This window comes from Cheilinus undulatus, linkage group 11 (assembly GCF_018320785.1).
Source record: "Cheilinus undulatus linkage group 11, ASM1832078v1, whole genome shotgun sequence".
NCBI classification, from domain to species: domain Eukaryota; kingdom Metazoa; phylum Chordata; class Actinopteri; order Labriformes; family Labridae; genus Cheilinus; species Cheilinus undulatus.
The window spans coordinates 3,054,543-3,197,999 of NC_054875.1; the positions used below are offsets into that span (position 1 = coordinate 3,054,543).

Here is a 143,457-nt window from a genome sequence, read left to right on the forward strand (position 1 = left end):
ATATGCATTCCTTGATTCATTGGATATCCCAAAAATAAGCCCTGAAGCCCAGGCCTCCCTGGAAACCTCCATAACGTCTGAGGAAATATTGTCTGCTATTAAAGCAACTCAGAGTGGGAAAGCACCTGGACCGGACGGGTTCCCCATTGAATTTTATAAGGAGTTTGCACCAAAACTTGCACCTGTTCTCAAGTCTGTATATGAGGAATCTCTTTCGTGCGGGAAATTGCCACAGACCTTATCTCAGGCGATAATATCTGTACTGCTGAAGAAAGGTAAAGATCCCCTAGAATGTAGTTCATATAGACCAATAAGTTTACTTGGGTGCGACTACAAAATATGAACCAAAGTTCTTGCACGTCGTTTAGAGACAGTAGTGCCCTCAATTATTGATGAGGACCAAACAGGCTTTATCCCTGGACGTCACTCCTTCTTCAATATGCGGAGGTTACTTAATGTGCTATTATCTTCCCACTCAACCCTACAGCCAGAAGTCATCCTATCTCTAGATGCTGAGAAGGCGTTTGATAGGGTTGAGTGGGATTATCTTGTCGCAGTGTTGGAAAAGTTTGGTATGGGGCCAGTTTTCTGCAAATGGATCAAAATTTTATATTCTGCACCTATGGCAGCAGTCCAGACTAATGGGGTGATATCTGAATATTTTATGCTCCATAGAGGTACCAGACAGGGCTGTGGTTTATCTCCATTTTTATTTGATATTGCAATCCAACCCTTAGCAATTGCCATTAGGTCAGAGGATAAAATCAGGGGTATAACCAGAGGTACAACTTAGCACAAAACATCTTTATATGCAGATGATCTGCTTCTTTATTTGTCAAAGCCATCAGAAGGTGTGCCACACCTGTTAGATCTACTAAAGAGATTCAGAAAGATCTCAGGGTAGAAGATAAATCTAGCTAAGACTCTCCTCTTTCTGGTAAATGATTTGGCCAGACAGTTGACTTCTAACCACCGACCCTTTAAATTAGAAAATGATACCTTCAGTTACTTAGGAATCTCAGTGGCAAACACAATAAAGGCCCTTTTTAAACAGAATCATCAAAAATGATTAGAACGTACTAAAACCCACTTGGATAGATGGTGGAAGCTCCCCATTTCACTGGCTGGCCGGATTAATTCAGTGAAGATGACAATAATGTCTAAGTTTCTTTATTTATTTCAGATGATACCCATTTTCCTCCCTAAGTCCTTTTTCCTTCAACTAGATCATCTTGTCTCTTCATTTATATGGAATAAATCCACAGCAAGAGTGAAAAAATCTAATTTAGAGCGAGCTAAATCAGAAGGAGGTCTGGGCTTACCTAATTTTTTACACTACTATTGGGCTGCCAACATTGCCAAACTCAATTATTGGATCACAGGGTTCGCTGGCAAAGAAGGACCCCTTTGGGTGGACATGGAGTTAAAACCAACTTTACCAGTCTCTCCAGTTTCACTTCTGACAGCACCACTATGTGCTAAAATCAATAACCAGAATTTGAATGTCAATTTGGTTGTCAAAAACTCAGTTAAAATATGGGACCAGTTCAGGAGACATTTTGGCCTTAAAGGTATAAATAGACTTTGCCCTATCATGTTTAACCACCTCTTCAGACCATCTCAACTAGACTCAGGATTTTTATTGTGGCGTACAAACGGTCTTGTTTTCTTTAAGGATTTGTTTAATGAGGAAGGCTTCTTATCGTTTATTTCACTTTGCCAGGTTTACAATCTGCCAAACTCTCACTACTTTAGATATCTTCAGGTGCGCAGCTTTGCCTCCAAGTATTTTTTGGGTTATCCTAACTACCCCCCAGAAGATATATCATATTTAGTACTCAACATTGATCCATCCAAGAGAGGTTTAATCTCTAAACGATACAACTTGATCCAAAAAGAGCTTTTCCATAAATGGGAAAAATCTAAAATTGCCTGGGAGGCTGATATTGGGGAATCCATTCTGGATGAAACTTGGGAAAACATTATTTCTAAAATACACACTTCATCCTTCTGTGTTCGTCATGGAGTCATCCAATTTAAAGTGGTGCACCGTCTTCACTACTCCAATGATAAATTGGCTAAGATATATCCCAGTGTTGCCCCAGCGTGCCCCCGGTGTCAGTACTCTCCAGTTTCCCTTTGTCACATGTTTTGGTCTTGTCAATCTCTATCCAATTTCTGGATCCTGGTTTTTCGTTCTCTTTCAGCAATAGGGAATGAGACTATTAATCCCAACCCTCTGACGCCGATCTTTGGAATAATGGAAGAAGGTGTAAAGCTCCCCACTTCCTATAAAAATGCTATAGCTTTTGCGTCTCTGATTGCCCGTCGTCTCATTTTGCTTAAATGGAAGAGTAAAACCCCTCCTACTTTTACTCAGTGGATTCGTGAGGTCATGATGTTCTTGAACTTGGAGAAAATCAGGTATTCTGTACGTGGATCTGCAGAGAAATATAACAAGACTTGGTCTCTATTTGTAACACATGTCAAAACCTTAACACTGCTTTGAGATATTAGACTTTCCTGTTACCTAGTCACTGTATATATGAGATTTCGGCTGTGAGAAATTGTGAGACATGGTGTGTCATTTATTATCTGGTAATACTGAACAGATAGCACAATTCTGAGCATCAGTTTTTTTTGTTTTTTTTTTTTATCTTATTTCATTTTTCTCTTATTTAAATTTATTAGTTGTTTTTCCTTTTACTTGTTCTATTAATTATTATTTGCAATATATATTATTATTGTCTTCCTTTTATCTGTATGTTTAATTTTGGATTTTTAGTTTACATACTCCTGTTATTTGCACCCTGAAGGGTGAGGGCGGGGGTGGGGGCAGGGAACTTATGTCATGATCTTCATTTTACCATATGCTTTGTATATGTTAAAATAACAATAAATAAAGTTATTAAAAAAAAATAATAATAATAATAAATTTTTCCAATGATTTTGAGACCACATGAACGCCTGTATCTCTGATGGTCTGGGGTTGCATTAGTGCCTGTGGCGTGGGCAGCTCTAACATCTGGAAAGGAACTACCAATGCTGGAAAGTAGAGAGAGCTTTCAGAGCAACATATGCTCCCATCCAGACAACGTCTCTGTCAGGGAAGGCCTAAACCACATACCACATCCATCACAACAGCATGGCTTCACGGGAGAACAGACTGTTAGCTGAACTGGCCTGTCTGCAGTCCCGACCTTCCACCAGTATAAACATTTGGAGCTTCAGAAAATGAAGAAGACCCAGGACTGTTGAGCAGCCAGAATCCTACGTCAGACAAGAATGGGACAACATTCCTCTCTCAAAACTCCAGCAACAGGTTCCCTAACTTCCCAGACATTTACAGACTGTTGGTAAAAGAAGAGGGGATGCTACACAAAGATCAACATGGCCCTGTCCCTACTTTTTTAAGATATGTTACTGCCATCAAATTCAATATGAGCAAATATTTTACATGAATGGTAAAATGTCAGTTTCACATCTGTTATGTTGTTTATGTCAGATCAGTGATATTTAATGTGTGGCTCTTTTGTGATGATGTGTGGCGCTTTTATGTCTTAATTTGAAACATTAATCCCCCAGAAAACCTTAAAAAGGAAAATTTTACCTCAGAAAGTATCCATTGCAAGTCACATTAATCAGTTTGTGTCTCACACTTACACAGCAGGCTTTAATTGTCAACCTCTATTTTTGTCTGCATATTTCCATTGCCCTTATTTGCATTTTTCTTGCAACTTTAATTCAATTTTTACTGCTTTTAGCCCATTTCTGACTTTTTTATCCAGATGTTTGCATTTTTTTGCACTTTTTTTTTTTGCCTTTTTTGCCACTTTTTGCCCATTTAAGCTGCCTTTTGCAATTAAATGCAACTTTTCCCTCATTTTGCCACTCTTTGATGCTTTTTGCCCATTTTCCCCACCTTTTTCTGATTTTTGCCCATTTTAGTCACTTTTCACTCATTTTCTCCATGTTTCTGCCACTTTTGGACCATTTTTGCCACCTGTAATTCTTTTTTTTTTGCCACTTTTCACCCATTTTTTCCACTTTCTACCTGTTTTGCCTCATTTTTCTCAATATTTGATGCTTTAAGCTCATTTATGCCACTTCTTTTTGTCACTTTTCTTCCCTTTTTGACACTTTTTTCCTGCTTTTTACAATTTGTTGCCCCTTTTTGCCACTTTTCACCCATTTAAGCTGCCTTTTGCAATGAAATGCCACCTTTCGCCCATTTTTTCCACCTTTTTCTGATTTTTGCCCATTTTGGTTACTTTTCTCTCATTTCTTTCTCCATGTTTTTGCCACTTTTGGACCATTCTTGTCATCTGTAACTCGTTTTTTTTGCCACTTTCACTCATTTTTGCCACTTTCTGCCTGTTTTGCCACTTTTTTCCCAGTGTTTGCTGCTTTAAGTCCATTTTCGACACTGCTTATTGTCACTTTTCTCCCCTTTTTGAGACTTTTATCCTGCTTTTGCCATTTTTAACCCGTTTTTGTCACTTGTCACCCTTTCAAGCTGTCTTTTCCAATTAAATACCACTTTTTGCCCATTTCCCCCACCCTTTCTCTGATTTTTGCCCACTTTGGTCACTTTTCACTTATTTTTTCTCCATGTTTTTGCCACTTTGAACTCATTATTTGGTCACTTCCCCCCATTTTGCCACTTTTCTCTCAATGTTTGCTGCTTTTTGACCACTTTTGCCATATTTAACTTATTCTAATGGCCTTCACCTTTTTGTGGCTCTTGCAAATGTATTTTTCAACACTTTGTCTCTTTGGTTTGCAGACTTGAGTAACACTGTGTTAGACTGTAAATAAAATATGTGTTTACATGATTTGACAATCATTGCACGGTCTTCATTTAAATTTACACAGTGTCCCAACTTTTTTGGAACTGGGGCTATAGAGATGCACGGTTTAAGTCCAGCTCATTCAGATGCGTTCAGTGTAAAGCAGGCTGTTAGTAAACGAGTATAATTACCTCTGCAGTAGTGTTAACTCATAATTAGGCCTACAGGACGGTAATGAGTGGTAACTGCAGTGATTGGATTTTTACGGTGCGTGATGAAATAAAAACAAGGGTACGCTTGTTTGGGGAATTTGGGCTACGTGCAGGTTTCCATGTCCACAGAACAGCTGGGTCATCATTAAGCTCCTTTTTCTCTGTCTGGCTGTGGGAGGAGCTGATCGACTGAGTCTGCGTTTTTCTGCTTGACTAAAATCAGAATTATAACACGATTCTTCACACGAATGAGGATTTGAGACCGTCATTCATTGGCTGCAGCGCTGCTGTAAAGACAAAGAGATTTTGTGCAGAAAGGAGAGAGAGGAAGGTAGAGAGAGGGAGAGAAAGGTAGAGAGAGAGAGGGGGAGGGAGGGAGAGAGAGAGAGGAGGGGGTTCAGCAGAGTCAACACTCCTCTGTGAAGTTTTCTCTTTCGGCTTTCTCTCAAACTTTCCTCGCGTCGCTCTCCTCTGGGACTCTGGAGGATTTTAACCCTGCAAACATGACACCGTGGAGCTTCCTGCTGCTTTTGGGGCTTTTATTTTGTGAACCGTTCTCTCTGATAAACGGAGCAGAGCAGCGGACCTCTGAAGGTGAGTTTACCCGGGAATCACTCACTAAAGCCAGGCTAACTTTCACCACAGGATCCGTGCTTCATTCACATGCTGTAGGAAATCACAACGGCGATAAATGACGGCAGGCACAGTGGGTTTAGCTGGGGGAGACCCTCTCTCTTATAGACATGGCTGAGCCTGTGGAACATTCCAGTAAATAAACCTCCATACAGTAACGGGAGAGAGGAAAGCTGAGATTGGTTCAGACATGCTGCTCTCAAGCACGCCGAGTAGACTTAAACTACCCGAAAAGTGACTTAACTACGTTAATATGTGTGTATTTGCTCACTTTAATAGATTTAAAGACTATGTTTGGACAAAAAGAGCGAAATTTCACAGACACTCTGGTCCCAGCATGAGAGAGGAAGCTGCAGCTGCTCCATGAGGAGGAGGACCTCCATGCCGCTGACGTGGACGGCTGTCAGCGCTGATATACGTTTATTTAGATATTAGTTCAGGAAAATCTATCAGAAAATAGTATGTTAAAGAATCAGACAGGCCTTATTTATACCAGAGTGATCACTGAGAGGGGAACCCTCATTTACAATAGTATGGATTACAGAAGAGGCTGGTGTAAGAATTAGATTATTTATTTTATTAATACACGTTTTTTTAAACGTGCTTATATTTTTGCACTGCAACTGATGTGGTTTTTACTTGACTTTACTCAAACTTTATTTCACACCCTTGTAAGCCCTAAAGGCATGAAGATTATCAATGCAATCAACCAATCTTTATTTGTAGCTCTGGTTCATAACCAAAGTTATCCTTAACAAAGAGGGCAGGTCTATGCCGTCCTCTAATATAAATAAGGAGCCAGCATTAATCCACCATGATCTCAGTGGAGAGGAAACCCTTCCTTTGACTCTGAAGCAGACCCAGACTCAGGTTAGAAAGCCATCTGTAAAAGCTGTGCTGGGCTGAGAGGGAAAAAGCAGAGAGAGAAGACGGGGGTGTGGAAAAGCACTAGGACACAAGAATAAAATCACAACATCTCACAGTCGACAGTAATTTAGATGAGCTCTGGTGTTTACATAAACTAGAGCAGTGGTTCTAAACTAGTCCGGCCTCAGGACCCACCAGTCTTCCAAAAAATGTTCAGCATGCATGTTTAGTTAATTGAATATGTTGTTAACAGGTTGGAGCATGATTGGACCAAAACATCTGATATATAAAAAAGGAAAGGGACAAAACTGACATATTTCATACCCTCTTTCCCCATCATTATGTGTCAATTTTGGCCAATTTTCCAGAGAATTTGTGAAATTACTTCATTATCATGGGAACATTAACCATTTATTTCCAGAGGAGGAGATAAATTAGTTGAAATAATGATCAAATATTCAAATTAACCCAATTTTACAGTAAAACAGGGTAAAATTAAAGGTATCGATGCATGTCTAAAAAGGACTTCAGGACCCAGTGAGGACTGCTCCACGACCCACTTTTGGGTCCCGACCCACCAGTTGAGAACCACTGAACTAGAGGAATACTGAGGATGCATCAGGTTAACTTTGCTGTCTGCAGAAACATCAGCCACTGGCTCGATTAATCAGCACTGACATTTATCCGTTCAGTTTCATGCTGCCGTCTGCTAAAACCAGCTCAGTCACAGAATTAGAATTAGAAAACCTTTACTGTCATCACTGCACATCAGATACAATAAAACTGCAGTCATTCTCTAAATCAGAGACGTCAAACTTAACCACAGCAGGGGCAGAATTCTGAATGTGGGTCCAACCTGAGGGCCAAACAAGGTCAACATTAACCATAAACTGTCAACCTCATCTTCACCAGCAATGAATTATGGGAGGAAAAACCTTAGCACTGATGATAAAGGATTTTGAGATTTAAAACAAAAGTGGTAAGTTTAAAGGCTCAAAATCTGAGATAAAATTCAAACTTATTAGCTCAAAATGTATTTAAAGTCAAAATCATGTTTTTGAAAGGCAAATATACAAGAAAGAAATTTTAAATCATGGTTTTTAATGGTCAAAATATGAGATAAAAATTTGAAATCATTGGTTAAAAATGTCAAAAGCTGAGAAAAATTTAAAATTTTGAGTTTTACAGGTAAAAATATTACTTAAAATTTCAAATTGAGGACACAAAAAGGCCAAATTATGAGATAAAAGTCAAAGTAAGGGGCTAAAACAGTCAAAACATGAGAAAAATAAATCAAAATCATGAGGGTAGGGGTCAACAAATAATTCAAAATTCAAAATTGAGGATCTTAAGAGGTAAAAAATTAAATTAAAAGTCAAAAATGTGAATTGAAAAGGTCAAAAAATGAAATAAAAAGTCAAAACCATAACTTTGCATGGTAACTGTGAGATGCAAAATCAAGAGTATGAAATGAAAACAGAAATATCTTTTCCCACGTTACTGACGTTTTATCTAATTATTTTATTTTTTTACTTTTTATTTTATTTTTATGACAGAACAATAATGTTAGGGTTAAGTTTACGTGTTTAAACTGGAGGAAATCTGCAGACCTCAAACCAGTGGAACAGTTATATACATGTATACAGTTATATACATTAGGATGCATTCAGGGTCCTCATAACCCTGGGAAATAAGCCATTCTCAGTCTGTTGGTCCTGCTTTGAGGCTCCTGTATCTCCAGAGAGTTTATCCTTAGTAGAAGTGGCGTGTTGGACAAACTCTAAACTGATTTAATGATCAAATATGAGAATAAATATTGACCTACAAGGACTGTTACACTGAAAGAAGAATTAAGAGAACATTAGTATCAGAGAAGTTATTTCAAAGATCCATATTGGCTCTAATTTTTACAATTAAGAGTAACTTCTGTTATTTATTCTGTGTGTCTAAGCGACATTATCATCTTAATGAATCCAGTAAATGCCGCATTAGTTTGAGCATCAGTGCAGCATCATCTCTAACTTATGGTGACATTACTGGGGAAAAACATACCTACCTGCTCTTAGCTATCTGTGTCGTTTTGAAAAAAAGCCTCGTTATACGTCTAATTTTCCATTTGTAATTACAGCAGTCATTCTCAGCTGGTTGAGCAAACATCAACTCCCCATGAGAAACTACAACCAGTCAGATTTATCAAAGACAAACTGCACAGTTCAGGCGTAAGACGGTACAAAAGATGTGAGAAATCAAAGAAACAGGAGTGAAAAAGCACATTTTAGGAGTTTCATAGACTAATAGAGCATTTTTATCCAGGCATACATTTGTGACCCACTGAAAAAGGCTCACTGACCCACTTTTGGGTCCTGACCTACCAGTTGAGAAGCACTGTTTTGCAGTGACGACCAAAAAGCTGGCGGTTAGTACAGTAAACTCCAAAATGACCTGTTTTATCTTGATCTGTGCACGCTGGGAGTTGGAGTTCCAGCGGATTGGCTTCTGTTTTAGTCACAAGTGGTTTAAACATTTATGGAAAGGTAAGCAGTGACCTCCATTAAAGAGGCCATGACTTAAAGTCTTTATAGGTGTGCATCAAATATGAGATATACGGCTAAACGTACTAATAAAAGGCCAGGAGGGAATAAACACATCATCAAAAGAGGTTTTAATAATCCTGAATATGTCCCTGCTGAGTAGGAATGAACAGTTTTGAAAAAATATTGAATTGCAAAAATTATTCTGTGAGTTTGGTTTGATTTCTAGTATTAAAGAGTGATATTTACACCATTATTCTCTTTATAATTTAAAAAACACATTAAATGACTATTGTGGGGATATAAACATGATTAATGGGTACGATTTTTTTTTTTGTTGCAATTTCTGCAGAAGCAAAGATAATTTATTCTTACGCAGTATGAAATGTGCAGCAGGACATTTCTGCTGCAAATAAATAAAATGTAAATGGTGTTTGACATGGATCTTTGACACATATTTTACAGTGCACACTGCACGGCGGCGCAGGGGTTAGTGCTGTTGCCTCACAGCAAAAAGGTCCCTGAAAGACCAAGAAGGACCCCCTAAACTTCCTCATATCAAGCTGATAATAGTTAAATCAATCCGTATAACTTGACCAAAGGTGGACTGATGTGTGTTAAAACGGCATCAATCAATAAGAATGTCAGATTTCTGTCAGAAGAACGGACGCCCCCCTGTGTAGCTACCGCTCTGCTGCACATCTCAATCATCACAATCTCATCTCAGCTGTGGATATTTGACTTTGTTTACTACACACAGACTTTATCAGAGCTGAAATCTGACTCACTCAGAGCACAGATTTATGGTTCTCCGCAGATCACTCTGCTAAAAACGCCCTCTTTGCCACATAAATCAGCTGGGAGTTAATTTTCTCAGGAAAATCTGAACCACTTCTAAAGAACATGAAAAGTTTCCACTGCAGACTCCCACTGGAATGTTCTAGAAATGAATGCAGGTAGCTGAATGAAGAGGAAACAAGACTACACTGAGGAAGGAGCCTTTAAAAGGATTCGTGACCAGATCTTTCCATCAGAAACTGGTCAAACATGTCTGGAATATTTATGGAGATTAGACTGAAGGACAAGATGAGCATTTATTCAGGAATTCACTACAGAAGCTGCTCTTTTATTGAAGAGAAACAAAACCATCTTACTATAGTCAGATCAGGATCAAAACATCATAAACTACAATGATGCTTGAAAAGAAAAATGCATTTATTGAACCCTCTGTAGCTCCTTTAGTGATGATCAGAAGTTAGAAAATAACCAAGAAAGACCCACAAACTTCATCTGAAACTTTTCAGAAGCCGTTTCCTCTAAGACACTGATCATCAACTGGCGGCCCGTGGGCCATATCAGGCCCCCCAAAGCTTCCTGTCCAGCCCCCGAAAGATCATTGAATTCAGAAAAGGAGAAAAAAAAGATGTTGTGGTTTTAAGAATATCTTTTGGCTCCTTTAGGGTTAAGGTTGGCAGAAGTTCTACAAAAATGATCTGATAAAGTGGTGAAAAGAGGTTAAAATGTGGCAAAAATTGGTTAAAGAGGGAAAAAGGGGCAAAATGTGTCATAAATTGATTACAAATGACAGAAATAGTTCGAAATGGGTTGAAAAAAGGCAAAAATAGAAGAAAAGTGGTAAAAATTGATAAAAGAGAGGCTCATAGGGATAAAACATGTGGGAAAAGTGGTTTAAATTGGTTAAAGAATGGCAAAAATTGGGTTAAGGAAGCAAACAGGGGCAAAAAGTATCAAAATGGGTTAAAAGTGGCAAAAATAGCCCAGCAAATTAGAGAAAAGGTGTTCAAGAGTGGCACACAAGGGAAACAATTGGCAGGAAAGTTGCAAAGGGGGTTAAAGAGTGGAAAAAAATGGGTGAAGAGTGGCAAAAATGGTTAAAAGTTGCAATAATTGTTGAAAAAAATGTAATTAGAGGAGCTTAAAAGGTGGCAAAAATAGAAGAAAAGTGGCAAAAATGGATAAAAGTGGCACAAACGGGATAAAACATGCAGGAACAGTGGTTTAAAGGGGTTAAAGAATCGCAAAAATTGGCTTAAAGAGACCAAAAGGAGTTAAAATTAGTTAATACTAGTACTAAATCATAAGTGAGGAGAGCCCATTCTCTGGGATTTTCAGGGGTCCAGCCAGTTCTGCTCTCAGGCCTGTCTCCATAGTGGCCTGTTTTATCATAGATAATAGGGATAGATCTCACTGGTAATGACTAAAAATGTCCTGTGTTTTGAAAGAAGATACAAATACTAATACAATAATATGTTAACCGGACCAGACTATTGGTTTAATTTTTGTGTATTTGAAAATCTGGCCCCCAGAGTTTCTGTGGAGACTAAATCTGGCCCTTGTGCAGATGGACTTGATGACCCCTGCTCCAAGAGGATGTCAGGTTTGCTTGATTAAAGCAGAAATCAGAATTCTGGGTGTTTCCAGGGGTGTTCAGGTTACTCTATTTCACTTTGTGTGTGAACTTCAAATGATTAGATGAATCTGCCACGCTGCCTTGATGCAGCGGGTTCTTCTGTATGTTTTCAGGCCCAACTCCTTAAAACCAGAGTGGTTTTACATGACTAGCATCTGACCAGTTTTTTTTATTAAATGTTAGGGTGCACGATGTTATTGGCATTCAAATCATTAATCACAACAGAAGCAGCCATGTGCATACATTTAGATTTTGGCTTGATCTCAGGTGTGCCTTGGGTGAATAAAGTTTCAAACCCACTGCCCCAGGCCGTGCTTACTCACCACATCCACTCCTGACTCGGCCCTAAAGGTGTGGACTTTGTTATTTTTCAGCAGATAATTTTCCCATGCCACTGGTAAGGACATCCAGAGCACAACAGGGGTTTTTATCAATCCTCCTTTCTACCTGATGGTGCCTTCAGGTTTCTCCACATCTACACCTTACAGCCTAAATTTGTGGCCCTAAAACCTCTGCACAGTACACCTGTAAATATCGGTATATAGGAATAGGTTCTTTGAGTTTTAGTTACAACGTTAGCTGAAGTATTTTCCCAAACTTTAACGCGTGTTTAAAGGAGGCTGAAGTTTGACATCTATGCTGGTTCAGCACTTTGCTGCAGCGACCTCGGTCCTCTTCTGCTCCTGATGGCCATCCTCCAGGCCCATCTCTCCAGGTATCCTCCCAACCGACCCCTCCATGATGCATGCAGCCTACCTCGAGGTCTAGCTGGGCCTACTGACTCGATCCTGGTCACCCAGATGTGGTGAGCTGGGTCAGGCCTGGGAAAGCGTGCCAGGTGCCTGGATATGTCCTGTCTCCAGCAGCTGATCCTTCCCATCTCCACTCTCCTGAGAATATCAGCATTAGATTCACACAAAGGAGACCAGCTGGCGTCTCTGGCCATCAGTCAGCGTTCGGGCCTGGGAAGCCAAAAGACTCAGATTTTCCTCTACAGCAGTGATACTCAACGTTTGGCTCTTTTGTGATGATTTGTGGCTCTTTAATGTCTTAATTTGAAATATTATTCCCCCAGAAAACCTTAACAAAGGAACTTTGACCTCAGAAATTAATCACAATAATCAGTTTGTCTCCCAGACTTAAACAGAAGGATTTAAATGTCAAACTTAACTGTCCCATTTATCCTGTTTTTGCCACATTTACCCCATTTTTGCCCTTATTTTTACCATTTTTGCCACTTTCACCCAGTTGAGCTGCCTTTTGCCAATAAATACCACTTTTTTCCTACTTTGTTGCCCATTTTTTAACTTCTTTTAGCCACTTTTATCCCATTATTGCCCTTTCCATCATTTTTTGCCCATTTAAGCATCTCTTTGCCTTTAAATACCACTTGTTTCCCATTTTTTGCCCTATTTTGCCACTCTTGACTGCTTTTTGCTCATTTTAATCACTTTTCTCTCATTTTTTCGCCACATTTGGACCATTTTTGCCACTTTTAACTTATTTTTATTGCTACTTAAAGCCATTTTTGCCAGTCTTCACCTCTTAGTTTGTGGCTCTTGCAGAGGTATTTCTCAACAATTTGGCTCTTTGGTTGAGCAGGGTTGAGTAATGCTGATCTGCAGGCTGTTAGTGCAGTTATATATCAGCATCAGCTGAAATTAATTGCAAATGTTGACATATCAGATATGAGCAAAAATCAAATACTGTGCATTCATGGTAATTGAATAAGCAAACAATTTTCAAAATTTAACCACACTCATAAAAAAATAAATCAGTCAGGACATCTACAGCCTCTAAGTTCGACATCCTGTTTAAACATATAAGCCGATCATTCAGTGTCAGGTCTTGTTGTAATTTGCTCCAAGCAGAAAGAGCTGCAAACTTAAAAGTGTTTTTCTGCAGTTTAGCTTTGAACTTTGGAGGAGACGGTAAGAAAAGATTCTGAGATAGAAGATTATAAGTCTCTGTGCACCTCTGACTGATGTAGGTCAGAAGGAATGAAGGAGGAAGAGCAAGAATAGCCTTTTAGACGAGTTAACACCAGTGTTTAAGTCTGCATGTGAAAAAGAAGACCATCAGACACATTCAGACAGCAGACAGTGGTGGGTGAGGGCTTTGGGATCAGTGAGAAACTTCAGAGCTCTACAGAACCTGGAGCATGTAAACTCTGAGATAAGATATGCATACAAAACATCAACATAGCCCTGCACAGACATAACAGGGGCAACAGCCAGACTCCTCTTAGACTCAGAAGATGCAGGGCTTGATTCTGATATTATAGTGTAGTTTCAGTTTAATTCAGCTGCTGAATGTGTGGAGTAAAAGAGAGATTCATCAGTAAAATACTGAGATATCTGAGAACAGATTCAGTCTGTGAATGAAGAGAAGTGGAGTTTGAGGGCAGATTTGGGCTCTTAAATCTTGATTTTTGGCTTTTTTGCCTTTCATTTTTAAAGTCCAAAACAGGGATTAGAAAGTTGGGATTAACCTGCAGGAAAGGAGCCACAGGCTAGATTTAAACCTGAGTCATCTGCATACATTGGGTGCGACCTAACCACAAATAGGCGTTCCCATGACCTGGAGAAGCTTGGCTCTATTTGGTTTGACTCAGCACGGCAGCACAACAGAGCAGGGGATTTACTTTTCCACCGCACTTTTCCAGGCAGCTTAGCTACCTGTTTGAGGGCATGTCTATAACCGATGACGTAGCATTTTGGGTCGATGGCATTAGATGGCGGCGCTTCAGTAAGCATCGCTTTGATGCACCTGAAGAAGAAAAAGCACCCGTTGTTTCTACTTCAAAGTTTCTTCTTCTTCTTAGGGTAATCCCGCAGGTATTTCAGAGTTTGGTGCAGCAGTTGCTACTTAAAAATGTCCATGAGGCATCCCCAAATAATGACGATCTACTCCAATGTCACTTCTGTGCATCTATACCTGAAAACGGCTTGGTGTAGTCTGCCGGGACCATTAAGGGCGCAGCGGGATAGTCTGGCAGGACTGTTCTTGGCGCAGTGCAGCGTAGTCTGCTGGGACCACTCTGGGCGTGGCTTGGTGTAGTCTGGTGGGATCATTCTAGGTGCGGCTTGGCGCAGTCTGCCGGGATCATTCTGGGTGTGGCTTGGCGCAGTCTGCCGGGATCATTCTGGGTGTGGCTTGGCGTAATCTGCCCGGACCATTCTGGGTGGGCTTGGCGGAGTCTGCCGGGATCATTCTGGGCACAGTTTGGAGTAGTCTGACCGGATTTTTCTTGGCACAACTCAGTGTGGTCTTGTGGGGCCATTTTGGGCACAGCTTGGCATGGTCTGGTGAGACCATTTCTGGGCATGGTGTAGTCTGCATAGTCTTTTTTTGTCTGCGTTGAGCCACTTAAGCTGTTAACCGGCAGCTGCATTTCTGTCATTGTCTTTAGCTCTCCCTCTTTTAAAAGTCCTCTGCTCCTCACTTAAACTAAAGTGAGAGCTGTTTAGGTAGGAGAGGCAGACCACATGCTGTGCTGTAAAAGAAGGAAGGATTCTCCATTTACAACCCAAGATTAAATGAGCACAACATGACATACAGAGCAGTAATGGTTTGATCTCGATCATCATGTCTTTATGAGCGTGGGAAGCCAAAATCTTGATTGAAATTAAAACAGCTCGTCAGTTTAATCCAATAGTTATTTTAACACTTGTGGAGCAATTTGCACTCTTAATGTACAACACTTATGTCTGCAAAGAGTAACCCTGCTTTCTAATCAGCTCTCACAGCTGTCATTTCATTTATGTCTGTGTTTCTACGTTTATGATCTTGGTGCTCACATGCTTCTGTGTGGTTTCTCTGACGTTCACATTCACATCATCCATCACAGACGTGTCAGTTATGGCAGCACAGTCGGGGGTTTTTCATGCTTAAGGCTAGAAAAGAAAGAAGATTCCACATACAGTATCATTTTCCTGAATTCCTCTCTGATTTTGTGTCCTGCAGACAAACTTCTTGTTCTGACAGTTGCGACCAAAGAGACGGACGGCTTCGGGCGGTTCATGAGGTCGGCTAAACATTTTAACTACACTGTCAAGGTAAGAAACCCGAGGCTCTTTCCTCTCTGCTGTCTGTCCATCAAAGAGGGAAAAATCAACCTTATAGTCAGAAAATGCCTCTTTGCATTACTCTGTGTGCATGTAAGGCTTTATATGCATTTATTTAGCTGGATAACTACGACCACATTTCCGAAAAAGTTGGAGCGCTGTGTAAAATGTAGATAAATCAGCAATGATTTTACTCACAATGGAACACAAACAGAATATCAGATTATGAAAGGGAGACATTTTGCCATTTCAAGAAAAATACAAGCTCTTTTGAGTTTGATGGGAGCAAAACATCTCAAAAAAGTAGGGATGGGGCAATAGAAGGCTAGGAACGCTAAGGATCTTGGGGCCCTCAGGGCCACTGCATTATAAACAGGCATGATTCTGCACTGCAAATCCCTGCATGGGCTCAGGAACACTGCCAGAAATCATTGTCTGTCAACACAGTTGGCCATGCCATCCACAAATGACAGTTAAAGCTGGATCATGGAGAGAAGACGCCATATGTGAACAGGATCCAGAAACACCGCCATTTTCTCTGAACCAAAGCTCATTAAACATGGACTGAGGAAACATGGAAAACTGTTCTGTGGTCACATGAATCAAACTTTAAACTGCAGACACTGTCCTATGGACTAAAGAGGAGAGGGAGCATCCAGCTTGTTCTCCTGGCTCAGTTCTAAAGCCTGCATCTCTGATGGTATGGGGTTGCATTAGTGCCTATGGTGTGAGCAGCTCTAACATCTGGAAAGGAACTATCAATGCTGAAAAGTAGAGAGAGCTTTTAGAGCGACATATGCTCCCATCCAGACAACATCTCTGTCAGGGAAGGCCTTGAGTATTTCAGCAAGACGATGCCAAACCACATACCAGCCTCATAAAAAGAAAACTCCAGCAAAGAAGAGTGAGCTAGAATGCTACATCAGATACACAGTGTCCCAACTTTTTTGGAAATGGGGTTATAAATCTGTAACCCTCAGGCATCACTTTAATTTACTATCCTTTAAAGCCAGTAAGGACAAAAATGTCCACTTCCAAAAAACTGCTATAAAATCTTAACAGATTAATATTTATCTGCTTTTTTTGCATGAATCTGTTAAACAGCTTCAGCTGTGCTCAGAACTACCAAACATTCAATCATTTTGAGGATTTTAACTCTTTCAATGCCAGTTTGATTACTTAAAGATCACAAAAATGTGGTTTGAATGGGAGTCAATGGGACGTTTTTGTCCACAAGTGACTCGAAAGGGTAGTAAATTTTAAATTGGATGCTACACAAAAACTAACAATGCGTGAAAGTCAATATTTTGGCTAATCATGGACATGTCCAAGCTGGATTTAGAAATAATACCCCAGCCATCCAACATTTGGTTTAAGGAAGATATCACATTTTTTCCATTTTTTCATAAAAAATAACATTGACTTTAAGAAATCAAACTGGCATTTAAAGGGTTAAAATCCTCAAAATGATTGAATGTTTGGTAGTTTTGAGCACAGCTGAAGCTGTTTAACAGATTCATGCAAAAAAAGCAGGAAAAATATCAATCTGTTAAGTTTTTATAGCAGTTTTTTGAAAGTGGACATTTTTGTCCTTAATGGCTTTAAAGGGTAGTAAATTTGTTTCACATTGTTCCTCTGACCTATTAGAGCAATTGAAATTTCAATTCAAAAAATTGCCTTGAAAGAAACTTTGTTGCAAAAAATGAGACCATATGCACTAACACAGCCAAAATGTTGAGCAGAGAAAGAGGAAAAATGAGCCCAAATGGACAAAAACGTCCCTAGTGATGCCTGAGGGTTAAGTAGATACACAACAGGGCATTGTTTCTTAACTGATCTGATTGTAAGACCCACCACCTCCTTTATGAGAAATCATGACCCCCTACAATTTCAGTACTTCTAATGCATTTATAAAACGCTGCAGTTTGATCCTTGGATGAAGCAGAACATGGTACTGAACAAAGACAGGATAATAAAGCATTCAAAGGGGCTTCTGTTCATGTTAGACTTCACAACCCACTAAAACAGCTCTGTGAGCCTCTGCTGGGTCTCCACCCTCTGTTTGTTCCCATAAAGGTCCTTGGCCGAGGTCAGACGTGGACAGGAGGTGACTACATGTCAGCTCCAGGAGGAGGTCAGAAGGTCCGACTCCTGAAAGAAGCTCTGGAGGAGATGAAGACGGAGGATAAGATCATCCTTTTTATCGACAGGTAGGTTCTGCTCCACACCTGTCAGACGAGATTCTCTTTGAGTGCACTCCAACCGTAACAGATGTCTTCTCCTCCTCCAGGCGGTTCATTGTCTCCTTTCATTCATGGGGCTGGAACTTGATCTGTTATTGTTAGCATTGTTTCTGCGGCACGGTTCTGCTCATGTCTGTGCAGGTTAGCCCGACTGTTTGCAGCTTTATCACACAACAGAACAATAACTGCTCCAGTTCTGTTCTCCTTATCTAGTCCTGATAGTCAGCCTAGAATATGAAACAGTAATTACAGAATGGGTAACTGCATAGTGTTATTTTTAAAGATAAGGCTTTTATGCCTTTATGAAAGGGACGGGGAGTGGATAGAGTTGGAAAGTGAGGCTGGCAAAGACTACAAGGGGAGGAAAAACTTGGAACAGGGTATGCAGCAGAGTGTTTTATGGGAGTTTTAAGTATATGCATTTTTATTTTTGATAAAAACATGCTCATAAAAATTCTGAAACATGAAAAACAGCCAGATTGCACTGCTTGTAATATTAACTTTGTGATAAACGATGCATGTTGCTGTTTGCAGATCTCTGGTGGGAGGAATGACTAATCGTGGAGGAAAGTTAGTGAGCATTAGTTTTTCAGCAATTCAGAAAAATATCTGGGAAGTTTATCTTTGATAATTTTGCGTTGCAAAAGAGCATTTCATACTGGAGCTGGAGCATCATTACTGTGCTCTATAAGTGCTTTTAACATGCATTCTTATGCTACTTTAAGTCATGGGAATTTGTAAACATATGATGAAATAAATGTGCAAAATGCAATAATAATGTGCAGGGATCTTGCACAAAGACTCATAGCCATGCATTTTATTTTACTCCATTTCCCAGTGATAAAAAGTATTTTTGCTCAAGATCTTGACATATTTTTCTTGTTGTCTTAAGAAGCCTGAGAAAGCCTGCATTGTTTTTCCAAGAAGATTACATAAATATGTTAAGATATTGAGGAAGAACCCACAGTTTCAAACTAAAATGCACCTATGGGCTTCCCTGTCCTACATAGGACATGCACAGTGTGTTTGTTTCACGGTACATGATGAGGTATTCAGGCTTAGTTTGAACCTAAACTCAGCTGCTTTTCAGTCTGTGAAAATATAAGTCTCTGAAGAGGAATGCCGCTGTCACCTATGTGGAAAAGGTGCATCTAAGTCAGGGGTGTCAAACTCAAGGCCCGGGGGCCAAATCCGGCCTGTGGTACAGTCATACCCGGCCTGCAAGATCATATCTTATTTTTATTATAACTGGCCCGCCTGTATGAGGTCTGCAGATTTCCTCCTGTATAAAAATGTAAAATTTACAGTGTTGGTTTGAAATATCCTTGTTAAGTCATCCAAATTTGAAAAAGGAAAGACAAAAATGATTAGTTAAAAAGCCAAGAAGGTGAGAAAATAAAATAGATTTTTGTTTTCATGTCAAATTTTCAATTTTGCATCTAAAAATTAGAATTAAATTTATGATTTTGCCTTTTAATATCATATTTTGACCTTTTAGAATGACATTTTAAAATTTCAAGTGACCTTTTCAACTCATGATTTTGAATTTTATCCTACATTTTGGCCTTTTCAACTTCTAACCTAGACTTTTAATCCCGTATTTTGCCCTTTAAAAACTTAGTTAGAAATTTAAAACCCATGATTTGGATTTTATCTTATATTTTTACCTTTTAAACTCATGATTTAAAATTGTATCCCATATTTGGAACTTTCAAATGTATTGTTTAGGCTTGTATCTCTTCCTTTTTCTCTTAAACTCATGATTTCAACTTTTTATCTTATATTTTTACTTTTAAACTCAGAATTTTGTTTTTTATATCATATTTCGACCTTTTAAACTGATAATTGTGACTTCTATATCTTATTTTTACCTTTTAAACTCATGAGTTCACTTTTTTTTGTATTTTGATGTTTAAAACCTGTGATTTTTTAATTTTATCTCATATTTTGTCCTATAAAACTGATTTCAAATGTCAATCTTATATTTTTTCTTTTTAAAAACTTAATTCTGAATTTTAATTTCTTGCTTTAACCTTTTTAACTAATACATTTCTCTTTTGATCGCAGATTTTGAGACTTTAAAGGTATAATTTTGACTTTTTTATGCCAAAATCAATCTATCATCAGTTCTTTTTATCCATATTTCATTAGTGGTGAAGATTATGTTGACAGTTTCTGGTTAAATCTTGACCCTGTTAGGCCCTCAGGTCAGACCTAAATTCAGAATCCGGCCTCTGCTATGATTGAGTTTGACACCCCTGCTCTAAGTGGTAGAAGCAGAATACAAAAGCTGCATCTTAAACACACTGAAATCAACAGAAGTGTGTATTTACTTATGCGCCAGTAAACACAACCACCAGCAACTTAACTCTCCAAATAAAGAACGCTGCCTTCATATAAACCGAAGCCTTTCATTTGATTTAATCCCGTCGCTGGCTTCACACGCTGCAGAGCCACCCGCTTCATAAAGTTTTTCTATTTTCACTCCCTGTGTGACTCAGCTACGATGTGGTTTTCGCCTCGGGTCCCAAAGAGCTGCTGAAGAAGTTCAAGCAGGCCAAACACAAAGTGGTTTTCTCCTCCGAGTCCCTGATCTGGCCCGACAGACACCTGGAGGACAAACACCCCCACGTCAGGGAGGGGAACCGCTTCCTCGGATCAGGAGGTACAATGCTCATCTCAGTGCTATCAGATGGTTGTTTTGGTGATGTAGAGACAGAAATATGAGCTAGTAGCTGCAGGGTGGGATGTCTGGGTCAGCCCAGACCGGCCCAGAATGAGAGGAAGAACGTGGATGATTAAATCTGGCTATGAAACATGACTGATGGATCTTAAGTGCAATGCCAACAACCAGGCAGCCTGCAAGGCTGCAGCAGATGACCAGAGCAAAGCAACCTGGGAGTCAAGTCCAGAAATTAATCAATGCATTGCATCTTAAATAAATACTTGCATGTCCCTCTTGGGCTTCCATATAATCAGATTTACTGTCACTTCCTCACAGTTATCTAAGCATCAAAATTATTCAGGAAATATATCATAGGCCATGTATTTTGGTGACTTTGCATATGAAGAAGGGCTTTTTAGGTAACAAGATGCTTTTATGCTGCCATTTGTTCATGACATTTTTAGTTTTGCAGTTTTAATTCCAAGTGTGGGGGTCATAGAAATCATTAGCAATTAACAAAAACATTTTAAGTGAAATAAAAATGCCCATAGTGAAGGACTAAATGTTTGGCATCTGTAATTTTTACATCCAGCAATTGTCAAGTGTGATGATAATCATTAAAATCCTAAAACCCTGCATGCATGTATGAGGACATCACATTTGTTTTTCCAAAGTAAAAAATGTAATAATAGTTATTAATTCTGCTGTCAGAATTTTTAAGAAAATGGTCCAGAATGTCTGTAATTTGAAATGAGAATTTTCAGTTTTTATATTATGGTTAATTTTCTAGGACTTTATCAGATACATTTATTGACATGTGTGTTTATTTTGGAGAGTTTCATCCGTAGATTTTCTTTGAGATATGGGGCATTTTTGTGCGAGTTTGGTGGTTTTTTGTACACGTTTGGAATTGGATTGGGAATTTGGGGGTAGGAGTCGTCTGTTGAAATTTATAGGAATTTTTATTGCAGTTTTAAGGGAATTTGTTTGGATGTTGCCTTCATTTTCATGTAATCTGGGGGAATGAATTTATACATTTTTTTTTAAATTGCTCAGAAATTTACTCAGAGATTTCAGGAATTTACATGCAATTTTGGGGGAGAAATTTTATTGAAATGTTAAGGCTTTTATGATAAAGTTTCACTGAAGTATTTGAGAAATTTCAGGGTACAGTTTATGTGATACTTTAAAAATATGTTGCAGCATTCTCACAGAAACTTTTTCACAGAAAGCTAACTTCTTCATATTTTAGGGGATTTTTGGGGGTTTGGGACGAATATTTCTAGAGAAAGCGAAAAAAGGAACACCCTCCAAATAGTAAACTCCTCGAGGTGCATGACAAAAAAAACTTACTAGAAAAGGAGGCGTCAGCACTCAAAAAATATCCATTTAGTTAGTTTTATTTAGGCGGACGCGTTTCAACTCGTGGTCTTCTATAGCGTTGTTAACACTAAGTGGAAGAGCACCTTAAATACAGGAAGCATCACAGGTACAACCTTCAAAATAAGACTTTTACAGCTTCCTGGTAGAGGCTCCAACACTCAGTAATACCTTGTACAAAGACCTATAGAAGTTTTGATATAAATATGTGTCTTTGCAATAAATCACAACAATACACAATAAATAACAAACATTACTCCACGTACTTAAAGGACCCTGGGCACGACTCTCCAGCCAAAGATATCCTTTTAAAATGCAAATGTGGCTATTTAAAATAACAAATAAAGCATTTAAAACAATGAAACAGATAAATAATCCAAGAAGAGAGCCACAGTTATCCAAGAGAAGATGCTAAAGTTAATTGTAAGTCTTGAATATGGATATATAAAGGAATATTTCGAACAAATTCCTGTTAAAAGTCCAAGCTGATGTTTTAACGTCTCAGGAGGTTAAACCTCAGCATCTTCATCACCTTTCTGTTTATGCCGTCCTCACAACAAACCCGCTGTAACCCTGCCGTGCTCGTTTCTCCTCCAAACACATTAGCGTTGGTGAGCTGCTGATGTGGCTGCAGACTTTCAGTCTTACTTTAAAGACGTGCCAGATGTTTGCAGGACGGAGCGTGTCCATTTACTTTTTATAGCAGACAAACAGCAGGTCTGCTGCAGCACCGCTCGTTAGTCAGGTCATTAAAGCAACCGCTTTCCTCTGACGGGTTTAAATTTAGAAACCATATTTAAGAGCTTATCAGCGTTTGTTGTAGTTTCTCATTTCTCCTCTGGTTCTTAATGTCCCCAGGTTTCATGGGCTACCTCCCAAACATCAGAGAGATGGTTTCTGATTGGTCAGGAGAAGATGACGACAGTGACCAGCTATTCTTTACTAAGATTTACATCGATGCTGCAAAAAGAGTAAGACCTATAACTCTGACCTGACCTCTACTTTGTTTTGATTCATGCAAATGTCACATTTGACAGAAGAACATAAGAGGAAGTGGTGATTCATTTATATTAGACCCTAGATCAGTGTTACTCAACCCTGCCCAACCAAAGAGCCAATTTTTGGAAATTATCTTTGCAAGATCCACAGGCTAAGTGGTGAAAAAAACGGTTAAAGTGGCAATAAAAATAAGTTAAAAGGTGGCAAAAATGGGTGAAAAGTGGCAAAAAGGACAGAGAATGGGTAAGGAGTGACAAAAAATGAGCTACAGGTGGCAAAAATGGTCAAAAAGCAGCAAAAATGTAGCCAAAAAAATTATTGAAAAGTGACTAAAATGGGCAAAAAGAAAGGACAATCAGCAAAAGTGGCATTTATTGGCAAAAGGCTGACTGTGGCTTGCAATGGATAATATCTGAGGTCAAAATTTTTCTTTTTAAAGGTTTTCTGGGGGCATAATATTTCAAATTAAGACACAAAAGAGCCACAAATCATCACAAAAGAGCCACGCATTGAGTAACACTGCCCTAATTTATTATGTAGGCTGCCATAAATTCATTCACTCATTTTAAATTCCATGGTTTTGATCATGCTTTTACATCTTATTTTCATATAGTTATATCATCAGTTGAGTTGAGTTTTCAAACATTTTTATTTGGCCTTCTCTTGACAACTTTGTGGAAGTGAACATCTCTTAAGTGTATAAACAACAATGTCGTTCAATATCTGTTTTTTCCCCCATTGCTTGTTTTTTTGCATTATCGCTTAGACTTTTTGGCTACTGTAAATTAGACTCAGCTCTTTCTGCACACGTGTTTCACGTTAAAACTCTTCCAGTAGCACCGCAGGTATAATCCTCCTCTTCCTGTCAGCCTTTTAATTTTCTGCATGTGTCGGCAGTTTAACAGTAAACATAAAAGCCATGTAAAGGTGGCTGAGACTGACCCTTTAAAGGAGGGAAAATCTCACTTACGCCTGGCATGATCAGCACTTTGTGTAAGTGTTACAGCTAGTTACAGACCAAATTTATCCAGTAAAAGATCTTTGCATCTATGTGCAGGTTGGTATTGAAATGAGCCGATAATCAATCAGTCAGTCTTTGTTTGTACACCTCCAATACATAACCGAACGTTATCTCCAGATGCTTTTCATGAGCAGAAGTGTCTTGATTTTTAGGAAATAGATGCCTCCAGGGTACCTGGATAGATGAGGCGATGGCCATTAGGAGGCCGGAGCAGTACAGGCCAAGGCTGGCATGACCAAGTACCAAAGCAACGTATGCTCCCACACACAACCTGACCTTTGCTCTTAGAATTATCTGCTCTAGATGGGTTAAGTTATACTACTGTGGAGAAGGATATGATTCTGACTTTTACAATGTGCATTAACCCTTTAGATCTGTTTTTAACCATGGGCAGAATTGTAACCAAATGAACTAGAGAACAATAACTCTTTTGCATATTAAACCAGAGGAGCAACACTGACATATCACAGCCAATGGCTGTTTCTCAAAGCCAAGGAAGGATCCTCAAACGGCCATTTTTAAAGGATCCCACGTCATCGACTGCTGGAGGACTGGTCCAATCTCAAGGATCCTCGAAAATTTTCCAAGGACTGAGTCCTTCAAACAGAGAATTTACAAAGATGCAAATGTGTACATTCCACATGCAGGAATTACCCACAATCCAATGCGCATTGTTTTCCTTCTCTTAAAAAATAAAGAAATTGCGGAATATCAGGAGGAAGCCAGGTCCTAGTGTGCTCATTACCCTTTTAAATGTCCTGTTTCCAGCGTAACTATGGTGTCATTATTATTACATCATCAAAGTAAAGCTGTACGGGTAAAGGTATAATATGATTATATTGTATTATATGATTATATTAAATGAGCAATATGATTAACCAATCATGTTATTATATATGTTATGATTATATGCTGATATGAAAGCTTATTAGACGGTGCCGGGTAAAACTTGCAAAAAAGTCATCATTAGTACCCCTCCCATTTTGATTTCTGTCACCGCCGTGAATATGGGCGTGACCCTTCCTATGACATAATCACGTCACACTCACTAGCCTGTTCCAAACGTGTGTCCAAGAGTTCCAGGGAGGACTCTGGCCTCACCTACAGAACTTTGAGAAACAGCTACTGTGTCCCAGAGTACTGCTTCCTTCTAGAAATATCCTTCCTTCTTTTGCAGAAATGTAGTAAAAAGCGCACACATCAAAACAATATAATATAATAGAATCTGTGCTATAAATGTGTTGTTTTCTTGCAGGTCATGAGCCACAGTTATTATTACTTAACACGGTCTTCTGCAAACACATCCATGCTTAAAAGTATCTGGGACACTTGGAGATTTGATTGCGCTACTGTAAATAATTTATTTTTTAAAAAGATGCTGTCTTTCTGCAAGTTGAGCACAGTTTCATTTTATTTTCATTTTTGCCACAGTTCATAAAGATGAGTGCATTTCAAAAATGAACTTATGGCCATGCTAGAAATAATTTTTTTGTGGGTTGAAATAATCTTGTGCAACTTTTATACAATCACAGTTTTGAGGGATAAAGCTATGACACCTCTGCATTTAGGAAAATATGTAAAAACAAAAACGCTCTTTATTTTTCTTGTGTTTTTTTGCATTTTTGGGCAATTTAGTGGTTACTATGGACCTATCACATACACATCATTAAAATTTGGGTTCTAAAGGTTGTATTAATGTATAGCCAATCCAGATCAACCCTTTAATTGTCTCTCCATTAAAGTGGATACCTTTCATGGTTTGTGTGCAGCTCTTATCAACCTTGTGCTTCCGTGTTTCAGAAATCCATAAACATCACACTGGACACCAAATGCAGACTGTTCCAGAACCTTCATGGAGCCCTCGGTGAGTGGAGTCTTTAATTCAGATCTTTAACTTCAGCCTGGAGATTTAATGAAGCTCTAACATTCACATGTAGGCTGTTTTACTCACTGACATCTGCTGCTATGTTAGAAATGTTAAGTGCACCCTTTTATAAATAACACCTTTAAGAAATGGTACGTCTCCCTCCTTCTACAGCAGGAAACAGACTACATTTACCTCCTTAGGATTTCTAAACAGAATGTTGAGGCAGCTGCATCCTTCATGCCTCTATAATATGAGTTTTAAAGCTCTAAAGTCACCATTAAACCTAACAAACACAGCTGTAGGCTGCACTGTGATTGGAGTGTTTGGGAAATTTTGCAGCTGTTTATAGCGGCATGTCTTCCTCTGCTCAGAAGGATTACACATGCAGCAAACTCCTCAGAAAACACGCTGGGTTAAATTTGCTATCTTTTGTCTCCAACAATGATATACGACTGAAGCATGGTCGCAGTGAGCTTTCAGTGAAGTCAGACCTCACAGAATTCACAGCTGAGGGCTTTATATTTCCAGGCAAGGCGGCACGTTTAGACATGAGCTGAACTCTCTGCACTGTGCAGCATTTTTTCCCTTGGAGGCCGAGGGAGGAATTTATGAGTCGTCCATGAAGAGGAAGTGTCAGAGCTCACAGAGGCGGCATGGAGAGTCCAGACGGGCCTGAGTAGACTCTCTGAAGACTCCTTCACTTCCTCTCTCTGCTGTAGTGTTGTCTCGTTCTAAGAATATAAATGAGCAGTTAGATTTCCCCCTGCTGCCCTCCTCCCATCCCACTCAGATTATTCTCCTTCACCTGGGTACAGCAGGATTAACCTCTCACAGGGCCCCAGGCAAAACATTCGAGTGTATATGTGTGTGTTTGTCTGCAGATGAAGTGGTGCTGAAGTTTGAGGATGGACGAGTGCGAGCCAGAAATGTTCTCTACGACACGCTGCCTGTCATCATTCACGGCAATGGACCAACAAAGGTACAGATTTAACCAACACCAACCGATTAGAGTGGAAATAAATCTGCAGGAACCTCAGCATGATGTGCAGAGAGTGGGTGTAACCAAACACCCTTACTGTTTGAGCTGAATGCAGAAATATTGCACAAATGTCAGATTACAAAATCAGTGAATTCTGCAGCCATTAGTTGATTTTCAGTCAGCAATTCTCCAGAGCATTATATAAACAAAGCCATAGACCCGCACATCTATATCAAAGACTTATTTTCATTCATTTACTTTAGATTTCCATGAATGAGCTTATCACCATGGGAAAACAGTGTGTTTATTCAGACATAATAAGATAGATAAGACAAGCCCTTTGAAGACCTACAGAAAAGGAGCTTCTATCTATCATGGGGAAAAGGTAGAGTGTATTATAGGGATATTTGTATATCAGACAAGGCCGCCCATAAGGGGGGATAAAGGGGGGAGCTTTCTGGGGCCCGGCCAAACAGGGGGCACATGGAGATCTGTAAAATCCCGGTCCACTTTAGAGTTAAGCTATACAAACCTATTTTATTTTTAACCTGAATAATAGCCACTCTTATTAAAGCAACAAAAAATGCATTTTATTTATTTATTTATGCTGCAGTACGAGTATAGCCTATTTTATTCAAAATCTTTACCCCTTTTCTTTAAGGAGACATATTTTACCCTTTTAATACAAGTTTATATCGGTCTCAGAGGTCCCCAAAACATGCCTGTGATGCTTAAAAAAATACTCCAATACTGGATTTTTGCATGTCTATAAATCCCTCTGTTTCAGCCCTGCTCAGAATGAGCCGTTTCTGTGTCTGTGGCTTTAAATGATAATTAGCTGTCTGGCCCTGCCCCCTGACCACACCCCTCTCAGGAAATGGATGCAGCACTCCTGATGCTACAGACACTTTTATCCAAAGTTTAGGATCTGACTGGGACCCCTTTTGAGGTCACTAAGTGTAAAATCTGAGAACGGCTTGTTTCAGCACACATTTTCTGAAAGGTGCAGAAAGAGATGATAAGAGAGAATGGATTTTTCTGGTACTTGAGGGGATTGTGGACCAGCCAGGGACACATATTTGTGTTAGAAAAGACTGAAAAAGTGATTTTTGCATAATATGTCCCCTTTAAAGCAGAACCACCCTTTGATCGGCGATGATGATCATTCTGACGGGCATACTGAACTCAAGTATTTGGAATGTAATGTCAGACTTTATAGCCAAGCTGTGATAAGCACAAACAGCAGGATGTCAGAAATAAAGCAGAAATAACTGAGACTTCTTTCATGGAGAATAATAACATAGTTGTGAAAAGAGGCAAAAAAAAGTTGGGGCCACAATTGGAAAAAAAAGAGTTAATAAGGGCAAAAAATTGAAAAAAAAATTTGCAAAAAAATTGCAAAATGGTTTAAACTTGCAAAAAGATGTGGCAAAAATTGAGGGATAAGAGACAAATATTGGCATTATATGGCAAAAAAATCACAAAAAAGGGTAAAAATGGGTTAAAACTGGCCAAAAGTTGCAATAATGGACACTTGAAAAAAAGGGTTATAAAAGGCGATGTTATGGCAAAAATTGGTTATATTGAAAAAGATGGCAAATATGGACAATTTGGTTAAAACTTACAAAAAAAGCATTAGAAATGGGGGAGAAGCCCAAAAAAAGTCAAAAAGCAACAAAAGTGGGTTTAGAGTGGCAAAAATTGGCATTAAATGGCAAGAATAGCCAAAAAGGATCAAAAATGGGTTAAAACTGGCCAAAGGTGCAAAAATTGACAACAAAAAAAAGGGTTATTAAAGGGCAAAGAGGCAAAAATGGGTTAAATGGCAAAACAGTAGCAAAAATGGGGTAAGAGTGGGAAAAAATGGCATATGTTGCAAAAGTTAAAAAGTTAGTTTAAGATTTATTATTATTAGTTTAAATTGGCAATAAAGAGGTGTGACTTATTTGCTGTTTTGGTGCATATTCTTTCTTTAACACATGGACCGGGTACTGTAGCTTATTTTTTGTTTTCCAGCTTCAGATAAACTACCTAGGGAACTACATCCCAAACATCTGGACGTTTGAGACTGGGTGTACGGTGTGTCATGAGGATCTCCGCCCACTAACAGCTCTGAAGGTTTGTTTCAGTAATGATCACATCTATTCCTTTTCACCTGTTTCACCACATTTCAGTTCAGTTTTCTGTTAATATTGGACTTCTATGATGATGTTTGTTTCTGTCAGGAGAGTGAATACCCGATGGTTGTGATCGGCATCTTCATTCAGCAGCCCACTCCCTTCGTCACCGTGTTTTTTGAACGCCTCCTGAAGCTCCAGTATCCCAAAGACAAACTCAAACTCTTCATCCACAGCCAGGTAACTTTAACCACGTCAAACCTGAAACAAAAATACTTGAAGGAAGAGTCAGACTGAGGGTGAAATGGGCACGTTTTGTTTCTTTAAGCATGATGGGAAAAAGTTTCATGAACAACTTAGTTTTTGACTACTGATAAAAGCTCTAGTGGTGCAGAAGTGCATGGCTGCTAAGACTGTTTTTACTGATGCTCATCCTTCTCTCTTCAGGAGGCTCATCACGCCTCTCAGGTCAGCTCTTTCCTGAAGGATCATGGGAGTCTCTATCAGGATGTGAGAGTCATCGGACCTGAAGAGGCGATCGACGGGGCCGAGTCCAGAAACCTGGGCTTGTGAGTCAAATCTAAAGACTGAAATGTGCACAATGCTTAGTGATGTGTTTATAGCAAATGGTTTAATTTTTAACTTTAAAGAGACTCATAAAGAGCCCTGGTTTTCAAAATAAGTTAGCATAGCATTTCTTATTGTGCAGTATTTGTTGTTTAAGAGCAGATGTGAATGGAAGAAAGCAGCTGCTGGGACATCAGCTAATATCTGCAATGCTACAGTGGAATGTATGATTATTTGATTGAAGGTTTTAAATGATCATCTTCAGCATGACTCAGCACCTGAACCATCTTTGAAACCATTGAAACATCTTTGAAACCACTGAAACATCTTTGAAACCACTGAAACATCAAGCTTTCTGCAAGAAGTGACGTCAAAACCATACATCTAAACATTAATAAAAATTAAACATCATAAAGAATGTGAAAAATAAACATTTTTAACAGTAAAACTCCAAATCTTTAAATTTTTTGGAACTGGAGGTGAACCCATTGTCTGTCAAAAAGACGGCCAAAAAAGCAGCAGAGCAAAATGGATCTAATAATTTATCATCTCTTCTGTTTACCAGTGATATGTGCAGAAAGGACAAAGACTGTGACTATTTCTTCAGCCTGGACATCGAAGTCGTCTTAAAGAATGAAGAAACGCTGAAAATTCTCATTGAACAAAACCTGTAAGTATTTTTATTTTTGCAGAAATATTCATAAGAAGCTTGTTTTTGTGTGTTTTACTGCTCTGGTCACAGACACATGTTTAAAAACTGAATAATGGTCCGGTGTTGAACCATGAGAAGACATTAATAGTGCGTCTTAAACCGTCCCTCAGTCCCATCGTGGCCCCGATGATCACTCGAGTCGGCCGTCTGTGGAGTAACTTCTGGGGAGCTCTGAGTGCTGAGGGTTACTACGCCCGCTCTGAGGACTACGTCGACATCGTTCAAGGACGCAGAGTGTGAGTTTACAGGGTTTCTGGAGACTTAAGAGCAGTGATCATCAACTGGCAGCCTGGGGGCCACATCAGGCCCCCCAAAGCTTCCCATCTGGCCCGCTAGAACAGTGATACTCAATGCGTGGCTCTTGAGCCACATGTAGCTCTTTTGTGTCTTAATTTGAATAATACTCCCCCAGAAAACCTTTATAAAGGGAAACTATGACCTCAGAAATTATCCATTGCAAGTCACATTAATCAGTTTTAATCCCTACATTAATACATTTGGCTTTATTGTTCAACCTTTATTTTTTGTCTGTACATTGCCCTTATTTGCAATTTTTGCTTTTTTTTTATTTTTTTGCTACTTTTAATCCACTTTTACTGCTTTAGCCCCACTTTGGCATCTCTTTTTGCCCATTTTAACTACTTCTATCCCATTTTGGTACCCTCTTTTATCCTGCTTGTTGTAATTTTTTCCCATTTTTGCCATTAAATACCCCTATTTACAGCATTCTTGCCACTCTTTGCTGCTTTTTCACCATTTTTCCCACATTTTTGTCCATTGTAGTCATTTTTACACTAATTTATTGCTATGCTTTTCTGTTTTTTGACTGTTTTTTCCCACATTTTTGCCCATTGTAGTCACTTCTACACTCATTTATTGCTGTTTTTCTGTTTTTTGACCATTTTTCCCCACATTTTGCCCATTGTAGTCACTCTTACACTCATTTTTTGCCATGTTCTTGGGCATTTTTTGCCAACTGTAACCCCTTTTTTGGTAACTTCTCGCCCATTTTTGCCACATTTTCTCCATGTTTTCCACTTTTCACCCCACATTTTTGCCATTTTAGGCCGACTTTGCCTCTTTGCTGCTGTTTGACCATTATTTGCCACCTTGTACTTATTTTTATAGCCACTTTAATCAGTTTTTGCCACTTTTCACCACTTACATTGTGGCTCTTATAAAAGCATTTTTCAACAGTTTGGCTCTTTGGTGGAGCAGAGTTGAGTAACGCATATGTTTAAATTCAGAATAAGTGAAGGAGGATCTGTCATCTCTTATTACCTACAGCTATTAAATCAACCCTAAAAACAGTTAATTATGAAACAGTTTAATTAGGGTTTTTGACAGGAATCCACCTCTCTGCCATGATTAGATAAAATGATGCATGATAAACACAAACTTTTCAGTCCAGTCCTGATTAAATTAGCCGTTTTTTGTGTCAACTCTCCACAAAATATCTCGATTGAGCCCTTGAGGCCGCCTGCAGCATAGACTCAGAAAACGCAAATACTTAAAAAATAACAAATAGACATAGATAGATAGTCAAACATAGTTAATAGACTAAAGTCTTATTTGAGCTTATTTGATGGTCTGGCCCTCTTAGCACCTGTCAAGACAAAATCTGGCCCTTGTACAGTTCTAGTTGATGACCCCTGCTTTAGAGTTTTAGATGGACATTAGACAACTGTAACTCAAATGTTTACTGATTGCATCCCTGAGACAGCAGCTATTGTGGCAGATTTATGGATTCCTTGAATCTTTTCTGTTTTTTTGTCTATGTTCAGCAAACATGTTGCCTGAAGCTGCAGACAGATTTGCAGCCTGTAACATGTCTGCATGCACATCCTCTAACTCTGACTTTTCTCTTCCAGAGGCGTGTGGAACGTCCCGTACGTGTCCAGTGTGTACCTGGTGAAGGCTGACATCCTGAGATCAGAACTCACGGACTACGAGCTTTTCACCTCACAAATCTTAGACCCTGACATGGCGTATTGCTTCAACGTCCGTGAAAAGGTCGGTCTGAGGAAACGGGACACATCAGAGTCTGACTTTATGGGTTTTAATAATCAGTTTATCTGAATGTGTCCTCCAAAAATGCATGCATGGAACTGAGGGGTGTTCAGGTAAGTTTAACATCAGCAGCAGATGATTTTGGCCTCATTTACCAACATCAACTCATCTACATGAACAGATATCAGTGACCAGGGAGTCCATTTCATCCTGGACAAGTCACATTGAGAGGGAGGATGATGAAGAAGATTGTGATGATGTTTGAAATATTTATGATGTTCTGCATCCTTCAGTGGAATGCTAGAAGTCTAATCCCCAATGGACAGGAACTTAAAAAGCCAGTTTGGGACTGTGAGATAAAATCTGACGTTATTTGTGTTCAGGAGACGTGGTTAAAGCCGTGTCTAGAGTTTGTTATCCAGGGATATGTGTGCCTGTGTAAAGACAGGAATGACAGACCAGGTAGGGGTGTGCTACATTCATCAAGTCAAATATGCTGTGTGGAATTAGTGAATGTGAAAGTTTAATTATTGAGCCTATCCCAGCTGTCATTGGGCGAGAGGCGGGTACATCCTGGGCTGGTTGCTAGTCAATCACAGGACATTCTAACGGTCTCTAATATAAGCCTACATTTTAGATTGTCATCATGATTGATTTTTTTTTTGTGCATCTTTGTTTCAGGCAGTCTTCATGTACGTGACAAACATGCACACCTTTGGTCGTATCCTGTCGACAGAAAACTATCAGACGGGTCATCTACACAACGACCTGTGGCAGATCTTTGAGAACCCACTGGTGAGGACAAAAAACAAAACGCTCATTTCAACTTAAACATCATATAAAGTTCACCAGTTATAAAAATACTAATACCCAGCTAACTTGTAGCTAGGTCAATTTTTGTTGCCATTGCTAAATAAATCTCATGTTTTCAAGTTTATGATCAGTTTAGATCAGTGTTACTCAACCCCGCTCCAGCACAGAGCCAAATCATTAGAAATACCTTGGTAAGAGCCACAATCTAAGTGGTGAAAAGTGGCAAAAACGGGTGAAAGTGGGTGAAAAGGGGCAAAATAGGCATAAAATGGCTTAAACTGGGTGAAAAGTGATATAAACAGGGAGAAAAAGTGGCAAAAATGGGCTAGAAGTAACAAGACAAAAGATACGAGTGGCAAAAATGGTCAAAAGCAACAAAAACATGGCAAAAAATAAGTGAAAAGTGACTAAGGCAGGCAAAAAAGCAGCAAAAAGGTAGGAAAAATGGGCAACAATGGGGGAAAAAGTGGCATTTAACGGCAAAAGGCAGCTTAAATTTGTAAAAAGTGGGAAACAACTGGTTTAAAGGGGATAAAGTGAGCAAAAACTGGCAAAAAAAGTGGCTAAAGTGGGCTTAAAGCTGAAAACATTTATTCTAAGTGACAAAAAATGGGACAAGGGTAAAAACAATGGATAAAAAGGGGCAAAAAAGGCTTAAAATTGTAATAATTGGGTGAAAAAAAATGGGAAGAAAAAGGGGCAGAAAGTGTCAAAAAAAGGGGAACAAGTGACAAAAAATAAGTTACACGGCAATAAGTGGCAATAAAAGTTCAGTGGCAATAAAAGGGAAAATAGCAAAAAGCAGGATGAAAGAGGCAAAAATTGGTGTGCAAGGGTATAAACTGGATACAAATAGGCAAAAAGGGGGCAAAATATGTGGCAAAAGTGGGCTTAGAGCAGCAAAAATGAATTTAAAGTGGCAAAAAAGGAAAATAGGGGCAAAAATGCAAAAAAGCCAATAGAAATATACAGATAAAAAAATGAAGGTTGACAATTAAAGCCAGCTGTAAAAGCTTGGGAAACAAACTGATTAATGGATAACTTCTGAGGTCAAAGTTTCACTTTTTTAAAGTTTTTTTGGGGGAATAATATTTCAAATTCAGACATAAAAGAGCCACAAATAATCACAAAAGAGCCACACATTGAGTAATACTGGTTTAGATATTGTGAACTGATGATTTTGTGGTTAGGACAGGTCGTATTGTATATGGATGTGTGGCGTCTGCAGGTGCCTCTGGTTTTACTTGGCGAAGGGATTTTTATTGGGAATATAAAAGATTTTATTGATACCCACAAACCCCAAACTGCAGCTTCAGATGTGAAACAGAGCAGTAAAAGTGTTTGTTTGTTTCAGGACTGGCAGGAGCGCTACATCCACGAGAACTACACGCTCATCATGAAAGACAAACTGATAGAAACTGTGAGTACAAACACGAGTCCATTAATGGATCCAGACTCTGAGATTTAGTCCGGCTCTCAGTAAGGAGTCCCTTCATTAATGAACTAACGGTTTATAACGGATTTATTTACCTAAACATTTCTCCTCTGTTCCTCAGCCGTGTCCTGATGTCTACTGGTTCCCCATTTTCACTGACGTGGCCTGTAACCACCTTGTTGAAGAAATGGAGCATTTTGGGAAATGGTCCGGAGGAGGGAATGTGGTACGTTTGAGGTTTTTTTTAATCCTCTGAAAGTTACAGAAATTCAGTCATTAATGATGAATACAGAAACCTAAAAATGTTGATTATTCTGTACTTTTTGATACCATGTTTTTTTTTTTTTAATCTTTGGTATTTCTTAAGAAGAAGCTTGTGGCATCTCTTTAGCTTTTCACTCTCATTTTGCCACAAACATGCTGTTAAAGGATAAGCTGATTTTTTTTAACCTTTATTTAACCAGATAAAACCCACTGAGAATGAGATCTCTTTGACAAGGATGACCTGGCAAAGAGATCAGCAGCACACATCACAAAATCTTATATTTCAGAGAGATATTAGATCAATAAATTAAAACAAACATTAATTTTGAAAGTGCATAGGCAATTGCAGATAAAGTGCTGAAACACTGATCATAACGCCTGTGGGGTGCTGCTAGGTTGAAATGGTGGAGTTGTGATGACGATGAGCCGTTCAGAGAACTGGCTCCTGTTTGAGAGTCCATTTTTTATTCTTGTCAGAATATAAAAGGCAAACTGGTACCAAATGAAAGCTGTATTGGAGCCAATAAAACAGCCTTTATTGCTAAGCTGAGATAAATGACCACGATCTCTCAAAGAAGCAGGGACCCCCATCACTCTGAGTGAGGCTGGATGGACACAAGCAAAGCCATGCTTCAGTTTACCAGAGGAAAACCACAGCTAAAGTCAACTGGCGGGCTGGTCTTTTATGTGTGCTAGTACATGTTCCTTCCACATAAACCAAATCCAGTCTGGATGAAGACGTCCTAGACCAGATCTGTATGCAGGCTGGGCTATCAGATGTCAAACTTTTTCCAGTTTAAACCCTTGTTAATGCAGTGTGTAAATAAAAGTGCAGCTTGGTCCATTTAAGTTCCCAGTTTAATGAGTGTTGAGATTTTTTTATTTTTTGCAATTTGTGCATCAAAAAAATGCATGCATGTCTCTTACAAACAGAGAGTGAAGGAGGGAACGGCCAAGGAGACGCGGTTTACATTGCACAAAAATGTGTTGGTATTAAAGCGATTCAGACGGAGTCCAAAGGTTTTCCTGCTTTTAAAGAAACATCAGACACCTGTGCCCTGCTGAAAGGATAAACTCTCAGTGATAAAACCCTGAACCCAGTTATGCCTTAATATTGGCCTGTAAAAGTTAACCATGTGGACCGATGGGCATCAGAAAGGCAGCTCTTTATCTGCTGGCTCTGCCTCCTGCAGATGCAGCAAATGCTGCTGATAAAAATCAATAAATCAGCCAATGTTGTGTGCATAGGGTCTAATATATGTTGCTGTGGTATCATAACAGGTAGACTTCTAGGATTCACTTGATTTTTGGAAAAATGAAGCAGCATTTAAATTCTGTTATTGCCCCTCTCCCATGCATCCATTCAGCGATTTCCTGTGATAAACTCTCAATGTTTCCTCATTCCTGTCAGGATACCAGAATCCAGGGTGGCTATGAGAACGTCCCGACGATCGACATCCACATGAATCAGATCAACTTTGAGAAGGAATGGCACAAGTTCTTACTGGAGTTCATCGCTCCGGTGACGGAGAAAATGTACCCCGGTTATTACACGAAGGTAGGATCCCTGAAAACAAGGACGGACTCTGAGGATAAAGAAAATCTGTTTGTGTTGATGCCTGACTGAAGTAAATTCTAACAATCTTGACTCTGAATTTGATGAGCAGAAGGCTCCTTAGAGGACGATGCAGGCCGCAATCTGACTGCTCTTCTTTCTCCTTCTTTCTCCGTTTCAGTGTTTCTAAAAAGAGAGCTGTTACCAGCCTGAGGAATACACAGGGACAAATATGTGCAAATGTTGTGATTCTTGACTTTAAAATGTTGACTTTGAAAGATAATTTGTCATGGACTGAATATAAGAAGTAGATGTAGCTGGCTTAAAAGAGCTTCGAAGTCCAACGACTAAAGGAAAGTTCAGTGCTGCCATTGAGAACGGAGGGTGCGCTCCATTTACGACACATAGCAAACTTCTGGACAAAATAAGCCACATGCACTGACGGAATCATTTAATCCCGATTATTGTTTTTTCTTGATCACAGGAACACAAAATTCAACACATCACAATTCCAGAAAACTTGGGATGCTGTGGAAAATGTCACTTAAACTAGAGTGACTGAGAAATCCTATCCAACCAGATTCAACTGAATAAAACACAAAGGCAAAATATTTAATGTTCAAACTTAAAAACTTTGTTTTTTTTCAAAATCCACACATTCTAAATTTGATACCAACAATATATTTTACTTCAGGCCAGTCCGTCGTAGATGAGCTAGGCTCAGAGGAGTGGGCGGGGCTTCTGGATATAGTTGATAGATGCCTTGTTTGCATGCTAGAGTCTTAACTAACGTTTAGATGCAGCGGTGTTATGTGTCAACTGGGTGTAGTTTTCTGGAGTGTTCCAGAGCCCATGCTGTATTATCCATTACAGAATGATGACATTTTTGATGCAGAGCTGCCTAAGAGGTCAAAGGTCACAGGTATTCAGCGCTGGTTTCTAGCTTTGCTCCAGAAATGCAGAGATTTCTCCAGATTCTCTGAATCTTTTAATGATCTTATGGGCTGTAGATGGTCTAGTCCAGTGTTACTCAACCCTGCTCAATCAAAGAGCCAAATTGTTGAAAAATACCTTTGCAAGAGCCACAAAAGTGCTGAAAAGTGGCAAAAACAGCTTGATGTAGCAATAACAATAAGTTAAAGGTGGCAAAAATAGTCAAAAAGCAATAAAAATGGGTGGAAATGGGGTGGAAATGGGGAGGAAAAGGGTCAGAAAGTAGCAAAAATGGGTGAGTGACAAAAAAATGAGTTACAGTTAGAAAGAAATGGTCCAAAAGTGGCAAAAACATGTCAAAAAATAAGTGAAAAGTGACTAAAATGGGCAAATAGCAGTCAAGAGTGGCAAAAATAGGCAAAAAATAGGAGACAAGTGGTATTTAGAGGAATAAGATAGATGAAATGGGTGAAAAGTGGTGAAAATGGGCAAAAATGGGATAAAAGTGGCCAAAAGAAGTAGCAAAATGGGCAAAAAAGAGGACGCGAGTGGTACTTAGAGGCGAAAAAGAGCTTAAATGGGTGAAAAGTGGTGTAAAAATGGTGAAAAGGGGCAAAAAATGAGATAAGAGTGGAAAAAAGAAGTGGCTAAAATGGGCAAAAAGTAGGAAAAAAGTGGTATGAAATGACAAGAAGTAGCTTAAATGGTGAAAAGAGGCAAAAATGGTGAAAACGGCAAAAAGATTTCTCCTTTTTAAGGTTTTCTGGGGGAATCATATTTAAGATTAAGACATAAAAGCGCCACAAATAATCACAAAAGAGCCACATGTGGCTCCAGAGCCATAGGTTGAGTATCACTGGTCTAGTCTGTAAGTTTCCTTCATGTTAAGGAATGCTGTTCATAAACTGTGGGACTATACTCACCCAATCATGGTAATATCACCTGTTAACCTTCTTAGCTGTGGAATGGTCCAGGTGTTTTTTGGAGCATTTCACAACTCTCCCAGTATTTTCTTGTCCTGTCTCAACTTTTTTTGAACACTTTGCAGACATCAAACTCAGAATGAGTGTTTGAATGAAGCTCATCAGTTTGGATATTAAATATCTCGTCTTTGTAATGAATTCAGAAATATAGGGGAGATTTTGCAAATCACTGTCTCCTGTTTTCATTCACATTTTACACAGCGTCCCATCTTTTTTGTAATAGGGTTTTTAATTGAAAATGAAATTAGAATAACTGCCCTGCTCTACCTCAGGCTGCATCCACTTCTTTCTTTCTCCAGGCTTCATGCTTTAATGCTGAGTATTGATCATTATTTATGGCTGAAACAGAGGCGTGTTCATCATCTGTGATATTTTAGGATTTAACTGAATAATGTTCAGATTTCTCCTCAGCAGCTGCAGCCGTCTCCGTGGATCCCATGTCTGTGTTCTTCCTTTTTGCTCCTCTGACCGCTATGTCTTCTCTCATCAGTGCTCGTCTCCTCTGACCTTCGTGGTGAGGTACAAACCCGACGAGCAGCCGCTGCTCACGCCTCACCACGACGCCTCCACATTCACTGTTAACATTGCTCTCAACAGCAAAGACGTTGACTACCAGGTAAATGAGGAGGAGGTAAAGGTGCTACAGGACATGATGATGATGATGCAGGTGATCTTCAGCTCTCTCTCTGCTTCTCTGCTCCGTCTCTGACGGGCTGAATGCTGGAGCGGGATTGTTTCTGTACGAGCCGGAGCTGCGAGGGGCGTTCGTGTGATGAACAGACGAGCCGTTTCTGTGCGAATGCTTGCATGATTCCTTTCTGTCTGTGTTTGCAGGCTCAGTTTGACTTGGCCTTTGTAGTTAGATATAAGCCAGATGAGCAGCCCTTTTTGAGACCGCACCATGACGCCTCTACATTCACTATAAACATTGCACTGAATCAAGTGGGCCATGATTACCAGGTGAGTTTCAAACAGGTAGCTGTGCTTCCTACAAGTTTGTTAAGCCCGCCTAAACTATCTGAGCTGTAACTCTTTATTTTTATTTATTTAAGCAGGAAATTCTCTTTAAGAGTGTCCTGTCTAAGACGTGCAGCAGCAGTTTTAACATTCCTGACAAAAAACAATCAGCTGAACACAAAAAGCATGATGAAAAATACATAACTAGATTCAGAAACATAGAATAACAACAGAGCATCAGCGGCCTTCAAGTCATTGAGCTTCCTCTGACAATCATCCGATGAGAGCAGCACATGACGTTTCAGCTCTGTTTGTAAGATTTTGCAAGTAAAGGGAGCAGCAAACTGAAACGCCTTTGCCAGGCGCCACTGGAGGAGTCAGATCAGCTGTTTGGCTGTCTAAAGCTTTTAGGGGTGCAGCCACACCGGGATCCTTGAGAAGGCAAGCAAAACATGATGAATACTAAATTTCAGCAATGCCAGCAAATACCAACCTTTACTTATCAAAAATACAGAAACATTTCAGTTTTTCTGCTCTGGAAGGCTTGTAGATTTCATCATTAGGCCCCAGCTATGACATACTGATCAAAAATCTAACATTTATCAGGGTTAAACCACTTCCAGATGCTGCTTTTGATGCGGTTTTATTAAAAATATTGAATTTCATGTTTTGTTTTTGCCGTCCAGACTTTGTTAAATGAGTCTGGATCCAGTCTGACTCTAAACAGATGTGGTCTGGAGTCTGACGAAGGCCTTAGTTTGGTCAACATCTGGTTTACCCAACACATTATACAATTACTCCTGTAAGAGGTCCAGTGCTCATAAATCCCTCCTCTTTAAAGCTGAATAAAACACGTAGAAGCTCAAAGATCAGTCCAAGTTTGAGGAAGCATGACTCTGATTTGATCATATCATTGATTACTGAATGCCATCATATCTCTGGCATGTTTACATCCACCCCTGGTGTTTGAATCTCTTCATCCGTGTCGTCTCTTTGTCCGTCTGTGAGTCCGTCTCTTTTCTCTGCATGACACATGAAGCTGCAGCTAGGATCCTTTTTATGAGCGTTGCATTTATGTTGTTTCCCTGCATCCTCAGTAAGTGGGCTACTCAGATGTTAGTCCATGGAATAACTGGTTTATATATGCTTAGATCTGACTCAAGAAGAAACAACCCCAAAATACGTTTCCTATAATTCATAACGCATATTAAAGTTTATTTCAAGGGTTGGAGCCACTTAAAGTAATGTGGTTACACCATGGAGCTGGAGGAGTTTACTTTGAACCTTCAAATTAAGACATATTTCTGCTATAAAATCCTACATGTGCTTGAATTGTTTACCCATATCCCATGCTATAAAAGCAGCTTGAAATAAAGCTGCATAAATACCGATTTATACTGTAAGCTGTTTTCTACTGCAGGACTTTAACCTTTGGGTCAACAGGAAGTTGAAAGAATAGCTCTGCATGAAAATTAAAAAATGATTAAAAAGAATAAAACATAAAATAATATAGAAAAAGGACAAATAGTTGGAATAGTGAGGCCTGAATGTTGTTTAGTTATTAGAGAACTAGTGAGGTGCTGAGTGCTACTAAACCAGTAGTTTAAAGCAGGGGTGTCAAACTCAAGGCCCGGGGGCCAGATCCGGCCTGTGCAATGGTTTTACCCGGCCCGCAAGATCATATCATATTTCTGTTATAACTGGCCCACCAGTATGAGGTCTGCAGATTTCCTCTAGTATGAAAATGTAAACTTAACCATGATTATTTAAAATATCCTTGGTAAGCCATAAAAATCTGTAAAAGTAAAGAGTAAGAAAAATTAGACAAGTCAGAATTTTGCATCCCAAGATTATGACTCAAACTTATGATTTTGGCTTTATATTTCAAACTTTGGCTTTTTCAACTCATAATTTGGATTTTATATGTCATGTTTTTATCTTTAAGACTCAAAATTTTTAATTTTAAGTCATATTTTTACCTTTAGAACTCATTAATTTGGCTTTTTACTCATGATTTCAATTTTCTCTCATATTTTGACATTTTAAATCCATAATTTTGACTTTGTATATCATATTTTTACCTTTTTAGATTCATAATTCTAAATTTTAAGTCATATTTTTAAGTCATTATTCGAATTTTAGCTCATATTTTGACATTTTCAACCACTAACTTTGGCTTTTTAATCCCATATTATGACCTATCAGACTCACAAATTAAAATTTTAAGTCATATTTTGACTTTTAAGTTTATGATTTCAAATTTTATCTCATATTTTGACCTTCCAAACTTATGAGTTCAACTCTTTACTCATATATTTGCTCTTTAAAAACATTATTTTCTATTTTTGATATCGTGTTCTGGCCTTTAGAAGTAATAAGTTGGACTTTTTATCTCAGGATTTGATCTTTTAAAGTTATCATTTTTACTTTTTTGAATTTCTAAATGATTTTTCATCAGAACTGTTTTTTTTTCATATTTTATTACCTGTGAAAATGAGGTTGACAGTTTATGGTTAGTGTCGACCCTAGTAGGCTCTCAGGTAAGACTTAAATCCAGAATCCGGCCCCTGCTGTGATTGAGTTTGACACCCCTGGTTTACAGTGAGATGGTGAGTAACTACGACTGTTAAACCTTACTAGAATGTTCCTACAGTGTACAGAATAACCACCAGGTGTTTAAAACCATATTATACAGGTAGAATCAGGTGGATCAAGTATTTGCCAGCGTTCACGTGCAATCTCAGCAGGGTGTTTCATTCAATCCTTTCACAAGATGCTTTAAGTCTTAAAGAAAAACAAAGAATAAAGAGAAAAAAACAATGGGGAGGTTTATTACAGAGGTACTGCAGTGATGGGCCGTTCGTGAACGAGCCGGTTCAAAGAGCCGACTCTTTTACGTGAACGATAAGAGCCGGATCCCGCTAGAGAGCTGTTTTTATATTTTTATAACTATCAATATCATTATTTGTAAATAGATTGTGTGTCTCTCTGTGTTATTTGATTTATTAGTAGTAACGATCTTTTATCCTCCACCACAGACACACCATGCATTAAGGACTCGTGTTTGATGGTGTAACATTAATGTTTTATGTCAGGTGTGTCATACATCCCAGCCAATGAGCAGATTTCATCTGACCCACAAGGTGTTTTGGGAGACAGTAGATTTTGAAAAACAGTTACACGATATTTTAATCAATTGTAGAAACTGAGCATAGTTAGGTTAAAATACCTGCCCAAATATCAATCATATGTTATAATGTTGCAAAAACTGGCAGGTCAAATGAAGCCGGATACCGGAATGAAGAGCCGTTTGGGAGCCGAAAGAACTGACTCTTTGTTAAGCTGAGAAATAATAATCGAGAACTTTTATCAGACAGGATCTAGGAGTCTAATCCACTCGACTCTATTAATGAAGCACGTTTAACAACACCATGGTTTACCAAAGTGCTGCACAGTGACTGCAACACAGAAATAAAAACACAAAACAGCATAAAAAAGCAATGAAGAGCACCATAAAATCAAAAAAAGGAATTAAAAAGTCTTTAAAAAGACAGTAAAACACAGGGATTAAGAAAATTAAAGACAATAGCATTGAGATAACAGCTGTCTGTCATGTGAAGTTATGTCTTCTATGCTTTTAAAAATAAAGATCTGCCATAAATATTATTTTTGCTTGTGCATTAATGGTGGGGTGTGATTTATAGTTCAGTCCCAGGATGTTTCCTCCTGGAATGATGACGTTTAACTTTATTTTGTTAGTTTCCTGCAGTGGAAAAGGGAGTCTCTAAAGGGTAAATCTGTCTGTGAGACCCATCTGTGTTTTAGTGTTGGTTTACTTTATTAAAACATTGCATGGTTTAAATATGTAACGTGTTGTGATGCAGGGAGGTGGATGCAGGTTCCTCCGTTACGACTGCTCCGTCCAGGCTCCTCGTAAAGGCTGGGCCCTCATGCACCCGGGCCGACTCACCCACTACCATGAAGGCCTGCCGACCACTGCTGGCGTCCGCTACATCGCAGTGTCCTTCGTGGATCCATGAACACCCAGAGATGACACACAGACCACCGACAAAACCAGACTGAACAGGATCTACAGACTCACAGTGCCTCTGATCTGCAGTGATCATGCGGCGGCCATTTCTCTTTTTATTTCATTATTTTGATGTAGCGTTTAAGGAGCTGAGGTTTATAGAAAAGGGACAAGTTATGAAGCCAAGAGTTAGCATTTTCACTGTCGTTTACTTTATCTGGAGCCAGTTTGATAATCTGATGCTTGATCCAGACCAGTATTACTCAACCCTGCTCAACCAAAGAGCCAAATTGTTGAAAAATACATTTGCAAGAGGCACAATCTAGGTGATGAAAAGTGGCAATTAAAATAAGTTAAAGGGTGCAAAATGGTCAAAAAGCAGCAATCACTGGAAGAAAAGTGACAAAAATGGGTGGGAAGTGACCGAAACATGAGTTAAAGGTGACAAAAATCGGTGGGAAGTGACCGAAACATGAGTTAAAGGTGGCAAAAATGGGTGGGAAGTGACCAAAACATGAGTTAAAGGTGGCAAAAATGGTCCAAAAGCAGCAAAAGCGTGGCAAAAATGAGTGAAAACTGACTAAAATGGGCAAAAAACAGAAAAAAAGGTGGTAAAAATGGGCAAAAAGTGGTATTTAATTGCAAAAGGCAGCTTAAATGGGTGAGGCAAAAATGGCAAAAATAGGCAAAAACGGGCAAAAAATCTCAGAAAGCAGGATAAAAGTATCAAAACTTGGTGAAAAATGATAAAAAGAAGTGGCAGAAAAGGGCTTAAAGTGGCTAACACTGTGAGAATAGTGGAAAAAATAGGGAGAAAAGTGGCACAACAGGGCAGAAAGTGAAAAGAAATGGTGACAAGTGGCAAAAAATGATCAAAAAATGAGTGGAAAGTGACTAAAATGGGCACAAATCAGCAGAATGGTGGGAAATTGGCAAAAAAGAGGCATTTAATTGCAAAAAGCAGGATAAAAGTGGCGAAAAGAAGTGGCAAAAACGGGCTAAAAGTAGCAAAAAATTGCGACGAAGGGCATTGGAAATATACAGACAAAAATAGAGGCTGACAATTAAAGCCTACTGTGTAAGTGTCGGAAACAAACTGATTAATGTTACTTGCAATGTAAAATTTCTGTGATCAAATGTTCCTTTAAAGGTTTTCTAGGGAATAATATTTCAAATTAAGATATAAAAGAGCCACAAATCATCACAAAAGGAGCCACACGTTGAGTATCCCTGATCTAGACTGTGTCTACATGCTTGAACACATTTGGTGCTGCCATCTGATTGGCCGATTTATGTTAAAGAGCAGTTGAACAAGTGTACCTAATGAAGTGGTCACTGATTGCTGTGTCTGTTGGACTCTCCACATTAATTTCTATTTTACATCACAGTAACATCGCTCCTCTGCAGCTGTTGGATCGACCTTGACTCTCCTGTTTGGTCTGGAGTTTGTCCATCTGTGTTTTTTATCCTGTCGTGCCTTGAGCTGGACTTCTCTCAGGAACTCTTCAGGAGTTCAGCGTAGATTTTTAAAATGTTTGAGAAAAACCTTTTCACTCCGAAGTCACCTTAACTTTACTTTTTTTCTGTTCCAGAAACATTTCTTCACTGATTCTCTCCTGGCCTAAAACACTCCAAAGTTTCTGTTATTTATTTTTGTATATTTTATGGATAAACACCAAGACTTCCATGAGATAGTGTTGTTGCATTTGTAAAGTTACTGCTTTATGTGAGATTTCATATTGGAATCATGTTGTCCTCGTCACTCTCTGATAGATCTCAACTGAGTTTGTTAGAGTTCTTCATATTCACAGATTTTCTATTAGTCATAAGCCATCACTGTGCTTTTAACACAACTCAAATAAAACAGTGAAAACTAATGAGTCTGTCATCTCCGTCTTGTTTGGCTGAGGAATTCTGAACTATTTCCACATTTATTTACCAAAACATAGACCAGCATCATCACCTTTGGCTCCAGTTTGGAGGACGGCAGCTCTAATGAACCTTATTACAACATGTCAAGAGAGTTAAGACATATTTTTTACATTTCACTTTTTGCCACTAGAGGGGACAAGTTTTAGATGCCACTGGGAAATGCAAGAGGGCACTTTAGCGATGTCTTTTTCAAACATCTGGGATCTAGGGGAGGGGAGGTGATTAACCCATCAGCTCCCTACTGAGTCCACCAGAAGATGCGGAAGCACTGGAGCTGACCTCCCAGCTTTCCTTTCCAGATGGACAAAACATCAGCAAATGGAGGTTTCCACTGATGACCCTGGTGATGTCCTGGCTTTGCTGCCAAGCTGTCTACACATTCAACATGTGGGGGCAGATAAAAAGAGCCTTATTTGCTCTAGGAGACTCTTCACTGAGCACAGGTATCTTGTGTTTAATTTCAAAAGTACTAGATTGTTTACATAGAAGATTGGTAATTTTCCTTCAGAAATGTGCATACATGCATGCATGTTCACAATGACTCATGGGTGTCCAATAATCCCATTAATGTGACAGCATTTACACTTTTTGGGAGTTTTAGTTGCTTTCTTCTGTCAGTAACACAATTAACACAAAGTTACAATCAGAATTTCTTTATCTAAGGGTACTTTCTTCCTGCTTTCATCATCAAAGAAAATAAGGAACTTCTGGTAGGTTCAGATGATTTCTGACTTGTCCATGGAGCTGAGTTTTTTCAAGAAGCTGTGGTGGGCTTGTTTTACATCACTGAGAGCTTGAAGACAACACATAGTAACCAAAAAACATCAGATTGATGCTGATTTAAAACATTTGTGTTACAACCTCTGAAGCGGTTGCCTGTAGATTCATAATTGTACAAACGCTTCCTAGAATTCAGTGAAGGAAATGCTTTGAATCCAGATAGAACCCACACCTAGCCATAGAGGAGAGGTTAATTTTTGTTAGCACCATTAAGTAACACAAATTACCGGACGTGATTTTTTTTTGTTAATGAATTTGGTTGCAAATAAAATTTTCACTTGGAGAAAATGAAGCAGACATTTGATGAGCACCTGATGAAAACTAAAGATGCTCCAAAGATAAATGAAACATTAACACGGCCAAAGTACAAGATATATTAAGCATTTCAGTTTAAAAGGTTATCCATTAAATAAAAGTAAACAGTAACAATCTGAAAATAGCTCAACATCATGAAATATGAGTCCAGGATTTACTTTACAACAGTTTATTAAGACGAGTTTAAAAGCAAGAAGAGAGAATATACAGCATGAGGTTAAAATCTAAGCCTAGAACAGAACATGGAGATAAAAACAGAGCTTCAGTCCGTACAAATTCACGAATATTTACAAGTTTACAGCCAGGAGTCTGACCGACAGCGACAGAAGTGGAACAATTCAGGGTTCTGTCTAAAAAGCAAAAATAAAAATAGTTAAAGTGGTAAATATAAAGGGGTTTTAGGAGGAGGATCACAAACGGAAGCGGTCTGAGAAGTTTGGAGATTGTGGGACTGTGAGGGGAACTTCACTTTTCTTCAGAGCGACGGGTTTGTAGTGTCTGATGGGCTGAGCTTTATGAACCTGCAGGAGGGGAGAGAAAGGGTCAGAATGTTGCAGCACATGGACATTAACATCTAACTTCACGTAACCCTGCAAACAAAAATCACCGATAATTAGAGACGAACGCCAAAAGTTAGAATTTTCACCTGCTCTTGCCGCAGCCTGGCGATCTCGTCCTTCTCCCTCTGCTCCTCCTCTCGTCTCTGCTCCTCCTCCATCAGCGCCCGCAGAGCCTCCTTCTCGCTGGCCAGGCGCTCGTACTCCTGCCTCTCCCGTGCCCTCCGCTCCGTCGACAGCTCGAAGGCCTCTGTCACTGTGGAAGAGCAAATGCCTTCTCAAGAGAACCGCAACCGAGAGACGTGAAGGCAACAGGGACAAGGTGAGAGACACGATACTGCAGAGTGCTGCAGCCTCAGAGCTGAAGCACTGTGCAGGAGGGTTTACACAGGAGCAGACAGTATTCAATACTTTACACCTTTAATAGAGCAATCATGATGAGCTAAACTAGAGCTGGACTACACTAATCTGTTCAGTATTGACTTAACATTTCCACTATGTGGGTAAACTGCTACATCAACAGTTTAAACCTCCCAAACATACAAAACTGAATGATGATGAAATCAATGTTTTTTTAATGCCACGGTAAAATATTGAAATACTGTCCAACATTAAAAACCAGGGATGTGATTCACACAGGACAGAGAAAAGCAGGACCTCACCCTCTCCTCAACAACCTGAGGTATTGCTATTTAAATGACACTCTTCCTGTGACTTTAGGCTTAGTTTTCAGGCACGGGGTCACGGATTTTTTCACATTTATTTCAATCATTTGTTTTCTAACCGTTACAAGGACCAACATATCCATGGATGCTTCTCTACGATCATCTGGAGAACATACAGACACTTCAACAAGAATTCTGGTGGAGGACAGAGAATGGATATTCCGCTAGATTATTTATCTCACTGTTATTTTTAAAAAATGCTCCAAAGTTGAGGATTCTGCTCTCTGGGAGTGTCTCGAGCCGTACGGTGAAAATATCAACCATTTTTCTTGGTTGGTGCATGATCCAACTGAAAGTTGGCGACTTCCAAGTAAATTGTGTGACCCAATTCGTTGAAATTCACGCAGTGAACGCCCGCTTTGAGCAGCCATGAACACACCTGGGTGGCTGACTGAGATATAGTGAAATTGTAAGAAATACTTGGATAATTTAAGTCCAACAGATCAAATTCATGGGTCGGAAAATCCTTATTTCTAGAAATCCTGAAGAATCACATTCCTGATTAAGGTGGTGCTAGAGACAAGACACTGAAGGATAAGGGACAAAAATGGCTGTCAGTGCGTTTACATGTGGTTAGGAAAAAAAGTCTATTATGTTGGTTTTATATGAGCATTTTCCATTTTGACACTGCTAGATTCAACACCCCTGACATTGCCAGCGCCCACCCAACACTGCTTTTGATTGGCCAATAATGTTGGTTAGGTTGAGAACCACATGGTACTCACACTCATGGTTGGTGAATCTAATTTAAACATGTGAAACCACTGGCACAATAAATTCAAACGTATGTTTATCATGATTTCCCCCTCACAGCCTCATGCCAGCGATCCAGCATGGTACCAGATAACTTAAAGTCCTGTTAGTAACCATCTGAAAGAGGGCATGCTGCCCTATAACAGATAAACTAATCTTTTTCCAATACTTTTTGGCTGGGACAAGAAGGCCACCCAGCTAACTAGACTTATCAGGATATAACCAAAGCTTGATTTAACTGCATGTAAACACACTGACTGACCAAAGCTGGTTGGTTTATGGGTGAATGACAAAACTCTTACCTGGTAAATTGCGGCTCTCCTTTTTAGGCTGGAAAGGCTCTTTGTGAGTGACTGTGTTGGGCCTTGCTTTGAATACTGATGCTTCCTGCTGCTGTTTCTGCTCCTCCTTCACCTATAAAATCAAAGTTATGAGTCTAAATTTTGAGATGAAAATTGTTAAGTATAAAAATGCTCCTTTTGTTTGGTAACTTACCATCTGTTCCCAGCGGCTGCTCTTCACAGCTCCTCGCTCGTCCAGGCGAAGTCTGAACGGCTCAGGTTTTGTGGGCTCCAGCTTCTTCTTCTCTGGGAGGATCACACTGTCAAAGTCTGGTAGAGGCTGAGCCTTAAACTGTGGAACCTGGAGTTGATCAAGAAAGAAAAATCAGCTTTTGAACAAAGCATTCATATTCTGAGGTCTCTGGATGGTTCTGGATATTTTACTCTACCTCTTCATTTCTCATCTCCTCCAGTTTCTTCTCCTTCAGGGCTCTTCTCTCTCGCTCCCTCTCCTCAAAGGAGAAAGGACACACCTCCACGTGGTGATACTCTTGGAGCCGAGGCTGGAAGGGGAGGCCAAAGTGGGGCACCGGGGGAGCCTTAATTGGTGATGGCCGTTTCACCTAAAAAACAAGAGGTAAAGATAGGCAAGTGTGAATATATAAATGCCACCCCGCCACCCCCCACTGTCTCGCTTACAGGGCATTTCAGAAGGTTTTTCTTGGCTGTTAACAAATGGTCTCATTTGTCTGTCATCTGCCTTCTTCCAGAAATTTTATGAGGAATCTGGCAGAAAAAGCCAAGCTTGGACCTAGGAATGCTGCTCACCTCAGAGTGTTTTCCTAAAAACTTAACGAAAGCCAGAAAGTGTCCTTACTTCTTCGACCTTTGGCTCCACAGGAATCCTCTTCTTTAGGGCAAAAGCTGGAGACTCTGGCACTGTGGGAGGCAGAACTTTCTTCTCTGGTAATCCCTAAAAGATGGAAGAATAACCTATCAGATACATTTATGAAGGTTTTTCATTTTCTTAAAACAAAAACAAACAAGCCTGCGTTAGAGTTGATTTAGTTATCTTGATGCTGATCTCCAGGAATCAGAATTCAAACTCACCACCACTCCCTCCAGGATCTTCTTAGGCAAGGGCTGGGATTTAAAGGAGTGTGGCTTCTCTTCTTCCTCCTGAGGTTTGGTGGCTTGTCTCTCCTGGAGTCTTTTCTCAATCTGCAGCTCAAAGCCTTCAGGTACGGTTGGTTCCTTCACTGTCGGTTTCTTCAGACCTTCAACGCCATCCAGAATCTTCCTGTTCAGTTCCAGCGCCTTGAACTTAAACCTATGATGAAAGCATTTCATAAATGATGATATTTGATGCACCGAAGGAGACAAACCTTCCAGTTTGGTGGCTTGGTTTATAGAATATCCTGAGCCTCAGAAAAATTTGAAATGAAAGCACACTGTTTTTTTCTGCGTTACCAGGAAACACCTTAATCATGCTTATGTTATGTAACGTATGGTTATTTTTACCATTTTGCACCTTCCCATTTTCACATTAGTGTACATTCATAGGACGTCTCTCCAAGAGGGAAACATTTTTAAAACATCCTCCTCTGCAATGATTCTTTGATTCCATTCTGCACATTGTACAGTTTCCGCAGCTGAGCAGCCCTTTTGAAACCAGCGATTTACACAATGTTGAGTTTGCAATCCTGCTAGCTAACTGCACATTAACCAACACTGGCATTGAGAGTTGCGAAGCACAGCCCCAAAGCCTGTAATAGGTTGCTTCCACTAAGCGGTCCAGGTCAGTTCGGTGCAGAACAGCATGCATTTATTTGCGTTTCCATACAGGCAAAGTTGTAAAGGGTTCCAAAAACCCGACCCGTACCGTCCCAGTTTCAGCACCCTTCCGTAGGGGTGCCAATCTTACCTATCCCTCCCAAAAAGGTGGAGCTACACACAACAATAGGGGGTTGCACTGATGTCACGTCAGCGTGCGACACAGCGAGACAAAAAGGGATTAATGTCTGCATTGATGAAGGATATTTGAACTCGACAGAGATCCAAACTGTTTGCTAGTCTGTGGATTTTTATACCTGGCCACAGACCAAGTTTCCTGACGTTTATCTGGACCTGATTTTAAGAACACAAAGCAGAGCCTGAAGGCTCACATCAGCCTAGTCTATTTGGATGGATGTGAAACTAAATTCATGCTGAAGTTTTGTGAATACAAAGCCTTGGATCAGTTGATTCTCTGTACTGTAACTAGTTATTAAGGTTTAGGTAACCTGTGAAAACATGCTCTGTGGTTGAACATGTTTGTAAAACTTCAGGCTGAAGCCTATTTTAAAACAAGGTCAGCAAACCCAGGATTTCTGACTTAATCTAATTTGTTTGTTTTTAACACCAGCTGAACTTTTAATTTATTTTTAATGTTGCGAATTCTCACAATACAGCTGTAAACTTTCATATTTTGTCATTTGAGCTGTTCTAGACTAGACATTCACATATTTAAGTACCATTATGTCTCTGTACACATATTTCATCAGCTGAGGAGCTGTACTGACAGCGGTTAACATCATTAAGATGTAGTTATTTTTTTTAAAAAGCACTTTCAGCTGAAATAAAACTGTTTAATGCTTATTCCCTGGTGATTTCTGTCACTCATCCTTTCTATAACTCTGCAGCTGGACCAGCAGACTCGTGCTGACTGTGACTTCACATTCATCACCTTTACAGCCCGCCCACCGAGTGAGGGCAGGTAGCAGGCAATGTGAGATTGTGTTTGCCGCATTAGTGGCAGTCACATGCTGCTTGGTATTTTATACTGGTATAAAGCTTTTAAATTACATCTAATCACCAGGTTTTACAGTAACTGTTCTTTAAGAAGAGTCCTCACTTGTTAAGTTTCTCGACCTCTTCTGCCTCCAGCTCAGCGCTGCTCTTCACCGTGGGTGGTCTGCTCCTCTGATTGGTCATCAGGTGTGGGGTGTGAGGCTGGGTGAGCTTCAGGTGGTCGCCCCTCACTGGAGATGGACCTGAAAACAAAAGTCAACCATGTATTTTAGTTTCACTTGAATCCCACCCTGCACGTGCAACAAGGAACAGCTGACGAGACGACTTTGCGCTGAACATTCGACATCTCGGCTCACCTCTCGCGTGACTCTTGCGGCTGCGTAGGTGGTAGCGTTCAGGAGTTCGTTTCTGGAACTGAATTATCTGCTCGGCCATAGGTATGTAAGCGGCCGGCTCATCCACCTTCCTCTTTGAGCCGGTCGACAGGTTGAAGGGTTTGGGCACTGTAGCACCTCTTGGAGCCCTTGCCTAAGAAACAAACATTTCCACTTTTGTTAAATACGTCTGCACCTTAATTAGCATGAATGCATATTTTTATTTTCTGCATGCTTAACAATAACCAAAAAAAAAAAAAAAAAGCTGGTAGCTTGTAGAATGGTTTAAGATATTTCAAAGCAACTACAAAATTGGGTTAGGCTGTCTTTAAAGAGTAGCTAAAGCCCTCAGACCACATTTTTTTTAACCTTTGCATTTGAACAACATACAAGTAGCCGATTGGACCAGCAATCAGAGCACATGCCTCTACACACAGGGTTATAAAAAATAGCCTGATCTCTTTCACCCCACAGACAGCTGCAGCTTTAAGTCATCTCATATTTAAAGAAGTAAACTTACTGGAGATGAAGGTTTGCGGAGCTGGGCCACAAAGTCCACTTCCTTGTGAGCGGTGCTGGATGAAGTGGTCGTCTTTGACCGTGTGTTTGTGTTGAAGTGGAATTCTTTGGGCACAGTCGCTGAAAGGACCATTTTCTTTGGTGGTGGATCTGAAATAACAAAGGAAGGTCAACAAAAGTCCAGACTAGCTCTTTAACCAGCACATCAGTGAAGGGTATAAAGATACAGTCATGAAAGTTTCAAGATAAACATAGTGAACTTTTACTCACTTCCAGCCAGAGCAGCTTTGTAGCTCGCCTCATTCTTTTTGCGATGCAGAGCAACTTCCCTCTGCAGGTTCCTGATGCGCTCCAGCTCCTGTTCTTCAGAACTGCATGGCCTGATTTAACAAATCAGAATAGAAAATATGAGTTTAAACCTAGATCAGGAACATTTATATCCTGAAGTCCAAATGGGTAATGCAGGACTGCTGTTTCTCTCGTTTCTGGAGGCTCACTCAGTGTTTGCAGGTGTTGGAGCTGCTGCCCGGGTGATGGATCTTCTGGTGTTTGTCTGCAGGGTCCTGCGCTGGGCATTAGCACTTCTTCGGACAGGTCGAGCTACAGGGCTCCTAAAATAAATGGCTACAGTTAAAGACTTGGAGAGCTACAAAGAGAATGCAGCATGGGGGCTGTAATGTGGTCAGAGAACTGAGAACCAGTCTGTGATGGTATTGGACCCACAAATCCAACAGCATCTATGAAGGTCCAAAGGACCCGCCGTTGTAATGAGCATATGAAAACACATTAATTATACTTACTTCTTCTGTTTCTTTTCTGGCGGTGCAGCCGGAGCGTTAGATTTACGTTTTAAAACCCTGAAAAAAATAAATAAAACAGGATACATGAAAAAAAAATAAATAAAAACTTAGAAACTCTAAGGTTATTGATGAAACAAACACTGATTCATCTTAGAATAAACTCCTCCCAAAAAGGACTAATACTCAATTCTGCCAGTTTTTTTTTAATCACTAGACCAACTAAAAACACAGCCATTAACAAAAATTATGTTACAGCCTAGAAATAATCCTGTTCAGTTAAGTAGAGGGAATTGAAAGCAGCTAATAATTTAATATGGAAATGTAAACACTATAATTTCACCCTTGTCGATTCATTTAAAAAGCTAGCCAGTTCATTGAGATGTTTAAGAGTATAATTTACTTTTGGTCATTTAATGCAACACGTGATGTCATCAGCCTGCGTGCTGAGAGAACGTAGTCCGTTACGATCGTGGTGAAAGAGAGGAATGTACACGTTTGCTGCTGTTCTGAGTACTGGATGCTTTTACGACCAAACAATCCTAAAAAACAATACAGCACCGGGTAAAAAAAATTTTGCAAAATGGAAGACGAAGTCCTAGTCTGTTCATGGGTGCAACAATTACAAAGCTGTCTAAAAAGGCCGCATAATTCTCTCTGCGACATTTTGTCACATTAAAACTTTAAATTTTAACTCTTAAAGCAAACTTTCATTACATTTAGGCTCACACCTGTAAGTGTTTTAATCTAAAATTACTTTTTGGATGAACTGACCACAAAATTAATTTCCTTGAAGAGAAATACATTTTTAGTGTCTTTTTATTTCTGAATTTCAACAATTTTGGTAGAAAACTGCCGTCTGTCCCACGACCGAAAGATTAATTGATGATCTGGTGCGATTTTAGTCGACCAAGTTTTTCTTTGATTGACTACAGCCCTAGAAATCTGATGTACCCGACAGGAGTTAAAAAAAACAAAGCTGGCAGACAAGAAAGCGTTTCTGGGCTAACCGCTATAATGTTCAATAAGGAAAGTGCCAATCTCCTATTTATATTTCCAACAACATTAACTTATCTATGTAATGTAACTTGAAAAAAAAAACATGTTTATACAGATTATCATTAACACTGAACATACACAGGATAAAACAATTCAAACAAACTTTTGCGTGCTGCACAGCTCTGTTAGATCTAGATTTGTCAATGCAGTAAAGAAGCACAAACACAGGGACCGTACCTGACTGGCTGGGCAGGGGGTCGATTCGAGGTCCTTGTTTTTGGTCGGGCTCCATTTCGAGGAGGAGATGAACCACCCCAGGATGTGACCAGGTTTGAAGGTTGAGCTGAGGACTCACTGGGACCTGAAAAATATTCATCAATCCATGATGAGGATAAAAAGCACAACACAAGACTCTGGACTGGACGCATGCAGGATCCAGTCATTTAAAACATCAGATTAAGACCAAAAACTTCTTGAGGATATGTGGGAAGTGAAAGTTAAGTCCAGTTTGGACCAAAGATTCATGACTAGACAAGCTGAAACCTGCAACTGACTGTTCTGGGGCATTCTCAAGGCCTGTCAGTTCATACTGCTGCAACTGGAGTCAACAATGCACCGTTAACATAAAAACAACTCCTTGCTTCAGTTTCCACTTCTGCCTTTCATGACTCTCTTAAAGCATACGATATGACAGTGAGATATCTGCTCACATTTCAATCCTGCTTTTGTTAAAGATTAAAAAGCAATTGCTCCCTAGGCCTAAACACAGTGCTCAATAAATCTTCTCTTGCTTCTCTCCAAACCTCCAGCTGACCGTCTCTCTCTCAGCTGTGATTGGTGAACTCAAACACCACAACATCAGCCAGCAGCAATGGCAGTCCCCGGCAGTATCTTGTCTTGTTACGTCCCGAATCTTTGGTTTAAACCAAGATTTGATCTTACAAGTTTCCTGTTTTCATCAAATATTACCAATGTCATTGTACATGCTGTAAATTTGTTACATGCAGTTTTGTGTGCAGGAAAAGCAAGCTCCTTCAAGAACCATTAATCAGGACTGCACTGATTCTCTACACTGAAAAAAGACTATGGGTACTTTATTAACAATAGCAGTCAAAGCTGAGATAACTAACCAGAGTCCACATCCGTCTTTAGTGGAGTGACGATGGCTCTAGGCAGGTTGTGACTATCGGCTCTCATGAAGAGCCGGTCGACTCCCGGTGTCTGAAGGTGACCGTCTCCTACTCCGGCCTGTTGATCTGCAGGTTAAAAGAGACCGTCAGAGATCAGGAGGATTTTCATGGTTTCATGCCTGAAGTGCCTTTTCCTATGCATTTCAGGCAGCCAAAAAAAACCCAACCAATATCCAGTGGAGCTTATGATGAAGTATTTATAGGAGTTGGTGCTGTGTAAATGAAACTACTAGCAATCTTAAAATGGTAAATACCATGCTAGGTGCTTAATGAAGACAAAATGCATCTTCAAAATAATAAATATGTGCATCCTTTCCTGCTGATGAGACAGTTTCATGACAATTTCACTATGCAATGTGGGAGAAAAAACAACAAACTAGCTAAAGTTTCAAACAAACCAAGCACACTGACAGTGTGGAGAAACTTACCAAACCATGAATCATCATTTTCAGCATTCTCCAGCTCTTTCAAGTCAATAACGTTTGACGGTGCATCAAATTCATACCGGTCAGAGGTATCAACGCAGTCACTTTCAGCCATAATCCCAATCCGTTATCGACAACTCACCTAAACAAGAACAAAATTTTTAAAAGCTTTTATTTAGATAACTCATGGATTTTTTGCTCTAAACGTAATGCTGGCGAAAAGTCAAAAGGAATGTCTGAACAAGTGTGAGAATTTCATTCAAAATCATTCATAGACTATCTTTAAACATTCTCACCAAGTTAAAGGATATTGATGTTGTTCTTTTTGTAACTGCAGCCTGAAACTGTCCAAATTTTCATATAAGCTGTGAAAATGTTACCTTTGTATTGGTTAAACATCTTCTATGACTTTGTCCTTTCCCACAAAGTATTTGGTGGCCTTGGTTAAAGTGGTAAAACTCTAGATCCTCATTAACCTCATCTGATTAAGGCTTGCTGTACACATTTGAATATCAAAATTACAACTTTCCAAACCCTACTGACTAGGGTGCAGGATATTATTGTCATGATATTGGTATCAGTAGATAAAGCGTATAAAGTGAAATATCTTTATTAGCAGTTTAAATCATGTCAGTCTTGAAAGTGGTTAATTATGATGAACCAGCAGGTATTGGTGGTTGCCTCAGGCACCACACACTAAAAGAGGCCCACTTTGAGCCCTCAACATTTTCAAAAAAGCCTCAAACAAAACAACCACCAGACTGTCTACTTCCCCATTCCTCTCTCAGCTGACAGCTTTTCTAGCATAGAAGATACTTGGGGTTCTTTACAGTTAAAAAAGGGTGGTTATATATAGCATCAGCCAAAATATATTTGGAAATATAGGCGTATCTAATAGCAAAGAACCCCCCACATATTGTTAAACTTACTTTTAGCAATCCAATCATAAAGATTCTAAGTTCTTTTGCATACTTCCAAGTCACCACATTATCATTTTTGTTGCCTGCTAACATTCCCTGCTGCACTTCTCTTCTTTTTATCTTTTCTACTTCAACACCATTGTTGATTCCTTGTAGTTGTAGAGGCTAGGCAAGTTAATGGAATTAACTACAATAGCAATATCATGTCTTTCTGCAATATATATACTAGGGCTGGGCAATTAATCACAAATTACATTAAATCACAATTTGGCATGCTGCAATTTTCAAATCGCAGACGGTGCAATATTCCTGAAAAGTGTCAAAATACCAGTTTGATATGATCATTTTCTTTTTATGCTTGACACATTCAAGTGTCTTCTTTATTTATTTATTTATTTATTATTTACAAAAATCCTACATTTCTTGCTCTTGTATTTATTTTTCCTCATCAAAATGAGAATAATATGAGAAATGATCATCCCTGTCAATGTAGCAATCAATATCAAATTGGCTATATGAGCCAAAATTGCAATAAGATATTTCTTTTTAGTTTAATTTATCCAATATTGTGCTTGTTACTACACATAATGATTTCTTGCTAATGTTTGTCAAACAACATAAAATGAGTAACCTAAATAATCGCAATATTGCAGGGGAAAAAATGCAATTAGATTATTTCCATAAATTGTTCAGGCCTAATATAAACTTCATTTATATAAAAAATTACAGTAGATCAAATCAGATAATACAAAATTAAATAAACCTGCAGAAAACACATGTTTCAGTGTCCACATTTGTTAGAGTTTACACTTTGTGTAACCATCTCAAGTTTTATGCAGTACCAGTGTCTGAAAAATGCTGCACTTAAATCCAAAATAGCATAAGTTTAAATCTAGCTGGAGTTTCATTTGAGTGGCCCAAACAGGGGTACAGGTATTCTCATTTGTCTCTAATGAGAAATATGTACAAACCATGAGGGAAAAAATTTCTCCTTAAAACACAATTCTACACTTTGACTGTCATTATTTCACACTTGATCTATATGTTGATGTAATTGCTCATATTGCCATAACATCGCAATTTATTGTAAAGCTTTAGTTTGCGAGCAGGTAAATCATACAAAGGGGTAGGCTAAAGAAAGCCTAAAGCCAACTAAACAGTGTATACTGCAACTTGTCAAAAAAACATCAAATATGGGACTACTAGCAAATTAAGGTCGAGTTTTCATTGATTTTTGATTTTACAACTCTAAATTAAGACTTGTTTGACTAATGTTCGTATTTGTATGCTGTGCAGATAACTGCAAAATAATAATGAAAAAAAAAAACAGCCAGAATAACTATCAACCGGTGTACTGGGTCGGTTGGTGACCGTTTAAGTTGATGACTTTAAGGCGAATGGGTGGTACAACTGAGGCTGAAGGCAGATGGTTCTAGAGAGGCCTCTTGTTAAGATTTTTATCAATTCAAAAAGTATTTTCAGTTCATGTTCTAACTGTGTGATTACAACAGTTGTACTAAAAAATACAAAATAAAATAGATTTGTTCGGACTTTTTCAACTCCCTTGTAACGACGACGACCACAGAAGAATTGAGCCCAACATCACAAGTTAACACGGTCACTCACTAAACCCTAACACCGTCGGAAAATAATGTCGAAATGACAAAACAGTGGCTCCTGTTACACTCTAATGTTAATGAATTGGTCTTAGCCGATAAATAAGATTTTGTTTTTTTAACTGTACATTAAGTAGAAGTTGCAGAGGGAAAACAAGCTAAGCAGCTAGCTACTGTTAGCTTACAAGAAGCTAAACATCATAAGTAAACGTTAGCAAGTCAAAACTAACATTTACTGCTGACAAACAGATACGTCGTGTTCATACGTTGATACAATTATCTGTTAAACGGTTAATGATAAAAAGACAGGAGAAAATGATAGCTGAAAGGCCGTAAATATGAAATCTGTTGAAAAGCTTACCGATTATGTCCGTTCACGGAGCGACCGTGATGAAACTGAAGCCAGACCGTTAACGTTTAAATTTCCTGCCCTTTGAAACAGCCAATAGCGTTTCAAGATTCATCAGCTCGATGCTCATTGGCTCATAAGGCTTAACTTCCTGTCAACGTCTGAGCACGCTATCAGCACGTCAGAAAAAAAAAATAAAATATGATGAAAACTACGTGTGGGTTGATTAATACACAGGAGCGTTTATGTTTTCAAACCTGAATAAAGATGCCCGATTACTTTTTCAAAAACAAACATGATATCTATTTGGCATATGACAGGAAACATTTGACTTTGAACACAATTTTGCAAGTGAGAGCAGTACTGAAGGAGTAAATTACAGTAAAACAGGAAATAGTTGACTGGGAAAATACACAGTTTACTGGATTCTTTCTCCTAAATTAAAATGATTCTTCAGTGAGTAATAAATCCTTTTTCCCGGTTATGAAAATAAGAAATACCACACCATACAACTGAACTCTATCACCAAAGCATATCTCAAGCTCTGCAAGAAGCTTTTCTGTGTCTTTATCGTATTAATATTAACATTATGATATAGCAAAATTAAAATGTAATTATTCAGAAGTTCAGCAGGTATGGTCTTTGCCATTTTTCAAGCTCAATTCCTAAAAAAGTTGAGGCACTGTATAAAATGTAAATAAAAACAGAAGGCAAAGATTGTCAAACCTCATAAACCCATGTTTTCCTCACAGAAAAATGAAACATACCAGATGTTGAAGCCCAGACATTTGACCATTTTGTGAAAAATATAAGCTCATTTTGAATTTGAGGACAAATTCAAGCATGGCTCCGTCCAGACAAACTGTAGGAGTGGGCCATGGTTTCCTTTGTGAAGCATCCTCTCTTCTTTTAACAACAGTCTGTAAACATCTGGGATGTGAGAATACCAGTTTCTGGAATTTTAGGAGAAGAATGTTGTCCCATTCTTGTCTTCTGGCTGCTTGGCAGTCATGGGTCTTTGATTTTATGGTGCTCCAAATGTTTTCTATTGGTGAAATAGAAAGCAGCAGACCCAAACTCTTCCACTGTGAAGCCATGCTGTCCATGTGGTATGTGGTTTAGCACTGTCTTGCTGAAATAGTCACGGCCTTCCCCGTCTGGATGGATAATGTCGCTTTAAAGCTTCTATTTACTTTTCAGCATTGATAGTGCCTTTCCAATTGTGTAAGCTGCCCATAGACCTAAATGCGACCACATACCATCAGAGATGCAGGCTTTATAACTGTGCCAGGATAACAACCTGGATGGCCCCTCTCCTCTTCGGTCCCCAGGATGTGGTGCCTGTGGTTTCTAGAGAGAATTTCAAATTTTGATTCATCTGACCACAGAAAGTTTTCTATTCTGTCTCATTCTATTTGAATTGAGCCTTAATGCCATTCACATATGGCTTCTTCTCTCCATGATCCAGCTTTAACTGTCATTTGTGGATGGCACCGCTAACTGTGATGACAGACGATGATTTCTGGAAGTGTTCCTGAGCCCATGTAATGATACCAATACTAAATTATATCCGTATTTAATGCAGTGGCCGCTGAGGGCCCAAATATCATAAGCATCCAATACTGACCTTCAACCTTGTCCCTTGATTACAGATTTCTACAGATTCTGTTGAGTATTTTGAGGATATTATAGACTGTAGATGGTGGGATATTAAAAGTCTTTGCAATTTTACACTGAGGAACATTTTTCTGAAATTGTTCCAAGATTTGTACACACAGATTGATGAAACTCTGCCCATTTTCTCTGCCCTTATAAAATGCCCCTTTTATACCCAGTCATGTGACTGAACTGAGCACCACTTAACTTTTCCAGCCTACCTTGCCCCACGTCCCTACATTTTTTAGACTTTTTGCTGCCATCAAATTCAAAATGAACGAAGATTTTGGTGACATGTCTCTGTTTCGACATCTGATGTTTATGTTGTATTTTGAATTAAATATAGGTTTATGAGAGAGAGAGTCTCTTGCGCTTCAGCCCCTCCACTAGTGGAGGTCGGTGCTCACAGAAGGACCAGCAACAAACAGAGGTGTTTCAGTGGGTAAACCAGGTAAACCCATGAAGAAACTGGAGCACAGGAATCACTTGATGACGTTTAATCAGTTGCAGAGGAAGCACCTGATTAAACGTCATCAAGTGATTCCTGTGCTCCAGTTTCTTCATTGGGTTTACCTGGTTTACCCACTGAAACACCTCTATAGGTTTATGAGATTTGAAAATAATTGAATTCTGTCTTTATTTACATTTTACACAGTGCCCAACTGTTTTTGTAATTGCAGGAATTTCTTGAAATCTTATTTTTGCTCTGTTTTGTTTAATTGATGGGAGAATGTAGTCATATCTATTTTATTTAAAATCTTTAGACATCAGAAACTAAAAGCTCCACAGCTTCCATAATGATTGGCCCATCATGATTTTTACACTGGCATAGATGACAAAATGAACAAGGATCGTGGTAAATTTATTGGTGTGACAGAAAGTATTACTTATTGATGCTCAGAGTTAACTCACTGGAGGCAGGAACTATTAAAGGTTTTTCCTGTATGTATAGATGATGTTAGTGACACTTTTCAAAGTAGAGCGTCTCAGTAGGAAGAAGAAAGTGTAATATAACCTCAACATCTTAAATCAAGTCGAAGAGGGTGTTTTTATTTATAGTGGGAGTTTATTTCCCTCTGAAGGGGGTCGACGCAGAAGTAAACAGCGTTTGTTCTTCCACCCATGGTGAAACAAAACTGTCTAACATATAGAAATACATGTGTGAACAGTGATTAGCTACATTACTAGTCAATCATGTATTTTAAGCCCTCCATTGGTCGAAAGTATGTGATGTGGGCGGGCTCAATCTTCGTGGCACTATCGGGGGGCGGGACTGTGAGGTCCAACAGGAAAAACTAAAGAAAGGCGAGTACCTTTGATAAAACGGTTAAATATCGATTATAAATCCACTTAGAACGTATGTGTGACTATTTTTCTGTATGTCAGAGTAGTTGTTACAACCAGGAAGTGTATAACGGGCTGATAGTGGGATGTATCCGGCTTGACAGGAGGCCAACTGTCCCGAGAAAGTTAGCAGAGTTAGCAGGCTAACGGTTAGCTTCCGTAGAGGGAATGGAAACTACTGTTAGGTACAAGTTTAACTGTCTTATTTTACAATAAATGTTGGCCAGTTTGGGTGTTAATGAAAATTACCAAATTAGTGAGTAAGTCCGTTAGTTACGGCAGGAATAAATCCTCTATATAGGGAGTTATCAGATGAAATAGTCCCTAACGTTAAAGGCAAACCAGCAGTGAGGAAGTGAAGTTATAATGCAACGTCAACTTGCCAAATTCACTTCTTTCTGCACACAAGTTTATAAACTGTTGGCTGTTATGTAGTCCGATCAAAATGTAATTTCCAACTGTTCTTCAATTGTAAACTGACTTTAAATTGTGTTTATTATTTCAGATGGCTGCGATCAGAAAGAAACTTGTGATAGTTGGTGATGGAGCCTGTGGAAAAACCTGCCTCCTCATAGTGTTCAGCAAAGACCAGTTCCCTGAAGTTTATGTACCCACAGTGTTTGAAAACTATGTGGCAGATATTGAGGTGGATGGTAAACAGGTAAGATATTTACTTCAGTGGTAGAATGAGAAATATATTCAGTTATAGAGCTAAGTAGAGGATGCATCATTCAGGACAATTCTAAGGTCCTATAACGCTTTGAGTAAGAGAAACTTGGATTTTGTGTTTTTGTGTTATTCAGCAAATAATCTGCATAAATTGCTATCTTTCAAACATTTAAAGCACGAGTGTGTCTCCCGTTGTTTAACATCATCTACCGTCCCACTTAAACAGGGGTCATGAACTAAATCTGTACATTGACCAGCTTTGCACTTGACAGATGCTTTGAAGGCCAGATTTTCAATTAAACTAAAATTTTGGTTAATTAAAACATCATTGTTTAAATATTTACATTTACTTTTAAATGTATGTAATTCAAATCCTTTACCAGTGAGATCAGTCCCAGTTGCCAGTACTAAAAACAGCTAGAAGGTGTCGATTAGGATAGTTCAACCATATATTTCATGCCCTATCATGCTCTCCATCGCCGGGTTTGATGCCGTTATGCCATGTCAAGAATGGGGAAGAAAACATGCAGGAAACATGTTTGTTGTTTTGATTCTCAGGTAGGGAATCAATGCAACAACAACTCTGAAAGATCATGAATCAGAAAGTTAATGCAGAAAACGTCAACTTTAATTAAGAATGTACTAATGAGTATGTGTTCAACATGCATTATGTGGTTATTACTGGCTGAGAGGTAGATGTCTGCAAAATAAATCAAATTTAATCATTGCTGATATAAAAAAAACCCTTTAAATCTTAGTTCTTTTAGTGACTGTTTTGATGACTGTTGGGATTGACAGAAAAAGGAGTTCCTTAATACTATAACATCTTTTTCCTCTCCATATTTTATGAATTTAATACTTTTTTGGGGTCCAGATAGGAAGCTGTGGGGTGCCTGATGTGGCCTGGGCTGCCAGTTGATTATCACTGCTCTAATGAAAGGCAAAAATTATTTGTTTTTGGAATTAATGAAATGTAAAGACTTGTATCATTCCAGCAGGGCATGAGCATCGTACGCTTGTCACACTCCTTTTGACTTGTGCTGCACGATTTTGTAATATGTGATTGGGATTACTCTGAACAATACTGATAGCTAGATAGATGAATACTTAATTTATAATTTGCAGGAAATTGCTTTAGTTAAAAAGTATCCTTAAAATCAGATACTGTGCATCATTTTCCTGCATGATTAAAATACAGTCCTAATATAGAAATAGTGGTGTGTTTTCTGCATGTGGTTGATGGTAAACTGTTGTCCTGTTGTAGGTGGAGCTGGCTCTTTGGGACACAGCAGGTCAGGAAGACTATGACAGATTGAGGCCTCTCTCCTATCCTGACACAGACGTCATCCTCATGTGTTTCTCCATCGACAGCCCCGACAGTTTGGGTGAGATTTCCTCCATGGCATTATTTAATGACTAATATTAGGTTTATCTTTCCTTCATGTTAAACACATACCCTCTGTTTCTGCTGCAGAGAACATTCCAGAGAAGTGGACTCCTGAAGTGAAACACTTTTGCCCCAGTGTGCCCATAATCCTTGTGGGAAACAAGAAAGACCTGCGCAATGATGAGCACACACGTCGAGAGTTGGCTAAGATGAAGCAGGTCAGTAAAGCTTTAAGTCAGGGGTCTAGCAGCATCAGATGACTTATCAAACTTCATAATCCTATTAATATTAGAGATAAATAATATGATTTCCTATTTTAACATCACATCAGTCAGCTTGCATGGTAAAAAAATGACAGGGATGTGCAATGTCATTGGTATGATTTTGGTATCAGCAGATATAAGCTGAAAAAAGTTAAATATCAGTATTGGCAGATGGGAAATTTCTGCCAATACTTACATCTGATATTTTGTTGTACACATTGACCGTATAAATTACACATTGACCTTATATATCTGCAGAATTTACAACAGCACCATCAGGTATAGGTGGTTGTCCAGGGTGCTACAAACTCAACGAGGCCCACTGTGAATCCTGAACATTTTAAATGAAGCCTCAAGCTTAAAACAACTACCAGAATTCCTTGCTCCTCACTGATGTAGCTTCTCTTTGCACTGGAGACACTTGGTGTTCTTTATAGTCAAAAGGTGTGAATATAACGGCCTCAGCTAAAATGTGTTTGGGAATATTGGCATATTGGATAACAGCACATATCAAAATCCAAAACAGTGCATCCCTGAAAAAAATATAATTCTTAGAATTAAAGCAATTTATGTTAGAACCTTTCCCTACGTCATTGCCTCCTTCTCAGGATGTCTGCAGGGTCTTAAAAAGGGTTAAAATTTGATAAATCAATAAAGCATAAAAGGCATCTAAAAAGTATTAAATGCAAGACCATTAAATCTTAGATTTTGTAGCTCTTTTTAGTTTTTATAGTTGTCAAAAGAGGCTTCAGGCTAGTTTTTCTGCTTTTGTTTTTACATTTAGTTCTCCACCACATCAGAGTTGAGGCTGGAGCTGATACTTGTTAACATTTCACAGGATCTGACAGATAAAAGGCAGCTTTGCAGGGAAGCTTTTGCCAATGTTAGCATTACTAGCATCTCAATTAAAGCGTTATGTGCATACTACATTTACAAATACTATCTGCAGTTTCAAACAATGTTATCACAGTTTTATCGTGCAATCTGCCCAGAACTATCAACAGTGTAACTGTTAAGAAAATGAAGATACGATTACGAGGGTCTTGAAAAAGATCTGAAAAAGTAACTGCATTCTTAAGTCCAGCACAAATGATTTAGTATGAACATTATAAAATGCTTTGTTTGTTTTGTTTTTGTTTTTTTACTTAGAGATTTTTTCATTTATTTTCTATTTTTTTTAATGACAGGAACCTGTGAAGTGTGAGGAGGCGAGGGACATGGCAAACCGGATCAATGCGTTCGGTTACCTGGAGTGTTCAGCCAAGACGAAGGATGGCGTGAGAGAGGTGTTTGAAATGGCCACCAGGGCGGCGCTAGAGATCAAGAGACGGGGCAAGAAGGGCGGCTGCATTGTGCTTTAGAGTATCAGCTCACTCAGGGTTACATGGGAAGGGCATTCAGGGGATGTGGGAGAAAAATCAAACCAGGCCAAAGGGACAAAACGAGGGTCAACTGATAAAAAAAATTAAGGGACGCTGAAGTCCAAGGTTACAGTTTTTAGCTTTCAATTAAAAATACTGTAATCGTGCGTTTTGGGACCCCAAATTTGGAGAATGTGAGAAGAGGGACATATGTTTTTTTAAAAAGTGCACGAATAGAAGAGTACTGTAAGGTTTTCCAGTTCTGCTAGGGGACTGTTGGGGTCTCTGATGGTTTGTTTAAAGCTGTTTTTACACATGCACTCCTGAAAGTTTCCAGAAAGTTCAGATAGACACCCCCTGTGCACCTTATGGCAGGGGTCTACCTCTGTCAGGAGGGGAGGGTGTGTTTAGATGCATCTTAAGAAAAAAAAAATGAAAAAGGCAGACAAAGCCACAAAGTGTGATGCCAAGAAGACAGTTTTTGGTTTTATAACAAGTGTAGGGAGGGTCCTAACAGCCTGCAAGCAATGCAGCTAACCATTTTTACCTGTTTCCACTTTCCTCTCTATCACTTGTGTTTACTTACATGAGGAACAAGGTAAAGGGAAATATCTGAGAGGAAAATTTCCTTTATTTTCTTTCACTTTTGTTGCTCAGCAGAGCTTATGGCTTTGTTTCACTGAGCAGATATAGTAGTGCGTTAAAGATATTGACATCTATGACTGGAATACTCTGTCTTGTGTTAAAGCAGAGGCAAGGAACTCCACTGTCTGGTCCAACCTTCAAAATAAAAGCATGCAATCATGCTGTTAGAGGGGAAAACAAAACTTAGTCTCAGAGAGCAGAGAATTAAAGCTGAGGGATTTAAAAAGAATACTGAATTACAATTTTTTGACTTTTACTGCAGTGTCATGATTTGTGGTATTAAAGAGGGAAATGTTTACATTATTACTCTCTTTTTATTGATAAATGATTACTGAAGAAACAGGATTGATGAATATGATTTTTAGCAGTTTTTGCACAAAGATATTTAATTTTTTACATCTGTGTGAAAATGTGCATCTCTGCTGCAGTATATTGAAATCAAAAAGGTATTTTAAAAGGATCTTTAACCCACATTTCACCTCAAAGAGTCATTGCACCTGCTGTGATTTGATAATTGCAGAGGGTGATATTGCAAATTCAATACAATTTCGATTTACTGGTCATTCCTTCAGAGAATTGAATATTTACTTGATGCAGTTTGGACATAGATCATCTGACATGCTGTCAGAAGGATGAGGATATGATGTAAAAGAGCAATGCAGAAATGACAAAGCTACAGTCTTTTGCTACATTGATAATCTGTGCCTTTATATCAAGCTACATGTAGTTTGACGTATTCATCAAAAGAGTGGAGAAGGACATTTGGGTGAATATAAAACATAATTAAGCAGTTTCATTCTGTGCACGCTGATCGCAGGATCTAGACATCATCAACCCTTTCTGCTTGTTTGTGAGGAGTTTTCCTGAATATTCCCTGTTGTGATCGAGCATCAGTTTAACTTCACGCAGAAAATATACTAGAGGGTTGATGGGAAAAAGTCAGGGTGGAGATTCCACCATTCGTCTGTCTATCTTGAAAGTTTCAGGAGTTTTGTGCATGTGTAAAGCTCTAATGGAGACCACGTCCAGCAGAAGGCTTCAGTGCCTGACCGCCTGTTGGAGGACTTCCATAGCTTGCAGTGACTGTTTCTTTTTTTCTTTTACGCTATCATTCTGCAAGTATTCCTTTCTCCTTTACTCCTAAAACACAAACCATAAAAATGTACATTGGCTTGATGCAACAATTTTGGAAAGTTTGGCATTATTGAGCTTAAATACACAATGGTGATGAGACCAACTTATTTGAGTGTTTAGATGAGATTGTTACTGAATGAAACCGTCTGAAAACATTGGCGTTATGTGGACTGTGATGTACTCTCTTTGGAAAGTTACTGTACATTCTCAAATAGAAGTGAGGCCTGATTTACATTAAATGCAAAAGGACCAGCTCCCTCTGAGGCACCAGCTATGTGGAAGTTCAGTCTGGTTTGTTCTAACTAATGTTTTAAAGGTGCAGCAGCAGAGACGTTAATGTTAGCTGAAGTTTCACCTTAACTCATACAGCTACCTTCTGCTAGTCCTGGGTAAAATCTGGTCATGTCATGGTGCTGTAAAGATGGGATAATTTGCAGGATGAAGAGGAGCAGAAGGTTTTTAGAGGCTGTTTGGTGTCAGCAGAGTTGATGACGTCCCTCAAACATGAAGGATGATTTTTTTTTTTTTTTTACTCCTACTGTATGTTTAGTAACTGAGTACTGTTGTATTATCTCATGCTTTAGTTGAAGATTTTACCTCTGCATGTCACTCATGTTAATTTACCCCAGCTGTAAATATTTTTTGGCTGCTTTTTACCACCTCATCAATATTTTTGTTCCTTCTGGTGAGTTAACAAAATTCTGCAGAGATTATTTTAAGCATTAGGCTGTTCTTGAGTTCGGTTTAGAAACATGCAGAAGTGGCAGTAACGCCACACTAGGGATCATTTTTACCACGGGCCTGGCATTGGGCAATGACAAGCAATCCGCCTGGGCCTCGTCCTCTAAGGGGGTTTCAGAATTAGTCATTAAGATCTGTTCAGACTGAAGACTCGCGACATGATTTTTTTAGAATGTCTGATGACTGAAACCACCCCGATCCCTGCAGCAATATTTAGATTTAGTTTGGATGTCAGGCTCTACTAGTTAAGATAGTGCTTTTGTGTCTGTGGTGCATTCAAACCATGACATAAGGAAGCTAAAACTAAGTAGTTTACTCACAGGTTTCCACATAGCTGGTGCAACAGGCCACAGCTTAATGTCTACAGGGTCCTATCAGAGGGAAGTCTTTATCTCAGTGTGTTTTGTTAAAAGAATACTCCATGATTACTGATCTACTCGTGTTTTAATCTCATCCTCATGCAACACTTCCTCCATTTTTACCTGTTGCCTTGAAATCTTCAGTGTGGTGTTCATTTTCTCAGCACTGTTTCCATCACAGCTGTGTCAGAGTTTCTTATTTATAACATAAATACTGTTTTCAGTTATTTATCGTTCTACCCAGTTGAATTTAGCAGGTTTTAGTCGATATGAATACAGTATTTTCCAGGCGTTTATTTTGAGATTTTTGCCTTTTAGTCATTCTCTGTTACATTTTTATAATTGACCTTTCTGCTTTGTTTTTCATGAGCTTAAGTTTGGGCTCCAAAAATCAGTCAGACATCACAAAGGGAGAGAGCAGAGCAGACGATGCTGTCTGTATTACATAAAAATGTGTTTCAGTACCTAATTTTACCAATGTTTTTGTGCACACGTGTGCAGAGGTTATGTGAAAACATGAACTACCAGTACTGGGTGCTGAGGACTTTATTTCTGCTCCTGTAGCGTCTAAATGCAGCGATAAACTCCACTTATTTCTAATTCTGGTAAAGTTGTGGAATAAGTTCTGTTTAAATGAACATTATACTGAATTTGATCTTTTCAAACGTTATATTCTGTTAGTTCTGCTTGCTCTCAGTCACTCCATTATTATTATATTTGTTTGGCTTTTGTCTTTGTTGTATTTTATTTTAACTTTATGTGATATTCTACTGGCTTACTTTGTATTATTTGCACATAACTTCAAACATAAAGGTCAGTGTGGTTATTTAGCCTCTGAGGAATAATGTCGAAATATGAAATTTCAACTCTTCATTAAGGATTGGTTTGTAAGAGGATTATAATTTTATATACAGATGTATCCTCCAGATGTCTTTTTATGTATTCTAAAGGAAATAAATTGTAACTGCTAATGACCAAATAATGCTCACGTGCTTTTTTATTTAACTCATTTTCAAATATTTAAACAATCACATTTTTCTGGAACAAAGAAGTCACTGCAGACAGCACGTTTTCAGTCTTGCTCAACTTTATTTTACCCTCAATAGAGCTTCAAGTTCCTGATGTGTCATCAGTAGAACAATAAAATAAAAATGCCTGTAATTCAGACATTTTGGCAAAAGTTTCTTTTCCAGGCACTTTTCGGTGACTGACCAACCCACCAGTTGAGAATCACTGCTCTCCACTACAAGTGTTTCTGCAGCTTTCTGTTTCCGTCAAGACTTTTTGTCCACTGTGCACCTTGAAGGTTGATGAGGTGCAAGAAAAAACCTACTTGGCTAAGCAATGACTATTGAAAAATGCAACTGAAAAAAAAACAGATCCAGGGTGCAAAGATTTTTTTTTAGACTTTTTCTAATATAAGACCTAGGATGAGTAGTGATATGGCTCCAGGAGTCTAGGCTGCTGGTATCAGGAGAATTTGTGGTAAAGAGGAAGGAGGAGAGAAATCTCCATGTCTGTACTGCAGCAGATGAAGGAATATTTTAAGCTTCATGCTTTTGAGCCCAATCTAAGATCTAGCTGTGCACCTGCAGCTAAAGACAAGATCACCTTTAGATCCTGCTGTTACTGGACTGTTTCAGCCCACAGACACCAGGACTTTAAAGTCAGACACTTCTCAGGAAGGCTCCTGAGGGGGGCATTTGTCATTAATGTAAACAGCAGTGTATGACACAAGTCGTTTCAGTCCTCTGCTTGTCTTCATACAGTCTGATGGAGTCCCGCCACAAACTCCTGATAGTACGGCTCTGAAAGGAAACAACATTTAAAATTAAGACCTGAGAGCAGGGCTGAGGCCAACGTACAGAAACATATAAGGGGACAGAGCTACTTTGATATTCCTCACCAACAGTGTATGAAAGTTAATAAAACAATTCAGCATAATAATAATAATAATAATAATAAAAATAATAATAAATTTAAAGTATTAGTAAGATTATATGTCTCATTTAGTCCCCCATTGTAACCCTCACAATGCTGAAATTTACTCATATTTCTACAAATCCTCATTCTTTCCTAACGTGCTGCTCTCTATTCTGGCACATCATCACCTGGCCATGTACATGTATGCTACAAAATGCCTCTTTTTACTTAAAAAAAACATCAGAAAATAGATGCAGGGAACAGGCAGTGAATGCTCAGCCTGTGTTTTTACAGGCTTGTGCAAGACCGGTGAACTCACTCTGCAATAAGTGCAAATTGTGCAAGGAACACAACTTCAGAAAGCGTTTCAAAACAACTCATGCTAACTTTGACACCTCTTTTTCACTTGGTTCCAGAAGACTACAGAGCAGTGATACTCATCATGCAGCTCTGGAGCCATGTGTGGCTCTTATGTGATGATTTGTGGCTCTTTTATGTTTTAATTTGAAATGTTGTTCCCCAGAAAAACTTAAAGGGAAACTCTGACCTCAGAAACAAATCACATTTATCAGGTCATTTCCCAGACTTATACAGAAGGCTTTAAGTGTCAAACTTAACTGTCCCATTTATCCTGTTTTTGCCACATTTATCCAATTTTTGCCCTTTTTGACATTTTTTTGCACATTTCACCCAATTAAGCTACCTTTGTCATTAAATACCACTTTTTGATTCCTACTTTTTTGCCCATGTTTGACTCTTCTTTTTGACACTTTTCCTTTTTTTTTTGCCTCTTTTTGCCCATTTAAGCTGCCTTTTGCTATTGAGTACCTCTTTTTTCCTATTTTTTGCCCATGTTTGACACTTCCTTTTGACACTTTTCCTTTTTTTGCCCCCTTTTCTCCCATTTTGCCCCTTTTCACCATTTTTTCACAATTTTTCACACATTGAAGCCACCTTTTGCCATTAAATACCATTTTTTCCCTCTTTTTTGCCCATTTTTGCAACTTCTTTTAGCCACTTTTATCACATTTTTGTCCCTTTCACCATTTTTGCCATTAAATATCCCTTGTTTCCCATTTCTTGCTCTATTTTGCCACTCTTTATTGCTTTTTTGCCCATTTTAGTCGCTTTTCTCTCATTTTTTTTGCCACATTTGGACCATTTTTGCCACCTTCAACTTATTCTGAATGCTTCTTCAAGCTGTTTTTGCCACTCTTCACCACTTAGATTGTGGCTCTTGCAAAGGTATTTTTCAACAATTTGGCTCTTTGGTTGAGCAGGGTTGAGTAACACTGCTATAGAGCAACCTTGTTTCAAGAGCAGAGACGTCGCACTATTTTTTGGGCTTGTACAGAGCAAGAAGGTGCTAAATCAGCATCTCAAGCAGCGGGATGAATTTTAGGCAGAAAGAAAATGCTGTTTACAGATGCAGAGACTGAACATGTGCTGGGATTATTAATGAGGAGGGGAAAATCCAAAACAGTTTAATTAAAGCTATAAAAATTATTACATATATGCTATGTGTGGCCCTTCATTTAAGATCCATTTTTCAGGAAATATCACTCTCTTCAAACTAAGTGAATACTGTACTAAAGGAATTAAACAGTCGACATTACAGCTTTCTAGGATTTTGGGTGGCCAATCTGATTTCAGCTACCACTGGCTCTGCTGCTGGTCAGGATGAAAACAACACTCATTACTACGCTATAGCTACTTCCCTTTCTACTCAAATGATGCCGATTGGTCTGGTCATTTTCTGCCTTGGAACGAGCGTATCAGCTTGTAGCTGTGAGATGAATCTCTGATGCAAGGGTGCACAGCTATGCATGTAGTTTCTGTGTAGGTTTAGGCCTAGATGGATTTACAGCATATATAACAGTGTCATTCCGGCACAGAATGAATAAGGCTTTGTATCCGTGTCTTAACTAATTCATGAAAGAGCATGTCAACAAATTTTTGTAATAATGATAGTTGATTGCATGAACACATCAGCAGTGTTGAAACTGTTCCACATTCAAATGCTTGATAGATGTCATTTAATGTTTCTTTAGACTTTGTTGCAGGCTGATTGAAAATGAACAAAGGCGTCCAAAGTTTGGACACCCCTGGGTTAGAAAATAAAGATTTGATTTCAACTTAAGACATGCACTGACCTGAATCCGGCTCGATAAAGGAGTGTCTGATGAGGAAGTCCAGGACCACCATGGCACAGTTCGGTTTGAAGTCTTCAGAAGCCAGAAGCTCCTTCACCTGAAACCAGAGACCAACGGATCACAGATTACTCCCCTGGTAGTTTTAGGTTTTTAAATCTTGGTACTTTAAAGTCTCTGTTATTTTAAAGCGATACTATCTAGAACAGTGTTACTCAACCCTGCTCAACCAAAGAGCCAAACTGCTGAAGAATACCTTCTCAAGAGCCATATCTAGGTGGTGAAAAGTGGCAAAAATGTGTTAAAATGGCAATAAAAGTAAGTTATCTGTAGCAAAAATAAGTAAAAAGCGGCAAAACAGTGGCAAAAATATGTGAGATATGACCAAAAATTAGCTACAGGAGCCAAAAATGGTCAACAACAAGGCAAAAAACTGAACAAAAAGTTCCTAAAACAGGCAAAGAGTGGCAAAAAGGTGGGAAAAATGGATAAAAAGCAGTAAAGGGTGCCAAAAATGGACCAAAAAATGGCAAAAACTGAGAAAAAAGTTACTAAAACAGGCATATAGTGGCAAAAAGGTGGGGGGAATGGGCAAAAAGCAGTAAAGGGTGGCAAAAACGGGAAGGGAAGTGGCAAAAAAAGGAGGAAAATTTGCCAAATTGGGCAAAAGTGTCAAAAAGAAATGGCAAAAGTGGGTTTAAAGCATTAAAAGTTGATTTGAGGTGGCAAAAAAAATGGGAAAATGGGACAAAAAAAATGCAAATTAGGGCAATGGAAATAAATAGACAAAAAATAAAAGGTTGAACAATTAAAGCCAGCTGTATAAGTGTGGGAAACAAACAGATTAATGGATAATTTCTGAGGTCAAAGTTTCCTTATTTTAAGGTTTTCTGGGGGAATATTATTTCAAATTAGGATATAAAAGACCCACAAATCATCACAAAAGAGCCACAAGTGGCTTAAGAGCCATGTGTTGAGCATCACTGATCTAGAATAATCAAGAATATGTTACAGTTACGTTACCCAGAATGCTTTAGTGATACAAACCTTGTCTATGGGCAGCAGGTAGAATTCTTGCACCTCTCCGTCCCCGATTCTGGGCTTAAACTCCAGAGGAAGCTCCAGATCGAAGACAAACTGACTTTCTGGAAACACCTCCCCCTGCTCCACATATGTGTAGCTAAAAGACGAATCACAGCAATTACTCATGGAATAAAAAGACAGTGTTGTTGTAGTATTGTTATGTTGAGGTGTCTCACCTTACTGTAGTCACAGGTTTTGCCTTCTCAGCGATGTCTGCAGGGATACACGCTTCCTCCTCACATTCTTTAACCAGAGTGTGTTTGATGCTGACACCAGCAGCCAAACCGCCTGCTGCCTTCAAAAATACAACACATCACCATTCATACGGTCAGCTATTCCCACACTTTACACATTCGTTTCAGTGGAAGACTTTCATTACGGTGCAGTCATGTAACGCTCTGAATATGTTCAGGAAAATATGACTTAGCAGACCAAACATGAGATTAATTTTTGTACAATCCAGGTGAGATTATGCTTTTTAAAATTTGTGGTATCAAAAAGTAAATTTAGCTTTGTTGATCTTACTGTAGAATTGTAAAGCTTTTTTCTGCTCACCACATGGTCCAGCATTCCCGGGTATGTCTGCTTCGTAGGAGAGCGTCGTGCTAGCCACATGCTGACCTCCCCACTGTCACTCACTGTGTATCCGTTCACATGGACTCCGTACCGCTTCACCCCAAACAGACCTGCAGAGCAGAATCACAGTCAGCACTGAGGCTTAACAATACTGGAGAATACTGTCACTGCAATACTGGAGACTGATCCAGATAAACTACTTTATACAGAGCTTACTAACTCACTTGTAGCTGCTCTCTCCATCGACATCAGAGGGGGGTCGCAGAACCTTGGCATCACGCTGTACCTCTGAAAGATGGGAATACGTCAGTTTTAGTGTGAGATTGCAGCTTTGGGAAAAAGCTTTGTGTTTAAATAAAACAAACTCATTGTCTTTGTCTGTTTCTAGGCTTATCTAAAGGTAGTTTGAGAAAGCCATTTCAATATGCCATTGGTAGAGAAGAGCAGAATATCAAAATCATCTTGTGAAAATGAAGCATACTTTCAAAATAATTGTACAAAGTGGAATTGTGTTATTGCAGAATTATTTTGGTTCCTACTGTCTGTAAAAGCGCCAAAGAAAGTACTTGTACTTGGGCCTAAAAAGTAACATTAATCCTTTTCAATGCTTTTCTGCAATCTATTCTAAAAATCAAAATAAGCCCATGATATAAATACTTGGTTCTCAACTGGTATCATAAAGCCATTTTTAGTGTGTTGCAGATGTATGCCAGGAAAATAAGCACCTCTCCAAGAGTACCTTGATGCAGACAAGATGGCCGACATACATTCAATCCATACCGGAAGTGTGAAGTGGAAGTCCGTATGTCTAAGGTTAGGCTTAGGCATTAATGCCCGAGTGGTTAGGTTCAGGGTAAGGCAGTGGGGAAGGTGATGTATTTGAGATCCAGCACTAAGGGTTAGGCTTAGGTGCGAAAAGACTGACGAACACTGGCAGCTGAGTCCAACACGAAGAAGAAACTTCCGCTTGGGACTTCCTGCATTGATTGGATGCATAGCAACGCCCATGTCGGCCATCTTGACCAGAGGTTCTCAACGTTGGGGTCGGGACCCCATTTGGGGTCACGAGACACTGAGAGGGGGTCTCCAGATGCTTTAAAAAAAAAAAACTAAGAACATTTTTGAATTACACTGTTGCCTCTTAACACCATTGTTTCCTAATTGTAACCCATTTTTATCACCTTTTTTTCCCACCAGTTTAACATGTTTTTGCAACTTAAAACCCATTTTTTTTGTCAATTTTAAACCCTTTCCACCACTTTGTTTCTGCCTGTTTTTGCCACTTCTAAACCAAACTTTGCAAGTCTCTGCCTATTGTTGGCTCTGTTGACACATTATTGCCACTATTAACCCCTTTTACCATTTTTAAGCTACATTTATCAATTTGAAAAGCCCATTTTTACCAGTTTCTGACTATTTCTGCCTCAGCAAACCTATTTTTGCCGGTTCATATCAATTTCCATCCCATTTCACCAATTGTCCACCTATTTTTGCCACTTTAATGCCATTTGAGCCACTTTTGAATTCCCTTTTACCACTTAATATGCCCATTTTAGCCACTTTAACCCATTTTTGCAACTTTTTACAATACAATACAATACAACACAATACAATACAAGATGGTTTGTTTTGTTTATTAATGCCACTTCTATCTAATTTCTGGCATTTCTAACCCATTTCTGCTACTTTTAAAATCCAATTTCACCACCTTTCCTACCATTTTTTGCCTTTCTTAATGTATTATTCTGTTTTTAACAAAAGGATTTACATTTTGTATTTACATGTCTCCACATGACTATTCTTGAATGTGCATGGCTGTGTTCAGCCACCTTCAGGTACAGTGGGGGGGGTCCCCGGTCTCTGGTGCCTTTATTTTGGGGGTCGCGGGCTGAAAAGGTTGAGAACCCCTGATCTTGACTGCAGTTGGGTCCCTCTCAAAATATGTGACAAAAAGTGTATGATGTGCTTTTATTTTGAAGGAAATGTCTTCATCATTACATCTTTTGTCCCCATTTCAAGCACTGGTCCTGGTCCTCACATTTAACCTGTTGAGAACCACTGATGTCAATCCCGATCTGAGCATTTAGCTGAGGTGCAGCAGGACTGTTAGTGCGCATGCTCCTCATCATCTCACCTCGTTTCTCCATCCTTTCAGAAAGGGAAAGTTTCCCTCTTTCCTCAGAGTCTGCAGGACGGCATCCACAGCCGCAGATCTCTTCTCATAGGAGTCCAGATTGCTGCAGAGCGCCACAGCGCCACCCTGTGGTGGATTGAACACCTGTGGGTACCGAGCTAACTGTGAAACTACCTGAGGCGGAATCCAGCCCACCTGAGCTCCTTCTATTTCAAACCTGAGGCAGTTAGCACGGCACGAGCCTGAGGAGAAAAAAAATTAAATAAAGTCAGTTTTCAGGAAACTCCTCAAACTGTCAGGACCGGCAATGTAGACCAATAAAAGGCCGATATAAGAGAGACAGGCCTGGACAGAGATGTAAACAGGGATGATAAAACGGTGTAAACTCCATACATTAAAGGCAGGTTTACCTGATAAATAGAAGTTATTCATGCGGCGGAGGAGCTGGAGGATTTTTTCCGACCAGAGAGAGTGAGACATGTTTGGGTCCGATATGTACACACACAAAAATAAACAAACAAACAAAAAACTTCTCAAACGGCGCTAGTGTAGAGGCCTCCAGTCGAGTGACGAATCTAAAGCTATTAACACCGCAGGAAACTGTTAAAAAGGCGGATTAAGCCGAGGATATTAATCTGGTTTTGGCTCATACAGAAGTAAAGCTTTAGAGCTTTACGAGGTTCCCAACGTCCGTCAGAAACAGAACCCGACATCGTTACTGAACATGAAGTACAGGCCGGCTGGTACGAGTGCGCATGTGCATAACTACTTCTTCTTCTTGCATGGCGGGCCGGCAACCAACGTTTATGGTGCATAAACGCATCCAGTATCCCTGGAGTGTCGGCCAGACGAATCATTTCTACAAGAAAGAATTGTATTACCTTATTTTTGATCATTCAGTTTCTTTTAAAACTTCATAAGGGCTACTCTTTTGAAGATTTCGAATGTACTCTGATTGAACAGTAGGGGGCGACGTGCTCATTTACTCTCAGTTCACAACCCACAAACAAACACGAAGAAGACAGCCCACAGCAATTATTGTACATTCATGTATTTTTGACGATGTGATTAAACGTACTAAAAGAGTATTTTCTATCATGTTTCAGAGCTCAGCGGAGTTTTCTTCTTTGAAATGAAAAATAAATACCGGGTAGCTCCATGTTATTGATAACTAGTCTCTTGTTTTAGTGGGAAAAGGTGCACCGAAGCTAGCTTTGCTAACTAGCTAGCTGTCTGGTTGACGGTTATAAACATTCGTGATTTTACTGCTACACGAGAGAGTATTTGTCAGCCAACGACTGCTGTCATATTAACGAACAAAAGGTAAGTTTTATACCTTAATTTCGAAGCCCTATCCCAGCTTTGTATGTATTAGTTAGCCCATTTGATCCCAAATTCAACCAAAACAGGAGGGAACTCCGTTCAGATATGCGGCTGGTCTATCGCTGATCTACAGGGAGTAAACACGATCTGGGACGCTGACAGGTTGCCTTTACTTTTAGTTGATTTACGGCATTAGAGGGAAGATTATCTAAATGTGTTACAGTGTCATCATAATGACAGTGTTATCTATGAATCAATGCACAACCCAAATTCCACAAAAGTTTAGTCGTTGTATAAAATGTAAATAAGAAACAGGTCAATGACTTTCGAATCTCATAAACCCATATTTTATTCACAAGAGAACATAAAGAACATACCAGATGTTGAAACTGAGACGTTTTACCATTTCAGGAAAGATATTAGCTCATGAATGAATTTGATGGCAGCAACACATCTCAAAAAAGTATGAACAGGGCTACGTTGTCTGGCGTCCCCTCTTCTTTTGATAACAGCCTGTAAACATCTTGGAAGTGAGGGGTCCAGTTGCTGGAGTTTTGGGAGAGGAATGTTGTCCCATTCTTGTCTGATGAAGGATTCAAACTGCTCAACTGTCCGGGGTCTTCTTTGCTGAATTTTGCATTTTATGATGCTCACATTTTTTTCTGTTAGGGAAAGGTTTGGACTGCAGGTAGACCAGTTCAGCACTCTTCTAACGTGAAGCCATGCTGTTGTGATGGATGGTTTGGCATTGTCCTGCTGGCCTGCCTTGACAATGATGTCTGGATGGGAGCATGTGTTGCTCTAAAACCTCTCTCTACTTTTTAGCATTGATAGTGCCTTTCCAGATGTGTAAGCTGCTCATACTATAAGCACTAATGCAACCCCATACCATCAAAGGCACAGGCTTTAGAACTGAGCCAGGATAACAAGCTGGATGGTCCCTCTCCACTTTAGTCCCCGGGACATGGCATATGTGGTTCAAATGTCAATTCAACTGACCACAGAACAGTTTTCCATTTTCCTCAGCCCATTTTAAATGAGCTTTTGGCATAGACAAGACTGCAGAGTTTTTGGATCCTGTTCACATATAGCTTCTTCTTTGCATGATGAAGCTTTAAGTGTCATTTGTGGATGGTCAACTGTACAGAAAATGATTTCTGTAAGTGTTCCTGAGCCTGTGCAGTTATTTCCAGTACAGAATTATGCCTGTTTTTAATGCAGTGCCCCTGAGGGCCCCAACATCATCAGCAGGTGATGGGGTGAGCCTCTGCCCATCTTTTCTTCTGAGAGACTATGCCTCTCTAAAATGCTCTGTTTATGTCATGTTACTGACCTGCTGCCAGTTACCAAGTAGTTGCAAAATGCTCCTCTATAATTCAGATCTTGTTAAGGGGATTCTATAGATTCGGTCTACATTTTATTAGGTGGGGGGTTTCAGTCATTATTTAAAATATAGATATTGACAATAATATTTTCTTTAAATTGCTCTACTGTTTATTTTAAAGCTCTGCCAGCCCTACATGACTTCTTCTGAGGTCAGCAGCCTGCCAGAAATGAGTGAGGTTGTGATCGTCACCATCCCGGAGGCGGTGGAGGAGGACCTGCCCTCTGTGGTTGAGGAGGATAAAGCGGTGCTGGTCACTGCAGAACTGAACACTCAGCCAGGGTAATTAAATACACCTTTTTAATGGATTCATCTGCCAATTAGGTATTTTACCAAGCTGAAACTTAAGAAACAACTCAATATTTAACTTGAATCTGCAGGGAGGATGAGCTCACAGCTGCTTCTGTGGAAACAGAAGCAGAAGCTGAGGCGAGCAGAACAGAATCACTGAAGGAAGAGGCAGTAATCGGTAATGTGACCTCCAGGAATTAGGTGCTTGTTGTGACGTGTGGCAGATTAGTAAATACTTAACTATCTCTGTTCTGTTGTGTTCTCATGAAAGAATTTTCCCAGTGGCTAAGAGAAGGTGTCTCTGTCTCTGACTGCGTAGTAAAATTAACTGAGGAGGTGGATGTAGAAGCTGATGTTTTCTACCCGATCACCTGTGGAGACGCCAAAGCCACGCTGGTCTGGAAGAAGTTTGTGTGTCCAGGGATCAACGTGAAATGTGTTCAGGTACAAACTCATTTTAAAATAACCCAGTACACCTCTGTGAATAAATTTGTACAGCAGGTGGAGTTTGGACTGTTTTACTCTTCCTTCTGATCAGTTCAACGAGCAGCTTATCAGCCCGAAGGAGTTTGTGTGTTTAGCTGGAAAATCCACTCTGAAGGACTGGAAGAGAGCCATCCGTCTCAACGGCACCATGCTCAGGTCTGGACCCATCAATACACCACATACTAGTGGGGCTTTACTTCACTAGTTTTATGAGTATTTTTAGTTTGCACCATAAAAACCTGGGTAGGAATTTGGCAAAATAGAATAAAACTTGGAATAACGCATAAAGATTTTACTTGGCTAAGCTAGGAAAGTTAATGCATCGATAAAAAGCCAAGTGCAACACAATAAAGAAGTATTTTTTGATTGAACACGCTGCAGCCAGTGCTCTCGACTCTCTGTTTTCACAGATCAAACCCTCTTTCATCGTACAAACTGCTGCTATGCAAATATTAGGCAGAATAGAAAAATCATCTCTTTTCTTTAGCTGATGTGCAGTTGATAATTACTCCACATGAGGATGCTCTTCCATCAGTAGACACTGTTATTCTTCTTTGGCATTAAGTATCATGCCTTTTCAGAGATTTTTTTCCACCATGTTTAATTTCACAGGAAGATCATGGACTCGGGTGAACTGGACTTTTACCAGCACACAAAGGTGTGCTCTAATACCTGCCGCAGCACAAAGATCGACCTGGTGGGAACCAAAGTGTCTCTGAGCAGCGACCAGGCTGAGCTGGTTCCTTCCACGCCATCGTCAGCTGACTGTAAGTCATAAACCTGTAAGCTGGTTTGTTCTCAAATTAGTGCTCTTTCTGTTTCATGGAAATCTTTGCCTCAATTTTGATTACACTGCTGTTTTATCATGCCACACATTTTTAAGAAAACTAAGGCATTGAAATCTTCAGTTATGGATGTATATCACTTGATTGGCTTTGGTGCTCACCAGAGCTCTCCTGAGTGCAACTTTACTTTTGTAAACCCCACACAGTGCTGTTACCTTCACTCTAAAGACAACATGCATTTTCACCAAACAGAACATCTCTAGATCTTTCTGCGTAAACTGGCATGACAGTAATATTAGTGGATCATGCACAGACTGTTTGCATGTGGAATATCTGCACATTAATCACCCGTCCAACAGCAACATAGACAGCAATGTGCCCAGCTTGCAGCCTGCTTTTCTGCTAAGTTCTACATGTAAAAGCCTGTCTAATCACCGCTCTAGTTCGGCTTTTTGCTCAGTTGATCTCTCTTTTCACCTCTTAGCCTCATCAGTCACTGTCCTATTCTTTTTTCTTTTTAAACCTCAGCTGTTATATCAAACAATACTGAGCCAAGAGCAGACTGTAGAAATTACACAACAGACTGTTTCTCATATCCTTGGCATGGGGTATATTTCACATCCATCTGGGCGACAACCCATAGATGGTATTTGAGAAGGGCATGACCTTTCAAGGTGAAACTTGGAGAGTGTTTGGACAAATGTTCTGTTGGTCACATTCATTGCAGACCAATTAGAGCAACAAAACACAAGGTAGTTGTCATGCATTCTCAATTCAATTCACTACACTATCAGGAGGTCCAGTTTGTAAATCAAACTGCTTAAGACAATCAGGAGAAGAGAAAAACTTTTCCCACCTTCTTCTTTTAATAAAGAAATGCTGTAAATGTCATTATTTACAGATCTGCATTCACTTGAACTAAACCACATCCATGCTACCGTCTCTTTCTCCACAAATAATGCTGATTGCTCTGCTCATTCTCTGACCAAACTCAAACATTCCAGCTTGAAGCTTTACAAGATGCATCTGTCTGACAGACTTGGAATCTGGACAATCTATTGGTTTTGAGTACTTAATGTAACTGAGAATGAACTCAGCAGCAGCAGACACAGATGCATCATCAAGTCTGGTTGTTTCTTTCAGAGGGAGTTTTTACTTTAATTGTTTATTCTTATTTCTTGTTTGTGTTTCAGTGAACGGCGCCTCAACTTCCTTCTCAGACGTTTCAGAGGAGACCTCAGAGTGGGTCACAGCCATCGGAGGTGATCTTCAACCTCCACTCTCTCACCAGCATGTAGAACAAACTGCATTAAGGTGTTTCACTCTTTTTAACATGCCTGGGTGTTTACAGAGGACTCGGTGGCGTTCTGGCGTGCTATGAAGGAGGCAGGGCTTCTGGATGAGGTGGTGGAGGACTTTCAGAAGGAGCTTCAGGAGGTGCTGAAGGGGCTACAGGAGAGAGTGTGTGACCCCCCACTGCAGGTCAAAGGTTTGTAAAACATGCACATAAAAAACAAAGATGTATATCCTGATCAATATCAAAAACATGATCAAATTTTTGATCAATTAAGAGTTATAGTGCAGCCATTGCAGTCTATTTTATGTCCCCCAGCTGAAGCTACTTACTGGAACTGTTATAAAGCTTTCATGTAAAAACATAAAAGGTTTCAAATGAGTGAAATTCCTCTTTAAATTGTCTGAATTGTCTTTTGATTTTAACATAATTATGCCCCATTGACAGAAGTTGTTTTGTATTTTTAGATGCTGTTTTGCTCAACAACATCGTGCAGAACTTTGGGATGTTGGACCTGGTGAAGAAGGTTCTGGCAAGTCACAAGAGCCAGATGGACCGGTACAGAGAGCAGTACACTCGTAGCCTTGCAGGTCAGTGAGAAAACGCTGAACAGTTTTCAACTTCAGGGAGAAAAGACACAAACATCACCATATATTTACAGTGACACTGCAGAAGTTTACTAAAATAGAGGCAGATTTTTACAGCTAACATAGATTTACAGCTGATATAGGTCAACATTTACAGCAGACACAGGCAGGTATTTACAGAAGCTCCCACAGATGAAGGCTGATATTTACAGCAGTTCCTAATTGGGAATGCTGTAAAAAATTAGCCTTTATTAGCAGTAAATATCTGCTGTGTCTGCTGTAAACAACCTAAATCTTCTGAGAATATTGGCATATTTCTGCAAGAAATTTACACCTGTATCTGCTGTAAACATCGGCTTGTATTTGCTTTAAATATTGACGTTTATCTGCTCTTTTCTGTACATCCGTGTTCCTTAAACTTAACAGTGTGTTAAAGGTATAAAGTTTGAGGTTATAATTTAATTTATAGATTGGATATTGGTATCTATATTGGCACAGAATAAATTAGATCTGGAAATTTTGGCACATCAGATATCATTAAAATCTAATATTGTGCATCCTTGCTATTCATAGCAAAACAGATGTAGATTTTTGTTTGGCAGTGAAGATTCAGATAAAACGATGCTTTGACTTTCCAGGATTCTTAGAGATAAAAGGAAGAGGAAGAAGCAGTGGTGGTGTTGTTGAGAAAGATGTCTTAACCGCTTTGTTAGGAGAGATAGCGATGATATGTTGAGAGTGGTGGAGATAATGAGTCAATCAGCTGATAGCAGCTGGGTGTCTGTGTCCTGCCAGAATTAGCTTCATTTACATTTATAATTTAAAAATGTATGTTATTGAAAAAAGAGTTGAAGTTTAGATTTAATAGCTTGATGAGAGAACTTCTGAAGTGATCAGAAATTTGATAGTCTGCACAAAGAAAAAATATTTTTTTCAGGATTTTGTGATTAGGATTTGAACATGTTTGTGTTTTGCGACCCTGCAGCTCTGGAGCAGCAGTGTGATGAGCACAGGAAGCGAGCCAAAGAGCTGAAGAGTAAATCTCAACACCTGAACAACGTCCTCATGACCCTCACCCCGGTCCCTGCTCCCCCCGCCCCCAAACGACCCCGTCTGACACGCGCTGTTTCCGGTCCTGCCTCTGTCAATGCCAACCCGACCCAGATCACGCTGCCTCTGAACCAGCTGACCAGTCTTCCTCTGGGGAAGGTTCTGACTGTAGCAGGGGGTCAAGCCGGGGCTAACCTGGGCGGATACACCCTCCTCACCTCGCCGCTCTCTGGGTCAGAGCTGGCAGGCGACGCTGCTAACCTGACGGTGCTCTCTGCAGCAGCGGGTCAGGAGGGCGCGGCTGGCAGTGCCTTCGTTAAGGTGGTCGGGCCGCAGTTCCAGCTGGTCACGCTTCCCAGCGGGCTGCAGGGATTGGCTACGACGCAGAGCTCCGCCGTCCAGCAACAGGTCGGCACCATCAGTGTGGTGGACGCCACAGAGACGGCTGCAGACGAGCCACAGGAAGAGAACCAGGTGGAGGGGGAAGAGGAGGGTCAGACAGAGGCCGTTAAAGAGGAAGAGGAGACAGCACCAGCAGAGCAGCAGTGAGATGGGCACAGTGGTTTGTGAGGTCTGCCAGCAGGTGATTAACTTTATTCAGCATCGATTATGGACTGAACTTTATTTTAATGGCTCAAACATGTTTTTTTTTTATTTGTGCTTATTTGTTATTGATCTCTGTACTTTCCTTTGATGTCTTTCTGCTCATCATGATTCCTGATGATATATTAGAGCGTAGTCTGGTGTGGAGTGTCTTTTTTTAACTGTCATCTTACTGTAAATATGTACGTATTTGTAATTAATATATTTGGTACAGCTGTATCAAAACATTTGAATGGATTTTCTGTTTGGAAGAGTTTCATTAAGGGCTCAGCAGTTTGGCTCCTACAGTCCATGAACAGAGGCCGTGGGTGGACTATAGCTGGTCTCACTTGATGTTTCACTTTTTTCTTATCAAGTATGAGAATAACAAATATTATCATCATTCCCTTCAACACAGCAATTAATATCCTATTTGCACTACGAGTCAAAATCATCCGATTTTTGTGTTTTTGATTGTTCAGCTGTTGTTTAATCTAATATTGTGTTGGTTGTAATGTAGAATATTTTTTGCTTGTGTTTGTTGGAAAGTACATTAGATCAGGGGTTCTCAACGTTGGGGTCAGGACCCCACTGGGGGTCATGAGACACTGAGAGGGGGTCTCCAGATGCTTTAAAAAACTAAGAACATTTTTTGATTACACTGTTGCCACTTGACACCAATTTTACTGAATTGTAACCCATTTTTATCCTTTTTTCAACCATTTTCCCCAATTTAAACATTCTTGCAATTTAAAACAGATTTTTTGTCCATTTTAAACCCTTTCAACCACTTTTTTCCTACCTGTTTTTGCCACTTTTGAATCAAATCTTGTAACTCTGCAAATTGTTGGCTCTGTTGACACATTATTGCCACTATTAAACCCCTTTTGCCACTTTTTAAGCCACAGTTCACAATTTTATATGCCATTTTTGCCCGTTTCTGACTATTTCTGTCTCAGCGAAACCTTTTTTGCCAGTTTATATCAATTTGCTTCCCATTTCACTAAATTTCCACCTATTTTTGCCACTTTTGAATCCCCTTTTACCACTTAATATGCCAATTTTTGCCATTTTTTAGTTATTTTTTGTCATTTTTATTTATTTCTTGGCAATTCTAACCTATTAACATTTTAGCTATTTTTAACATATTTTAATTCTGTTTTTAACAAAAGGATTGACTTTTTTAAGAGGGCTACTTACTACACAAATAATTAAAAAAAATTTTTATATGAGTGGTTATTATTCAGGTTAAATATAAAATACCACAGTTTAACTTTACAATGGACCATGATTTCACTGGCCCCCATTTTGGCTGGGCCCTGGGGGTCCCTGACACAACCCCAGCATTAGATGGGAAAGTTAAGGAATGATCGCTCATCAAAGCCTTTTTAAGTCAAATTAGACACTTACAACATGAAGCAGGTTGATTACAAAGCTTCAAATGGATTCAAAGCTTCTGAAAATAACCGTGTGGTTGCTAAAACTGCTCGGATTGGAGTCTGGCTTGATGCACCAAAACAGCAGAGTGGCCCCAATCATTCCCTGAACAAACGAGAATATTTCCACGTGTGTTTTATTAAACAAGCATCCTTTATTGAGTGACAGACGGAGATGCCAACAACACACAGATGGAGGTTGTTACACAGAAGGCAGCCGATATACGCAGGAATCAGGCGGATGAGATTTTGTGGAGAAATGGTGGCATTGGAAGTGAACCTGCATCAGTTCTTTGTTAGTTAGTTTCTCCTCCTGCAGGTTCGTCTATAGGCTCAGATCATCGTAGGAGTAATACGGCTCCTCCACTGAGCGCACTGAGATTTTGAAGTGTCGGCGCAGAAAGCCCCCGTACCTCTTGTCCCACTTCAGGTTGTTCAGCTTGGGCCGGACCCTCCGCATGAAGCCTCCGTAGCGCTTCTGTAGCTCCTCGTGCTCCTGGCTCTCCTGCTCCGCGGAGCTACTCCTCTTTGTCTTTGGGCCGAATTTACGCAAAAAGCCGCCGTAACGTTTCACGTAATTATGCAGCATCTGGTCCTCTGGAGCGTCATCCGCGTCCTCAAGGGCGTCTCTCTCCTCCAGCCTCTTCAACAAGTCCTCATATTTCTTGGGCAGCGCTCCCGCCTTCAGGATGTAGTTTTCACGCCATGGAGAGTTGAAGATTTTGTTCTTGTTCTTGTCGATCCTCTTGATGAAGCCTCCATAGCGTTTGACCAGGTCTGCCTGCTGGCTCTCCTCCTCCGCTGCAGCCTCGTCCTGGCTGAAGTCTGCGAGGGCCGGGGCCGGGCCGCAACCCTCCAGTTGCCCCTCACACTCCGTGCTGCACGACTGAAGGAGGAAACAGAAGAAGAGGGTGAGATTAAGAAGCATTCATGCATTCACACATAAAGCCAGCATTCACACCTTTGTGATGCATTTTTGAGCTACTGGATCAAAAATCAGACCAATTTAGGGATCCACATTTCTCCCAAATTTTCTCTGCGGTGGCTCCAAAGATACCACTGTGTGCTCTCCAAAAACTTTTTTGTTACTGATAATAAAAGGTTAAAACAGCTGGCACATTTTATGCAACAAATTGAAGACACTTTTGCAGAATATTTGGCCTCTTAACGTCTTGATATGCCACCCCAGGTAAACTGGAGGAATGCAACTGAAACATTTTTTTAATCATTTAAATTTATTCACATTTAATTATTTAACCTCCTAAATACCAAAAACAATTGCAATTCAGCAAATATTCACCTTTATAGCCTCATCTCGCCCGAACTGCTTTTAATGACCAAATAAGGGCAAACATGTCTTAAATCAGCACTTCCGTCATTAGCCCACAAGGTGGCGCAATCTTATTTCTATATTGAGTAAAATTTTCTCTCCAGCTGCCCCTCACACTCCGCGCTCCACGACTGACGGACGCACAGAGAGAAGAAAATGGTGAGATTAACCAGCTCATAAGTGACGTCAAATAATTTGGATACCGTTTTTGCGCCACTTGCGCAATTCAAAACAAATTTAGACCCCATATTTCCTCCCAGTTCTTTTCCTGAGCAGCCCCAAAGTCGCCAGAAGACGCAACTACTTCTCTAAGGCTGTTTCAGTTACTAGGAGGTGAACGATGACAACAGATGGCACACTTTTACGCATCATATTCCAGACACTTTTACGCGTAAGGATTTCAAAAATCGAGTACAGTTGCAGACACTTTTGCAAATCAAACCACTGTTAAAGCCCCAGTTTCATCCTAATATGTCCAGAGTTTTACTGATCAGTGAAAAGTTCAAACAGAAACGTTTTTAACAGATAAGAGACGCTAATGTGATCTTGTGAAGATACAGCTTTTGAGTACATTTTAGCACCTTTTTTCCAAATCATATCATCTCTGGATCCCAGATTTCCTCTGAATTTGCTTCTTATGTAGCACCAAAGTTCTGAAATCCTCCTGTACGTTCTGAGAGTTTGATGGTCACCAGTGAATGAGCAACTTGAGCATATGGAACATTTTACGCAGCAGATTCTCGACACCTTTACGCCACATTTGGTCTCTTGTTCACGAAAATTGAGGAATGAAATGAACTGTAGTTCCACATTTGTACATTTCCTCCAGTTCTTCACGTAAGAAGCTTTAAATTCACAAAATCACTCCCTCTATTTTCCAGAACCTTAAGTCTCAGGGGAAAGATTAAAACAGAGGAGGACACTTTTACGCGTCAGACTTTTTACACTTACGCGATTTTGCGCTTTTGCAAATTAGACCAATTTTGACGACAAAATTCTTCTCTGTCGTTTGTCTATGTAGCTCCAAATTTCTCAAATCAAACAGTCTGCTTACCTACGCTTTATTATTACCGATAGATTAAATATTAAATTAGATGGCACACTTTTACGCAACGTTTGTGCACTTATGTGTAACGATTTGTGGAATAGACTACATATTAGCGCAACTTGCGCATATTAGGCCAATGTTAGGATGCATACTTCCTTCAGGTCGCTCTACCTCGAAACTCTAAACTCTAAAAACACACTTACTGCTTTCCCCAAGATTTGGAATTAGTAATGAGAGGAAGAAAAACAGTTGGCACAATTTTACGCATCACATTCCTGACACTTTTACACGTTTTTTTTCATGTGGTCTTTTATGTGTAAGGGGTTAGGGGATAAAAACGTAAAATAAGCAGATCAGAGATCCAAACAGACACAACCAACAGACTGCAAAAAAAGAGAAAAGGAATGAAACATAAGATTTGTAAAAGGAAGAAAACGGCTCATTTTTAACTCCAACTTTTGCCCCAGAATCGTAAAATCCTAGTTTTCCCTCCTAAAGCTTGGGTGTTGCTGGTCAGTGATGATTAACAATGAAGATATGGCGTTTTACGCATCAGATACTCTTGGAGTAGCATGTTTGATCTAATTCCGGCTTCTCTTTTTCTCAGCATATGCTCCCTTACGCGTAAAAATTAAGGAAATTCGAAGCATGGCAAAGCTTCAGATGGATACAAAACAAATACAAGACTCCTGCTGCACAATGTTGATGTTAATAAATGAAAATGAAAAAGGAAAATCCAACTCTTTGTGCTCTTACCAGGCTGCTGAACGCGTCGTCGGAGCTGAGGATCTGTTGCGCGCATTTCTGACACTGTGAAGAGCAATCTGCGTGGATGGAGGGCGGCAAGCTCAGCATCAGCACCAGGAAATACCACTCCATTCTTTAACAGATCCCTGTCACAAATAAACACAACCAGAAGATTTAAGATAAATATAAACAAACAAAAACAGTATTCACAGAGACGATTAGACTTTCTCCTGTTTAATTTTTTTTTATTCCAGAGTAAAATAAAACAAGACCAGACACATAAATCTGATTTAAACATTTTGATGTCATCTCTGTCGATGAGACATTAAACGTCAGATGGTTTCTAGGTCTTGTGAAGCTGTGCGTAATTGCGCACTGGCTCCAAGTCTGTTTAATATTAAAAACCAAACTGACAAACAGGAGATTTAGTCTCAATAGAGCTTTAAGGAATAAAAACTAAATGTTTAAAGAGTTGTTAAAGTACCTCAGGAGTTGGACAGATAGTTCCAGCCGTGTTAAGTCTCTCAGAAGCTCATCCACCATCCACTGATCGCTCACTGTCCGCCCTCCAACTCTTCTGTTCCTCTCTGAAGCTCGTCTCTTTCTTTATATCTGTTGTGTCACCGAGCAGCTCCTGACAGGGACCAATGAGAGGGATCCACTGTGCGTAAATAATCCAACCAGCACCTCCTCCGAGCTTCAGGAGTTTCATCAACGCCCACACAGAAGGTATAGGAGCAGCAGCAGCGCAGCGGTTCGTCCCATCATCATCATCTTCATCATCATTACGTCTCGAGAGTTCTGGATCAAACGCCAGGTTGTACATCACTCTGACATCAAGACACAAACTGCTTTTATCACTTCAAAAAGAGACAGGGAGAAAAACCTACAGCAGGGATGGAGACATGTCTTTGAGTTCATCTGTGACATGAACTGGGAATGGATCCAAAATTTCAGGGATGAATGATCTGACTGATTATTATTTATAAATCTGATCAGGTTAAATCTGAGCAGCTCTACAGCTGCCAGAACGCTGTCCCTACTTTCCAATGAGATCAAGAAAGCTTTGATGGATTGTCTTCAAACTTCTGCAGCTCTGACTCAAGGACAATTTGATAATTACTTGGAGGTCAAAGGTCGATGGGCCTCTTTCACTGCCATCTTCTTAAGCCTTTTATAAATCTGCCCTTGAAGTTTCTAAGAGAAACCTCTGTTACATTCATGTGTTCTGAGCTGTGTTCTTACAGTGATGCATGCCGTCCTCATAAGCTGCATGCTTGTGCTCGTTTTACCTGATTAGCAAAGGAACATGGCATGTTTATGCCCATATAAGGACACAAGACTGTAGGGCTGTGTGCAAACAAGGAAATGAGAAGAGAAGTAAGAAGATGTAAGTGATACCTAAATTAAAATTAAAACAAAAGCACACTTATGCATATTTGTCACTAAAATGTTTCAGATCATCAGACTTTAGACAAAGTTAACCAGAGTAAATGCAGTTTATAAATGCTGGTTTCATTTATGAAGGGATAAAGCCATCCAAACCTACCTGCCCCTATGTGAAAAAGTCATCACCTCCTAAACCTAATAACTGGTTGTTCCATCCTTGGCACCAACAACTGAAGCAAGTGTTTGTGATAACTGTCAGTGAGTCAGTGCTTGGTTGGGACATTTCACTTGAGTTCTCTTGAGTCTCTGCCACGGACATCTTCGTACGAGGCTACATACAGCGCTTGACAAATATATTAGACCACCCTAACCCTGACCAAAGTAAGGTTTATGCCACAGCTGCCCTAAATTAACAGCATTGGTAATTACCAAAATCATTTTTTATGTCCCTGCAATAGTTAATACACCAATATGTAGAAGATCTTTAACCCAAATGATATTTTTAATGCTAAAATAGAATTATTATTGTTATCCATGAATTTTCAAATGTACTGATTTACAAAAAAACTGAAAAAATAGTAAAGCACATTAATATTTCTTGATGAATATGTCAAATTATAGTTATTTACTTGCATTCCTGAACAGAAAAATGAGTTTTAGTGGTTGAATGTTATGCTTGATTCATTTCTGATTTCTCAGAGAAGCCCAGTGAGCCGGCTCAAATTTGGGTGAATTCAGTTTGAAATTCCTCATTCCTGTTCAAAATGGTAAAACGTGGAGAGCTCAGTGAAAATGAAAGAGTCCGCATTAAAGCCCTTCATGATGCTGGATGGTCTCTGAGACAGATATGACAGGTGGTCTAATACATTTGTTCAGCGCTGTACGTCTGCTGTTTCCTTGCTGGAGTGTGACGTGATTTGTGTCGTGCGCAGGTGTGATGGATCGCGTACAAACCAATAGGTTGTCCGGATGGTATTATATTTATACTTCTCATCCGACCACAATCAAATTCACTCTATCCGGATGGCGCGATTTATCTGGATAGGTTTTTGGGTTGTTTATTTGTGTTTTTTTGAACGATGACGGAATGAAAACAAGTTGAAATGAAACAAGAGTAACAAGGCTATTTTTAAAATGTAAGGAGTAGAAGTAAAAGTAGGCTGAAAAATAATTACTCCAGTAAAGTATAGGTACCCAAAATTTCTTCTGAAGTAAGGTAATGAAGTATTTGTACTTAGTTACTTGATACTTCTGTGCAGAATTGTCTTAATTCAGCCACTTTGGAGGGTTTTCCAGCATGAACAGCCTGTTTAAGGTCACACCACAGCATCTCAGTCAGATTTAAGTCCAGACTTTAACTAGACCAGTACCTCCAGAATGCTCCAGAACCTTTATTTAGTTTTTAGTCCATTCAGAAGTGGACTTGCTGGAGTGTTTGGGATCATCGCCCTGCTCCAGAAACCAAGTGGTCTTGATCTTGAGGTCATGAACTGATGGCAGAACATTCTCCTTCAGGATTTTCTGGTAGAGAGCAGAATTCATGGTTCTAGTGGTCCAGGTCCAGACGGTCACACTACCACCACCGTGTTTGTCTGTTGGTCTGATGTTCTTCTGATGAAACGCTGTTAGTTTGACTCCTGATGGAACAGGACACACACTTTCCAAAACTTCTGTCTGGTTAGTCCTCAGGATATTTTCCCAGAAGTCTCAGGGATCATCAGGATGTTTTTTGTTTTTTATTGCTCAGCAGTTTTGTTGAATCATGAACTCTGACCTTAACCGAGTCAGTGAGGCCTGCAGGTCTTTAAATGTTGTTCTGGGATCTTCTGGGACTTCCTGGATGAGCTTTTGGAGTCATTTTGATAGGCTGGACACTCCTGGAAAGGTTCGCTACTGTTCCAGGTTCTCTCCATTTGTGGATAATGGCTCTCACCGTGGTTGACTGGAGTCCCGAAGCTTTAGCAATGGCTGGCTGGGTGTGGATAGTGAAGTTGAAAAATAAATGGTCTGAAATCATTTATGAATTTTCACAGTGGTCTGGTTTGTAGACGACCTGAAGACTCACACGTTTCCTCTTGGAAGCACATTTTCACCTTTAAATGTCTTTCAGAGCTCCGTAATAACACTGACACACCCGCTCCACTCTTAATAAGCACAAATATTAAAACAGCGATGAATCCTTGTGAGTTTCTGGTTGGTCCATGTCCCTCTACCTTCTAGACTGGAGCACATGTCTGATTCTTGATTCTCTGGTAAACACTGGTACATCTGCCACCAAAGATACAGAACATAATCTTTTATTCTTTGAGGGATAAATGAACATCGCCCCCGCTCTTCAGCAGATATCCACCTACTGTCCATCATCCATGTGGTCATAAACACCTTCAGGTGGCTTTGTGCTCAAACAAGGAGAACTGAGCGCGCTCAGTGCGGTACAGTGAAATTATTTATACATGACAGTTCAGCCTCATTGTGTTTCAAGGTTAAAGCCTGTAGAGTCTCAGCGACAGAGCCAGGTTTAACTGTAGGATGGAACTTTCTGTTCTGCAGCCAAGAAACAAGGAGAGACCTTGGGAGATGAAGAGCACAAAAAAGCTGGGACGGACAACAGGAGCACGGGCTTTTCATAGGAATGATGACTGGGATCAACTTTTCATCACTTCCTCTGCTGTGGTTCAGTCAAGGTGATGCTGACAAAATGTACTAATCGCTGTTGCTCCTGTTAAACCTGTGCAAAATTTCACCCCTGAAAATTTCTGGAGAATTTCAGACTGGATGTCTCTTAACTATCCTGCAGGAAGTTGTTCTTTTCTGCACTGAACAACAGGAGACTTTCTCTCAGACATGAGTGATGGTGAAAGAGTCTGACGTGTTGACGGTGATTTAAACCATTATTTAAAGCTTTATACCAGAGCTACATGTAGTTTGACGTATTTACAGCAGCAACAAAAGAGTGTAGAAGAACATACCGATGAACAGTAACAATACAGCCTCATATCACACACACAGTTCACTCTCATCACCCAACCACTCTTATATAACTCCATCACTCACTTACAGACTACCGGATGTTTCCTGCTGTGTTCACCCGGCCTTCGTGCAGACATTTTACCAGGAGGCTGCAGGAGAACTCCAGCTAAAGTTGGGATCAAGATTCCAGCGTTTTGCACCCACACATGCTGCGAGGATGATCACACCTACCTATTACTGAGCGTGGATCAGTCACTGCTAGGTGTGTGAGGCTGGTTGGGTTTGATTACCACTGATTGGGGCCAGGTGTGGTGAGGTTTTATATAGTCTTCTCATTACCTCACCATTAGTGAGCGCATCTCCATCTGTGTTTGTTTCCTAACGCCTTACAGAGAGTATTTTCTGTGATTTACCAGTTGCAGTTGAAGTTGATTAATGCTGGAGGCCCATTTATTTAATTTTACTTTGGTCTTGTGATCTCATAAGCCACAGATCATCAACTGGCGGCCCAAGGGCCAAATCAGGCCCCCCAAAGCTTCCTGTCCGGCCCCCAGAAGATCATTAAGTTCAGAAAAGGAGGAAAAGAAGATGTTCTGGTTTTAGGAGTGTCTTTTGGCTTCAAATGTCTGCAGCTGTTAACTCCATCCAAAAACATGACTACTGATAGTTTAAGAGACCTGTTTTTACAGAAATTCACTCGCCACACATAATTAGTAAATTTATTTTTAAAAATGGGTTAAGGCTGGCAGAAAGTTGCAAAAATGGCCAGAGTAAGTGAAAAAAAGGGGTTAGAAAGTGGCAAAATGGGTTGTGGAGAGACACAAAGGGGCAAAAATGTGCAGGAAAAGAGGTTAAAATGTGGCCAAAAAAATTGGTAAAAGGAAAAACGAGGCAAAAAGTATAAAAATGGAGTTAGTAGTGGCAAAAATGTTGCAAAAAGTAGTGAGAAAGGGTTAAAAAGTGGCAAAAATGAATACTAGAGTGGCACAAAGGGGCAAAAATGTGCAGGAAAAGGGGGTTAGAGAAAAGAAAAATCGTTTTAAAGAGCAAAAAGGTATTAAAAAATGAGTTTAAAGTAGCAAAAATAGTGCAAAAATAGCCTGGGAAAGTTGCAAAAAATGGGTTAAAGAGTGTCAAAATGGGCAAAAGTGGCAAAAATAGTTTTAAAAGTGGCAGAAACGATCAAAATTCAGCTGAGGGGCAGAAAATGTTGCAGAAATGTCCAAATGAAGTAATGAAAGAGGTTAAAAGTGTTAGAAATGAATTAATATTAGTACTTAGCCACAACTAGGGAGGGCCCATTATTTGGGACTTTCAGTTCCGTGGGCTGGCCTGTCCCCTTGTGGCCTTCTGCATTACAGATAACATGGATGGATCTCGCTGTAATACCTAAAAATTTCCTCCATTTTGAAAAGAAATATAAATACTAATACAATCATATTTTAATCAGACCAAAATATTGATTTAATTTTTGTTTATTTGAAAGTCCGGCCCCCAGAGTCTCTGTGGAGACTAAATCTGGCCCCTGTGCAGATGTGGTTGATGACCCCTGTTAGGCCTTTCAGACCGGCAGGGCTCTGTGCCGGTTCCGGTTCCTGAACCTAATATTGAACTGGCCGGCGTGTTCAAACTGGGAAAAAGTTGGTTCTGAACCTGAAAAGTTGGTTCTCAGCTGGAACCAAAAATAGTTGGTTCTTTCTTGGGAACCGTGACATCATCAGTGGGCGTGTCACTTTCTAGGTTGTGAAAACGAGCCGAAAATGGAGCAAAAGTGGTCTGCTGGGGAGACAAAATGATTGGTTGTGATCTGGAGAGTAGAACGAGGAAGAGCACGTTATATGTCGAACTTGTGAAGCGATAGTGAAGGCTGGGCTCACCTGAACACCATAAATCACTGATTTACTCAAGAAACTGAAGAAGGAATACCAGGACAGCAGGAAAGACTTGGAGCTGGACATGGTGATGTCCATCATGACCCCCCCACTTTGGTTCTCCTTAAACTGAAGTGAATGCGGGCTGGTTCACCAGAAAGCACCAAGGCTCTGAGACTCCAGAATGAAACCAGAACCAGAACCAGAACCAGAACTGTGTCTGTCTGAAAACACCTTCAGTGTTTCATCTGAGGACAGCTTCCCCCTTCTCAGTACCATCTAAGTAGGTTAGATTTTTAGTTCTGGTTTGCTACCAATTAGCTTTAAGGTTTTTTTTTCTTTTCCCAAATATGGCGTGTGATTTCAGTGGTTATTCTTCTGGGATAACTTGCAATTGCGTCCCATTTCTCCCCTTTTCTGACACATGCACATGCTCGCTTCCAAACTCCTGGATATTTTCAGGATTTTTGTGTAAGTGTGAAAGAACTCTGTAGAGCAGGGGAGTCAATCTCATACTGGGTCTGGGCCAGATGTAGTCCAATGAGGCGTCCTGTAGTAACATTAATGGACCAAGCACATAGGCTGCTGGATGATTTTAGTCAGACCAAGCACCATCAGTGAGAGCTCCATACGCGCATAAAAATGTTTATTAGAAACTTTAGATAGGGGACATTGGTGGGCAGTGTTGGGGGTAACGTGTTACAGAGTAATCTGTTAGAGCTGTGGTTCTCAACCTTGGGGTCGGGACCCCATTCGGGGGGGTCACCAGATGTCTTGAAAACAACTACGAATATTTCTTAAATCACACTGTTGCCACTTTACAAACAATTTGACCAATTTTTAACCATTTTTCATGACTTTTTAACACCAAATCTGCCAATTTTAGCACATTTTTTTTTCCACTTAAAACCCATTTGTGTCAATTTTCCACCACTTTTTTCTGCCTGTTTTTGTCACTTCTAAACTGATTCTTGCCATTTTCTGCCTATTGTTGCATCATTATTGACACTATTAACCACTTTTTACACCCCCCCCCCCCTTTTTTTTTTTTAAAACAATTTTAACCACAGTTATCCCATTTTTGGCAGTTTATATAAATTTTTCATCCCAGTCCAACAAATTTCCCTCAGTTTTTTTGCACTTTAAAGCCATTTCAGCCACTGTTTAATGCACTTTTACCACTTTTGTACCCATTGTTGCCAATTTAATCCATTTTTGGTTATTTTTTTGGCCACTTTTATATAATTTTTGCCCCTTTTAACCCATTTATGTTCTTTAAAAATCCAATTTCAACACCCTTTTCACCATTTTTTTGCCAGTATTCACTAATTTAAGCATTTTTTTTTACCATTTAAATTTATTATTATCATTATTATTTTTAACAAAAGTTATTTCATTTTAAGCTTAACTTCCCAAGTGACCATGGTTTTGCTGACCTTCATGGCCCTCAGTTTGGCTGGATCCCAGGAACCTTCCCCTTTATCCCTCCTATGGACGGCCTTGTCTCCACATGACTACTCTTGAATGTGCACAGCTGTTCAGCCACCTCCAGGTCCAGTGGGGTTCCCCGGTCTCTGGCACCTTTGTTTTGGGGGTCCTGGGCTGAAAAGGTTGAGAACCACTGCGTTGGGGCGCTCTGAATCCGTTACTGAAAGAAAAATCCCAAATGTCCTCTCTCTTGCATGGCTTTAAAAAAGAGAAAGAATAAAAGGAAGCTCCTTGGAGCGTCTGCTCTGTTTGTCCTTCTCTCTTCCTGTAGCCATGTTGGCATGTGGCGCTGTGTCAGCGGAAGGTAAACATTCTGTGCCATTACACGCACATTGTTAGCTTGTTGAACCAACAAGATGGCAGAGAGGACAGCAGGCCACTGAGGAATTATCCCCATTATGCTGGATTTTTGGATAAAAGGGACAAGAACAGCATCCTGGTGAAACGGAAGTTTAAAAGCTCTGTTTGCTTTCATTGAATCAGCTGTTCAGCTGTTCCAATTACGCGCTGTTATTACACACAGCGTTGGAGTGATTCTGTCTGCCTCTGCTCAGCTTGTTGTCTGATTGTGAGCATGTTAAAGAGCTGGTTTTCCTGTCTGTCAGCGGTGTTCTCAGGCTGCACAGATACAGACTATGGGCTGTAAATTAGGCTCTACACTGGCATTAGAGTCTGCACATTCAAATGCAGGCGTGCGGTTATTATCTGTAGTTTTTACAACCAACGAGTGGAACGATTGGCTAAAGAGTTTTAATATTTAGTAACGCAAAAGTACTCCAACGCGTTAGTTTTGGTAACGCAGTAACGTAACGAGTTAGTTTCAGAAGTAACGCTACCCAGCTCTGATGGTGGGGCACCAATCGGCCCTCACTAGTACACAAAACCCCAATACACTTGAACTCCTTCACTTGAGGCAGAGATTCACTCCTTAAACCACAGGTGTCAAACTCAAGGCCTGGGGGCCAAATCCGGCCCATGGAACGATTATATCCGGCCTGCAAGATCAGATCATATTTGTATTCTTATTGGTCCACCAGTATGAGGTCTGCAGATTTCCTCCAGTATAAAAATGTAAACTTCAACATGATTATCAAAAATATCCTTGTTAAGCTGTAAAAATCTGAAAAAGTAACAGTAAAAAATATTAGATAAAAAGTCCAGAATGTGGGGGAAGAAAAATTAATTTGTGTTTTATTTCATATTTTCAATTTTGCATCTCATGATGACGACTCAAACTCATGATTTTGACTTTCATTTCATGCTTTGACCTTTTCAACTCATAATTTGGATTTTATATGTCACATCTTTATCTTTTAGATTCACAATTTTAAATTTAAGTCATATTTTGACCTTTTCAATTCTTACTTTGGCTTTTTAATCCCATATTTTGACTTTTAAAAACATGATTTCAATTTTTCTCATATTTTGACATTTTAAATTCCTAATTTTTACTTTTTATTTCATATTTTGACCTTTTACACTCCCAGTTTTGAATTTAAATCATATTTTTAACTTTATAAGTCATCATTTTGAATTCTACCTAATTTTGATTTTTTCAAATCCTAATTTTGGGGTTTTCAATCCAACATTTTGACCTATCAGACTCACAATTTAAAAATTTTAAGACATAATTGACTTTTAAACTCCTGATTTCAAATTGGATCTCATATTTTGACCTTCCAAACTTATGATTTCAACTTTCTCCTCATGTATTTGTGCTTTAAAAACATTATTTTTCTGGGCTACTGCCAAACAGGGGATGTATATTCTTAAATAACCTCTGACCAAAGCAACAATTAGTATTTTTATTTATGCAGCAGTAGGCCCTATATATAGCCTTCTTAAAAATGCCAATCCTTTTTCCTAAAAGTCGAGGTGTGGACAGCTCTTCAGACGCTACATAAGAAGAGCTTTATCAGCGTGTTTAGACTTACTGATAGATAAGGATGTGTTTTATGTTAGGATGTTCAGACAGAGGAGGTAGCTGTGAAAATGGATGCAGAATCTGTGGTGTTTCTAGCAGCTGTAATCCATCCTGTCTTCAGCCCATCAACACTTTAGTCCAGAGTATGACAGTCTCACAGGAAGTGGACAGCAGGCGGTGAAATCAACAGTTTCTATGAGACACTAATGATTATGAAGACATCTGAAATACACACAGGCTAAATTCTTCCTGTGTCTTTCTTAAAAAGTCTGTAAAGTCCTCCAGAAGAAGAAACGATGAATGATGGAACATTTTTCACCCTTCAGTCCCCAAACAGCAGCATCACTGCTCCAGACTCATCACAGACATGAAACTGTCCGTACTTTAGTGGATGTGTAGGCAGAAGGATTCTCCTCCACTGTAGATAAACTGGTCTGTAAACATCACTGAAGCTGAGCTCTGACCGGCTCGTCTCTGAGTTTACTGTTTAAATAACACCTCTGTGCTGTAGGAGGGCCCACAGTGACAAAAACATACAGACTAATGAGAATCTGTTTCTCTGCTGTTGTCAGGTGACGTAAACATGCAGCATCGATGATGGAGGACTGAATGCATGAATCCACGTAGTCTTCAACCGTAGCTGCTACTGTCCTAAACTCTTTTTGCCCTCCAGGCCTCTGTGACTGAAACCTCACTGGACACGCTGTGGTATATTTTAAATGCTGTGAAATAACACTGAAGAACCACAAATCTGTGTTGATAACAAACATGTTAGTTGATGTTTAATCCATCTAAGGGCTGATGGTTAACCAACAAAGCTCCAACTAGCCACTGATCTCAGATTCAGTCTGGACTAGAGTTCTCCAGAAGGCATGAAGGTTGGAAGTGGCAAAAATTTGATAAAAACAGCACAAATGGGTTTAAGTGACAAAGATGGGCCTAGATAGTGGTAAAAGGGAGTTAAACTGTGGCTAAAATGGCTTTAAATTGGCAAAATGGGAGGACATTTTATAAAATGGGATGAAAAATTGTTATAAACTGGCAAAAATGGTTAACTGAGAAAGAAAAAAATATGCAGATATTGGCAGAAATTGGTTACACTACCAAAATGGGGCACATCAAATCAATCAATCAAACTTTATTTATAAAGCACCTTTCAAACAAATTCAATTGCAGTTCAAAGTGCTTTCCAGGGTTGTACAAAAGTGACTGACAAAAAATATAATGGTAAAAAAAGATTTAGAGACTAATGCACACACAAGTAGTTCACTAAAACAATTAAAAAGATGAAAGATATGAAAAGAGACACAGAGAAAAGACAAATCAGAAAAGGGAAGAATTTATAAAATAAGAAACATTAAAATTTGCATAAAAACAGTGAAGGTTAAAATAAAACAATGATAAAACATTTAACATCCCAAATAATTCATAGCCTATAAAACTGGAAAATAAAACAGATGATCATAACTAGAGTTAAACTCTAAAATTAAGGTTTAAAATTTCTATAAAAAATAGAATAAAACAGAAACAATGATTGTGATAATCTGTATAGTCATAAAAATTAGACAGTACTACATAAAAGCCAGACTGAATAAGTGTGCTTTTAGCCTGCGTTTAAAAATCTCAGTATTCTCAGCTCCTCTCAGATCCTCTGGCAGGCCGTTCCACCGTCTGGGAGCATAAAAACTGAAAGAAGAATCACCGTACTTTTTAGTTCTGCTCTGTGGAACAGCCAAGAGAGAAGCCAGAGGATCTGAGGGTCCGTCCAGGTTCATAAACTAAAACCATCTCTGATAGGTAGTCTGGGGCGAGGCCATGTAGAGCTTTATAAACTAATAAAAGAATTTTAAAATCAATACGAAAACTAACAGGCAACCAGTGCAAGGACTTCAAAATAGGAGTAATATGTGCTCTCCTTCTGGTCCTGGTCAGGACTCTTGCTGCCGAATTCTGGATGAGCTGGAGCTGATTTATTGTGTTCTTTGGTTGACCAGAGAGGAGAGCGCTACAGTAGTCTGGCCTGTTAGTGATAAAAGCGTGCATTAGTCTCTCAGTTTGGCTCAGAGAGAGATGGTCTGACTTTTGCAATGTTTTTTAAATGATAAAATTCTGTCTTTGTGACCCCCCACACATGAGCCTTGAAATTAAAATCACAATCAAAGATCACCCCAAGGTTTCGTGCTTCTTGACATGGATTTAGTCCTATTTTGTGAAGTTTGGGGGTCAGTTTCTGTCTCTGAGCCTTGGATCCAATAATTAAAACTTCTATTTTGTCCTGGCTTAGCTGCAACAAATTCAGTGACACCCAGGCTTTTATATCTAAAATACAGCTAAAATGTGAATCTATTTCTGTGGTGTCATCAGGAGACACGGCCACATAGAGCTGAGTGTCATCAGCATAGCTGTGAAAAGAGATGCCGTGTCTCCTGATGACACCACCCAGGGGTGACATATACAAGTTAAAAAGTAACGGTCCTAAAATCGATCCTTGTGGTACCCCGCTAGTTACCTCATAGAGTTTGGAGGAATGATCTTCAACAAAAACAAAGAATTTTCTGTCCCTCAGATATGAGGCAAACCAGTTAAAAACATTTCCAGAGAGGCCTACGTGACTACTTAATCTTTCTAAAAGAATCTGGTGGTCAACAGTGTCGAAAGCAGCACTGAGGTCAAGCAGTACCAGAACTGATGGCTTATTGTTGTCAAGGTTGATTCTGATGTCAGTAACTGCTTTGAGCAGGGCTGTCTCAGGGCTGTGATGTGTCCTAAAACCAGATTAAAACATTTCTAATGAGTTGTTTGACTTTAAAAAGGCACTCAGCTGATTAAAAACTACTTTCTCTAAAATTTTGCTTAAAAATGGAAGATTAGAAATTGGTCTAAAACTACTGAGGGTTAAAATATCTAGGTTCTCTTTCTTTAACTAAGGCTGTCTTAAAATCAGTAGGGAAGACACCAAGCTGTAAGGAGTGATTTACTATTGCAAGTACATCTTCAAACGCTGAACTAAAAACAGTTTTAAAAAGAGAGAAATGGTGAAATGTGGTTAAAATGGGAAAAATTGGGAGTTAAAAGGGGTTAAAAGTGGTTAATGATTAAAAGATCAGGTTTCAAAGTGGCAAAAAAAGGCAGAAAAAAGATGGAGAGAGTTTAAAAGTGACAAAAATAGGTGCTAAATTTTGAGATGGGTTTAAATTGGTGGGAAAAAAATGATGAAAAGGGGTAAAAAAAATGACAAAATTGGTGTAAAGTGGCAACAGTGTAATTCAAAAAATATTCTCATTTTTTTTAGGGCAACTGGAGACCACCTCTCAGTATCTTGCGACCCCCAATGGGGTCCTGACCCTGAGGTTGAGAACCACTGTTTTAAATGAGGTTCACTCAAACTTCCTAAAGTCCTGATGAACCCGTATGAAAGGGTCAGACCCAGGTCTAATAACACCTGTGGTCTGGCTTTAAATAATGAAAACTATTGTGTGTTTTTGACAGCAGTATGTCACCTTTAACCATGCGGGTCCTGGGGGTCTCAGCTCATCTTAGACCTGTAAAGGGGGGGTCAAACAGGCTGGGGGCCACCGCTGTAGTTTATAGACGGACTCATAAATCATTCAAACTCAGAGCTTTGACTACTTTTGTTCAAAGCAGACATCAATCCCAGAGTCCTGCTAGTCTCTGACTGTCCGGTTCAGCGTCTTTGACGTTAAATTTCTGTTCTTGGAGCCTGAAGTGAGATCTTTAGTGATGTCACTATTAGACGTCTGATAATGAAGGGAGGGCGCTGCCTAAAGTCGTCATGAGGGCTTTCTTTTTCCCTTTTTGTTCAGATCTTGCCGCTTTTCAAGAACCAAGGCCGTGGAGTCGTTTGGGCTCGCTTGTACGTGATGTGACTAATGTCTTCCTGCTCCATTCACGGAGAGAAAGGACACCAGCTCACCGGTAGGAGAGTCTTTATAGTATCTATGAGCTTTTCTTCTCCTACAGAGAGAACTGAACGCCGTTTTCCATACAACATGGAGCCGTTAAGTAGCTGTAACCGGTCAGTAATGGGCTCAACGACAGCTGAATATAATAGTTGCTGTGGTAACCATACATGACCAGACAACCCTGATTCTTCTCTGACCTTGTTAGAAAATCTGTATTTCAATCTTAATAAAGCTGATCAGACCTGCAGGATGGAGCTGTTTTTAGCTTCATAAATCAGAGTTTCAGAGTTTCAGAGCTCTGTCACATCTCAGAGAGCTTTCTCCTGCAAACACGTGTGACCATGACTGGAATAAAACCAAATATGAGCCGTCATCGCCAACACTGTCAACATTTTCAACACTCTGAAACTTTCTGACTTGTTTTTAAAGATTCACTCCTGGCTTTTTAAAAGTGTGGAATTGAAAAAGTTTAAACAACCTTCAGATCTTTTGTCATATTTAATGAAAAGTCTCAAAGAATGACAGAGCTGTCTAAAATGAACAAAAACACTGGTACGTTTGTTCAAAATGAAAGTTTCCCTAGAATTTAGTTTTATTTCCTTCTCTCACTGGTGGATAAAAACGAGGTACAAGTGCTTTAAAACAGGGGTTCTCAACCTTGGGGTCGGGACCCCATTGGGGGTTGCGAGACACTGAGAGGCGGTCTCCAGTTGCCCTTCAAAAACTAAGAATGTTTTTAAATCACTCTGTTGCCACTTTACAACAATTTTGTCCATTTTTTTAACCCCATTTCATCATTGCTTGTTCCTCGTGTCAGGACTGAACAGGGGAAAAGAGCGTTCAGATTTGCTGCCCCCATGGAATACTCTCCAGACTGAATTGAAACTTTCCGAATTCATCTCACTGGAAAACTTTTGCTCTGTCTTAAATGATAGACAACGTGAGTCCATGGAACAGTGCTTGTGTTTCTGAATTGTTACTGTGACCACTATCCTTGCACTCTAAAATTTGATGTAGCTCCAATTCTTATTATTATTCATGTTAACTTATTGTGTATTATCTGTCTCTTGAATATGTATTATTTATTATGACGTGTGCTGCTGACCTCTTGGCCAGGTCACCCTTGTGAAAGAGATTTCGGTCTTAATGGGTTTTTTATCTGGTTAAATAAAGGTTAAATAAAAATAAAAATAAATTTTCCCCCTCAAATTTAAACACATTTCTGCCATTTTACACCCATTTTTGTCAGTTTTAAACTCTTTTGCCACTTCTTTTCTGCCTGTTTTTGCCACTTCTGAGCCAAATTTTACCACTTAAGCTTAATGTTGCCTCTGTTGACCTATTATTGCTAATAACACCCCATTTTAACCACATTTCACCATTTGATATGTCAATTTTTGCTAGTTGAACCAATGTCTGCCAATATCTGCCCAATTTTCCTTTCTCAGTTAACCCTTTTTTGCTGATTTATATCAATTTTTCATCCCATTTCACCAAATTTCCAACCACGTTTGCCGATTTAAATCCATCCAGCCACTTTTTAACTCCCTTTTACCACTATTTATGCCCATTTTTGCCTGTTTAACCCATTTTTGCCTTTTTTTGCCATTTTTGTCAAATTTTGCCACTTCTAATCAATTTCTGCTACTTTTCAAATCCAATTTCACTACATTTTCCATCATTTTTGCCATTATTAACCCATTGTAGCCATTTTAAAACCATTTTTATTCTTCTTTGATAAAGGGGATTTACATTTTTAAGTAGGCTATTTACTACATGAATGATTAAAAATGTTTTTTTTATAAAAGTGGTTATTTTTTCAGGTTAGATATGAAGTATTGTTATCACAGCTTAACTTTACAATGGACCATGGTTTTACTGACCTCCATGGGCCCCCAGTTTGGCTGGGACGGCCTTGTCTCCACATGACTATTCCAGAATGTTCATGGCTGTGTTCAGCCTCCTTCAGGTCCAGTGGGGGTCCCCGGTCTCTGGCACCTTTATTTTAGGGTTTGCGGGCTGAAAAGTTTGAGAACCCCTGCTTTAAAAACAGGAAAAATATCATGAAAAGTTCAGTTTTTCTCCTTTAATTTGATTCCAAAAGTGAAACTTCAGTACAAGTCAGCATGTAAGCCACAGAAGGTCATGGGTGAAAGGACAGGCTGTCCTCAGAGTGCTGTGTGACAGCATACTGACAGAGGGTAAGACACAGAGGGCCAGGCTGACAGGACAGGCTCTATGTTGATACAGCAGGCTGTTCTCAGAGGGTGCAGGAGTCCGCTTTTTCTTAACCCCGACATGCACAGAGCACCGATATGCATGAAGGTGTGAGAGCCCTTCATCGCTGCTTTCAGCTTGAATTTATCATTGTTCTGTAAGAGTATTTCACAATAACTGGATGAAAAGAGTAGAAGTTGTGTGACAGTTGCATCAGAGCAGAGGTGGGTTGAATGGTTGGGGCCACATGAGGTGAATATATCAACCAAAACTTAAAGAAAATTTCTAAAAGAGAGAGGGAGTGCACATGGAGCAGAGACTGTAGCTGATCCATGACGGCCATCATTAGGAAACACTGGGATCTCTCATGTTGTGCCTCCTCTCTATAGACTCCCCCAGCTATGATTGTTCTGCCACTGACCAAAAATGCCACACGACTGGTTTAGAGGTGCAGAATCTGCCGGTCTAACACTAAAGCACATACAGAGGAGGTTCCTGGTTGGTTTGTGCTGCAGATGTTGACAGTTTTCAGCACAGGGACAGTCATGGGGTCAGCAGCTGTACTGGAAACCTGCACACGTTTAATTGGTTGTTAAGAAGTCATGTGGTCGCTGTGCTGCTGATGAATGAGTCAGTAATGATGATGAATTAATTCTGATCAGATAAGAGAAGAGTCGGACTGAGAGCTGCCCTCACTCGTGATCCAACGGTTGGGTTTCAAGACTTTTGGAGCCACGGTTCTGTAGAAATTCTGATGTTTCAGACGACCGTTTCCTTCGTTTCAAACGCGATGATGGAGCTGGGCTTGTGTGTGATTCATTTACCGTTAAGTGTTTGAGCGTCATGTTTTCTCTTTCTTAATGAGCTCTTGTAACTTTGCCAAAAGGTTTCCAAGCAACCTGAGAGGAGTCTTTGAGCCGCTCCTCCTCTCTGTCGATCTGGTCTTCATGCTTTTTTCTTTTCTGTAATGTTGGCTCTTCAGCGCTGACACAACGGTGATGCTGCACAGAGTCATCGGCTCCTCTGTCTACACCCTAATGTCCAAAATTCACTCAGTTTAATCTAACACAGTTTTACTGTGAGAATCTCTTAACAATCTTAAAACAATCATACCGGCTTTAACACTGACTCACAAAAAAAGGTTTGCAATATGAAAAAGGGATGCAAAATTATCAAAAACAATTCAAAAAGAGGCACAAGAAAGGAGCAAAGAGATGCAAACGATTACAAGAAGATACAAAAACTACAAAAAAAGATGGAAACACGAGAGGCATGCAAAGATGATATTAAGAAATATGCAATTTATGCAAAATCAATCAAAAACATGCAACTAACACATAAATGACTACAAACTAATGCAATGCAACCAAAATAATTCAAAAACATGCATGCAAAATATTCTTAAAGATGCAAAACAACAAAAACAAACACAAAATTTCTACTAAATCAACCAGAAACATGCAGAGTTACGCTGTAAAGCCTGCAAAGCCAACACAGTGACATGCAAGACATCTGCAGAGACATCTAGGGCTACAACTAGCCCATGAAATGACCATAAAGTAATGCAATGCAGCTGAAATAACATGAAAATACGCTGTAATGGCTGCAAAGCAAACATTAAGACATGGAAGACATCAGCAGAGAAATGCAAGATGCAAATACATAAAATGACCATAAACTAATGCAACCAGAATAATTAAAAAATATACATGCAAAATATCCTTAAAGATGCAAAACAACAAAAACAAAACACAATTTAGACAAGACTCCACTCCTCTCTGAAGGCTAATCTACAGCATTCTGTGTTTCTGTGGGAATGTGTGTCCATTCATTCTGTACAGCAGTGATACTCAACGTGTGGCTCTTTTATGTCTCGATTTGAAATTTTATTCCCCAGAAATCCTTAAAAAAAGGAATCTTTGATCCATTGCAAGTCCCATTGATCAGTTTGTTTTCCACACTTACAGAGTTTGCTTTATTGGTCAATCCTTTTTTTTGTCTTATATTTCCATTGCCCTAACTTGCATTTTTTGTCACTTTATTTCAATTTTTTTGCAAACTTTAATCCATTTTTACTGCTCTAATTCCACTTTTGCCATTTAATGCCACATTTTTTCCCATTTTTGACCATTTTTTCCCCATCTTTTTGCTGCTTTTTACCCATTTTATTCACTTTGCATTCATTTTCTGTTTCCTTGTTTCTCGCTGGTGAATCCATCTTGCAAAACTCCCGTCTGAACCATTTGGGCCCGGTCAGAAAGTGACAGGACCAATCAGCGCCGAGGGGCAGTACTTTCAGGCGCGGCAGAGTCGTGACGTAAACAAGCAGCAATAAGAGACCGGTGCAATTATGGCGAAAGAGATTAGCGTGGATGCTGCTAAAGCGCCAGTTTTATCAGAACTTGACAACATTTCTTCGTTCAAAGAAGAACGAAGAAATGTGAGTTGTTTTCTTTTCAAAAACGACAAAAGTCGAGTACTGACATGTCTAACGTCGTTATGTTTCACGTTATTCCTCGGTAGCTGCGCAGGCGTACATTGGTTGTGGCTACGTCACATGTTTTGTTGCTCTGATTGGCCCGTTGAGATGTGACAGACAGAAGGTTCATCCAATCACACTGAGTTTTTTTCAAAGCCTCTGCCTTTTCTCAGACGTTTCCTATTGAAGCTTTCCCAGGTGGATGTATGAAACACATCCAGCCGGCATGTCAGGTTACTCATTTTAGTCATGTCTATGCCATTTTTGCCACCTGTAACTCAATCTTTGTCACTTCTCGCTCATTTTTGCTACTTTCTGCCCTTAACCTGCCACTTTTTCTGCCTATTTTTGTCACTTCTCACCCGATTTTTGCCATTTAATGCCCACTTTGACCCATTTTTGCTGCTTTTTTGGACCATTTTTGCCACTCTCTGCTGCTTTTTGCCCACTTTTCCCACCTTTTGCTGCTTTTAGCTCATTTTAGTCACTTTTCACTAATTTGCCACCTTGACTTATCTTTATTGCTACTTAAACCCATTTTTGCCACTTTAAACCACTTAGATTGTGGCTCTTGCGAAGGTATTTTTCAACAGCTTGGCTCTTTGGTTGAGCAGGTTTGAGTAACGCTGCTGTAGAGCATTTATGAGTTCAGGTTCTGATGTTGGACCAGAAGGCCTGGCTCACAGCCTCTGTTCCAGTTCATCCCAAAGGTGCTGGGTGGGGTTGAGGTCAGGACTCTGTGTGTCTCTATAGTCCGTCTTTGTGCTCTGGGCACAGTCATGCTGGAATAGAAGATGGCCTTCCCCAAACTGTTGCCACACAGTTGGAAGCATAGCATTGTCAAAAAAACAAAAAAAGAGTAAGAAAGAAACCGGTGGTAAATGAACTGTTAGCATCACTAAAGAAGCAGACAGCAGTTGGAAGCCGTTGCACTGATGAGTACAGTTGTTTATTGTCATGTTTCTGAGTTCACCCACGCTGACAGCTGTTGTGTAGGTTTCCAGCCGTGTGCACAAAGGTGAAGGTGATGATGACTCCTGCTCTATAACATAAGGAAAGAACAGAACATCAACAATAGTTAGTGACGTTGTGGAGGCATAGAGCCGCCTCACAGTGATTAGAGATATTTATATTTTTCACCTTTTTGTGTTTTTCTTGTGACCTCATACAGCACTCTGTTGTACTGATGGAAAGTTTCCCTCGCTTCCCTTGGCTCATGTTTGAGTTTTTGGCTAATATTTGCCTTATTGTGGCTACTTCATGTCATTTCTCATCACTCTGTCGTTGTTTTGTGTCTCAGGCTCTGTTCGGATTCTACGTATGATTTTGTTTTTGCTTCTGTTTTGTTCTTCTCTGTCACTGAGTGCACAATATGGACAAAAGTATTTGGCCAAACCTTTTAATTATTGAATTCAGGTGTTTCAATCAGACCAACAGGTGTATAAAATCATCATCTAGCCATGTAGTCTCAAACATGTGTGACCCTGAACGGGTCATTCTGCAGAGCTCTGTGACGATGCCACCTTTTAGATATTTGGGCTTTTTTCCATCACATGTACCAGACATGATTCCTAATGAGTTACCGTCTCCCTCCTGATGTTTTTCACAGTAGCTGAAGCTGATTGAAAACTAATGAGTTTCTTTATGTGACATGAGAGCATGAATCAGAAACAAGAGCTGAGACGCAGGTACCAACATGAACAGAGAGACGGGAACACGGACTTCAGCATCACCGTCAAAACCCTGAAAACAGCACAGAAACTTTCTTTAGAAGGCATTTTTAGCTAAACAGGTCACTCAGACCTCCTTCACTTTTCACTTTTCAGTTTCTAATGTGGCAGCCTGATGACAGTCAAAAAATCCCCTTAATCTACACTCTGTACCCCGTCATGACCAAATTAAAAACAGATTTTTTGATTCGCAGGGCTGCAGTGATGGCTGACCTTCTAAAACTTTGTCCCATCTCTCCAGGATCTCTGGAGCTCAGCCTGAGTGACCATCAGGTTCTTGGCCTCCTCTCTTACTAAGGTCCTTCTCCCCCGATGGTGACCAGCTCTAGAAGAGTCCTAGTTGTGCCAGACTTCTTCCATGTGAGAATTCTGGAGGCCGCTGTGCTCTTGAGATCCATTTGAGATATTTTTGCAGACTGAACAGAGATTTAATCTTTCCTCCACCCTGCTCCATCACAGACAAGCCACCCCAAGGACTCTGGCCTGAAGCTACAACATTAATGTTTAATACAGGTCAGTTTTAGCCAACCCACAAGATGTTTGCTGATTTATAAAGATCAAGAACAATTAAATTAAAACACATAAAATCAGGACAAACGCAGAATTTAGCTGATCTAATGAAGCTAACATGGTACCAAATAAAGAGTTACTGCTGCTGTCCACTTTCACCTTCCTCTGTCTGAATGAATCTGCAGGGATGGAGGATGAAATGATCACTCTGCTCATATTAATCTGATTTAAAGCACAGAGGTTATGAAGCGTCTCCTCCACAGGGACGTTCTTACAAACATGTTTGATCACAGACAGTAACAGGATAATTGTGCACACAGGGAGCTCAGATAGAACATGTTTAATACATGAAAACACTCTGCTATTATCATCGAGATTACGGAGGATTGATTTATTTTAAATAGCTTCTCATTTCCTTTATCTTTTCTTTAAATGATATGGATGTAAACCTGCAGACAGAGGAGACATTTAAGGATTGAAAAAGTGATTTACATGTATAAGAAACAAAATGAACATGGAATAATCCTCTGCAGCAGGGATGTCAGACTGAATCTGGGTCTAACCTGAGGACCTACAGGGTCAAGATTTAACCACTGAGTGTCAACACAAATGAGTTTGAGATTATAAGCTCAACATGATAAGTTAAAACGTATACTTTTTAAAGGTTGAAAACATGACATTTAAAGTCAAAATAATGTTTTTAAAAGGCAAAATATGAGATAGAATACTGAAACCTTGATTTTTAACAGTGGAAAAATGAGATAAAAGTTAAAATCATGAGTTTTAAGGGTAAAAAAATGAGATAAAATTTTAAAATCATGAGTTTTAAGGGTAAAAAATTAGATAAAAATGGAAGTTAGGAGTTGAAATGTTAGCAAAACTGAGGAAAAAAACAATTTTATGATATTTAACAATCAAAATTTGAGATGAACATCCAAATCATGAGTTTAAAATGTCAAAGAATATGATTACATTTCAATTTCATGAGATTTAAAAGTCAAAATATAGAATAACATTAAAAACCACAAGTTTTAAAGGTTAATAACAGAAACAAAAGTCAAAGTTAGGAGTTGAAAAAGGTCAAACTTGAGATAAAAGTCAAAGACATGACTTTAAAGGTTAAAATAGGATTTAAAATCTGGTAAAGGACTCAAAGGATTCAAACCTGGCCGTCCATGTACATGGGGCACGCTTTAAACCCCTAGGCCACCTGCGCCTCAAGGGGATTTATATTTTAAGATTGCTATATACCACTAACCTTGCAAAGCAGATTGATTTTCGTTTCCTTTTTCGTTGTTTCTCACTGGTGAATCCATTTTGCAAAGCTCCTGTCTGAACCGTTTGGGCCTGGTTAGAAAGTGAAATGACCAATCAGCATCGAGGGGCAGTACTTTCAGGTGTGGCAGAGTCGTGACGTAAACAAGCAGCAGCAAGAGCTGGTGCAATTATGGAGGAAGAGATTAGCGTGGATGCTGCTAAAGCGCCAGTTTTATCAGACCTTGATGACATTTATTCGTTAGAAGAAGAACAAAGAACAGCAGTGAGTTGTTTTCTTTTCAAAAACCACCAAAGTCGTGTACTGACATGTCTGTAGTCACCATGGTTCACGTTATTCTCAGTAGCTGTGCTCGCACACCTTGGTTGCGGCTACGTCATATGTTTTGTTGCTCTGATTGGCCCGTAAAGATTTGACAGACAGAACGTTCATCCAATCACACTCTGAGTTTTTTCAACGCCTCTGCCTTTTCTCAAATGCTTAGTATTGGAGGTTGAAGGTGTCAGGTTAATGTACTACAGCACAAATGAATAGGAAAAGGATCCTTGTTGCACTGATAGGAGTGGGTGTTTTTCAGGTTGAATATAAAATATGGTTATAACAGCTTCACTTTACAATGGCTCATGATTTTGCTGACCCCCAGTTTGGCTGGACCCCAGAACACTCTCCCCTTCAGCTATGGAGACTTTTGCACTCCATCATTGACCCGATCTGTGATTTTATGTGGTCTTCCACTCTGTGGCTGTTGCTGTTGTTCCTAAACTCTTCCACTTTCTGATAATATCACTGACAGCTGACTGTGAAAGATCCAGCAGGGATAAAATCTCACCAGTTGTCTTATTGCAAAGGTGGCGTCATCACAGTACCACGCTAGAGCTCTGCAGAACGACCTGTTTAGGATCACGGATGTTTGTAAATGGAGACTGCATGGTGAGGTGATGATTTATACACCTGTGCGTCTGATGGAACACCTGGATTCAATAATAGGCAGGCGTTAACAAAGACTTTTGTCCATTTTGTGTACTTGTTAGAGTTGGACTGGTCTGTAAATTGATTTTATTGAGCAGTCAAAATTGTGATTATCTAGATCTTGTCTTGATTCCTCCTCTTCTGTCTTTGAGTCTGAGGCGGTCAGGTCAGCAGAAGAAATCTGGTTCACCCTGGGAGCGATCAGAGATGGCAGGTATCTGCGTCCGTGACTGTGTTCAGCCCGGAAGACTCAGATATCTTCCTCATACAACATCCAGACTAATCTACAGTGAAGACTTTAGTCATTTCTTGCCAAAACCACGTAGATATGTTTAATTCTGAGAGCGCAGTTGTTCTTCCCAGAAGCAAACACCATCATGAGCTCAGATATTAACACTGAAATTACACGCTCCCCAGAGTCCTTATGGATTTCCTGTTGCTCTCGAAGCGAGATTGAGCTGATAACACTTACATTCCTCTTTCTTTTTCCATGATTACTCATTACTTTGGTGAGGGAGATGTTCTCCATCAAGTGAGGATTCATCCAGAACAGAAAATACCTGCGAGGATCTTAAGGTGAGTCTTCAGATCGTCCACTTGTGAATTTAATGAAACCAGGAGATGCTGCATCATGAGCCTGAAGGATGAGCAGGAACATGGACACCCAAAGAAAGTGATCAAACTCTGCAGATAAACATAGCTCTGACAGCTTTTACAGCCGCCGTTTGGGGCTGTATGTATTTTTTACATTAGTCATAGCTCTGTTTGGTGCTAGGTCGTATTTCTTTGGTGTTTTCTTGCAGTCCGATGACACAGCAAAGAGGCAAACAGCAGCTTCCGGTCCAACAGACCAAATAAGACAGCGATGTTTGTGTTCACGTCCTGGAGGACGACGCTCTGTTTGTTTCTGCTGTTTTTTTAAATAAATGATTAATCCACTCCTCAGGCTCTTCATGCACTCTCGCTCTCTTCTCTCTGACACTCAGAGGTTTGACCATGGACACGGTGGCAGTAACAGTCTGATCCACTACACTGATCCTAGAAACCACAGACAGTACCCGAACTGTCACACCCAAACACATCCAAAACCATCTGTAAGTTATGGAACCAGATTTTAACTTCTTCATGTGTTTTTTTAGGTGATCTGAGTTCCTGACTACACAGAGGAGTTAGTTTAAAACTTTACATGCACAAAACTCTTTAAAATGTAAGAAACATTATCAGGGGGAGCCTGACCCATCCACAGATTAGGCTGGGCCCCTGAAAAACCCAGTGAATGGACCCTGATAAACCCAGTGAATGGCCCCTGCTAAACCCAGAGAATGGCCCCTGATAAACCCAGAGAATGGCCCCCTGATAAACCCAGAATATGGCCCCTGATAAACCCAGAGAATGGCCCCTGATAAACCCAGAGAATGGCCCCTGATAAACCCAGAGAATGGCCCCCTGATAAACCCAGAATATGGCCCCTGATAAACCCAGAGAATGGCCCCTGATAAACCCAGAGAATGGCCCCTGATAAACCCAGAGAATGGCCCCCTGATAAACCCAGAATATGGCCCCTGATAAACCCAGAATATGGCCCCTGATGAACCCAGTGAATGGCCCCTGATAACCCCAGAATATGGCCCCTGATAAACCTAGAGAATGGCCCCTGATAAACCCAGAGAATGGCCCCTGATAAACCCAGTGAATGGCCCCTGATAAACCCAGAGAATGGCCCCTGATAAACCCAGAGAATGGCCCCTGATAAACCCAGAGAATGGCCCCTGATAAACCCAGAGAATGGCCCCTGATAAACCCAGTGAATGGCCCCTGATAAACCCAGAGAATGGCCCCTGATAAACCCAGTGAATGGCCCCTGATAAACCCAGAGAATGGCCCCCTGATAAACCCAGTGAATGGCCCCTGATAAACCCAGAATATGGCCCCTGATAAGCCTAGAGAATGGCCCCTGATAAACCCAGAGAATGGCCCCTGATAAACCCAGAGAATGGCCCCCTGATAAACCCAGAGAATGGCCCATGCTAAACCCAGTGAATGGCCCCTGATAAACCCAGAGAATGGCCCCTGATAAACCCAGAGAATGGCCCCCTGATAAACCCAGAATATGGCCCCTGATAAAGCCAGAGAATGGCCCCTGATAAACCCAGAGAATGGCCCCTGATAAACCCAGAGAATGGCCCCTGATAAACCCAGAATATGGCCCCTGATAAACCCAGAGAATGACCCCTGATAAACCCAGAGAATGGCCCCCGATAAACCCAGAGAATGGCCCCTGTGAAACCCAGAGAATGGCCCCTGATAAACCCAGAGAATGGCCCCTGATAAACCCAGAGCATGACCCCTGATAAACCCAGAGAATGGCCCCTGATAAACCCAGAGCATGACCCCTGATAAACCCAGAGCATGACCCCTGATAAACCCAGAGAATGGCCCCTGATAAACCCGGAGAATGGCCCCTGATAAACCCGGAGAATGGACCCTGATGAACCCAGAGAATGGCCCCTGATAAACCCGGAGAATGGGCCCTGATAAACCCAGAGAATGGCCCCTGATAAACCCAGAGATTGGCCCCTGCTAAACCCAGTGAATGGCCCCTGATAAACCCAGTGAATGGCCCCTGATAACCCCAGAATATGGCCCCTGATAAACCCAGAGAATGGCCCCTGATAAACCCAGAGAATGGCCCCTGATAAACCCAGAGAATGGCCCCCTGATAAACCCAGTGAATGGCCCCTGATAAACCCAGAGAATGGCCCCTGATAAACCCAGAGAATGGCCCCTGAAAAACCCAGAGAATGGCCCCTGATAAACCCAGAGAATGGACCCTGATAAACCCAGAGAATGGCCCCTGCTAAACCCAGAGAATGGCCCCTGATAAACCCAGAGAATGGACCCTGATAAACCCAGAGAATGGCCCCTGATAAACCCAGAGAATGGCCCCTGATAAACCCAGAGAATGCCCCCCTGATAAACCCAGAGAATGGCCCCTGATAAACCCAGAGAATGGCCCCTGATAAACCCAGAGAATGGCCCCTGATAAACCCAGAGAATGGCCCCTGATAAACCCAGAGAATGGCCCCCTGATAAACCCAGAGAATGGCCCCTGATAAACCCAGAGAATGGCCCCCTGATAAACCCATTGAATGGCCCCTGCTAAACCCAGTGAATGGCCCCTGATAAACCCAGAGAATGGCCCCTGATAAACCCAGAATATGGCCCCTGATAAACCCAGAGAATGACCCCTGATAAACCCAGAGAATGGCCCCTGATAAACCCAGAGAATGGCCCCTGTGAAACCCAGAGCATGACCCCTGATAAACCCGGAGAATGGCCCCTGATAAACCCAGAGAATGGCCCCTGATAAACCCAGAGAATGGCCCCCTGATAAACCCAGAATATGGCCCCTGATAAACCCAGAATATGGCCCCTGATGAACCCAGAGAATGGCCCCCTGATAAACCCAGAATATGGCCCCTGATAAACCCAGTGAATGGCCCCTGATAACCCCAGAATATGGCCCCTGATAAACCTAGAGAATGGCCCCTGATAAACCCAGAGAATGGCCCCTGATAAACCCAGTGAATGGCCCCTGATAAACCCAGAGAATGGCCCCTGATAAACCCAGAGAATGGCCCCTGATAAACCCAGAGAATGGCCCCCTGATAAACCCAGAGAATGGCCCCTGATAAACCCAGAGAATGGCCCCTGATAAACCCAGAGAATGGCCCCTGATAAACCCAGAGAATGGCCCCTGATAAACCCAGTGAATGGCCCCTGATAAACCCAGAATATGGCCCCTGATAAACCCAGTGAATGGCCCCTGATAAACCCAGAATATGGCCCCTGATAAACCTAGAGAATGGCCCCTGATAAACCCAGAGAATGACCCCTGATAAACCCAGAGAATGGCCCCTGATAAACCCAGAGAATGGCCCCTGTTAAACCCAGAGCATGACCCCTGATAAACCCACAGAATGGCCCCTGTTAAACCCAGAGAATGGCCCCCTGATAAACCCAGAATATGGCCCCTGATAAAGCCAGAGAATGGCCCCTGATAAACCCAGAGAATGGCCCCTGATAAACCCAGAGAATGGCCCCTGATAAACCCAGAATATGGCCCCTGATAAACCCAGAGAATGACCCCTGATAAACCCAGAGAATGGCCCCCGATAAACCCAGAGAATGGCCCCTGTGAAACCCAGAGAATGGCCCCTGATAAACCCAGAGAATGGCCCCTGATAAACCCAGAGCATGACCCCTGATAAACCCAGAGAATGGCCCCTGATAAACCCAGAGCATGACCCCTGATAAACCCAGAGCATGACCCCTGATAAACCCAGAGAATGGCCCCCGATAAACCCGGAGAATGGCCCCTGATAAACCCGGAGAATGGACCCTGATGAACCCAGAGAATGGCCCCTGATAAACCCGGAGAATGGGCCCTGATAAACCCAGAGAATGGCCCTGATAAACCCAGAGATTGGCCTGCTAAACCCAGTGAATGGCCCTGATAAACCCAGTGAATGGCCCTGATAACCCCAGAATATGGCCCTGATAAACCCAGTGAATGGCCCCTGCTAAACCCAGTGAATGGCCCCTGATAAACCCAGAGAATGGCCCCTGATAAACCCAGAGAATGGCCCCTGATAAACCCAGAGAATGGGCCCTGATAAATCCAGAGAATGGGCCCTGATAAACCCAGTGAATGGCCCCTGATAAACCCAGAGAATGGCCCCTGATAAACCCAGAGAATGGCCCCTGATAAACCCAGAGAATGGCCCCTGATAAACCCAGAGAATGGCCCCTGATAAACCCAGAGAATGGCCCCTGATAAACCCAGAGAATGGCCCCTGATAAACCCAGTGAATGGCCCCTGATAAACCCAGAGAATGGCCCCTGATAAACCCAGAGAATGGCCCCTGATAAACCCAGAGAATGGCCCCTGATAAACCCAGAGAATGGCCCCTGATAAACCCAGAGAATGGCCCCTGATAAACCCAGAGAATGGCCCCTGATAAACCCAGAGAATGGCCCCCTGATAAACCCATTGAATGGCCCCTGCTAAACCCAGTGAATGGCCCCTGATAAACCCAGAGAATGGCCCCTGATAAACCCAGAATATGGCCCCTGATAAACCCAGAGAATGACCCCTGATAAACCCAGAGAATGGCCCCTGATAAACCCAGAGAATGGCCCCTGTGAAACCCAGAGCATGACCCCTGATAAACCCAGAGATTGGCCCCTGATAAACCCAGAGAATGGCCCCCGATAAACCCAGAGAATGGCCCCTGATAAACCCAGAGCATGACCCCTGATAAACCCAGAGCATGACCCCTGATAAACCCAGAGAATGGCCCCTGATAAACCCAGAGCATGACCCCTGATAAACCCAGAGAATGGCCCCTGATAAACCCGGAGAATGGCCCCTGATAAACCCGGAGAATGGACCCTGATAAACCCAGAGAATGGACCCTGATAAACCCGGAGAATGGCCCCTGATAAACCCGGAGAATGGCCCCTGATAAACCCAGAGAATGGACCCTGATAAACCCGGAGAATGGCCCCTGATAAACCCGGAGAATGGCCCCTGATAAACCCGGAGAATGGACCCTGATAAACCCAGAGAATGGGCCCTGATAAACCCAGAGAATGGCCCCTGATAAACCCAGAGATTGGCCCCTGATAAACCCAGAGAATGGCCCCTGATAAACCCAGAGAATGGCCCCTGATAACCCCAGAATATGGCCCCTGATAAACCCAGAGAATGGCCCCTGATAAACCCAGAGAATGGCCCCCTGATAAACCCAGAATATGGCCCCTGATAAACCCAGAGAATGGCCCCTGATAAACCCAGAGAATGGCCCCTGATAAACCCAGAGAATGGCCCCTGATAAACCCAGTGAATGGCCCCTGATAAACCCAGAGAATGGCCCCTGATAAACCCAGAGAATGGCCCCCTGATAAACCCAGAGAATGGCCCCTGATAAACCCAGAGAATGGCCCCTGATAAACCCAGAGAATGGCCCCTGATAAACCCAGAGAATGGCCCCTGATAAACCCAGAGAATGGCCCCTGATAAACCCAGAGAATGGCCCCTGATAAACCCATAGAATGGCCCCTGATAAACCCAGAGAATGGCCCCTGATAAACCCAGAGAATGGCCCCTGATAAACCCAGAGAATGGCCCCCTGATAAACCCAGTGAATGGCCCCTGATAAACCCAGTGAATGGCCCCTGATAAACCCAGAGAATGGCCCCAGATAAACCCAGAGAATGGGCCCTGATAAACCCAGAGAATGGCCCCTGATAAACCCAGAGAATGGCCCCTGATAAACACAGTGAATGGCCCCTGATAAACCCAGAGAATGACCCCTGATAAACCCAGAGAATGGCCCCTGATAAACCCAGAGAATGGCCCCTGTGAAACCCAGAGCATGACCCCTGATAAACCCAGAGATTGGCCCCCGATAAACCCAGAGAATGGCCCCCGATAAACCCAGAGAATGGCCCCTGATAAACCCAGAGCATGACCCCTGATAAACCCAGAGCATGACCCCTGATAAACCCAGAGAATGGCCCCTGATAAACCCGGAGAATGGCCCCTGATAAACCCGGAGAATGGACCCTGATAAACCCAGAGAATGGACCCTGATAAACCCGGAGAATGGCCCCTGATAAACCCGGAGAATGGCCCCCGATAAACCCAGAGAATGGACCCTGATAAACCCGGAGAATGGCCCCTGATAAACCCGGAGAATGGCCCCTGATAAACCCGGAGAATGGACCCTGATGAACCCGGAGAATGGACCCTGATAAACCCGGAGAATGGGCCCTGATAAACCCAGAGAATGGCCCCTGATAAACCCAGAGATTGGCCCCTGCTAAACCCAGTGAATGGCCCCTGATAAACCCAGTGAATGGCCCCTGATAACCCCAGAATATGGCCCCTGATAAACCCAGAGAATGGCCCCTGATAAACCCAGAGAATGGCCCCCTGATAAACCCAGAATATGGCCCCTGATAAACCCAGAGAATGGCCCCTGATAAACCCAGAGAATGGCCCCCTGATAAACCCAGTGAATGGCCCCTGCTAAACCCAGTGAATGGCCCCTGATAAACCCAGAGAATGGCCCCTGATAAACCCAGTGAATGGCCCCTGATAAACCCAGAGAATGGCCCCTGATAAACCCAGAGAATGGCCCCCTGATAAACCCAGAGAATGGCCCCTGATAAACCCAGAGAATGGCCCCTGATAAACCCAGAGAATGGCCCCTGATAAACCCAGAGAATGGCCCCTGATAAACCCAGAGAATGGCCCCTGATAAACCCAGTGAATGGCCCCTGATAAACCCAGAGAATGGCCCCTGATAAACCCAGAGAATGGCCCCTGAAAAACCCAGAGCATGACCCCTGATAAACCCAGAGCATGACCCCTGATAAACCCAGAGAATGGCCCCTGATAAACCCAGAGAATGGCCCCTGATAAACCCAGAGAATGACCCCTGATAAACCCAGAGAATGGCCCCTGATAAACCCAGAGAATGACCCCTGATAAACCCAGAGAATGGCCCCTGATAAACCCAGAGAATGGCCCCTGTTAAACCCAGAGCATGACCCCTGATAAACCCACAGAATGGCCCCTGATAAACCCAGAGAATGGCCCCTGATAAACCCGGAGAATGGCCCCTGATAAACCCCGAGAATGGACCCTGATAAACCCAGAGAATGGACCCTGATAAACCCAGAGAATGGGCCCTGATAAACCCAGAAAATGGACCCTGCCTCGTTAACCCATGTTTGCAACTTTTTAACCGCTTTTCACCAGTTCTTCTGCCGTTGTTACCACTTTCTATCCTTTTATGCCTCTGTTTACCCACTTTTGCAACTCTTAAACCAAGTTTCACACATTTTCTGCCCATTTCTGCCACTTTTTACCAATCTCTGCCTCTGTTAACCCACTTTTGTAACTTTTGTAACACATTTTTGCCCAATCCAATCCTTTGCAACCCTTTGTGCATTTAAGCCATTTTGTTTTCTGCCTCTTTCCACCCTTTTTGCCCATTTTTCCTCTGTTAACTAATTTTTACAAATTTTCACCACATTTCACCCCCTTTTATTCCAATCTTGGCAGATCTCTATAACGCTGAGTGTCTACAAGCTTTGACAGTTTATCAGGAAGTTTGAGGTGAGAGGAAAGGACAGAATGTGACGGTCTAAAAACTATCTTGGCCAATTCCAGGTGCTTTTCTGTGAATTTTACCATGAGCCCCATTTTCTTCACATGCATTGTGAAACCATCAGATACTTGGACAACGCTGTGAGGAGGATTCACTGTGATGGTCTGTCTTTTAGATACTTTATAATTGACACTTTGTTTGCCCCTTGATTGGCCTGGTGACCCATGAGAGAGCTTTCTTTCATTGCAACCATTGCTCTGCTACTTCTAGATGTTCATATGGCTATAAAGTTGTGCTTTGGATGGCTTGGATGTAAAATGACTCAAGTAGCCATCATTATCAGACAGATTTTCCTGAACTGAAGGTCAGTTATGAAAACTACTGTCTCTGGATTTGACTGAGGACATCCACGCCAGCAGCTCAAACCATGGACAGTAATAAAAGAATACTTCCACATGCTCAGAGGGAACAGATGCATGGATGCATGCTGTCCCTTCATCTGGTGTCATTAATAAAGCTTTTTCTGAGTTTAGCAGGACGGAACAGCATGTCTGTGTCCAGAGAGTCAGAGGAAAGTCTGCAGGAACTGTTTGAAAACTTTTCACACGTTTCTCCTCTTCTCATTATTTCAGACCACATGAGGAAGAACGCGCTGATAACTCCATGAAGGTGAGAAATAAGAGTTTTTATCCTCTTCTGTGTCCCGTGGGAAAAAACGAAGACAACCTGATAATCCTGGCAGGCTTTAAATAACATTAGAGACTGTTAGCATGCTAAAGAGGTGCTGAACTATGAGTGAGTGTGAGAAAGCATGACGAACAACAGATCAGACATTAAACTGAGACTTTTTACCAGGAAAAATATGAGCTTATTCTGAATATGATGGTAGCAATTCATCTCAAAAAAGAAGGGACAGGGTCATGTTTACCGATGTGTAGCATCCTCACTTCTCTTAACAACAGTCTGGAGTTTAGGGAGAGGAATGTTGTCCCATTCTTGTCTGATGTAGGGTTCTAGTTGGGTCTTCTTTGCTGGATTTTTCCTTTCATGATGCTCCAAATGTTAAATGCGATTAAAAATTGATTAAAGAACTGGCAAAAAGGGTTAACTGAGAAAGAAAAAATAGGCAGACATTGGTTAAACTAGCAACAACTGGCATAATTAATGGTGAAATGTGGTTAAAATGGGAAAAGTGGGCGTAAAAAGTTGTAAAATGGGGTTAATATTAGCAATAATGGGTCAACAGAGGCAACATTAAGCTTAAGTGGCAAGAATTGGTTCAGAAGTGGCAGACAAAAGTGGTGGAAAGAGTTTAAAACCGACAAAAATAGATGCTAAATGATAAAAATGTGTTAAAATCAGTGGGAAAAATGGAAATGGGTCAAAATTTGACAAAATTGGTGAAAAGTGGCAACAGTGTCATTTAAGAAATATTCTTAGTTTTTCAGGGCATCTGGAGACCCCCTCTCAGTGTCTTGCAACCCCCAAGAGGGTCCCAACCCCAAGGTTGAGAACCACTGGTATAGACTACAGTCTAAAGACCAGTAACTTGGTTTGGGTGTCCGAGCATTGTCCTCGAACACTCAGCAGGTTTCAGCGCTTCAGTTTCTCCCGGTTTGGCCTCCGTCCAGCCAATCAGACTCTTATCTGGTCTGAACTGTTCTAACCTGCAGGTTTATTGATGTTTATGGCACCGTTCTTTATTAAAACCAATTACCAACAGTCCTATTCTGCTTTTGGGTCAACAGACCTCCCTTTACACTGACACAGGAACAACCAATCAGTGTTTGCACACATGGAGCTCCCATGACAAGTTTGATCTGGCTATATTAAAGACTAAATTTAATTATGATGCCTCTTTATGGCCGATAAAAGCAAACACCTGGGCTGTCCGACTTTAAGAGTCTCAGGCTTCATCTCCAGGTCTTTGGTGTCTCCTTTAGAACACTGGTTCTCAACTGGTGGATCAGGACCCAAAGGTACGCTGCGAACCACTTTTCAGTGGGTCACGGATGTGTGCCTGGGAATAAAACTGTGCCAAATTGTCTGAGACTCTATAAAACAAGCATGTTTTGTTTTATTTCATTGTTTTTGTGACACCTTTTGTACTGCCTTAGACCCAAGCTCTTCTTATTTAAGGGGACAGATTGTGCAAAAATCACTTTTATAGGCTTTTCTAACAGAAATATGCTCCCTGATCTGTCCACAGTCCTCTCAATTACCAGAGAAATCCATTCCCTCCCCCTCTCTTTCTCCACCTTTCAGAAAATGTGTGCTGAAACAAGCCATTCTCAGATTTTCCCCTCATGATGTCATGTGGGGAGTTAGCCCCGCCCCCAGGTTCAATTGGCCCTCCCCACTTGGGAAAAAGCCCCGCCCTCCTCTCAGCTAGGATCAGAACAGCCACATCCATTAGACCAGTGGTTCTCAACCTTGGGGTCACGAGACACTGAGAGGGGGGTCTCCAGATGCCCCAAAAAACTACGAATATATTTTCTAAATTACACTGTTGCCACTTCACACCAACTTTAAACCAGTTTTCAGTAATTTTCCAATCATTTAAAACACATTTTTGCCATTAAACACCAATTTTTGTCATGTTTTAACCCTTTCCACCACTTTTTTTCTGCCTGTTTTTGCCACTTCTAAACCAGTTCTTGACACTTAAGCCTAATTTTGCCTCTGTTGACCCATTACTGCCACTATTAACCCCTTTTATTGACACCCAGTTTTTCCCATTTTACCCACATTTGATCTGATCACCAAAGCTTTTTGCTAGTTTAACTCATTTCTGCCGATATCTGCCCATTTTCTCTTTCTCAGTTAACACTTTTTGCCAGTTTATATCAATTTATCAATTCCATTTTTGCACCAAATTTCCCCACATTTTTTCCAATTTAAAGCCAATTCAATCACTTTTGAACTCACCTTTACCACTATTTATGCCCATTTTTTTCCACTGTAACCTATTTTTGCCATTGTATTTTTTGTTGCCATTTTTGTGTAATTGTTGCCACTTATAACCCATTTCAGCTACTTTAAAAATCCAATTTCACCACTTTTTCCACCTTTTCTTTGCCATTATTAACCCATTTTAGCCATTTTGATCCTATTTTAATTCTTTTTTTCCCAACAAAATAGATTTACATTTTTAAGTAGGCTATTTACACACAAATGATTCAAAAGGCTGTTTGTGTCTTTGATAAGAGTGGTTATTTTATTAGGTTAATTCTAACATATGGTTATCATAGCTTAACTTTATAACGGACCATGGTGACTAGCACTCTAACACTGATCATCAACTGGCGGCCCGGGGGCCATATCAGGCCCCCATAAGCTTCCTGTGTGGCTCCCAGAAGATCATTAGATTCAGAATTTTAAGATTATCCCTTGACTTTGAATGTCTGCGGCTGTTAAATAAATCCCACAAATAATTAAAATTGAAATAACTAGACTGACTTAACATTTGATCTGTTTTTACTGAAATTTACTGTCATAATTAATAGATATTTAAAAAAGGGTTAGGTTGGCAGAAGTGTTGCAAAAATGACCAGATAAAATAGTGAAAATGGGTTAGAGATGAGCAAAAAAGGTGATAAATGGTGAAATGGGTTTTGGAATGGCAGAAAGGGACAAAAATTGGCAGAAAAAGTGGTAAAAAGAGGTTAAAATGTGGTAGAAATGAGAAAAAATTTGGTGAAAGAGAAAAAAGCAGCAAAGAGTATCAAAAATCGGTTACAAATGACAAAAAATAGTGAAAAAAGTAATGAAAAGTGGTTAAAAAGTGGCAAAAATAAGAGAAAAGTGGCAAAATGTATAAAAGAGTGGCACAACGAGGGAAAAAAACACAGGAAAAGTGGTTTAAATGGGTTAAAGAATGGTAAACACTGTGTAATAGTGGCAAAAACTATCAAAATGGGTTAAAAGTGGCATAAAGTGGTTTTAAAGTTGCAAAAAAATGATGAAAAAATACAATTAAAAAAGGGTTAATAGTAGCAAAAATAGAAGAAAAATGGCAAAATGGATAAAAGAGTGGCACAGAAGGGATAAAACATGCAGAAAAAGTGGTTTAAAGGGTTAAAGAATGACAAAAAAATGTGTTATAGAGGCAAAAGGTAGCAAAAATGTGTTAAAAGTGGCAAAAACTGGTTTTAAAGTTGCAAAAGTTGCTGGAAAAAAGTAACAAAAAGGGGTTCAAAAGTGGCAAAAATAGATGAAAAGTGGCAAAAATGGAAAAAATGTGCACAGAGGGAATAAAACATGCAAGAACACTAGTTTCATAAGGGGTTAAAATCTTGCAATAATTTGGTTAAAGAGGCATAAAGGAGTTAAGAGTGTCAAAAATGAGTTAGTACTGGTACTAAATCACAGTTGTGGAGGGCCAGTTCTGTTGTCAGGCTCCTTGGTGTCTGCTGCATTATAGATAATAGGGATAGATCTCACTGGTAATTCCTAAAATGTCCTGCTGTTTGAAAGAAAATACAAATACTACTACAATAATATTTCAATCAAACCCAAAATAATTATTTGATTTTTGTGTATTTGAAAGTCCGGCCCCCAGAGTTTCTGTCGGGACTAAATCTGGCCCTTGTGCGAATGTTCTTGACGGCCCCTGATCTAGAATGTGCATGTCTGTGTTCAACCACCCTCAGGTCCAGTGGGGGTCTCCGGTCTCTGGTATCTTTATTTTGAGGGTCACACACTGAAAAGGTCCCCTGCATTAGACACATCCATTTCCTGAGGGGGGTCAGACAGCTCGTTCTGAACAGGGCTGAAAAATCCAACACTGGAGTGTTATTTCAGCAGCAAACTTCACAGGCATGTTTTGGGGACCTCTGAGTCCGATATAAACTTGTCTTTAAAGGTAGAGTATGTCTTCTTTAAATACATCTGATTGACCAAAACATTCCCCAAAATTTGGTTGGCAGTTCTCCTTGTAGAGTTGATCGTGGGTCCTAGGACTCAGGAACCACTTCTTTAGAGACCTGCTGCTTATCTTGAGGGAAGCGGGGTGGAGTAGTGTTTCTGGGACAGAGATGGACTGGAGTGTGTGCAGCGGACTAGCAAAGGTTGACTGGAAAGGGTTTTACTCTGCAGAGCACTTCGCTGGACAGAGTATGTGTAAATTAGAGGTAAATATTTAAGAGAAGGCACAAACAGAGAAAATCTCAGCACAAGGAGCATTAATGCAGGTTTTAATGGTAAGATGGAAGAAAAATCTGAGCCTTTAAAATCAAAGCCATGCTCTCAGTATGTTAAAATGTGCTTTTGAGTTTTACAGCAAAGATGACTCCAGAATAAAAGACTGTATGACCAATAAGAGAGTAAGACTAGTTTATACAGCGGGCCTCCTGTCAGCCTCTGAGCTCTCTCCCTTTAAACACTGCTGTGTTCCATAAACGCTCCTCTTCCTCTGTTTGAGCTGCCGTGTTTGCCTTCACATTCCTCAGTAACCTGGAGACACCTGAATGTGAACGACTCCCACATGCTGTCACAGACACTCTCAGAGCTCGCCGCTATCGTACCCATGATGATTTACTGCACGCTGACGCCGATGCTCTCATAGGAAGCCTTTATTGTTTGTCTTGTGCCCATTGGCCGTGTCGTTGTTTTTCCACGTCTTTGCTCTCACTCTGCTACTGTTCACCTAAACACACAGACACCATGACAGAGCGGCGGGGAGGTGCCGGGCTTTTCCATGCTTCATCATCGTCACACATGCTAACACAGCCGGCCGCTCTGAGACGCCTCACACCTCTAAAGAAACTGTTAGGAGACAAAAGAGAGGTGAGCACGAGCAACAACAACACCAACGCCAACCTGAGCACCATAACGGGTGTGAAGGTAACCATAGCAGCCGTTAAGAAAAGCTGCCATCACCACCATAAATAAACTTATGATGGGTGGAGGATCTACGTTTTCACCTTGCTTCATAGAGAATCACAAGGCAGCGGCGGTGGCGCCGGCGGTGCTGACGGGCGGCGGAAATCTCCAAATGTTTGAATAAAAGCCGCTCATTGACGTCAGCTGTGCAGGAGCTAATAGCAGCAGAGTTTTTAAGAGTCACATAGACAAAGAGTTTGAGGTATTAAGAGCAGAGCGGAATCAAAGCGACTGTACTTCAGCAGCTGTGAATGGACTCTCTCTATCAAGCTAAACAAAAGTGTGTGAAAAGGCGGCCTTGGCACTGATTTAATGACGTTGGTGGATGTGGACGGGTGCAGAGATATTACTGATACGCTGCTATCACACATCTAATGTCCTAAACAATACGCTGCTCTGAAAAATAAAAAACAGGCTTTATTGAAGGCCTGACAGCTCGGCCTGTCAAACACATTTTATTAAACGTACTACATCAGCTTCAGGAGGATACACTCTGACCTAAAAACAGATATCCATTTAATGAACAGCAAACTCCCCGTGTGGCTGCTTTTAGAGTTTCTCTGGTGCCTCAGAAAGGCGCATTCATGCTTCCTGAATGGACAGAAATAAATCAGTGCTTTTCAAACGACACAACCATTACATAAGTGATCCAGCCATGTCCAGACCTGATTACTGCCGGACCTGCTGAATCCAGAAATCCCTCCAATCAGTGTTACTCAACCCTGCTCAACCAAAGAGCCAAACTGTTGAAAGATACCTTTGTGGTGAAGAGCGGCAAAAAGGGTTAAAGTGGCGACGAAAATCAGTTAAAGATAACAAAAGTGGTCAAAAAGCAGCAAAAAAAAAGTAGCAGAAATGGGTAAAAATAGGGCAAAATTGGCATAAAATGGCAAAAAACTTGGTGAAAAGTGGCAAAAAAATGGGTACAAAATTATATAAAATGAGTCACAGGTGGCAAAAATGGTTAAAAAGGGGCAAACACATTGCCAAAATTAGTGTAAGCTGATTTAAATGGACAAAGGTAACAAAAATGGTGAAAAGTGTCAATATCTGTAAAAAACAAAAAGGCAAAAAAAAAACAAAAAAAAAAACTGTGAAAAGTGGCAAAAATGGGCGAGAAATGGCAAAAAAAATTATGTACAGATGCAGAAATGGTCAAAAAGTAGCAAAAAAAAAAAGTGGCAGAAATGGGTGAAAAAGGACAAAATTAGCATAAAATGGCAAACGACTTGGTGAAAAATGGCAAAAATGGGGATAAAATGGCAAAAAAATGGTAAGAAATTACATAAAATGAGTTATTTGTGGCAAAAATGGTCAAAAAGCAGCAAGCACATAGCCAGAATTAGTGAAAGGTGACTAAAATAGACAGAAGTAACAAAAAGTGGGCAACAAGTGGCAAAATCTGTAAAAAAAAAAAAAAAAAGCCAAAAAAAAAAAAGAAAAGAACTTGCGAAAAGTGGCAGAAATGGGTGAGTAATTACAAAAAATGATGTACAGATGGTAAAAATGGTCAAAAAGCAGCAAAAAAGTGGCAGAAATTGGTAAAAATAGGGCAAAATGGGCATAAAATGGCAAACAAATTGGTGAAAAGTGGCAAAAATGGGTAGAAATTACATTAAATGAGTAACAGGTGGCAAAAATGGTCAAAAAGCTGCAAACACATTGCCAAAATTAGTGAAAGGTTACTAAAATGGACAAAGGTAACAAAAAGTAGGTAAAAAGTTGCAAAATTTGTAAAAAATAAAAAAATTAAATAAAAGGCAAAAAACTTTTGTGAAAAGTGGCAAAAATGGGTGAGAAATTGAAAATTATTTACAGTTGGCCAAAATTGCCAAAAAGCAGCAAAAGTGGCAAAATTGGTGAATAGGGGAAAAAACTAGAATAGAACAGCAAAAACATGGGCGAAAAGAGGCTGAAATGGGTGAGAAGTGACAAAAAAATGAAGTACAGGTGGAAAAAAAGGTCAAAAAGTGGTAAAATGTAAGAACATTGGGTGAAAAGAGGCAAAATTGGCACAGAAAAGGCAAAAGAATTGGTGAAAAGCCTACGGTATAAATGTGGGAAACAAACTGATCAATGTGACCTGCAATAGATAATTTCTGAGGTCAAAGTTTCCCTTTTTTAAGGTGTTTTTGGGGAATAATATTTCAAATATAGACATAAAAGAGCCACAAATCATCACAAAAGAGCCACATGTCGAGTTTCACTGCTTTAAATAGAACCAGTCTGACAGTGAAGCTAAAAGCTAAAAGATCTCCAACACATCATAACGCCATATAAAGAAATTCAAGAACAGATGAGAACCAAAGTCACTGACATCTATCAGTCTAGAAAGGATTACAACAACATTTCTGAGACTTTGGGACTTGAGAGCCATTATCCACTAATGGGGAAAACTGGGACCAGTGGTGAACCTTCCCATGACTCAGAGAGCGCATGGACGACTCATCCAGGAGGTCCAAAAAAATCCCAGAACAACATTTAAAGACCTGCAGGCCTCACTGACTCAGTTCATGATTCAACCATCAGAAAGAAACTGGGCAACAAAGGCATCATGGGATAGTTCCAAGGCCAAAACCACCGCTGACCAAAAAAGAACTCAAAGGCTTGACTCACATGAAAAAAAAAACCTGGCCCTTTGTGAAAAGATATTTGCTCACCTAACCTAATGACTGGCTGTTCCATCCTTGGCACCAACAACTGAAGCAAGCGTTTGGGATAACTGTCAGTGAGTCTTTACATCACTGTGGAGGAATGTTGTCCCACTCTTCTTTGCAGAATTTTTGTTATTCCTATTTAAGGTCATGCCACAGCATCTCAGTCAGATTTAAGTCCAGACTTTGACTAGACCACTCCAGAACCTTCATTTAGTTTTACGTTTATTCAGAGGTGGACTTGCTGGTGAGTTTGGGATCAACCAAGTCCTCGTCTCTGCAGCATCCTCAGAGCCTGTCAGTTCACACCGCTGCAACTTTAGCAGACAGCTTAGTGCTTCAGTGATCCTGATCCTAGCTGCAGAAACTTGTGGAGTAAAATAAGAATAAGGACAGCAAAGATTAAGTTATTAACTTCTGGTTGCTTTCATCAAAAAGGTGAAAGATCTGCCTGTTTATGTGTTGAGCTTGAGGCTGAAGTTATCCCATCTTTTTTATTATCTGCTGGATATTTCAAAGCTGTTTAAATCAGTGTTGATGCTAATAAGCAGAGAAAACTCTAACCATGTTTAACAGGAGGGACAGCTGATAATAAATGCATGTTTCAGCCATAACTGTCTATAAACTGTCTGTGTACTGCCATCTATGAGAAAGGCCATCTCAGGGTAGAGATGTTAGTCAATCATGTATTGATTACTCTCTTTTTATCCCCATCCCTCTATGATGACAGCCTGAATATGCCACCACAATGAAAACCATCTCAAACACTTGTGATAATCACTTTTGTGTCAGCACAAATTAAAAATCATGGAGCCAATGACTAAATAAAAGCGAGACACCGTTCTCTACCTGCAGATGTTTGAGATTGAAATGGTGGAGGTTTACGTTAGAGAGAATAAAAAGACCATTTCAGAGGAGATTTAACACCTCTGAACTAAATTAAATATCCTCTGTTATGGCTGAAAACCATCTCTAGCAGATGTTCAGGAATGACTTTCTCCTGTGATGGATATTAAACTTTAGAGCCAGTATAAACATCTGAGTTTTTGTCCGATTATTGAGGCTTTTATGTCTCTGCAGACTCATTAAAACAGCGAGCACTGGGCCAGTGTTTGCTTCACTTACTCATCAGCTCACACAAACAGGAGAACAAACATGACTGTGAAAATTTACACATGAAGCTTCATTCATCAGTTTTAATCTTTTCCTTATGTCAGAGCTGGTGGTTTTCTTTCTAGCTGATATTTCTGCTCTTTTGTTCCTTTCCTAGTTTTCAAACTCCATCCATCCATAGATGCATCTATTATCCATCCATTCATCCATCTTTCCATCCATCCATCCATCCATCCATCCATCCATTATCCATCCATCCATCCATCCATCCATCCATTTATCCATCCATCCATCCATCCATCTTTCCATCCATCCATCCATCCATCCATGCATCTATTATCCATCCATCCATCCATCCAACCATCCATCCATCCAACCATCCATCCATACATCCATCCATCCATCCATTCCACATCTGTCCATCCATCATCCCCCATCCATCCATCCATCCCCCATCTGTCCATCCATCCATCCATCCATCCATCCATCCATCCATGCATCCCCCATCTGTCCATCCATCCATCCATCCGTCCATCCATTCCACATCTGTCCATCCATCCATCCATCCGTCCATCCATCCATCCATCCATCCCCCATCTGTCCATCCATCCATCCATCCATCCATCCATTCCACATCTGTCCATCCATCCATCCCCCATCCGTCCATCCATCCCCCATCTGTCCATCCATCCGTCCATCCGTCCTGCTGCTCTAACTGTGATTTATTTATGTTAAATTTAGTTCTTTTTTGAGGCTACTTTTTCTTCACACTGATAAAAACTCTTGGATTATTTCATGGATGGTTGAAGAATCAAAAATCAGCCTCAGCAGCTGTTTAGTAAATTTGGCTGGTTCTCCAATCCTCCACCAACACCATGACTGACACATGAAAGAAAGGTGTGTTGGCGTCCATGTTTATCCTGCAGTATGTTTGAGGATGATAACTATGACCCCCCCCCCCCCCCATCCCCCCCACTGTGAGACTGTTAATAAATGATGCATCAGACAGTCACCTGCATGACTTCCCACGTTTCCTCTGTGAGCCTCTGACGCAGCGTGACGTTCAGACTTCCTGCGAGGAACCTAAAAGCATTTTGCCATTTCCTCTCCGGCGACACGGACTAGTTCCCCCCTAACACTCGATCCCAACAAGATCACAGAGAAAAGGCAGGCGGATGCAGAGCAGCGGGGCGTCACTTCTGCTGCATGCCCTGACCCTGCATGATAAAGGTCACTGTCAAACATACAGGATTGTGTTAAAGATGCTGCTCCACTCATATGGATCAGTGGAGCAGGGCTCTGTGACTACTTAAGGTGTGTTCATATATGTTAGATATTATTCATAAAATCTCTCTGCAGGGACCAGAACAGACGGGAGTTCCAATCATTCCTGTTCTTGCATGTGTTGAACTTTTCTAACTCCTTTAAAGCATTCATGAGACGCTGAGCAATGAAAGCCTATCGGTGTAGAGATTCTCCTGAAGTCCTGAGGATGCATCACTGATGGTACAACCAAACTCCATTCAAATAAACATCATAAAGTTGTTTCCTTTCCTCTTTTAAGGACAAACCAGATGAAGGATGAATTTGACTGCAGTCAAATCCCTTAGACATAAAACAGATGGATAGACCCTGTTTGGACCATGCATTATCACAGATTCACATCCATGTGGGCATTTGGACACCAGGTGGTACTCCTGGATGCTTTGTGTGGATGCACCTTAATAAGAACAGTTTAATGTCCAAAAGCTCAGCCTAAAGAGCTGGTCTAGGATGCCTTTATAAGAGCACAGCTTTCATTATGTAGGTCCAGCCTCGCTCAGAGTGTTGGGAATTCAAGCTCCTTTTAGAGATTTAGACAGATGGGCCGGTCCAGACACCGGAGGCGACTGCATGCGTTGTGGAGGGGTCAGCTGGGAGGATACCTGAGAGATGGGGCATGGGCCTGGAGCAGACCTGGATGATGGCCATAAGGGGGCCAGAGTAGTACAGCACTGGTTCTCAACCTTGGGGTTGGGGTCCCCTTTGGGGTCGCGAGACACTTAGATGGGGTCACCAGGTGCCTTAGAAAAATAAAGAATATTTTTTAGATGATTTTTTTTCCATCCAAATTGTGTTACTATTATATGACACTTTTTAAAATCAATCAAAAGCACCTTCAAATCTGAGACTATGGTCCTCAGTCGGAAAAGGGTGGAATTCCCTCTCCAGGTTGGGAATGAGATCCTGCCCCAAGTGGAGGAGTTCAAGTATCTCAGGGTCTTGTTCACGAGTGAGGGAAGAATGGAGCAGGAGATCAACAGGCAAATCGCTGCAGCATCAGCAGTGATGCTGTCTCTGCATCGGTCTGTCGTGGTGAAGAAGGAGCTGAGTCGAAAGGAGAAGCTCTTGATTTACTGGTTGATCTACGTTCCTAGGGCTCTCCCTTAGAGATAGGGTGAGAAACTCGGCCATCCGGGAGAGATTCGGAGTAGAGCCACTGCTCCTCCGCATTGAGGGGAGCCAGATGAGGTAGCTCAGGCACCTGGTCCGGATGCCTCCTGGACGCCTCCCTGGTGAGGTGTTCCGAGCATGTCCCGTTGGGAGGAGGCCCCGGGGAAGACCCAGGACATCCTGGAGAGGCTATGTCGCTCGGCTGGCCTGGGAACGCCTCGGGGTCCCCCGGCAAGAGCTGGACAAAGTGGCCGGGGAGAGGGAAGTCTGGACTTCCCTGCTTAGGCTGCTGCCCCGCGACCCGATCTCGGATAAGCGGAAGAAGATGGATGGATGGATGGATAAAATCAATTTCTGCACAAGTTGGAACCATTTTTGCCACTTTTCACTTTACATCAATTTGGCCACATTTTGACTAATTTCCATTACTTTTTTCCCACCATTTATTGCCAATTTTAACACACTTTTGCCACTCTAAGCCCATTTTTGTCCATTTTAAACCCTAACCCCAGTGCTTTGTTTCTGCCTGTTTTTTTTTTGCCACTTTTGTTGTTGCCCCATTATTGACACTATTGACCCTTTCTACCACTTTCTACAACCATTTTTGCCAGCTTAACCCATTTCTGCCTCAGTTAGCCAACTTTCCCACTTCTAAATCCCATTTCATCACATTTTCCACCCATTTATGCCACTTTTAACCTATTTCTACCACTTTTTCATCCCCTTTTACCACTTCTTTTGACCATTTTTGACACTTTAACCAGTTTTTCACCATTATTTGCTTATTTTTTGCCACTTTTATCTATCTAGCCATTTCTAACCCATTTCTGTCACTTTTAAAATCTCATTTCACCACCTTTGCCACACCCTTTATTGCCATTTTAACCACTTTTAAACCAATTTTTAACCAATTCTGTTTATAAGGAAAGGGATTTGCATTTGGGGGCTGCACGGTGGCACAGGCGTTAGCGCTGATGCCTCACAGCAAGAAGGTCGCTGGTTCGCTTCCTGGTCAGGGAAGCAGAGTTTGCAGAGTTTGCATGTTCTTCCCGTGCACGCGTGGGTTCTCTCTGGGTACTCTGGCTTCCTCCCACCACCAAAAACATACTCATTAGGTTAATTGGTGACTCTAAATTGCCCGTAGGTGTGAATGTAAGCAGCCTGGTTGTCTGTCTCTATATGTCATATGTCAGCCCTACGATTGACTGGCAACCAGCCAAGGGTGTACCCTGCCCCTCGCCCGATGACAGCTGGGATAGGCTCCAGCCCCACAGCGACCTGAAACAGAATAAGCGGTTTAGAAAATGGATGGATGGATGGGATTTACATTTGTGAAATGGCTGTATACTACGGCACAAGTGAATAACAAACACAGATATTTGTTGCTTTGATAAGAGTGATTATTCAGGTTAAATATAAAATGTGGTTATCACAGCTTAACTTCACAGTGGACCATGGTTTTGCTGAGCCTTGCTGACTTTGCGCTCCCCCCATTATGGGTGGTCTTGTCTGAACATAACTATTCGTGCAGGACTGTGGAATCACCTTCAGGTACAGTGGGGGTCCCCAGTTTCTGGCACCTTTATTTTGGGGGTCTAGGGCTGAAAAGGTTGAGAACCTCTGTAGTACAGGACCAGGGTTGAAGCAGCAAAGTGCTCAAGAGGCATATGCTCCCATACCTGACCTGAACCGTGCATCTAAATGCCCAAAAGGAACTATTAAAATAAAACCTCAGACTCTCCAATGGCCAGTGAAGAAACTGGGTTTGGGCCCTTGAATGTGACAGATTATGGCCTCATTATCAGCTCATTTTTGATGATCATTTTTTGTCTCCCTCTTCAAAGACAGCGGCCTTGTCATTTCTCCTCTGAGACTCTCCACTGTTACTTCCTTACTATTACTCTGCTGTTATCAGACAGCTTTCCTCGTGGCTCTGAGTGTGATGGAGATGTTCGTTTGTCACCAGGTGATGTAGGCCTGTTAGTTTGGAGCTGTCCGCTGTCTGATCAGATTCACACCTCTGGAGAGAGGAGGCAGACATGGAGGAGAGAAAAGTTTTCTCGTTAAAGCATCTCGTTTTGATGAGAAAACTTTGTCCTTATACTGAAAAACAACACTGAACTCAACGGACCAATCGTTCAGGAAAAACTACCAGTTTCCATCAAAGCATGATGGGAACTGGTGGTTAGAAAAGAGGAACAAAATCCACCATCTACATTCCATAATATCATCAACAGAGTCAGAGAATCAAGCGAAGGGGACAAGGCTGATGGGGCCCTCAGGGGCCACTGCATTAAAAACCGGCATGATTCTGTATTGAAATCACTGCATGGGCTTTAAGTTGGCCGTTCCATCCACCAATGATGGTTAAAGCTGGATCATGGAGGGAAGAATCCATATGTGAACAGGATACAGAAACACCACCATCTTCTCTGGACCAAAGCTCGTTTAACATGGACTGATGAAACATGGAAAACTGTTCTGTGGTCAGAGGAAACCACAGATGCCGTGTCCTGTGGACTAAAGAGGAGAGGGAGCATCCAGCTTGTTCTCCTGGCTCAGTTCTAAACCCTGCATCTCTGATGGTATGGGGTTGCATTAGTGCCTATGGCGTGGCAGCAAGAAACTATCAATGCTGAAAAGTAGAGAGAGCTTTTAGAGCAACATATGCTCTCATCCAGACAACGTCTCTGACAGGGAAGGCCTTGACTGTTTCAGTAATATGATGCTAAACCACAAACCACATCCATCACAACAGCATGGCTTCACAGGAGAAGAGTATGGGTCCTGAACTGGTCTGCCTGCAGTCCAGAACTTTCACAAATGGAAAACAATTGGTGCAACATTAAAGGAAAAATCTAAACAACCCAGAACAGGACTGTTGAGCAGCTAGAATTCTACACCAGGCAAGAACGGGACAACATTCCTCTCCCAAAACTCCAGACATTTACAGGCTGTTGTTAAAGAAGAGTGGATGCTACACAGTGGTAACATGGCCAACCATTGCATTGTTTTTATTTACATTTCATGCAGCGCCCCAACTTTTTTGGAATTGGGATTGTACTCTCAGCTGTTTTTCTCATGTTTTGTGGTTTCTTCTAGTAGTAGAGCAAATTTCCCCTGTGGTTTTATTTTTTTTCTTTAACATTTATTAAAGCAGGAGTATTCCCACTGAGATATAAAAACTCTCTTAGAGAGTCCTGAGACGCTGGCACCAGATGTTCTGCAGAAATAAGGAAGAAAGGTTACGTCAAATATGGACATACACTGCTCCTTTATTCCTCTATCAAAATCTATCAAACCTGAGTTTAAGGTGACCCTGCAGCTCAAATCAAGATCTCATTTGACCAAAGACAGAGTGAGATTGGAGGATCTGATACAACATGACTCCATGAGAACAAAGGTTACAGCTGGTCTCAGTTTTAGGAGTCAGAAGAGAACTGAAAGAGAAGCTGTCTATGCAAAATTCACTTATAAAACTGCTATAAACACATAAAACTTCTTATAACTACCATTTCCTTTAAACATCAGCACACAACACTTTCTATTAAACATGCAAACATGTCATGATTCTCCAACAAGTGCTCATTTTTAAATAGTTAAATCAGAGTAAGTGGGTGCACTGTTCAGAGAGTTCATCCCTTTAACAGGAAGAGGAAGAAAATCCTCAAACAGCTCTGATTTAAAAGCTGAATAAAAATGATTATTATGGTCATAAATCAGAGGGATTTTCAGTGTTTCAGAGCTCTCCCTGTGGAAATCTTAACGGTCGTACTGAAGTCGTGAGAATGACTCCATGGAGGTGGGAGCAGCTCTCACTTCACTGCCTCCACCCACCGTCAGCACCCGAGGGCGACGTCACAAACATGTAATATAAACAACAATTAGAGCCAGAAAATCCCATGACACAGATATTATACACGCCGTACAGTAAATCTGACTGCAAAGGTGTTAGCGGGGAGAGCGTGAGACAACGAGGACAAGGAAGAGATCGTGATTATTGTTGATGTAGATGTTTCCTTCAGCAGGCCTCCCAGTGAAGCCGTGTCATCTCTTCACTGGGAGGATCAGACCTAAAACAAGTTTAACTTTGGCATCAGCACTCAATGGCCACTTCAAACTTCTTTTAAACGTAATAAAAACAAAGTACATGCTGTTCTCCAGAGCCAGAAACATTGACCATAAAACTTTGAATTTGTTTACTATAGAAGGCTCTAGAATTGAAAGAGTCACTGAATATAAATATCTTGGCGTATGGATTGACGAGGATTTAACGTTCAAACACCACGTAAACAACCTTGTCACTAAATGCGACAAAAGATTGTTTTTTTGTACAGAAACAAATCCAGCTTTCCTTTATTCTGTAGAAAAAGAGTTGTTGAAGCTGTGTTGTTATCTGTCAGTGATTATGGTGATGTGATTTACAGACATGCTGCAGCTTCAGCTCTAAAGCCTTTGGACAGTATATATCACTCTGCTCTTCGATTTATTACTGGTGATGGGTACAGAACTCATCATTGTGTTCTGTATGAGAAGGTTGGTAGGCCTTCTCTGGAAGAGAGGCGCAACAAACATTGGTTTTAGTTTATCTTTAAGGCCCTCGTTGGAAAATTACCACCTTATATCTCAACCCTGTTAGAGTGGAATGCTGGTAACTATACAACCCTCTCTACTGATCTGTTACTTCTTAAAGTTCCTCCAGCATGTACTGAACTTGGTAAAACAGCTTTTTCCTTTGATGCTCCAAGCTCATGGAGCATCCTCCAACACTCTCTAAAAACTGATGTTCTTCCCTCTCTTTCAGAGCTCAGGACTTTGATTTCTAGCCATTGTGTTTCACGCTGCAACTGTTTTACCTGATTTCATTTTATCTACCTTGTGACTGATGAGATTGTTGTTCACAGTGATTGTTCTATATACTGTACTTGTTTTATTGTGCTGTGGTTTTAATGTGTCTGTAATCTCGACAGCATTGGAAATGAGGGAAACCTCGATGCCCTTTGAGAATAAATAAAGGTTTGAAATGAAATGAAATGAAAATTTTGAGACCAGAATGTCAGCTGGCACAGCCGTGTCCTTCCCAAATGCTTTCTTTATGGGAAATACATTTATCCCATTACATGGATATTTGAAACAGTCTATCTGTCAGGTCAGAATTTTTCACCCCAACTTTCCTGTGAATCCTCAGCTAGCCTCGGAGTAAAATTTCAGAGTAAAGTCAAGGTGAACGACAATTTAAAACCTTACAAAAGTTGCTTTATTGAACATTTCTCTCTCTTTTTTCTCTCCCTTGAAGGCTTTATTTTCTTTTGTGGAGCTGTTCTGGTTATAGAATCCTCTTTTGTCATATTTTTGGGCTTTTTCCTTCACCTGTTTTCCTTTTATTTGTAAAAATCCCATTCAGAGCAGAGAAAGTTCTCCTCACTCACATGAGAATAAAAACATACGTGCAGGAACGTCATGAATCAATGGAATCCACTGGAGCTGGCGTTCAGAGACCTGCATCAGCTCCTGCTAATGAATTCACTACAGAGGAAACTCAAGACAAAGGACAGCCAGCATCTCAACATCTCCATGCGTGCACTTCTTCCTCAGTGGTGCCGGCCTTCGGGTTGCCGTGGTAACGCCGGTGGTAGAGATGTGTGTGCGTGTGAGTCAGAAGCTAAAGTGAACGTCCCTGAAACTTGTGAAAGATATTTATCCGGGAGCACAACGGGCAAAATAATAGAGGCAGGACTCTCGTCTCCAACACAAAACCTCTGCAGGCAAACAGAGAGAGCAGAGACGGCAAGGTCAGACATCCACACACTGGTGTGAATGGAGCATAAATACCCACCTCCACTTAATCACGACGTCTCACTCAGAACAAAAGAGAACAAAAACAGGACCACAGCTCTCCCTGTGCAACCTCTCTGTGATTTTAATCAGCCTTTCAGACTCTCCTTTAAAAATTATTCAACATCTAAAGCCAAGTTTACTCCAAAACTGCTGATAAAGATGAACAAAAGTGACCTTTTTAGTCCTTAAAGTACTCTCAGTCTTACGAGGGAGCCTAAGAATCAGCCTAGAGAGACAGATCGAGGTATTAAAGATATATTCTGCAGTATGCACTGATTTAATCTCACCATACAGGTAAAATAAAGGGTGAAACATCTGATAAACCTATGTGACATTTACATTGCACTCTTTGTTAGTCCAGCTCTGCCACTAGAGGGCAGCAGTGCTCTCTTTTCTGCCTCCGCCTCATCGTCTCAGTTACTGCAAGCTCATTACATAAAGACACTTTAAAGTATGTAATGGACAGAAAGAGGATTACTGCTGCTAAATACAATTACTGCATGACTGTGTCAGACAAAGGCACAGATAAGAAGCATGCACTCCTCGTACAGGCTCCATTGATTTCCTTTTCTTTGTGCAAACAGTGACAATAACACTAGTTTTGTTTGGGTTAAGTGGCTCTCCATGCATCTTCATTCTCTGTGCATCTCATTCATTGTTATATTTACTTCCCATCATCCTCTATGATGATAAAGACCAAGGTGAAACCATGCTCTCCCATGTTTTTACTCTCTCAGCGGTCTTCCTCCTTCCTCATGGTTGGTTTCTCTACTACAAGTCTTTTTTGTTTGTTATGTATTCATGCAGCCATGAGAATGCATGGTCACAGGTGGAGAAAGTGCAGTTACTCTGGTTGAATTTAAAGTAAAAGTACTGATCTATAAATCGACTTAAGGAAAATAATTAATTTAAAGCTGGCTTAATTTAATTTATCAACAAAAGTGTTTTTATTGGCCCAAACTACACATAATCCAATCAGGAACACTCTCGAGGAGGCTGGGGTAGAGGAGGTGAAGCTTTATGCTATAGAGGAGGAGGGTGGGGTGGAGGAGGTGAAGCTTTATGCTATAGAGGAGGAGGCTGGGGTGGAGGAGGTGAAGCTTTATGCTATGAAGGAGGAGGCTGGGGTGGAGGAGGTGAAGCTTTATGCTATGAAGGAGGAGGCTGGGGTGGAGGAGGAGACCCAACCAGGCTGCAGAGATTTAAAAAACCCAGAGAGCTACCTCTCCAACACAAAACAACGAAAGTTCAAAAAACACATGTGAACCCTGTCAGCAGTAGGTCTTCTTCAGACTGTGGTCTCAGAACCTCTGTGGTCTTTTTCTACACTTCTGACTCTAACTGGCTCCTCTGAGCTCAGAATTGATCTCAGGAAAAAGGAAAAGTGTCACACTGCCAGATCAGGTGACTAGGGAGGGCGATCAAACACTGGGGTTTGCACAAAAGAATCTTCAGTGGTTACTGCAAAAGAGACACCAGGACACATTTAAACAGTTTCTCTAAACTTTAAGGCCAAAACTTTGATGCCCAAGGACATGCTGGGAAACATTTACCAATGTTTACACTCTTATCAGTATTTCTCATTGTAGTGGCGTTTGCATTTAGAATGACTAATATTTCCATCTACGTTGATAAATCAACCACTTGAGTTATTTTTAAAGTCAGTCTGGTGAAAGAACAAGCCTCTGGAGTTTATACCCATTAACAGTGCACATGCAGATGCCATGTCTCCAACACTGCACAGAGCTTCAGCGCCCCCTATCTGCAGTCCATGACTAGAGATGAGGAGGCATCCCTTTGCTCAGCACAGATACTGCAGAAACCAAGGATTACTGTTCTGCTGCAGCATGCATCAGAGATTTTGGTGTCAAACTCTGCTTCCTGAAGATAACACTACTAAACAATACTAAAGTGTTACAGAAGATAAAGGACCCCAGATTTATCTGACCTGTTCTTGCTTTCTCCCACTTGATTAGGAGACCAGAGGCCTTAGACTTGAGTTCTTCCTTCTAAATGATGTCTAAAATAAAAGACTCATACTTGCCTCATACTGTAAAACCCCCTAAAAGAAGGAAGAAACCAGAGTTTGGAGCACTTTTCATGCCTTTGCCATGATTCTGATTTTCTACGCCAGTCCATCTCCCTTAACAGTAACATCTTTGTTCACAGCAGACTCTGCCTGCAGCATCCAGCTCTCCTTCTACCATGAAGGTTTTTCTCTGACATTAGAAGCCATGAAATGCTCCTGAAGAGTATCCAGACATGCTCTCTGCTCTCTTTTGTCCGTGTAGGTTACAGGTCTGCAGTGTCTGTCCACAAACAACATGAACGGGTCCAGAATGACAGAAAAACCTTTAGAGGATGAACAAAGAGTAAGACCAGCTCAGCCCTGACAATTGTGGTAAACATTTGTTTAAAGTGGCAAAAAGTGTTTGAAAAGGGCAAATACATGCAGGAATGGGGCTGACTGTGACAACAGTGGCAAAAGTTGCATTAAAAAGTTGCAAAAATGTGTTTGAATTGGCAGTTAGTTGCAAAAATGGGTTAAAAACTGCTGAAAAGTTCATTTTCATATATTCTGTTTTTTTGCTTCTTTGATTCCTTTCTGGAAAGAGGTTCATAAAATTTTGTGTAAAGTGTTTAATATACATATTCCATTTGAGATGCAATGTTTATATTTTGGTGCCTTACCCTCAGAAAACGTTTCCTCGAAGGACAAGTATTTATTCCAGATTTTAAGTGCTGCGGGCAAGAAAGCAATTACTAGGAGGTGGCTGAAACCAGAGATACCCACGGCAGATGATTGGATTGACATCATTTATGATATTTTCAAGATGGAAAGGATTACTTTCACCCTCAGACTGCAACAGGGAGCTTTTTTGAAACGATGGGAAGGTGGAAAACGTACATTACATCGGTGTGACCATCATTTGTTTAAAGTGAGTTTTGGTGTCCCCTTTCCCTTCTTTATTTTTATGCTTATAATTAATTTGATTTATTGAATTTGATCACTTTTAGTGTGTTTCCCTCTGCCAAGGTTTTTTTTAAGAATTACACCCCAACAGTTACGTTCTAGAGCATCTTGTTTACATCATGTTCTTATTAAGTTATCTATTTTTGGTTTCTTATTTTGTATTTAGCAAAAGTCCAGCGAGTTTCTTTTGATATGAAACTAATTGTGCAAGATTTTTGTATCTCACAAACAGATGGCAGTGAGTACGATGTAAAGAAATCTTTTTTTATGTGTGGACTAAAAATTACAATAAAAAGAGAACTGAAAAAAAAAACTGAAAAGTTATTTTAAATGATTTAAAAAGATTTGAAAGTGGCAAAAATTGGAAACAAACAGGTTCGAGTGGCATGAATGACATATAATTTGTTAAAAATGGCCAAAAAAAAAAAAAACAGGGTTAAAATGCATTACAGGTGGCAAACAGTGGTGAAAATGAGTAAAATGGGTTAAAAAAAGGCAAAAAAAAAAGGTGATTAGAAAAGGGGGAAATTGGTTAAAGTGGTAAGAATGGCAAGGACTGACTGAAATGGGTTCAAAGTGGCAAAAAGAGGTGAAAAAGTGTAATGATTGCCTCTCCTTGTACTGTTTCTTTAAATTCCTTTGGTTACTATGGTGACACACAGCATCGTGAGGACGTAACCTGTACACTTCACGGTCAGACAGGAGTTGTTCCCGGTACCAATACGCTGCTTTTGTTTGTAAGTTGGGACTCTCAAACCATTTATTTGCTTTTTCCTCCACAAAAGTGTGCTTATGTGACCTGTGGACAATGTCTGATGGTAAAGAGCTATTTGGAGTCATGTTTTCAGCTCTTCTGACCTGTGGAGACCTCCCTGACCACTACAAGAGGTAAAAAGGAATAAGTTGCGATTTGAAATTGACTAAAAAAAAAACAAAAATGTGCAAAAAATGAGGTTCAAAGTGGCAAAAACGTGACACAGTTCACGGGTGGCAAAAACAGGTTTGAGTGGTATAAATGAACAAATAAAAAATGTTAAAAGTGGCAAAAAATGTTTCACTAGTTTTTCTGTCTCATGAGCCACAGGAATCAGTGATGGAGTTTCTCTTCAGGTCTGACAGAGGAGGTCTGCAGCCAGACTGTCTCTACTAATAAGGAGTGCACGTCTAAAACCACTTTCAACATTTCAAATGTGATTTTTAATGTGAATAAGAGGCCAAACGTGGATGAAATAGAGCCTATTTGGGTATTTAGATTAGGGTATGCTCTTTATTTTTCTGGTTTTATCATCTGAAAATAAATATGTCTCTATGCTTCCTTTACTGGTTATGACTGCATTTAGCTAAATGGGTGCGGGCCTTATACTGGTCCCTGTCTGGGCCCTCCAAACAACTGTAACGGCCCCCGTCACTGGGGTACATTATGACTGAGATAATGCTCACAGCTCCCCTCACAGAGAGCGGCGTTCAGTCAGATTTCTGCTGATTTAAGCCGCACTAAATTCCTCTTTTGATTATTATTACTGGACGCTGAGCTGTGACAAAGCACAGTCTGCTCTCTAAGTCCAGCCAGCCCGGTATGCAGGGCGATTAATGCCACAATGGGATGGTATAATACAAACACAGGACTTTTTATCTCTCAGTGGTTGGGATTTATCCAGCCAGCCAAAGCAAAAAGCTGTCAGGACTGTAAATCCAGTCTGATGCTCCCTTTAATGACCAGGATGTTGAAGAGTAGAGACTGTCGACATGGGGGAACTCGCCACAAAACCAGCTGTTAGACAAATGTTACCGGCCAGGACACATTAGTTTAACTTCTGCACATCCTCTAAACAAAGTCGCCCATATGAGAGGAAAATAACTCCTTTAATAGACAAAGACACAGAATACAGAGAAAAGTTTAACTTAATCAGCTTTGAGGTGGTTTAGGGTCACAGGGACTGCATGATACAGAAAACCATGTCAGACAGGAGACACACACCGATTAAAGCTCATTTCTATTGCTTCCTATCAGAGCGTTTCCCATCAGACACGGCTGGTTCACACCATGGGCGGGATTCTGACACATTTACAGTCTGCAAATCCACCAAGAAGAAAAAAGAAGAAGAGACCACCCTGGTTAACATTCACGCTGACATTTGTTTATGCACATTCATTCTGGGTTCCTATCATTTTATGGTACTGATGTCTGTGTCTTGCCTGCATCCTGATGTTCATGATGTCTTAGCTGTGCAGTTCATGTCTGCACTCTGATTGATGTCTGTGATGTCTTAGTTTGCATGGCATCACAGGTCATCTAGGTTTGGTTCTATATTGTTGCTCTTTATCAATGTAGATGAATTATTATCTGTCTACATGTCACGTTCTGTTTCTTGTCTTTTGTCTGGGTTGTTGCTTTGTTTTTGTACTTGCTTCTGCACTTATCGAAGCACTTTGTAAACCCATGTTTTTAAAAGTGCTATACAAATAAAGTTATTATTATTATTATTATTATTATTATTATTACTATTCTCAAGGCCAGAGGGACAAACTGTTACAAATAAGATATTCTTTATTTAACCACCATGATCACGGAAAATGTGATTAAGGGGACATATTATGCAAAGATTACTTTTTCAGTCTTTTCTAACAAAAATGTGTGCCATTGGCCTGTCCTCAATCCCCCAGATTCAGGACCCCCCCTCTCTCCAGCTTTCTGAAAATGTGTGCTGACACAAGCCATTCTCAGATTTTCCCCTCATGATGTCATGTGGGCAGGTAGCCCCGCCCCCAAGTTCGGCTGGCCCTCTTGGAAGAAAGTTCCGCCCTCCTCACCTGGTTCTCCTCTTAGCCGGAGAATCATGAGAGCCACACCCATTAAGCCACGTCCATTTCCTGAGAGGGGTGGAGTCAGGGGCGGAGTCAGACAGCTTATTAACATTTAACCCTCTGGTACCCGTTGTGCCAAAAATGCACACTTAGTTGATATTTTTTAAAAACATTGTCCTCTTTCACAGTTAATATTATCATGTAACGTATTTTTTGTTCATTTTTGCACAATTTTCAAAATTCTGTCCCAGCCACAACAATCAGCCCAACATAAATAAAGTAAACCTTTTTATAGTGTTAATATCCCTGCTGTGCAAAAATCCCCATTGAAACCCATTCAAAGCACTTCTTTTGATCCATACGCCATTAAGGCATGAATCCTGCAGTTTCTGGTTTCTGGGCTTTATTTGTGAGTTGGGGCCTCACATTTGCACCTGGACCATTTTTTTTACCCTGTGAGGTCACTTTTACCATATATGGGCGAGGGCAGGAAATACATGTTTTGTCCACCAGATTTCAGTGTTATACTGCCCTCTGCTCCCCTTCTCACTAACTCTCTGAGGTTTTGTTTGAGTGCAGATCAGTGTGTGAGTCTGTGAGTGTGTCTGTGCAATAATCAAAAATAAGTTCTCTAATTTTCATGTAGTAACTTGCAAAAAAAAAAAAAAAACATTTTT

General features: G+C 40.4%; 6 protein-coding genes across 13 annotated transcripts; 3 read left to right on the forward strand and 3 right to left on the reverse strand.

Annotated features, from left to right (window-relative positions):
* The first annotated feature begins 5,221 nt into the window (after window positions 1-5,221).
* On the forward strand, window positions 5,222-43,652 carry plod1a (procollagen-lysine, 2-oxoglutarate 5-dioxygenase 1a). 2 transcript variants are annotated; one of them, XM_041799220.1, is made up of 19 exons: window positions 5,222-5,596; window positions 15,431-15,522; window positions 17,608-17,741; window positions 20,276-20,439; window positions 22,678-22,790; window positions 25,640-25,703; window positions 26,588-26,685; window positions 28,702-28,803; window positions 28,911-29,042; window positions 29,250-29,371; window positions 29,935-30,039; window positions 30,192-30,317; window positions 31,953-32,094; window positions 32,773-32,886; window positions 34,259-34,324; window positions 34,461-34,565; window positions 36,015-36,161; window positions 38,565-38,690; window positions 42,916-43,652. In XM_041799220.1, the coding sequence occupies exons 1-19, from the start codon at window positions 5,506-5,508 to the stop codon at window positions 43,069-43,071; spliced, it is 2,199 nt and encodes a 732-aa protein (XP_041655154.1). In that variant the 5' UTR covers window positions 5,222-5,505; the 3' UTR covers window positions 43,072-43,652. The 2 variants fall into 2 exon arrangements, with proteins under 2 accessions (XP_041655154.1, XP_041655153.1); XM_041799219.1 differs by lacking the exon at window positions 38,565-38,690 and adding an exon at window positions 38,909-39,034 and having other exon boundaries at window positions 5,223-5,596.
* A 2,589-nt stretch (window positions 43,653-46,241) lies between these two features.
* tpx2 (TPX2 microtubule nucleation factor) lies at window positions 46,242-58,456 on the reverse strand. 2 transcript variants are annotated; one of them, XM_041798515.1, is made up of 17 exons: window positions 58,396-58,456; window positions 55,502-55,640; window positions 55,014-55,139; window positions 54,121-54,244; window positions 52,888-52,944; window positions 52,585-52,698; window positions 52,358-52,467; window positions 52,089-52,237; window positions 51,551-51,722; window positions 51,298-51,436; window positions 49,515-49,734; window positions 49,282-49,377; window positions 48,854-49,027; window positions 48,619-48,765; window positions 48,426-48,537; window positions 46,735-46,901; window positions 46,242-46,609 (listed from the first exon to the last, which is right to left on the reverse strand). In XM_041798515.1, the coding sequence occupies exons 2-17, from the start codon at window positions 55,611-55,613 to the stop codon at window positions 46,499-46,501; spliced, it is 2,130 nt and encodes a 709-aa protein (XP_041654449.1). In that variant the 5' UTR covers window positions 55,614-55,640; window positions 58,396-58,456; the 3' UTR covers window positions 46,242-46,498. The 2 variants fall into 2 exon arrangements, with proteins under 2 accessions (XP_041654449.1, XP_041654448.1); XM_041798514.1 differs by having other exon boundaries at window positions 46,735-46,919.
* Window positions 58,457-61,298: 2,842 nt separating this feature from the next.
* On the forward strand, window positions 61,299-68,374 carry LOC121517716 (rho-related GTP-binding protein RhoA-C). The gene is made up of 5 exons (XM_041799703.1): window positions 61,299-61,344; window positions 61,889-62,044; window positions 63,317-63,437; window positions 63,527-63,657; window positions 64,890-68,374. The coding sequence occupies exons 2-5, from the start codon at window positions 61,889-61,891 to the stop codon at window positions 65,061-65,063; spliced, it is 582 nt and encodes a 193-aa protein (XP_041655637.1). The 5' UTR covers window positions 61,299-61,344; the 3' UTR covers window positions 65,064-68,374.
* Window positions 68,375-68,921: 547 nt separating this feature from the next.
* tpk2 (thiamin pyrophosphokinase 2) lies at window positions 68,922-76,554 on the reverse strand. 2 transcript variants are annotated; one of them, XM_041799700.1, is made up of 8 exons: window positions 76,219-76,554; window positions 75,809-76,050; window positions 73,899-73,962; window positions 73,624-73,784; window positions 73,275-73,393; window positions 73,063-73,195; window positions 72,019-72,115; window positions 68,922-69,750 (listed from the first exon to the last, which is right to left on the reverse strand). In XM_041799700.1, the coding sequence occupies exons 1-8, from the start codon at window positions 76,286-76,288 to the stop codon at window positions 69,704-69,706; spliced, it is 933 nt and encodes a 310-aa protein (XP_041655634.1). In that variant the 5' UTR covers window positions 76,289-76,554; the 3' UTR covers window positions 68,922-69,703. The 2 variants fall into 2 exon arrangements, with proteins under 2 accessions (XP_041655634.1, XP_041655635.1); XM_041799701.1 differs by having other exon boundaries at window positions 73,654-73,784; window positions 76,219-76,551.
* A 257-nt stretch (window positions 76,555-76,811) lies between these two features.
* gmeb2 (glucocorticoid modulatory element binding protein 2) lies at window positions 76,812-84,116 on the forward strand. Of its 2 annotated transcripts, none has more exons than XM_041799698.1 (10): window positions 76,812-77,131; window positions 78,637-78,797; window positions 78,896-78,984; window positions 79,078-79,250; window positions 79,345-79,448; window positions 79,905-80,059; window positions 81,271-81,339; window positions 81,429-81,566; window positions 81,839-81,961; window positions 82,944-84,116. In XM_041799698.1, exons 2-10 carry the CDS (start codon window positions 78,652-78,654, stop codon window positions 83,555-83,557), a joined length of 1,611 nt encoding a protein of 536 aa, XP_041655632.1. In that variant the 5' UTR covers window positions 76,812-77,131; window positions 78,637-78,651; the 3' UTR covers window positions 83,558-84,116. The 2 variants fall into 2 exon arrangements, with proteins under 2 accessions (XP_041655632.1, XP_041655633.1); XM_041799699.1 differs by having other exon boundaries at window positions 76,814-77,131; window positions 79,126-79,250; window positions 82,944-84,115.
* A 1,045-nt stretch (window positions 84,117-85,161) lies between these two features.
* Window positions 85,162-92,791, reverse strand: pdyn (prodynorphin). Of its 4 annotated transcripts, none has more exons than XM_041799631.1 (4): window positions 92,742-92,791; window positions 88,636-88,981; window positions 88,161-88,297; window positions 85,162-85,912 (listed from the first exon to the last, which is right to left on the reverse strand). In XM_041799631.1, exons 3-4 carry the CDS (start codon window positions 88,281-88,283, stop codon window positions 85,352-85,354), a joined length of 684 nt encoding a protein of 227 aa, XP_041655565.1. In that variant the 5' UTR covers window positions 88,284-88,297; window positions 88,636-88,981; window positions 92,742-92,791; the 3' UTR covers window positions 85,162-85,351. The 4 variants fall into 4 exon arrangements, with proteins under 4 accessions (XP_041655565.1, XP_041655566.1, XP_041655564.1 ...); XM_041799632.1 differs by having other exon boundaries at window positions 88,636-88,952; window positions 92,599-92,789; XM_041799630.1 differs by having other exon boundaries at window positions 92,599-92,789.
* Window positions 92,792-143,457: the final 50,666 nt, after the last annotated feature.

Coding starts and splice junctions, on each gene's coding strand:
- plod1a (XM_041799220.1), top strand. CDS start 5,506: ATGACACCGTGGAGCTTCCTGCTGCTTTTGGGGCTTTTATTTTGTGAA. Junction 5,597..15,430: donor AGAGCAGCGGACCTCTGAAG/GTGAGTTTACCC, acceptor TGTGTCCTGCAG/ACAAACTTCTTGTTCTGACA. Junction 26,686..28,701: donor ACGGCAATGGACCAACAAAG/GTACAGATTTAA, acceptor TTTGTTTTCCAG/CTTCAGATAAACTACCTAGG.
- tpx2 (XM_041798514.1), bottom strand. CDS start 55,613: ATGGCTGAAAGTGACTGCGTTGATACCTCTGACCGGTATGAATTTGAT. Junction 49,028..49,281: donor TGGAGCCAAAGGTCGAAGAA/GTAAGGACACTT, acceptor CTTGTTTTTTAG/GTGAAACGGCCATCACCAAT. Junction 48,538..48,618: donor GCAGCCGCTGGGAACAGATG/GTAAGTTACCAA, acceptor TTGATTTTATAG/GTGAAGGAGGAGCAGAAACA.
- LOC121517716 (XM_041799703.1), top strand. CDS start 61,889: ATGGCTGCGATCAGAAAGAAACTTGTGATAGTTGGTGATGGAGCCTGT. Junction 62,045..63,316: donor TTGAGGTGGATGGTAAACAG/GTAAGATATTTA, acceptor GTCCTGTTGTAG/GTGGAGCTGGCTCTTTGGGA. Junction 63,438..63,526: donor CGACAGCCCCGACAGTTTGG/GTGAGATTTCCT, acceptor TTTCTGCTGCAG/AGAACATTCCAGAGAAGTGG.
- tpk2 (XM_041799700.1), bottom strand. CDS start 76,288: ATGTCTCACTCTCTCTGGTCGGAAAAAATCCTCCAGCTCCTCCGCCGC. Junction 76,051..76,218: donor GAATAACTTCTATTTATCAG/GTAAACCTGCCT, acceptor TTTTCTCCTCAG/GCTCGTGCCGTGCTAACTGC. Junction 69,751..72,018: donor CTTTATCGAGCCGGATTCAG/GTCAGTGCATGT, acceptor GTTTCCTTTCAG/AGCCGTACTATCAGGAGTTT.
- gmeb2 (XM_041799698.1), top strand. CDS start 78,652: ATGACTTCTTCTGAGGTCAGCAGCCTGCCAGAAATGAGTGAGGTTGTG. Junction 79,449..79,904: donor CTCAACGGCACCATGCTCAG/GTCTGGACCCAT, acceptor TTAATTTCACAG/GAAGATCATGGACTCGGGTG. Junction 81,340..81,428: donor GTGGGTCACAGCCATCGGAG/GTGATCTTCAAC, acceptor GGGTGTTTACAG/AGGACTCGGTGGCGTTCTGG.
- pdyn (XM_041799631.1), bottom strand. CDS start 88,283: ATGGAGTGGTATTTCCTGGTGCTGATGCTGAGCTTGCCGCCCTCCATC. Junction 85,913..88,160: donor ACGACGCGTTCAGCAGCCTG/GTAAGAGCACAA, acceptor TTCCTCCTTCAG/TCGTGCAGCACGGAGTGTGA.